General features: G+C 38.2%; 2 protein-coding genes across 5 annotated transcripts; both read left to right on the forward strand.

The window, feature by feature from the left end:
* The first annotated feature begins 41,836 nt into the window (after nt 1–41,836).
* Nucleotides 41,837–101,391, forward strand: Egfl6 (EGF like domain multiple 6). Its single transcript, XM_047536730.1, has 12 exons — nt 41,837–42,078; nt 61,499–61,611; nt 66,661–66,753; nt 70,694–70,813; nt 73,547–73,666; nt 76,284–76,418; nt 78,195–78,317; nt 85,947–86,273; nt 87,299–87,376; nt 92,644–92,745; nt 95,291–95,556; nt 100,839–101,391. The coding sequence occupies exons 1-12, from the start codon at nt 42,005–42,007 to the stop codon at nt 100,947–100,949; spliced, it is 1,662 nt and encodes a 553-aa protein (XP_047392686.1). The 5' UTR covers nt 41,837–42,004; the 3' UTR covers nt 100,950–101,391.
* A 10,346-nt stretch (nt 101,392–111,737) lies between these two features.
* On the forward strand, nt 111,738–121,473 carry Tceanc (transcription elongation factor A N-terminal and central domain containing). Of its 4 annotated transcripts, none has more exons than XM_047536215.1 (3): nt 111,738–111,834; nt 114,469–114,577; nt 119,754–121,473. In XM_047536215.1, exon 3 carries the CDS (start codon nt 119,762–119,764, stop codon nt 120,818–120,820), a length of 1,059 nt encoding a protein of 352 aa, XP_047392171.1. In that variant the 5' UTR covers nt 111,738–111,834; nt 114,469–114,577; nt 119,754–119,761; the 3' UTR covers nt 120,821–121,473. The 4 variants fall into 4 exon arrangements, with proteins under 4 accessions (XP_047392171.1, XP_047392172.1, XP_047392170.1 ...); XM_047536216.1 differs by having other exon boundaries at nt 111,753–111,850; XM_047536214.1 differs by lacking the exon at nt 111,738–111,834 and adding an exon at nt 113,879–113,942.
* Nucleotides 121,474–132,009: the final 10,536 nt, after the last annotated feature.

Consider the following 132,009-nt stretch of genomic DNA (forward strand, 5'->3'; position numbering starts at 1 on the left):
TGACATTGTTGGCCTATAAAATATTTACGTTCAACAGGAGAACTCCAAGACCCAACTGAAAGTACCAGACTGGCTTCTAGAAACAGCAAAGCCTAGCTGATAGTACCAGGCTGTCAGGAAAATCACTTTTTCTTTTTTTAATATATTTTTTAGTTGTAGATGGACACAATACCTTTATTTTATTTATTTATTTTATGTGGTGCTCAGGATCAAACCCAGTGCCTCACATGTGCTAGGCAAGTGCTCTACCACTGAGTTACAACCCCAGTCCTCTCTTTTCTTTTTCAATCTTTACCATGAAATAAAATACACATACAAATATCCACGCACATTAATCTGATTAATGAATTTTTACAAGATGAACAATCCTGTAACTCCTATACAAATCAACAAAGGGAGCTTTGCCAGACATCCCAGTAGCTCTTCATGGGTCCTGTCTCAGCCACAGCCCCAAAGTAGACACTAAATAGACTTCCATAGTCATCACTAATTTGTGTTGCTGTATCATTGCTACCACACAGTGGCTCTCCCTATACATTGAAATTTGAGCTTACTCATTTGTAGAAACTTGATATGTCTTTTAAAACTCTTTGAATCCATAGGTTTCCTCTCATCCCTCTGTTTTCTTATAATTCATCTGTTGAAAAATGAAGGGCATTTTGACCCATAAAGTTTCTCAGTGTCTGGATTTTCCTATTTCCTATCATGAGTTGTTTATTCCTGACCTTTGTCCTCTTACTCCCTCCCACTGTCATCTGGATCCAGAGGTCTAAATGGACTCAAGTTCAATGACTTTGGCAAGTCTTTAGGCAGTGTGTGTTCTTTTCTCAGGAGACATATTCCATCTCATTGTCTCTTAAGCTATTTTTATTTTTTAAAAAAGTCTGCTGCTTTCAGGTGTGAAATATTGACTTAAATACCAATCTCCAATCCCCGAGGAGACCAGCTGTGATTAGGTAATCCTGCCCAGAGGAAACCCAGAAAATATTGTGGAGGAAGCCTTCTTGGAGCACAAAGAATTAGGAATGTGAGCTTGCAATTGTGCTAAATGACTCTTTTCCCTTGCATTTCTGTGAATAATTTCCCCTTCCCACTTGTCTTGTACTTTTTATAGAAATGCCTGTCATGTAAAAAAAAAAAAAACTTTAAATGGAACATAGTGACATCTGGCACACATCACAGTTCTTTGTGATATAATGAAAACTGCATGGTCTTTCATAATGAAAGAATTATGAACTGAAACTATGATAACTAGACCATAGGATTCTATGCTTGCATCCCACAGTGCATAAAGTACTTAAGAGTCACTAATTCATTGATGCAATGAAATAAGTAGGGAAAAATAGCTCAGGGTAATGAAAGGATATTGCTACCATTAGTATTGAGGTCAATCACTCCAAAATCAATAGTGCTTCTTGTCATCTATTTTAAAAGTTAAAGAGATCATCTAACAATGGATCATTAATGTTTTATTCATGTGATCAAATACCATGATCTTTTACCAATCTTGAAACTCATAACCCCCTGTTTCAGCTACAGTCCCATCAGAACAGCTGAGTCCATACAAGTTATTTTAATACAGTGAATTTTACACAGGGAATTGATCAAACTGGTGTTGGAGGACTAAAAGTAAGTAAAGGAAATTCTGAGTTATGTCAGAGATTTTAACTGCAGGAAGCAGCCACTTCCCTCTAGGGCTTGGTGGGAACTAGGGGAAAGGTTGGGACTATCTGAACCTAGAAGACTCAAGGAGGATCCCAAATGGCTGCCACCCAGCTCCCTGAAGGAGAAAATACTCTGAGGTTCTGATACGGCTGGGTGGGTGGGATAAAATCTGATGATGTAGAGGAAAAGGCATGAATAGGAACTAACCACTGGAGGAAATCATTCCCCGAGAGACAGTAATAGGAATCTCAAACAGTAAGAAATGCAACTTAACCTTTCCTCTAGTCTTGACATATTCCCATAGTGTTCCCTAGCATCCTTTCTTGGAAGGGCCCAACCTGAGGGAATTAGCAAAGCTGAAAGTCAGAGGAGTGATTTGGAGGCTAAGGGGCAATAGCTTAATTAACTGTCACACTTTGTTTTTCTGAGAAAGTATCTGTGACTCCCCTTGTTTTCAGTGGAAGTATCAACTTAATTTTTTGAAGCTTATTTATGAATCCAAAATCATTCTTAAGGGGGTAGCTGATATCAAAACCATATAAGGACATCTCCAAGAAAGAAATAACAGACCAATATTCTTGATGAATATAGGTGCAAAATACTTAATAAAATATTAGTAAATCAAATTTGGAAACACACTAAAAAATTTTACAGCACAATCAAGTTGGTTTCATTCCAGGGATACAAAGATGATTCAATATACACAAATCAATACACACAATGCACCACATAAAATCAAGGACAAAAAAAACTCATGTCGTCCCAATAGATGCAGAAAAAAACCATTGACAAAATTTGTTACTCATTCATGATTAAAAAAAAAAAACTAAGGAAACTAGGGATTAAAAGAACTTACCTCAACAATGCAAAGGCTATGTATGACAAACCCAAAGCCAACATCATACTGAATGGGGTAAAAAAACCCTGAAAGCATTTCCCCTAAAATCAGAACAAGACAAGGACATCCACTCTCACCACTCCTATTCAATATAATTCTTGAAACTCTAGCCAGAGTAATCAGGCAAGAGAAAGAAATAAAAAAGATACAAATAGGAAAGGAAGCAGCCAAATTGTCCCTGTTTGCAAATGACATGTACCTATATTTAGAAGATCCTAAAAATTCCACCAGAAGATTTCTAGAGCTGATAAACAAATTCAGCAAAAGAGCAGGATACAAATTCAACACAAAAAAATCAATAACTTTTCTGTATACCAATAATGAAGCTACTGAGAAAGAAATCAGGAACACAATTTTATTCACAAATAGTTTTTTTAAAAAAACTAAAATACTTAGGAATAAATCTAATGAAAGAAGTAAAAGCCCTCTACAAGGAAAATTACAGAATGCTGAAAAAAAGACCTTAAAAGATGGAAAGACCTCCCCATTTCCTGGATAGTAGAATTAATATTGTTAAAATGGTCATACAAAAAGTGATCTGCAGATTCAGTGCAATCCCCATCTAAGTACCAATGATATTCTCTCAGAACTGAAAAAAAATTCCTAAAATTCATATGGAAAAATCAATAGCTAAAGCAATTCTAAGCAAAAACTAAAGCTTCAGGCATCATAATACCCAACTTCAAATTTTACTACAGAGCCATAGCAACAAAAACAACTTAGTATTAGCATAAAAATAGACACAGACTAATGGAACAGAAGTCACAGAGACAAATCCACAGTCATCTAATTCTTGAGAAAGGTGCTAAAAAGTTACTTTGAAAAAAAGGCAGCCTCTTTTAACAAATGATGCTAGAACACTGGATATCCATATGTAAAACTTCGAAACTAGATCTCTATTTCTCATGCTACACTAAAGTAAACTCAAAATGAATCAAACCTAGGAATTAGAACAAAAACTGTGCAAGTGCTGGAAGAGAACATAGTAGAAGCACTCCAAAATATAAGTTTAGGTGGCAACTTTTTCAATAGGACTCCTATAGTTCAGGAAATAATACCAAGAATAAATAAATGGAATGTCATCAAACTGAAAACTTCTTCACAGCAAAGGAAACAATTAACAGAATAAAGAAGAACCTACATAATAGGAGTAAAGTCTTTGTCAACTACTCTTCTGACAGAGGATTCATATCTATAACATATAAAGAACTCAAAAAATTGAACACTAAAAAACAAATGACCCATTCAACAAATGGGAAATGAACTAAACAGACACTTCTCAAAAGAATAAGCACAAATGGCTGACAAATTTATGAAAAACTATTCAATATCTCTAGCCATTAGGGAAATGCAAATCAAAACTACACTGAGATTCCACCTCACCCTAATCAGAATGGCTATCATTGAGAATACAAATAACAATAAATGCTGTGTTATGGTTTGGATGTGAGGTGTCCCCCAAAAGCTCACATGTGAGACAATGCAGGAAAGTTCAGAGGAGAAATGGTTGGGTTGTAAGAGTCTTAACCCAATCAGAGAATTAATCCCTGATGGGATTAATTAAAGTGGTAAGTGTGGTTGGAGGAGATTGGAATTGGAGCATGACTTTGAGGTATATATTTTGTATCTGGAGAGTGGAGACTCTCTCTCTCTCTACTTCCTGATGATGCAAGCTGCTTCCCTCTACCACGCTCTTATGCCATGATGTTCAGCCTCACCTCAAGCCTGGAGGAATGGAGCCGGCTTTCTATGGACTAAGACCTCTGAAACTGTGGGCCCTCAAATAAACCTTTCCTCCTCTATAATTGTACTGGTCAAATCATTTAGTCATGGCAGCAAAAAAAGCTGACTAAAACATGCTGGCAAAGATGTGTGGGAAAGGAAACACTTATACACTGTTGGTGGGAGTGGGAGTTAGCACAGCCACCATATAAATCAGTATGGAGGTTCCTCAAAGACCACTGAATACCACTCCCCCATATTTATCCAAGAGATTTAAAAGTCAACATACTTTAGAGATACATGCATACCCATGTTTACAGCAGCACAATTCAAAACAGCCAAGTTATGGAACCAGCCCGGGGGCCTGGCAATAAACATATACATTATATCATGAAATGTAATATATATCATGGAATTTTATTCAGCCATAAAGAAGAATGATGTTATGTCCTATGTAAGAAAATGGATGGAACTGGAGAGCATTATGTTAACTGAAATAAGCCATACTCAGAAAGATGAGTGTCATATGGTTTCTCTCATATGGAGAAATTAGAGAGAATAAAGGGAAAAAAAGTGGTCACATGAAAATAGAAGGGAGACCACTAGAGTAGAAGAGGGATATCAGGGGAAGAAAGGAGGGTAGGGGAAGAAAAGGCATTAGGGAGTGGAATTGATCAAACTATGTTCTATGCATGTATGAATCTGACACAATGGATCCCACTATTCTGTATAAATAATATGCACCAAAAAAAATTTTAAAAACAAGGGTGTTAAGGGTGTGATGGGTATCTAGGGCACACTCATCCATGAAAAGCAATCCCTAATTTTGACTGATAAGGAATCAGAGTGTGGAGTTCCCTATCTCCACTTAGTGCATATTCTCCTTCTTTGCACTAAAGTTTTCATAAATGTCAATGTCCTGGTTTAAATTCTTGAGCCTGTGATCTGTTTTCTATACTATCATAAATTAGTTCCCAAGGAATTTTGTGCCCAGTCTCAGGTTTCTGATGGTTAGAGTGCTGGACATGTGGTTATTGGGAACTTGTGTTTTTGGAAACTTTGTGTTGTTGCCACCAAAAGGTTGAAATGAGGCTTCTGCTTTAGAGTGTTGAATTGAAACTTTTCAGGATCTTTCTGAATGTAGCATGATCCAGATATCCTGAGTAGCAATGGGTTTTCCACCAGAACACAGTCTTGCCACTTGCCACCCCAGTCTTAATCAGTGGTTGAAGAACAGTCTCAGAACTGTTTGTAATTGGTCATTTAAGTTTAATAGTAAAAGATTGGTTAATGATAACAATGCATTGTAAAACCTTCAGAAAGAAAGAGAATGTTTTGTGGACCATTTGTTTTTTGTGTGGCAGTTTTAAGTTATTAGTTTTTAAAATCAGTGCTTTTTAATGGAAACAATTTGACCAAAAAATCTGTCACTGATTTTGAGATCCATTAAAACAAAAGTTAATGAGAATAAAAAAGACATCCTGAGCACTCTGACAGGTTGTATATGATCTAAGAGCTCTCTATTATTGAGCTGAGTGGCTAGGGAAATACTTTTGGGAAAAGTTAACAAGTACAAATATATGTGATCCTCTCATTCAACATATACTACTCAGGACTTGATGACAGTTTATTCATTAATTCATTGACTAATTTAGTAAATATTTGTCGAGCACCTAGCAGGTACCAAATACTGTCTTAAGCTCTGGTGATACAGCAATGACAAAACAAATGGTATCCTACCCTCATAAGGTTTGTATTCTAGTGAAGGAAACATGTAATTAACAACTCTGAAATGTGATATCAGGATGTGATAGATGCTGTGTAGAAAAAAAAACAGAGAAAGAGGTAGCAAATGACATTAGGTGGCATTTTAGAGATGGAACAATCTGAGCAGAAACACAATGGGGATTGGGGTGTTGGAACACAATTCTCCATAGGTCTCTAGCATTTCTGCCCATCTTTTCAACAAAGGCATTGACGACTTTTGTTACAGATTATCCTTCCAATGATGTTGGTGTAAACTTCCTGCCTTGGAAGATGGAGATGGTGACTTTCTCTGAGGCAGAGGGCAGATTAATTTCCTGGCCAGCATAACAAAGATAATATCTCCTTCAGGAAAAAGTTGGGGCAGGTTTGCTTGTATTGGGGGTTTCCCAAGCTCAATTCCTGATCTGTTACACGAAGACACTACATGTACAATATCTACCTGGGCCTGTTTTCTCCTCACCCTATGGAACTAAGGGAATAAAAAGGACTGATGCAAAAAGGAAGTTCATGCTGCCTATTGTGCCATAGTGATGAAGTGCTTTGTCTCTGACCCAGGATCTCTATGTTATGCCCACCTCTGGAAACCATGACAGGCCAAATTTGTTGGCTCATAAGTAGGCTAACAGTCTCAGACTGTCCCCAGTTTCAATGGTTGACTTGGTCTCTAGAGTCCTTTGGTTATCAGGAGCACCAACAAATGACAATTTCAGCAACTGCTCAGGATTGCCATTTTGATGAGATTAAAATCAAGAGTATTTTTAAACCTAGGACATCTAGTAAAAGAAAAATTCATACAGCTATTGCTAAATGTTTCAGGGCACTCAAAAAATGACAAGTTGAAAGCACTGCTGGATTGAATTAAGGACATGCCAAGAGGTTCCACAGAGGTTCTAAAACTGCTCGTCTTATCTAAAATTTTTTATTTGCTATGAAATGATTTCTGGCACATACTCTGTACTATTAGTTAAGCCATTCTAAGTTTTTTATCTTTTATTCTTATGTGCTGTAAAATTATGCACAAAAACAGAAAGAAGGTTTAGCAGCCAAGCCCCCTGACAAATCACACCAGGGAAGGAAGAACAAAATAGCTTCTACAGATTGTATTTAATCTTCAAGTGACACATCATTTTTAACAGTGGTAGAGTGACATAGTGAAATTTGGGCATCAGGATCTCCACAAGTCTTTCCAAATTCAAAACTACTTCAGTTGTATGAACTGACAAACATTCAAAAGAAAATAAGAGTTAAGGAAACTGTGCACATCAGGTACTTTATGACTCTGTGCTTTCTTTTCAATGAGATACAGAAAGTGGGAGATTATCTGGTGAACTCCAAATTCAAGACTCAAAATGAATCAAAGCAACTTGCAACTGGCAGAATAAATTTTATTTTCCATTCCTTATTTATTGATCCAATAAACTGATAATGACAATTATAATAGTACTCATTATTTTAGTTCATTTTATGCTGCTATAACAGAATAACTGATACTGGATAATTTATAAAGGGTATAAATTTATTTCTTACAATTCTGGAAGCTAGGAAGTCCAGGATCAAGGTGCTAGTGTCTGGTGGGGTCTTTCTTTTCCATGTCCTCACATGGAGGATTGTGGAAAGGTAAGAGAAAGGATGTATGGTCACATGGCAGAACAGAACAGCCATGTGAGCCCTTTTGGAGAGTGGCATTAATCCATTCATGAGAATAGAGTCTTTGTGACCTAAACACCTTTCATTAGTCCCACATCCCAACACTACTGCACTGGGGATTAAGTTTTCAATGCATGAATTGTAGGGGACACATTGTAACCATCACACCTAGATTCTAAAAATCCACTTTATACTGCATTAACTGGCACAGAAGACATGTCTCCAATCCCACTGCTCCTCCCCAAATCACAAATCACCCTGCATTTAGTGTTCATTTTACAAGGTAAAGGTGGTGATCAAAAGGCAAATTGGTGGGGCTGGGGAGATAGCTCAACTGGTAGAGTGTTTGCCTCACAAGCACAAGGCCCTGAGTTCAATCCCCAGTACCGCACAAAAAAAAAAAGGCAAATGGTGTGTAGCTAAAAGTCTGAGAGGAGCAGCAACAAGGTTAATGAACCCCAAAATAAAGTCACCATTGTGTTACTGGTAGGGGAATGTAGTAATATGAATTTTTAGGCGCTTTATTGAGTTATAATTTCATATCATCAAATTCTCCCATTATACATGTATAATACAATAATTTTTAATAAATCTACTGAGTTTGTGCCACCATCTCTACAATCCAATTTAAGAACATCTCCATCACCCCCAAAATGTCCACAGTATTCATCTTCAGTCACCTGTCTAGCCTCAGGGAACCACCAATTTATTTTCTATCTATAGATTTGCCTTTCTAGGACATTTCACATAAATTGAATCATATAATATGGTCTTTTTATCCAGTTTCCTTAATTATGCATAACGTTTTAAAATTCATCCCCAGTAATGTGATATTTTGCTGCAAAGAATTTTATATCCAACCCCTAGGTCTGTCAATGAAATTAACAAACCATGGACCACACTGTCGATAAAAAGCTGAACTTGCGTTATTTTCTTAATCTTTCTATTTATATTTGTTAGGCTCAATCTACAACATTCAATAGCCATAGAGACATCATTGTGACCTAATGTTCAAGGTTTTTGTTAGACTTTGTGTTATCACATGATAAGAGGGACAATGAGTAGTATGTCAGAGCTAACAATGTTTCTATTCCTGGTACAGAGACACTTCCATTCCTACAGTGGAGATGAGTTTTGAGCAATCATCTGCTAGGTATAAATATTCTGATTTTTTAAAGTAGGTAATTGAATTCTTTCTTTAGGATCAGTAGTAGTGTAAATTCTGCTGGATTTCAGAATTATCTATATGGATAAAACAATGCATACCTCTTAAATACACATATATGCATGCACACACATGTGCACAAACACACACATACACACACCTCTTGTTTCTGTATTTCACCTTTCTCTTCAGTAGTTGTGGCCACCTCCCCTCCTGCAACCCCACCCACCTCCACCCACACACTGCACTGTTCTTTGGCCAACTTGGTTAAGCTGTGAGTTATACCTTTCAGAGTCTTACTTAGGGTAGACCGATTGATTATAAATATGAACATATTTTTTGAAGACCTTTCCTTTAAAGTTGAAATCTGTATACATCTATACATTTTCTATACCAGAAAAGTAGCAGATCAAGATAATCCTTGGTGTATCTGGATTTAGCTTCAGGCATTTCTCACTGCTTGGATAAAGAGAACAGTGGGAAGTGTACATGAACCTAGTTTTACTGAAGCCATCATGAAAGTCCTTGATTCTCTGAGAGGGAAGCCACCAAACTATCTGAAATATTCAGCCAAAATCTAAGTAGTACCAAGAAAAAGAATTGTATTCTCCTGTGGATAGGGCCAACAGTCAGGCAGTCTATAGAAATTACACTCAGGAAAATAATAAATGTATTTATTGCCTCTAGAATGGTTTTGCATGGTTCACATTGGCATAGGAAGTGGTAGTGATGCCCAGCTTAGAATAATAATATGAGTTAGGATATAGACGCCAGTATGGACATGTGTATGAGCAAATGAAGAGATAGGAAATATCAATATATTGGGAGAAAAGAACCAAGGAGGGCTGGAATGTGGCTTAGGTAGGGCACTTGCCTAGTGCACACCTGAGGCCCTGAGTTCCATCCCCAGCACCCTGTCCTGCCCACAAAGACCAAGGAGTAACATCTAAAGATTGCAGGAAGAGGCTAGGATTCAGGACCAATATGAATGGGACCATCAAGGGGATAGGGATCTGGAGAGGTAAGAAAATATTAGTGATAGCTAATCTAATTCAGAAACTTCTCTTAACCCATGTGTTCCATTTATATTTCCTACCACATCTTGTGACTGTTTGCGGGTATACTAGGGTTCATTCATGGATGTAGCCCAAAGAAACCTGGAAGGAAGGGAGGTTCTACAGCAACCCTAATAAGAGTTTTGGGTATAAGGAATTTATTAGAAGAATTAAACATTGCATCATGATAGGGAAGGGTTGGCTAGGTAAGTGGAGGTCCAAAAGGGAAGTCAGAGGGTCATCTGAGGAGACACTAACCAGGGAAACTGAGAAGCCAAGATTTTCCAGCAACAAACTGTCAGGTGCCAAGGGGGAGACCACAGCGAGGTCTAGGGGAAGTCGTTTCCTTGGGTAGTAAACACCCTTCTGAGTCTGTTGACTAGTGCTTGGTAGTGGACCTGGGACTGATGATGGTCAGCGTGTGGGAGTTGGAAAGAAGAGCTAAATGCAGGTATGTAAAAGAAGGAAAAGCTGGAGCTGTTGGGCACTTCAATTTCTGTCCATTGCCCTCTCTGGCCTCAAAGACTTTTTAAGAGCAAGGGCTACTATTTCACTTATGCCCTTCAAATCTCACACAAGTTTCTCTTTGAACCAAATCTAACCTAAAAGCATATACAGAATGTTCTTTTGGGAAATGTACCTCCCAGCTTAACCATATTAACAAGAGAACAATCTAGAAAAGCAAGAGAATGGCAACAGCTATTGACAAAGGAGAAAAAAGTGAAATAATCAGAGTGAGAAGTAGACCTTTTTTTAGATTATTTACCTCAGAAAAGTGAGCTGAGACTACAAAAGAGATTCATAAGTTTTCTTTGGGCCATAGTGAACTGGATTGAGAGTATAAACTTTCTGGATTCAGGGGGGTAAAGCATATATGATTTACAAGGCAATTAAGTCAAATATGACTCTCTGAGACTAGGTTCAACCAAAACTGAACTAGAACAGGGGTTATTAGACTGATTGGCAGGTCAAATCTGGCCCACTTCATGTTTTGATGAGTAAAATTTCACTGGAACACAACTATGCCCATTCATTCACATACCACTCATCACTGCTTTCTTGCTATAATGGTAGATTGGCAACAATCTGTCTGGCTTTCAAACCCTAAAATATTTACTAAGCACCCCTTTACAGAAGAAGAATGATAACCCTAAAGTATACTATGACCAAGAAAGGTAGCCATATAAGGGTTGGAAGCAGCTGGAATCAGATGGTGCCAAATCCATGGGAGAGTGAGAAGGACCAGGCAGATAGGAGACCTAGCAAGGGCCAAAAATAGTAGTAACCACTTAATCAATACCTTTAATAAATCATTTTATTAATAGATTATACTGATCCTTTATTAATCATTATATTACTAGATTCAGATCTACTCTTTTTCATGCACCATGAGTCTAGTTTTTAGGTGCTACTATGTGACTTTGCAATTCAGAAACTATACTGTGACTCAAATCAGGGCTGCCAAAAGTCGTCACAATGGTTTACCACAGCTTATATTCTGGGCCAAGTTCCTAACAGGCATAATATCACTGGTGTTACCACTTGCAGGGCATTAAAATGAATTAGTGAGCGACCCCAAATTTAGGGTCCTATACTTGTTTTCTGAGAGCCATCTAGCCCTGGCTGGAGTTAAACTCAAAGTAGCTGTTGTGAAGTTTAGAATGCATTCAGGACCTTGTTTTGCCACTGACCTACATTCCCCATCTGTAAGTAATTTAAATTCACCTGGTGTTTTGTTTCGAGAAGGTAGCTGAATCGTGTTGAGGCAGACTGCCCCAGTCTTCATTGCTGGAGAGATCTGTCTCAGCAAATCCTCCCCAAGGGACTAGCTCTCATCCTCTCTGAGTTAAGCCAGGGGATAGAGTACTGGCAGGCAGCCCTATTTTCTGACTCTTTGTGCAAGAAGTAGGCTGGAAAGAAAGAAAAGTTTGTTTGCAGAGGAAGAACCTATAGCAGGAATGACAAAGATGGACAAGCTGAAGCACAGACATACTTATTTTGAGTGATACAAATCCTCACAGACCACAGCCTTAGACACATAGAAAGTAGCTAAGAAATACTCCCTGAGCAGGTCTAGCATTTTGCATGTCTGCCAGTCAAATCATGCTCCATTATCTTCATGAAATTTTCTAAGTTCATACTGGCCAACACAGTAGCCACTACCCTCATGGGATTATCTAAATTTAAATTAATTAAAATAAAAGGAAATTAAATATTCAGTTCCTTTGTTGCACTAGACACATAACAAGTGCTCACTCAATAACCACCTGGGGACAGCACAGATAAAGAATTTCCATCATTACAGAAAATTCTATTGTACAGCATTGGTCTAAGAGTGAGTGGCATTTTGTGCTCTTTTCTCTTCACTACAGATGTCCCTAGAGCCTTCTATCTGTTTTTGGACACACCCTAGGGGACTTTGCCTATTATGGCCAGTTCTCTGTATGAAATGGAACAGCTTCAGCACTGACTGAGCAAGTGAACCCTGTTGTGCAAATTTCTCATCTTCAAGTTCAAGTCCCAGTCACACCTGCCTTCTGACTTCACTGCCAGTTCTCTAGGTCTCAGAATCCCCTAATCAGCCTCACACAGCCTATTTCTACCAGGACACATTTCACACAAATGAAAGCAGGATTTCTAAAGTGAAGGAAAACCATGCACTTCTGACATGGCGTTTTAACAACCTTCCCATATGTGAGGCCCAGGCCACTTCTCTAGGTCTCATATGCTGTAGTTTCCAGCATTTTGAAGGCAGCTTTGAAGACCTCTAGTTATTTTATTGGTTGAGGAAATTGGGGCCTCATTTTATAGCATATTATAAAGGATCTCACCAGAGTAGAGAAAAAAATAAGCCCAGATTCAAAGTAGATATTCCTAGAATGCTATTCTCTCGTTTTTAAAGAATAGTCATGGCAAATTCAGGAGTAAGGAGAAGGAATAGAAAGAACAATTATTAAAGAGGAATGAATCCTTTTAAAAATGTCATGCTTCTAAAAATATAGTTCAAACAACAAATAAATATATATGTATGTCTGTGTGAGTATGTGCAAAAACTGAAAATTTTTATTTCTAGGATCCCCATTAACACTGAGAAAACAGTACAGACAATGATGAATAGGCATTATCTACTGAGCAAGCAGACCTGAGTTACTTTAGATTTAAAATGAAACAAGATGCTTCAGTTTACCTAAGTAATCCTCCTTGGGGAGGCCCTAGATGAAAATCATTTGGAAACACCATTGACTAAACATATATTTGACCCACTTCTATCAACAGTCAGCCACATTCTTTTAAAATTACCAAGTATTTCATCAGTACACCCAGAAAACAACAGTGTCTGTTGGTTTTTGTTTGTTAATACCAGGCTATTTTCTAGTAATGGATTAAAGACAAATATAGCTGGCACAGTGGCACATGCCTGAAATCCCAGCAGCTTGGGAGGCTGAGGCAGGAGGATCACAAGTTCAAAGCCAGCCTCAGAAACTTAGCAAGGCCCTAAGCAACTTAGCAAGACACTGTCTCAAAATTAAAAACAAAAAGGACTGGGTATGTGGCTCAGTGGTTAAGTACCCCTGGATTCAATCTGTAGAATCAAAAAAAAAGACAAATATAAAATGTTTCATATTTTTAACTCATCAATTACTACAAATTTATCAATCACTAATATATTGTGTGCTTTTTATACATTGTATCAAATGTATTAATGATAGCAAGTGTACTTTTAAATATATCTATTGGAGCAATGTTTAAACATAAGAGATAAAGTTACATTAAAAATAAGCAAAGATTGTAGCTCAGTGGTGGAGCGCTTGCCTAGCACTTGTGAGGCACTGGGTTTGATATTCAGCACCACATAAAAATAAAGGCATTCATGTCCATGTACAACTCAAAAAAATTTTAAAAATAAGCAAAGAAATTGGGCAAAGAAAAATAAGCAGCCACAAGTGAACTGCTTGACATGCATACTTATGACTACAAATTTTGTTCTGAACTTTCAAGAAGCCAACACAAAGAGATGCAGGCAATTACATGATTCAGCCTCCATAAAGCATGAACCAATTCCTAGGGAGTTCTGTTCTCCCTCTGTCCTAGTAAAGAGGATAGTGCAAAGTGATGAACGAGGACCTCACCAATGACCCATGAAAAACAAAACTTGATGCATTTGTTCATCTAGTAAAACCAATGGAAATGTGCAACTCTAAAAGTTTCAAAAGGCAATTTTTAGACAAAGGACTTGGGGATCAATATATTTTTGCCCAGTTAAATAGATTTCTGATGAATAGTTTAGTCTGATGATAAATTGCCAGAGCTGTGATTCTTGGTGCAGGTGAGGAAATGAGATGACCCATTGGAAGCAAATGGAGAGCTCTTTTGAACTACATAAACAAACTCCCTTTCCATTGCCATCCTCCCCTGAAATTTGATGTTTGGCTCCAAATACATTAATAATGAATCTACAATGAATCCCTCACATGAGTTAGGTGGGAACCTCATGAAGAATGGAACCTTCTATGAGAGGGTAACTAGGTGCAGCTGTAAGAGCCATCCAGGGAGCTTTCTCTAAGTTCATGTGTCTAGACTCCAACCTAGACCTAAGGCTCATTGTCTTTTCAATGGGCCCCTGACACATATATTTTTAACTCCCTTATGAGATAGTTCCGATGCAAAACTCCTTTGAAAAGCACTAACCTAGAAAAATGGATGCCCCATGTGCTTTTTGGGCAAACTTTCCTAAATATTTTCCTCAAGAAGATTTTTCAAAAAGAATGACTTCCAAATTATACTCGCCAGTTAGCACACCTGGAATGCCACTCCACCCTTCCAGTTAATCAGTCTTGTGATGCGTTGAACAGTTAGTTCACCCTTACATGTCTGATGTGGTTGCTGATTAAAGTAGAGGAAACCAACAAAGGGGCATTCATAATGAGCAGTTTCCCTCCTCTGCCTACCCATGTATTTCCAGAGAGAGTTAAAATATTTGATTGGTTAGCGTTCAGACCCTATCTTTTTTTTTAAGTCCTTGACCTGAGATGTCCTCTGCTTTGAGAATTTGTTTCATACTTTTGTTTTAGTCAGCTTTTTCACCACTGTGACTAAAGGACCAAACTAGATAACTACAGAGGAGAAAAAGTTTATTTGGGGGCTCAGAGTTCCGGAGGTCTCAATCTATAGACAGCAGACTCCATTCCTCAGGGCTCATGGCAGAAGAGTATGGCAGAAGGAAGCAGCTCACAAGATGATCAGAAAGCAGAGAGACATCTCCACTCTCCAGATACAAAATATGTACCCCATAGCCAGGCCCCCAATGAACCACTTCCTCAAGTCATACCCCACCTGCCTCCAGTTACCACTCAGTTAATCCCATCAGGTACTAACTCACTGATTAGGTTAAGACTCTCACAATCCAATCATTTATTCTCTGAACCTTCTTGCATTGTCTCACACGTGAGCTTCTGGGGGATACCTCACACCCAAACCATAACAATACATAAGCCCTGCTTGAAATGCCATTGGTAGAAAGATATCATATTGATGTTGTATATTTGGTGCCTAAAAATCTGACACACACACACATGCACACATATATATACTATTATATATACATATTATATATAATAGTTTTTATATATAACTTACTGAGTCGATTTGAATTAAATTTTTAAAAGCAATATGATAACAATGATATGAATGACATGTTATCAGATAATACAGAGAAGGAAACTAAACACCTGGAGGCAATTCACTCAGTCACCCTTCAATAGAAATAACATGGATTTCCACTGCAAAATTGTCGCTTAGAAAAAAATGAATTTTAATTTTATTCAATTTTCTGCTCTTAGTTGCATAACTTGGAAATTACTTGGGATTAAGATAGTATATTTTTTTCTTCCTCTGGGGGTGTATAGAGAAATCTGAAGGCTTATATCTTTTGCTGAGAGGTTATCTCTATTAATATTGGGATAGCTAAAGCCTTTAGATAGAGAAGGTGGGAAGAAATGGACTTTCGTTTTTCATTCAAATGGCAAGTCCAGAATTCTGGTGCCACTTGCAATAAAAATTCCTTTCATGAATTAAATGATGGGTGGGAGGACCTTCCATCAGGTTCAGTTTCCTATTTCCATTTCAAAGACCTGATTTGGAGAAAAGGGAGAATATTTATGCTGATATGGTTTATGAGAAATTATTTAAAATTCCTATTTTTACTACCTTGAAAAGTGGTGGTGGGGAGGGGGGAAAACCTGTAGAAGAGTTATAAATATGTTGGCATGCATGTATTTCATAATACTGGAAAAAATCATAAAAGATCAATGCTCTGGCCCTAGTTTATAGTATTGTTTTAGTCGGCTTTTTCACTGGTGTGACTAAAGGACCCAACCAGAACAATTGTAAAGGAGGAAAAGTTTGAGGGCTTATGGTTTCAGAAGTCAGTCCTCAGAAGGCCAGCTCCATTCCTTGGAGCCTGAGGTGAGGCTGAACAACATGGTGGAAGAGTGTGGTTGAGGGAACCAGCTCACATGATGATCAGAAAGCAGAGAGAGAGGTCGCCACTTACCAGATAACAAATACATACCCTAAAGCCCCACACCAATTCCCACCTCCTCCAGCCACATCCTACCACTTCAGTTACCACCTAGTTACCACTCAGTTAATCCTTACCAGGGGATTAATTCACTGATTAAGACTCTCCAACCCAATCATTTCCCTCTGAACCTTCTTGTATTGTCTCACACGTGAGATTTTGGGGGACACCTCACATCCAAACCATAACAAGTATCAAAAGGAACCATGACTTCTGCACCACGTCCAATAAATATTCTTAGGAAGATTTAACATTATATCACAAAGTCAGGGTTTTTAAAGTATTTTCATTGTAAAACAAGTGAGACACCAGAAATTACATAATGCAATGTTTGCCTTAGAAAGTCTTCTAAGTTAAGGCCCCTTGTAACCATTCATCTATTGGTTAGAAGTAAGTCATAGGTCTCAATCACACGCAGTCAAGGAGTCAAGGAGTCTAGTCAAGGAGTCTAGGACATGCATACCTAGAAGCTGGGATCATCAGAGACCATCCTCTGCTCTATTTGCAACAGAATGTTGCTGCAATGTTATTGGTGCCCTTCCTTTTATCCCAGGCTCCACTGCACAAGTTCAGCTTTTGTGATCTCTTTCTGCAAAAGAAAAAGAAAGAAAGCCTGTTTTACAGCTCCAGTTCAACTGAGTACTGACATTCTCTCTCACTTTTCATATTTAAATATACTTAAGTATCAGGCAGTACCAAGAACAGCTATTTAGATTCCATATTTACTGGACCATGTAATAAAATACATTATTAATTGCAGTTTAAAATATTACTTATTCTTGTACTCCATCCAACTGTGTTCATTCAACTTATGACAGGAAAAAAGGGAGAACGGGGTGTTATCAATCCAAGTGAATTCTCAGGACCCACTTTCCCAGCCCTCCCTCCCAGTTTGAGATGCCAAGACCCTCATTAGCATCTTTTGTCCCACCTGCTCCCCAGGGATTTCAAGCATGTGGCCAAGGTGCAAGAACTTCCAAGGTAGAGGTAGTCTCAAACTTGCAATCACCTGGGCATGCAAATCACCTGGGGCATTGACAAAACACAAATTTTGATTCAATAAATCTGAGTTGGATCCCAGTTGCAACACTATCTAAAATTAAAATTGCCTGTGTGCCTGGACCTGAGAAGTCCCCAGTTGGTATTCCTTTTGTGGACATACACATGTGAAAAATGTAGACAAAATTAATTACACTAGAGTTTGTACAACAACATAAATGTCTATCAACAGAGAATTGATTAAGTAAATGATGGTGCATCCATAAAATTCCATGGAAGAATTGACAGCCTTTAAACATAATAACAAACAATCTAAAAACTCCATTGTTAAGTGGAAATAAGAAAGGTAGGACCAATGTAAATATTTACAAATACATTTCCATAAATAGAATCTCTAGGGAAGGGTCTATAAGAAACTGGTCGAAGTGGTTACCTCCAGGGAGGACTGGGAGGCTGGTGTCAAATAAAAAATGAATCCAGATTTAGAGATTACCAGAATTATTACTTTTTGAATTTTATTACTGCAAATTAGAAAGAAGGGACTACTGCAATAGGGATAACATGCCCATCATGAGATCTACAAGTGTTTCAAGGCTTAGGCAAAAAAAAAAAAAAATTATTGTATGGAGGAGTAATAAGCCTGGAAAGAATGACAGGTGGGGATGGAGAATGATTGATAATGGCATCATCAATTAGTAGATCAGAGAAGGTTTTACCCTGAGGTCAGCTTGTTCTCAGAAGGGGTGTGTGCTGGCTCAGGTTGAGGCTAGGCCAAAGTTTGTGGACTTGGGAGGAGGGAAGCCAGATCAAACTTTGGTTAACAAGTATTTTGTCCTAATTGATCAGGGGTGCAAAAGGGTTCAGCTTTTCATTTTTAAGGCAAAGACTGGGAACTTGGAGTTTGTGACTGGCCTCATCTTGGGTAAGTAAGAGGGTCATCCAAGAGGCTTATCAAGTCATGTGGGGAAAGGTGGCTCTTTGTAATAAGCCATTTCCTGGAACACAGAAGGGTGGTGATTTCTGAGCCTCCTGCTCTTTTCCAGATGCAGAGGGTTCAGGTAAAGTTCCCTATTATCATTGGAGAGAGAAGGAACAGGTCTTCCCATGGCATATCATTTTTTACATTTTGAATTTTATCTATCCAAAAACAAAAAGTTGAATAAAACCCAAATTTTAAAATAAATAAATGGAGAACCATCAATTCCAGAAAGCTCTTTTCTTGCTGCAGTTTAGAGATTTTCCAAAATGACTTTGGGATGTGGGAATATTTAAACTGCATTTGTTGAAGCTTTAGTGAAAGTGCTGAATGGTAAGAGATTTTTCCAGTATTTTGATAAGTTGGTCTGAGTTTCAGCCTTAGAGATATCAGGGTAGCCGTGAGAGTAAAGCCAGCATTCCACACTGGGAAACAGCCCTGATCTTTTCTGGGTTTAATTTCACAGGCAGGCATTGTAGTCCTTTCTCATGAATGTGCTGAATTTTCTAATCTACACTTCTCATACAGACTAGAAGAACAAACCATGAAACAGGAGACAAACTGTAGCCCAAATATATGCAAATAGAGTATCCTGTCCCTCTACTCAAAGGGATTTTACTGAAGCAGAGCAACTCTGTCACACTGGTCCCTTGTACAGACAAACAGGAGATTTAGCGGAGTTAGAGAAACTTTTCACACTACTGGGGTCTGCTATTTTTCTCATATATTTTTGGCTTCAGTCAGAAGTCTACTTCTCCCATTCCTTCATCAGCTTGCCACTGCTCTATCATATTTTGGCCCTGGCCTTTTGTTGTATAGGTGCTGAGGTCACATTTACATACCAAAAGATTCAGGCCTTTTCAGAACCTAGGTTTCACAGAGAATTTGTTCACTTGATCTACCTCTTTCTGGGCACTTGAAACTGGATTTCAATCATCGAAGTTCACCAGTTGAACCTTCTTAACAACAATTGAAGGAGTTGCTTTTCTAACAGTACAGTGACAACAGAAAAGTTAGTTCAGAATGATTAAATCCATCCTCAGGAGATGAAGTATGCACAGCTTTCTAAATAGTTAACTTAAGCAAATAGAAATAAGCAAGACAAGACTGGAACTGGGGGTGTGGCTCAGTGGCATTTTTGGCCTAGTGTGTGCAAAGCCCTGTGTTCAATCCCCAGGACTGTCAAAAAAAAACAAAAAACAAAAAAGGAAGACAAGGTTGGAGATACACTGGTTGTGACATCAACTCCCAAGTCAATGTCAAGTGGAAATGGGTGATTCTTTATTTTAATTTGTTCTTTTTAGATATACATAATGGTAGAGTGTATTTTGACATATTATAAATACAAGGTGTATACCTTATTCTAATTAGGATCCCATTCTTTAATGGATGAAGAAAATGTGGAAATGGGTGTTTCTTTAGCAGGAGGGCCTAAGAGAAATACATATCTTGGCCTACAATGTCCATTTGAATTTTCCTTGCAGACCTCTAATTGTAGGGAGCATGAGCAACTAAGGGAGGGTACTAGCATTTGTCTCTGAAATCCATCACAGCATTTTTGTCAAGACCGTGATGATAATGGGCTAGAGTTTCGGGCAGGTCATTGCTGGGGCACATGACTCTCCTCTAATGGTGGACTCTGACTATAAGACTTCAGGCAGCTTCATCAAACCTTCCTTAGTCAACACAGCAGTCTAGGATGCCTCCCCAACCTTCTTCCCTTCTCTCCTTCACTTGCATTGAGGTCTGATGGCATTCTAGTCCTACCCAGTTTTTACCCCTATTTTCTCTCACTGCACTCCCCTAGTACAATCCTTGCCCCTCAACACCATCTTGGAGAATGCATGATGGAAGACATAGGCTAACCCATGACCCTATTCAGGACTTGCCTCTGTTTACTGGCCTGATTGTGGATCTTGGGTCCTTCCTGTCTCATATCCCATACTGTTTTACATCTTATGCCAACTTTATGGAATGATAAGTTTCTTATATCCAGTTGCTTTATCTGTCCCAACAACAAATAAATCTTAGCCTTTTCTCTGTGATTTCTGTTCATAGAGTTCCTGGTTCTTGTTGATTTTATTTTTAGGGTTTAGATTCTGCTATCCATAATTGTTACAGCACAGATTTAAGAAATTCCAGAAAATTCCATTCTTCACTCTTTGGTACAGTCTGGAAAAATGCTGGCTGCCATCCCTTATTAACTTAGGTATACCTTTGAATCTCTCAAGACTGCAATAATTTTGAGACATTCTGGGTTTGATGTCTTTGAAAAGAGTTAAAGTTGCAGGATTTTGAGTTACGTAAAGCAGAATGTACATTGGAAGTGACACAAAAAGGTTTGCCCTGGCACAGAAGTCACTGACTCAACAATAATCCAAATGTTTCCCATTCAAATATACTCTGTCTGTTTTGCCACTTAAACCTTTTTACACTCACAAATACAGATCACATCTTAGTTCAGTTCATTGCAAATTAATTTTGTTAGAATGGAATTTCATTAAATCAAATATCGAGTAATATTAGTGGAAAATGGCTTGAACACAAAACGCACATTTACTTTTGAAAGTGAATGATCTTTACATAGGAAACTGGTCAGAATAATGTCTCTGAGAAGGGATAGCAAGTGCCTGGAGTTTCACTCATATGCCTTCTAATTTTGTTCTGAGGCTATGTCTTTTCCAAGTTTTTAAACAACAAAAAATGGATTAGCTCATGACAAAGCAATCAAACAACGAAAATGTGATTCTCCTTGGATTATTTAGACATCTGGCTTTACCTAGATGATTTAATGCAGTGCTCAGTCTGCTGTGATCAAAGCTAAATGGTGGATATAGCTCAGTGGCAGAGGCACTTGCCTAGCTCATGAAAGCCATGAGGATCTGAGTTCTATCCCCAGCGCCACAAAAAAAAGGAAAGAAAGAAAGAAAGAAAGAAAGAAAGAAAGAAAGAAAGAAAGAAAGAAAGAAAGAAAGAAAGAAAGAAAGAAAGAGAAAAAGAAAAAGTAAGTTGGATGGTAACAATCTTGACTTACCAATCATCATTTCTTTCTTCCAATGACTTCCTTTTTCAATAATGTAGAATTTAATTCTTACTTTTCTGCCTCACTTGTTGACTCCTGGGAAAGGGAATATAATTAACAACTTTTGTCTTCAACAATTGTCAGTTTTCAACTAAAGATAATAAAATCTTTAAAATTCACAAAGATGTATAGGTACAAAAGTATCTCAAATAGAAATGAACTACCTGGAACATTACAACGTTATTCTCATTTAGAAAGTAAAATATCCATGAATGTCTTTAAAAGTTGATGGTTTTTTAAGGGGAGAAATAAGAGAGGTACAACATTTCTAAGGCAACATATGGAAGGTATTATAGACTGAGGGGTGAAAGAGTCCTGAATTACATCCAGGAGATCACCCTGGTTATAATTATACACACTTATGAAATGAAGGACTAAATTACCAATGCATAAATGCAGCAATATGAAACCCTCCACTCTTAGCCAGAGGAGAGCAAAAACTCTCTTTTTTCACTCTAAAGCCAATGATTTATATTTATAATACTTCCAAGATGAAACTAGCATTCTCATCACATTTGTTCATGTAAATGATAAACAGTCCATTTCTTAATATGAAGACTTCCTGGTATTTGACAGAAAATAAAGTACAAGAGAGGGAAAAGCCACTCAGCAAAACCTAAATGTTGCATTTTTTTCTTTTCCTTCTGAATTGACTACCATAAATGACATGAAAAATGAGTGACATGCAGTTGCATGAGATATACCTCATTTCTAGCCTCCTAAGGGAAGTTTCATAGGCACAGCAAAGGTAAGAACAACTGAACCACAGTGTCTAACTTTCTGCACGTGGCAGAGCAAACCCTGTGGGGAGAGAATGGAGATGGTCTGCAATAATAATTTTAGATCTTGGAACTAGCACATAGGAGGTAGTGACTGCAAGCTTACCAATCCATCATAATATGATATGAACTGCTGCTGGAAGAACCCAAGGTTTAGCAAAGCATATAAATCAGCCACAGTCTCAGAGTAACAGTGAATTTACAACTGGTCCTGGCAAAATGAGTCACCTTTCCAAACATACAGTTTCACATCTTTTTTTAAAATCACTGCTGCTTCTGTATTTCTCAGAGGTCCATAATTCTGTTTCTTTTACAATTCTTTATTCTCTTCTACAATTTTCCCTTCTCTCTCACAAGTCCCACTCTTTCTCATAATTCTCTCTTCTCCTGAACAGTTTTATATTTTTTCCACAATTCTATGCCTCTTCCACAACTCCCTGTGTCTTCCACAATTCCATATGGCTCCCACAAATCACCATTCTCTCCCACAATCCCCTGAAGTTCCCATAATTCTTAATGTCTCCCACATTTCTCTCTCACACAGCTCTCTCCTATAATTTTCCATCCTTTCACACAATTCTGTCCCCCTCCATTCCCATTCTTTCCCACAATCCCTGTTCTTTCACACAATTCCGTTTCCCCATATTCTACATTGTATCCTATGATTCCACGACTATCCTGCAATTCCATGTAACTCCCATAATCTTTCATTCTCCTTCATAATTCATGCCTTTCCCACAATACCTTACCATTCCCACAATTCTCTAATTCTCCCACAATCCCTCATGTTCTCTTAGAAATTCCTTTTCCCACACAATTCTCCATTCACAATTATATATTTGCTCTCAATATTCCATATTCTCCTGCACAATTCCCATTTTTCCCACAGTTCTCTAGTTCTATAATTCTCACTTTCCCATAATTTGTTACACCACTCTCCCTCTTGCAGTATTGGGGAGTGAATCCAGGATCTCCCACAGGCTAGGCAAACCCTCTACCACTGAGTCATAGCCTAAGCCCCTCCATAATTCTCAAAATTTCCTACAATTCCAGATGACTCCCACAATCCTCCATTCTTTCTCATAAATGCATGCATTTCCCATAATTCCCATTTACTCCCACAACTCCATGTGGCTCCCACAGGTTTCTTTATTTCCATGATTCCATGTGGTTCCTACAACTCTATCTTCTCTCTCATAATTCCATGATTTCCCTTAATTCTCTATTATCTACCATAATTCCCATTTTATCCCACATTTCCCTGCTTCTCCCATGATCCCATATGATTCCCACAATCCTTCATTCTTTCCCATAATTCCATGCTTTTCCTATAGCTCTCATTTTCTCCCACAATTCCTTGTCTCTCTCATAATTCCTCTTCCTTCCCATAATTCCACATAATTCCCACAATCCTCTAATCTATCCATAATTCTAAGCTATTTTCACAACTCTCATTTTCTTTCACAATTCTCATCTCTCTCATAATTCCTCTTTTTTCCCGCTATTCCATGTGGTTCCAACAATCCTACATTCTCTCCCATAATTCCATATTTTCCCATAATTCCCATATTCTCCCATAATTCTCTGTCTCACAATTCCTCTTTCCCACAATTTCTTAAGGCTCCCACAATTCTTTATTTCTTCCCATAATCCCTTGCCTTTCTCACAATTTCCTATTAGTCCCACAACCTTCTGTGTATTCTTTGAATTCTCCATTCTCCCGTGCAGATTTCCCTTTTCTTTCACAATTCTTCATTTTCTCTCAAAATTTTACATTGTTTCTAATAATTTTCTTTTCTCTAATAATTTCCTATTCTTTCGGAATTCTCCATTTTCTTTCACAATTCTCATTCTTTTCCAATATTTACTACAATTCCTCATCATCTCCCATAATTCTATATTTCCACAATTTCATATTGTTCCCACATCCTTCATTTTCCTCCCATAATTCCATCCCTTTCCCATAATTCTCATTCTCTCCATAATCCCTCTCTCTTGTACACTTGGTTTCTCTCCCACAATTCTCTATTATAGCACTTGATGCAAAATTTTGTAACTATGTCTTTCTGTTGTTTTTGTTGTACTGGGGGTTGAATACAGGGGTGCTCTAGCACTGAACTATATTCCTATCCCTTTTTATTTTTTGAGTTGTGATCTAGCTATGTTGCCAAGGCTAGCCTCAAACTTGCAATCCTCCTACCTCAGTTTTCTGAGTAGCTGGTATTATAGGTGTGAGCCACTCCCCCAGCATAATTATATCTTTTAATATGTACTTCTCTTACTTGTCTTACTTTTCTAAAATTGGAAAATATACCTTATTTAAGTTTTCTGTCTTCTATGTTAGTGCTATCCACCATGCAATCTGCCCATGGCTGCTGGTTCACACAGTGTCACCAGTACATGAGGATATGAGGAGCCTGTACCAAAAAGGAAAGCTTTTTTTTCACTTTGAAAAAAAAGTCACCCTAGTTAAACACTGTGCTTAATGATATAGCAGATTGACATTCTAGTATAAGCTTCTTATCTCAGTATGGACAAGTAACTAGTATATCCTGGACCAACATTTGACCAGCATTACAGCCTTATCATTACAGTCAAATTCCTGTTGTATAAAGGAGCAGTCACTGAAGCAATCAGTAAGCAGGTAATAAAGGGATAAACAAAACGATGATTTTGTGGTGCTAGGAATCAAACCCAGGTCCCTTCACATGCTAGGGAAGCACTTTACCACTGAGCTACATCTCCAGCCTGAAAAAAATGAATCTTGAATAACATCATTCACTCAACAGCTTTATGAGGTTAGGTACCACAAGTGTACCATAGTGCTGGGAATGTAAAGGCAAGCAAGCTCTGATGGAGTTTACTTTCTAGTAAACAAATAGATTAATCAAACAATGAACAATCCAATACAAAAAGATAGTCATGTATATGTAACAAAAAGGATAAGTTCTGATAAATGTATCATGAGATGATTTTATTGTTGCACAAACATCATAGAGTATATTTACATAAACCTAAATGGCATAACTCAATTACTTGTCTTGGCCTTTTAATGCAATCAAGAAATATAGTAACACAAGATGCTTCTGCCAGTGTAACAGCATACTGGTGTACAGTAAACTTTTCTATATAATTAGTAGGAGTATACTCCCCCAAATTATAAAAGTATAATATAATAAATACATAAACCAGTAATATAGTCATTTATCACCATTTTCAAGTAATTTTATGTGTTATACTCTTATTTCACTGGCAGTGCAGTAGATTTATTTATATTATCATCAACACAGACACTTGAGTGATGTGTTTTACTATCATGTTATCATGGCTACAACATCAAAACATCATAGAATTTTTTAATTCCTTTGTAAACTTGTGAAACTACTATTGTACATGTAATCTATAATTGACCAAAACATCATTGTGCAGTGCATGGCTGTAATTTCAAATTGTGAGAAGTATGATGAAGAAAATGAAAGAAATAATATGACAGAGGTTGAGAAGTAATGCTGTTACTCATAATGTGGTCTGTGGAGCACCAGGAAGCTCATTAGAAATGAGAATCCTGGGCCTCACCCCAGAACCACTGAGTTAGGATTTGCAATCCAACATACTCCCCAGGTGGTTAGCATACATACTCTGATTGAGAAGCTCTGGATACAACCTCAGATGTGGTCATCAGAAAAGATCTTTAAGGAGGTGATATTTTATCTGAGACCTGAATGATGAAATGGACTCAACCATGTGAAGTTCAAGCCAAAAAGTGGTCCAAACGAGGGGAGAAATAAAGGACAGAATTCTGAGACCAGCATGAGCAGGGAAAGTTTAGTGTGGCCTGCACAGAGTGAGTGAGTGGTGTGAAGATTGGATCATGTCTTCAGTCATGGGAAGGAGTTTGCATATCTTCTAAGTAGAATATGAAGCCATAGAAAGATTTTTAAAGAGTTATTTTCCTTAACAAGAAAGAGAACTTGTTTTTCTCAACTTCACTCTTCACCACTCTCCACCTGTGCCTGGAGACCTTCACTTGACTCTTTGCCAGTACTGCCCATGAACATAACTGTCTTTGTTAAGGCCTGAATGAATGAAGACACAGCCAGGGAACCCCTTTAAAGCTGGGTGTTCCTTAAGTTCTTTCTGAGTTCACTAGGATTCATCACATCTGTACTCAGAGGGAATATGTCAATACTAAGGACCAGAGCCCCCTCTCACTCTTTGGAATAAATGCCACTTTTCTTCAAAGAAATGTACTGCCAGGTTAAAGACTGCCAAGGGTTATCATTATAATAATGTTATTATTATTATTACAACTTCAGAGTATATATTATTGCTAATCAATAAGTCCCCACCTTTTTTACTTTTCTTCTGGTACTGGGATTGAACCCAGGAGTGCTTTACTACTGAGCTACATCCCCAATCCTTTTAATTTTTTTATTTGAGACAGGATCTCACTAAGTTACTGAGCCTGGCCTTGAACCTGGAATCCTCCTGCCTCAGCTTTCCACATCACTGGGATTACGGGTGTGCACCCATGCATCTGGTTTCTTTTTTGCTTTTTAATGATAATCCAGGGTCTTTTCTCATAAATTTCTAAAAATTAATTTTTATTCACTTTACCATTCAAAGAATGTTCTTTGTAGTGTGGATCAGTCCCAAGTTCTTATCTTAATCCCTTTTCTATTCCTCTAGATGCACACAGAGTGTTACTCTTTGAATGTTTCTTTAATTTACAGTTGAACCTATTTAAGACTTAACTCTACATTATTCCTGCTCATGTGATGACTTCTCTAACTGCTCACTTTCTATCAGAGGGAGGCTACCAAATTAAACTTTAGAATTATCTTTGATATTTTCCCTTTATCTTATCATTAATATCCATTTTGTTATCAAATCTTATGCTTTTTATTCCCCCCTTTGACTTTTTTCCTGTCAATTCCTACTGTCAGAACTACAATACCTGCATTTTTTTCCAATGAGTTCAGGATCCCTATACCTATGTACCACAGTCTCTCAATTCCAAATTTAGGACAGAACAGGAAACTTTAATGTGGTCTTCTTAGAACCAGTATCTTCTCTTGGACTTCAGGGTGAAATGGACCATCCTGTGTTTCTCCAGAAGTAAATGCAAGAAAAAATTCCTTGACTCTACAGCTTTAAATTCAAAATAGCATCGTTACAATATGTAAAGTATGGGCTGCTGTCAAACCAATACTTTATTTAAAAACAGCAGTCCTGTCTCAGTCAATGCCAAACTACCTAAAAAAAAAAACAAACATTTAAACTCCCTAAAGTCTAGAAATATAGCCTTGTCACTATATTCTTCTACAGACATATATTAATTCTGGCAAATTAAACACCAGTGGCTCCTTGAACTTCTCTCAGCTGCTTCACCAATTGATTTTGAATGGCTGATATTTGTAAAACCCACAACTGTAATTTTTGTGTCATATACAACTCATAACACTGAGTCATTTAACATAAGCTTGCTTTTCTATACACTGAGATAATTTACTAAAATGAAGTCATCTATTCTTGATGTACAGTGGAAAAGACATTTTGACAAGAAATAAACCTTTGCAAATTACCCTGATGAGTAAAAATGTCATCCTAATTAAATACTGTGCTTAGCGATATACAAATTGACATTCTAATACAAGTTTCTTATCTCAGTTTGGACAAGCAACTAGCAGTTCCTGGACCAGCACTTGAGTAGCACTGTCCTATCATTACAGTCAAGTTCCTATTGTATGAAGGGATAGTCACTGAAGCAATCAATAAGAAGGTACTCAAGGGAAAATAATCAATCAATGAATCTTGAATGACATCATTCATGCAACAGTAATTATGGAGTCAGATACTGTGTAAGTGCTAGGAATAAATATGTGAACAAGCTGGACAGAGTCTTTGTTCTTAAGGAATTTATCTTTCAGTAAACACCAACAAACAATCCAGCACACAAAGAAATACAGTTATGTGTGTTTAACAAAGGTGATATGTTCTAAGAAAAATATCCCTAGGCTATTTTGTCATGTGAACATCATAGAGCATACTTACATAAGCCTAGACAGTAAAAATCAATCTCTTTACATGGCTTCTTGGTGCAATCAAGAGATATAGTCAACACAAGACGTATGAGGCTGCTGCTGATGTAACACTGTATACTGGGTTACCATAAACATGTTTTATATAAGTGGAAGTAGTATACTCCCAAATAATGACAAGTATAGTGTAATAAAAACAAACACTGGTAACATAGCCATTATTGTCATTACCAACCATTATGTACTGTGCATAACTGCATGTTCTGTACTTTTGTCTGACCAGCATCATAATGGGTTTGTTTATACCAGTATCACCACAGATATGTGAGTGATGTGTTGTGCATCATGTTTGAAAATTTCTAAAATATAAATTAAAAGCATCACACAGTTCCTGCTTTGATCTATTGAGTTTTCAGAAACAGAGTGGTCCTCTCTCAAAGCATCCCATCAAATGCTCCTTATCTAACACTTAGCATTTGTTATGCCACAGTTCCAAAACTTGCTGATTAGAGACTTGGTTCCAGCTGCTCCATGGCCTACACAAGAGACTTTTTGGAGTTTCTTCAGCCTCCCTAAGAAATAGCCTATGGTCCTCAAACCCAGGGCATCTCTGACCCAAGAGTGGCCTGAGTTAAATTATACCATGCAGACCAATTCAAAGAGATTGTTTACAAAATGTTCACATCTGCATGGAACCTCCAAACACTAGCATTTTTCTTATCATCCTTGATCTCATTGGATATATTGACATTGTTGGTCATTTTTTTATTTTTATGTTCTCCCTTTCCATGCTTTTTCCAACTCAGCCTTCCTCACTGTTATTCTTGCTCCCTTGTCCTCCTAGATATGGCTGCTCTGTGAAAATCCCCCACACATCCTGAACCATAGCTCTGACTTCTTTGTGAACCAACAAGGAACATTTCTAGCCATCTGTTAAACACATACAGGCCCCTCCAGTTTAAACTATCCCCAGTCTCCTGATCAGAGTCCTGCCTCTTCTGTTTGTTAACAATAATACCCTGGGCCAGTCAGTCACTTAACATCACTATGCCTCAGTTTCTTCATCTGCAACATGAGGTTAAACAACAGTATCTACTTCTTAGCATTACTATAAGGAGTGAGGATTAAATTAGTTAATTAAAGTAAAGGATGGAGACTAGTAACCAGCCCACAGTCCTCCACAAAGGTGAGCTGCTGCTGAAGCTGGTTGTCATGTTGTGCTAGTTGTCTTTGTTTTTTTGATGGGCAGTCCACAGCACCCTGCACCTTCCACTGCAGCAGTTCCAGCATTATTTGCTCCTTCAGGAGGAATGGAAAGAGAAAAATGTTTCTCTGAAACTTTGTATGAGGTACAGCATGGCAGGCTTGCTGAGGCATGAACATCTTTGGAGTCCATACAGTAATATTCACAACCACCCTGGGATTTGAGTAGTGTTATCCTCCCAAACCTGAGCATCAGAGGGGTTAAGGAATTTTCTAAGACCACATAACTGGTAAGAAGCAGGGCCAGAATTTAACCCCAAGGTAGATTGCAAAGGTCATGCTCTTTCCACTATAATATGAAGCCCATTGAAAAGTTAACATGATTATATCCAACATTATTAGCCTTTTTTGGTGGTTTAAACATGTGGTAACCAACCATCCCAGTTTGCCCCAAACTGAGGGCTTTCCTAGGACAGGGAAATTTCAGTGCTAAACCAAAAAATCCCAAGTAATTGGTATGAGTTAGTCACCTATATAATCAGGCCCAAGTCCTCCCTCCCCACTGCCAAAAAAACTAATATTAATCTCAATGACCCATAAAATTGCTTTCACTTCATCCACAGTGACATAAAATGGAAGTAAGAATAAATACTAGTCATACCATATTAGACATTTCTAGCTACTTTGATGAGAAATCAACCTACATCTGTCATTGCCATTTAATTTTTAATAACCCTCCCCTGTCAACATGGGTGGTCCTGGTATCATCATTTCAACATTAAATTTCCTTATTTCTATCTGAATAATTTCCTTATTTCTATTCAATGGATATATTTTGCTTTATTCAAATTTAAAAATTCTATTGGGGATAAGTAGAAATAAACTGTGTGGGAAAAAATTGGTTTTGAAATTCAAGTTAATGAAAGTAATAAGGACTACAGTAACAGCAAACAGGAATGTGATAGGTATCAAAGAGAAATGACATTTTAAAAGTATATATTTTATTGCATGTTTTGTATTATAGATTTCAAACATTTAAACCATGTATCAATTAGCTTTGAATTTTTCACTATTAAAGGATAATTTTCAAAAAGGCAATATTAGGGCTCCCAAATATCATGCTAAGTGAAATAGGCCAAGCCCAAAAAACCAGAAGCCAAATGTTTTCTCTGATAAGTGGATGACCATATATAACAAGGGGGGGATGGGGAAGGGAAAGAGAAGAATGAAGGAACTTTGGATGGTGTACAGGAAAATGGAGTGGGAGAGGCTGGGGGATGGAAATAGTAGAATGAAACAGACAGTATTACCCTACATATACTTATGATTACACAAATGGTGTGAATCTACATCATGTACAACCATAGAAATGAAATGATGTACACCATTTGTGTACAATGAATCAAAATGCAGTCTGTAAAAAATTTAAAAATAAATAATAAAAAATTAAAAATTAAAAAATTTTTAATTAAAAAAGATAAGATGAACTCATTGAAGATTTATTTTACTTATTACTGAGGAAAATAGTAAGGTGTTTTCACTAGTTTAAAGAAAAAAATCAAATAACAGATACATGTAGAACAGGAATATTGAAGTGAATGTGCAAATGGAGATAAAACTGAACATTTCCATGGTGGGAGACAAAAGTCATTTGAACTTATAAATGACAAGATGTACATATCTACAAACAAAAGTGATTTTGTAATACTATCAGTCACCTACAACTTTAGAGTCATAAAATAGTTCAAAAGCAAGAAAAGTTCCTTCATTCTTCTCTTTCCCCTCCCCATCTCCCCCTTGTTATATACGGTCATCCACTTATCAGAGTTCAAAAGCAAGAAAAGGTACACTTCTGTAATCCTAGCATCTTGGAGGCTGAGGCAGGAGGATTGAAAGTTCAAAGCCAGCCTCAGCAATTCAGGGAGGCCCTAAGTAATATAGTAATGCTCTGCCTCAAAATAAAATCAAAAAGAGCTCAGGATGTATATCAGTGGTAAAGCACCCCTGGGTTAGATCTCCAGTACCAAAAAAAAAAAAAAAAAAGCAAAAAAATTGCTAGAAACAAAAAATCAGAGAGAGTGTGATCTAAACAATGCATTGCTTCTCATTAAAGCAAAAATCTTTCCCTACACCAGCACACACTGCCACAAACATGTTGGACTGAGTTTTCCCATTGGCAAGATTGTGAATGTTGGGGATCTTACATAGCTGTGGAATGAAGCCTTAGAGAGTTTGCTTTTATTTTTATTTTATAGAAAACAGGAGGCTAAATGGAACATGTCTTTTTAATAAACTTTTGTATGTTAGAAAGAATTAACAGAATTCTTGTAATAAACACTGATTTTTTTTTATTTGTCATTATGGAGAAAACTAGTCTTTCCTCTTTGGTATGTTAATCAGCAATATAACTAGGAGATTTTCCTCCCAAACTTCAACTTCAGTGTTGATTTTTAAAAGACTTTTTATTGGTGCATTATAATTACACATAATAGTGGGATTCATTATGCCATATTCATACATGCATACAACATAATTTGCTTAATCTCCTTCCCCAGTACCTTCACTTTCCTTCTCTTCCTCCCTGCCAACTCTACTCTCTCTACTGCTGTACAGTACTGATCCCCCTTCTATTATTATTTTAATTAGTGCATTATCATTATGTGTATAAGTGGAATTCATTATGGTATATTTGTACATGACCATGGATCACAGTATGCTATTGCAGAAAGAACAATGAATGGAGAGTCTGAAGCCCTGGTTGCCATTCTGAGTCTGCCACTCTCATAAAACGTGCTTAGGGACTGTGGGTGTGGCTTAGTGGTAGAACGCTTACCAGTGTGCTTAAGGCCCTGGTTTCAATTCCCAGCACCAAAATAATAATAATTTCAACACCAATGACATCTAACACATGGTGTGTGCTTACCTTGTACTGGGTGCTATTCTAAGTGTTGGAAGGATATTAACTCATTTAACTTCACAATGGCCCTGGAAGGTCATTTTCCTGAAGAAAGTGAGAAACACAAATTTAGCTCATCCCATGCAATACAGCTAGTATTCACATTTGTGAAAATGACCCAGATCATTCACAAGGTCCCATCTAGCTCCGAAGTTTTATATCATAAAACAGAGAAAGTCAAAATGAAGATGGAAAATACTAGATAAAGTGGGTTCTACTTCTTTAGAAGCTTGTTTTCCAAAACTTGTCTTAAAATTCATCGTTTCTCATGGCTATAACATTGATGATTAACAATAGAAAATAGTTTCTCAGTTAGTCTTGAATAAATTTGAGTTGGACAGAAAAAAGACACCAAAAGAGATTCACTGCATAATACCATGAATGGCAGACTTTGACCTACTTCCTTTAAGGTGGTGTGGAGCATCTTTCCTCACACTCCAATCAGAATACAATCTTTCTAAATGTCTTAAATCCTCAAAGTATTTTTACAGGCCTTCTGACACTAATGAAGAAAAGTGTCATCGAATGATTCACCTTTACCAAGAATTAGTAGCAGTTTTAGACGAATCACTTGGTTTCTGAGTCTTAGAAGTTCAGCTATACTTGATTTCATAAATACATGTTTGGGACTCTAGTTACAAGAAAATAAGTTATGCAAAATTCAGGGCAATAAGGTTGAAGCTGGGCTGCCCTTCAATAGTAGTATTGACATCTGGTGATATCCACCAGTGGGTTTGGGATAAGTTTCTGGTTCAATTCATAAAGAATAATAGGGAATAAGAGATTCTTACTTAGCTCCCCCAAACTGGAACAATTCAGCACAAGTATTTGAAAAGTATATTCTTCCTTGGAGAAGTAGGATATCTCATGCTGTTTTATGACCAAAGTTCACACTTGTATTATTTTTCCACATTTCCTGATGTTGAAAGATCCCTTGATCATTCAGGACTTATTAATATTAGGCCTTGGACAGCTATTTTGCATGAGCTCCAAAGTCCCATTTGCAAGACACACATTCTGTAATTAACATCCATCCCCATTTATCCAAAGGAGACCAAATGAATGCTTCACTATAAAAAAAAAATCTTTAGAAAAATGTTGCTTTGAAAGATGCTTCAGAAAGCAGATGTGATTTAAATAAATGATGAATAAAGTCAAATGCAGACCAGCAACTTCACTAAAATCTCCAATTTTTTTCTGTGATTACAAAGCCAAAGTAGGAATGTGCAACTTTAAAAACTCTTTCTACAATTAACTGTATAAGTCATATTACTTAGATATTTGTTTACTTGTTTATTCTGTCTTCCCCTATTATAAAGAAACTCTCATAGAGCAGAATTTTTTGTCCCCTGCTTCGTCCCCCAGTGCCCAGCATATGACAGGCATTAAGCAAACCTTTATTGAATGAAAGAGCCAACCAAATTAACTTTTAACTGTAAACTTCAAGCAAAGTAAAATATTCCCATCAGGCCTGTATTGCATTATTAATTCCTGAATACATGTGATCGTCCAAAGGGTTTTAATGATGTTAATAGAACCCAGTAGCAAACGTTGGGCATTTTATTTTCACAATCCAGACTGTTTAACATCAACAAGACACTTATTGTTTTTCTATTTGGCAAAGATAATGGTATCTAGGAAATATATAACTATTGTCATATTGTGTTTCTACCATAAGAATTTCTACATAAATTCTTGTCCCTGGCATCCAAACAGTTTAATGCCTTTGACAAAAGAAGGAAATATTAGAATTTACATACATCATAAATCTGTCATTTAGAGAATTTATGGCCTACTTTGTTGAATTGAAAATAAAATTCAAAAGACATGTTTTCTTCATTTTCACACCATACAGAAACAAAAACCACTAGTGTACAAGTTCAGTGAAGTGAAAGGTGTGGAGTCAAGGAATGTGTGAGGGTGAGACTCACAGGTTTAATCCCCTTGATTACATTGGGTGTAGGAGAAATGGATATGTCATACTGAACCAGTTGTCCACCTAAAGGAAAGCAAAATATCCCACTGTTCCCAACTTGACCTTAAGGAAGTTCAGAGCTCAGGCAATCAACAGAATTTAGGATAAATGGACTTAAAAGGAATTCCCTTCCAAAACTGCTATAAGAAGTTGTTCAATGTTCACGTGGAAATTATTTCTACTAGTTTGTATAGGTATCTTGTTTGGGGTTTCCTCAGAGGCAAGGAGGTAAGTACCAGAAGGTACTTAGGAAGGCAATCCCAGGAAATAGATAAAGGGGAAGGGGAAGGAAGAGAAGGAAACGAGAAGAAGCCAGTAAAGGGAGAATTATCAAGCAAGTTTCCACTGTGGGTATGCGGAATTCAATCCCACTGGGGAACTCTGGGAGCCAGAGCACAACACACATCAGAGTTCTCCCAAACTGAGGTGAGGTAGCTGGGATGTTTAGTCACAAAATCCCTGTGCATCGTGGGTTTAGGGTTGCCATCAGAGACTAAAAATCCTTCAGAATTTCAAGTGTTCAGGTAAGCCCTTGGCAATCAGTGGAGAATGACAAAAAGATATGAAGGAGGTATTGCTAGCATCTACGGCAATAGATTTTAAAGCTCAAATGTGTGAAAACTGATCTTTCAATTCTTCAGTGCGATCTGTTTTCCTGATGAACATAAACTGAGGTGTTAGGAGGAACACTGACCAGGTGGCCTTGTTCTGTTCCTGTTGCCATATCTTTCTACACATAATACTTGAAAACCAAATCCAGGCTGCAGTTGGGCCCTCTCTGTGTGATTTCCCATCTGTAAAATGGGAGGCCTAGGCCACATGATCTCGAGCATTTTTTTCTATTGTAAAATTTTATGTTTGCTGTAAATGGACCTCTTTCTCCCTTTGCTTGAATGATCAGTACAGCTGACTAACCTAGGCAAAAAGAAAGGTTCCAGTCAGGACTCTTCTAGAGGCACGAAACAGAAATTCATTCAAACTAGCTCATCTTCAAAGGAAGTATATTAAAAGAGTTCAGGGACTCTTACAGAGATGGAGGACAGCTCGTTGATACAGACCTAATGGAACAGAAGAACCACAAAACTAACTTGAGACAGATACAGAGGTAGTGATAGTGATAGACACAGAATGATTGAGAAATAAACACATATATACATATATATATATAGACACATATATATGTTATAGACATATATGTTGTTGTGGCTATACCAATAGAGATATAATTATACAAATATAGGTGCAGTGATAATGACATAGGTATATAGAGGACTACAGATATAAAGATAGAGATATAATTATACATATAGTAATATAGATATAATGATAAAGGTAGAGTTATAGACATGTTAAGAGAAACAGAGTGATAGAGATACAGAAAGAGACAAAAGGATATAGAGATATAGTTATAGAGAGAATAATTAAAGAGAGATATATAGACATAGTTATAGATTTATAGAGTTGTATAGGTATATAATGATAGTTACAGATATATGTTTATAGATATAGAGATAGGTTATAGATATATAGATAGATAGATAGATTTCTCTGTATACAGATGTGGATATAGATACAAATATAGATATAGATGCAGATGTATATGTGAATACAAATACAGGCCCAGAAGTGGATATATCTGGGGCCACCCAGTCCCTGAGCATTTGATCCCTTCTTGCCCATTGGCCTTGTTCCTCCTACATCCCCATCAGACCCCTTCCCTGACATTAGCTTTAACTTCTCTCATCACAATTCTCCAGCCCCCCTGCACCCAACTCCACTGACTGACTGTTGTCCTTAGTGTCCCAACTCCACATTCCTGGAGAGGAACAATATGTCCAGGATATCCACCCTGGTTGAAACAGCTGGGGCCTAGGATGAGCAAGCCATAGAGTGCAAAACTCTATTCAAGCCCACCACTTCAATAGGGTTGTAAAAACTAGTTAACAAAATGGGGGAGGGTGTCATTCATTCATTGGATCAACATTCCTTCTTTACTGAAATTAACCCAACTTTCCTATATCAAATACAAGATTGTGGGTCATAGCTGATTTTTCTCCACCTTTCTACCAAAGAAAATATTAGAATCACAGAACTTTGGAGGAAGACACTTAAGGATCTAGAATCTTTTGAAAATATAGATAGATGAGAGGGAGGGGGAGGGAGAAAAAAGCCTCAAAGAGGTGAACTGACCCATTCAAGTTGAAGAAATTAGTTGGTAGATTTCTGAGCTAAATCCTGATTCTCCTAATTTTCAGTCCTACTCTAAAATAGCAAAACTTCTGTGTGTCAGGACAACGTGTTTCTAGCAAGTTATTATCTTCAAGAATGTAATTTTCTAGTTTTCCTGCTTTCTAAAAATCTTGCCATCCAAAAGTTGTTTTATTAAATGATTTATGAAAGTAAGGGATAAAACAGGGACAAACATTTAAATGTATAGAACACAAAGAATTGCATTTCTCCCTTCTTTGTTTTCACAGCACCCTGAAATACTTCTGTTAACACTTATGTCATTAATTCTAATAATATGTTTGCATTTCTGCCACCCAGGGAAAAGGATTATGTCTTATTCATCTTTGTATCCCAACCAAATACAGTGTCCAACACATGACTGGCAAGGGAAAAGTAGATGTTTGTTAAAGGAATGAACAAGCCTATAAACCATATGTAAAATCTTTCTGCAATGGGGATATGTATATTTTTATTAAAAAGGAAATAATTTTATTCCAGCAAATTTTGTTGTTTTTATTCTTTTTTAAGAAAAAAAAAGGTGGGGGATCACAAATGCAGTTCCAAATTTATAGTCCACAGAACATTCCTCAACCGAACTTTCCTAAATTAAGTTGGAGAGACTTTGAGCAAGAGTCTTTGCTTTTAAGACTTGTTTAAACTGGGTTGCCTGGGTTGAGCTCTCACAAATCATTGTATAGGATTTATGTAGGAAAAAATAGACAGTGGTATGCCAAGTTATTACATCCATTTGTGAACAGGAAAATAGCAAAGTATACACAGACTAAGAAGGAAATTCACAGGATGAACTCATTATAATCCTCCCCACCTCCCAAGACAAAAAGAAAAACCCCTGCCCCTTGAGTTCCTTCAGTTAGAAACTTAGGAATTTAGTCAAAAGTAAAGGGAACTAACATACAGGCAACGAGATTTTATTAACAGGCAAGGGGATATTTTTCTTTAGTCATAACATTTAAAGGGTCATAGGCTCCCTTAAAAATTAGGTGTAAACCATATTGCCCCTCTCTAAAAAATACTCTAATGAACTGATAGTACTCTACTATCACCATCAATTTACATATTTCTGCTATAAAGAATGAAATCTAGAGGCAAAATTAATCTCCAGTGAGGCATGATTTCAAAACTCATGTTCTTTCCATTACGTTGCTAGGTAATTTTTAGCAAGATATTTGACTGCTTTAAATCTCACATTCCTCATCTATAAAATGGGGTAATAATACCTCCATACAAATGTTGCTAACAGTACTAGTTACTCTATAAAATATCTGGCATACAACAATCACTTCACAAGTATCAGTTTCTCTTAATTTCCAAGTGCAGAGTTCTAAGAGCTAGCAAGATTCGAGGTGAAATTTTACGAAGTTATCATTTTCTTCCCTGTTTAGTCTTGCCTTAGTTTTTTCTACACTGAGAGGCAAGAATCATATTGCTAAAGAAGTCCAAACATTCTATAAACCACGTTTTAGCTTGTCCAGCCCACTTTACCAGGGAGACAAAAGAAACATGAACATCAATTAGTCCCTACTGCCTTGTACAGGTCCTGACACTTAATAGGACCCCAGTAAATATTTGAGCAAGCAAGAGAGGAAAGATCAAAGAGAGTGAGAAGGAGGAGGAAGGCAAGGCAAGGAAAGAAAGATAAAGTGGGAATTTTCTTCTATCACAGAGCACAGGTTGAAGAAAATCAATGTATACCTCAAGACAGACCTTCATATCCAGAGGTCCAGTATCTGCATTGAGATTTATACACTTCTTCATTGACTCCTTTCATTGAATAAGAAGAGATGGAAAAAACAGACTGGGAAAACACATACATTTCTAGAATATGGTGCTAGGCTATGATGAATATGAAATATTAAGTATTAAGTTCCATTTTGTCTTTAGTAGGAATGGTGATCAAGAAAACATCATGAGGAATAAGGGGGAGGACTATGTGGTAGAAACACAGGGACATTAACTCATTGTGTGTTGAGACCTTGAACAAATTTGCATTTGTACACTGGAACTGAGTTTTATCAGCTGTAAAATGTGACCGTTGGATCATATTAGTGATTTGCAACATTGGCTCTCCATTAGATCACCTAGAAAGTTGCTGAAATTTTCCATGCCCAAGCCATAGCCCAGGCAATGGTATGTCAAAGCTTCCCAATGTGCAGCTCAACCTGTGAACCACTGGTCCTCAGACAAGCAGCATGAGCAACACTGGGGGCCATTTAAATAATTTTTGCATTTCAGTGCCAGGCACATTGTGTTAATAGTTGTGTGTGTGTGTGTGTGTGTGTGTGTGCGCGCAGAAAGCATGAAAATATACCATTACACCTGTTTCATGCAGGGGGCTAAGTGGAAATAGATTGGAAAAAACAATTTTATGAGATTCTGATCAAAGATAGTTTTTCCTTTGTAGAACAGAGTAGATCCCCTAAAGAGCAGTTGCCAAGTTCCTCTTCAAAGTAAGCAGCACCAGTGTGGGTATTAAAAATATCTGCCTCCAGGTGGCAATTTGTATCTGATATCTCACCCGGCAACACATCATTTCCAGGTTCCTTCTCTCTTCTTCACACTAAATGACAGTTCCTTCATCCACAGCTCCACCCCAGGAAATAATAGGTGGGTTGGCTGAGGAGTGTTTGACCTCCCCTAAAATTACCTGTTGTAATATTCTCACTTCCTTAAGCCTACAAAATAGATTTTGGCTCTGAAAAAAAAAAAAAACAGAAACAGTATCAAACTGCTGAAGCTAAAGCTAGAACCCAACAAATGAACATTAATGCTAATGCAAGATACTATTCTGACCTTTGTATAGGATGCTTAAGAAGGCAGGATGAGTCTCATATTTTAGGCTAATTATGTTTAATTAGGACTTTTTTGAATAATGGTTCATTTGAAGGAGAGAATCATTTGCATCTGAATGTCTAGGTAGAAGTGATATGGGCAAAACTCATCATTTTCAATTCAATTTCTAGATATTGGGTGGCAGTCAATGTGACATCCTGTCCTTGTCCTCTCAGATCCTACATTTCAGTAGGGCTTTCCATAGTCACTATCTACAGTTCTTTGCCTGAGGGCTTTGACTGTATGCCCCTAGCTCTGCCCTCAGCACAGAAGGCAGAAGTCCTAGGATCAGCACCTGGTAGAAGCTGTCAGGAAGTGATTGAAATTATATATAAATACCCTAGTTTCCTCGTTTTGTGGGTAAATTCGTTTGGAGATGCATGTTCCATGCCAGCTCTGGGAGGCGCCCAGCAGCATGAAACTGCAGTTACCCTTGATAACTTGATAATGCCTGAAAATTATCTTCAGGCCCGATTCACTCCCTCACTCCCTTACCAGTGTTCTATGTATCTCCAGAATAAACTGCTTCAACTGGAATCCTTGCCTTGGTGTCTGCTTGTGGGGAAATCCACACCAATGTACATTTTGCATCCTATTTTCTTTAAGATATTTGCAAGTACAGAACTCATACCTTACATTCCTTCATTTTGATTTTGGTAAGAGCCTTGAAGAAATCATCTTATTGCTTTACTCATGAGACTTATTTAACATGTGGAAACTGCCAAGGAGTAAGGAGACCAAAGCAAAAACAAAACCAACAGAAAAGATTTACCTAACAGCAGCAGAGCTCAGTGGAAAAGAGTCCTGGTTTCCAACCTGGTTCTACATTTTTAGCTGTGTGACCTTGGAAAAGCCACTTACCTGCTCTGACTCAGTTTTTTGACACTTCCAAAATGGGGAAACTAATGGTCCCCATATAATTGAGTTGTGGGTGTTCAATGAGATGATGTATGTAAAGTGTTTAAGACAATGCCTGTCATGATTAGTTATAAAACAGCTCAATGTTGTAATTATTTACTGACCAAGGGTACTGAATCTGTGGGGATGCCTCCAATGGTAAAACAGAAGACCCAATTAAACATGCCTTGCACCAATAATGATGGTACAAAGCAAGAATCTTCAGTAAGAATCTTCCCCAGCCCTACTTCTCATATTTCATTGACCAGAATTAAGGCATATATATGCCCATACAATTGAATCAAGTTTATAATGACAAATGTCTTTCTCTATAGTCTTCATTTTAGTGTTAACACTAGGTCACAGGTGTATTGGAGTACTATTGCTGTGTACGAAATGATCCCAATAAGCCTCAGTAGCTTGGTTTGTGCTTCTGACTCTAGTTCAGCTCATTCATGCATCTGTGGGTTGGCTGATATCTACTAGGCTCCACTGAGTAATTCTACTTCAAACTAAAGACCTGCAAGTTGACCAGGTAGCTCTGTTTCACCTGTTTCTCATCCTCCTTTGGCCACCCAGCTAGCTGACACAAAGTCTTCTCATGTCCACAATAGAGGCTCGGTGTCTTAAAGCCTAGGCTTGGAACCGGCACATTGCAACTTCTGCCATGTGTCAAAGCAAGTCACACAATCAAGTCCAAAGCCAAGGTGTGGGGCCAAGACTCTGCCCACCATGAAGCCAAGAGTGTGGATGTGAAAAAGAAGGAGGGAATCAATCATTCCTTCTACTATATAAGTTGTCAGCACAAAGAGCATGCCTCAGTACCCAAAAAAATTCTCTGAACTCATATGGCATCCCTCTTTTTGCCATTGGTTTCAGCACTGGTCACTATATTACAATATCATCCAGGGTCCCATGTAAGCAAGCTGTTACAAATGACCAAGAGGGATCACTTGTCAAATGGTAGAGCTGTACAGGACTTGATGACCTTCTAGCTCTAGCATCCCATGATTTACAGTTTGTGGAAGAAACCCTTGCAGAGTATGAAAACCTAAACCGAAGTCAGAAGTGAGACAGCCCGTCATTATGAACCAGCATCCTTTGTCCAATTTTGATTTCCCAACTAAATTCTTAATTCCTCCAGCTCAGGTGTCACTGATGTGTCCTGTGCCTGAAATACACCTCAACAACCGTGAAATGAACTGTCTGGGGGAAGTTTCTGCGGGAACTGAGACTGCGGAGGACGCGCGGGTAGTGCAGGAGGCGGGTCCCAGCCAGATGTGCGCGACCGCCCCGCCCTCCCAAGCTCACCCCGCGGGCTTCACCCGTGGAGGAGCCAGGGCTGCCCAGCCACTCGCAGCCGCGAGCGCCCTCCCGAATCGCGACAGAGCCCGGGAGCCAGGAGAACAGCCGAGGCTCCGAACCTCCAAGGAGAAAAGAGGCGGCGGCCGCTCAGCGTCCGGGTCCCGGCAGGCACCTCCCGAAAGGCTCAGGAGGAGGAGGGACGACCCTGCCAACATGCCACCCTCTTGGGGCCTCGCGCTTCCGCTGCTGCTCCCCTGGGTGGCAGGTGGATTAGGGGACGCGGCCAGGTGAGTGTCTGGTTGGTCATCTGCCCTTCGCCTGAACTCCCGCTTTGGAGCCCCTTTTTTTTGACCCATCCCTCCAGGCACCCCCGCGTGAATGGGTGTCTGTGCAACCGGAGGTGACCAGGATGCCAGGTCTGGGACACTCACGGGCTTTCATTCCTCCCCGACCCCCTTTGGCGGAGCTTTGCATCCAGTTGCCTTTGCATCAGGCTGAGCCCCACCTGGCTGCAAAGATCCCTCAGGCGGGCTACAGGAGGAGGGAGGCTCTGCACACAGACATGTGGGTGATTGCGGGCATGGTGGTCTGCAGACATCTACAGTAGCGGCAGGTGTGTGAGTGTCCCATATGTGTGGGTAAGTGGGTTCTGCCTGTGCAGTTTTGTGTCTTCCACTGTACCCCAAGGGCAGCAACTGGTTGTCAGTCGCTAGTTTTGCTGGGGAAGAAAGGAAAGAAACTGAACCTTTACTGTTCTTGCACTGAGCCTGCCATGATGCTGGGCTATTCCACTGGATGGCTTCTGATTAGTGCTGATGAACTGGAAAGAGGTAATTGTCAGATGACAACCATTCTCATTCTTGCTATGGCAATGCAGGGTCTGAAGCCACTTTCTTACTGCCCATAAAACATCTGAGCCCTGAACTTTATTTTCCCAGAAATCTGCAAAACCACTTAGTAAATGCACACTTATATAAGTGTTTACTGTAGACCAGGTACTGCTCTAAGTTAGCACTTTAGTACTGTGAATTCACCAAGTACCCATAACTACTTTGTGTGGAAGGTTCTATTATTATCATCCCTGTGTTGCAGAGGAGAGAAATGAGGCACAGAGAGGTCCAGTAACTTGTCCAAAGAGGCACAACCAGTAGAGATGGATCCCATATGCAAACTCGGGCAGCGTGGCCCACCATCTCTGCTCTTCCCAATGCAGTAGGGAGGGCAGCCTGTTAGGAAAGACATACAGCAAGACTTTCCCGGTTCTCTGCCCACAATGTCTTGCTTTCTTCTTAGGTGTCTGCTAACTTAAGGTTTCTCCACCTTTTGGTTTGGGCTAGATAATTATTTGTTGAGGCTTGGAGTAGCAGTTGTCCTGTGCACTGTAGGGTGTTTAGCAGCATCCTGACCTTTACCCACTGGATGCCTGTAACAACCCTGACACCCACCATCAAACTGTGACAAGGAAAAAAGCTCTCCGGATATGGTCCAAAGTCCCCTGAGGGGTAGGATCACCCCTAGCTGAGTGAGATATTTCAGTACTGATTCCTGGGGAGAGCAGGATAAGAGTCTTGGTTTGGCTCAGACTTCTTAGAGGTGAGCCTGATTGACTTTGTTTGACTTACAGGAAAAAATCTTTCATCAGAGTCAGCCGTGGTATTAAGGGATTTCAAAGTTCAAACAGAACAAACCTCAAACCAGGTTCTTAGAATGTATGTTCGCAAGTTTCAATTTCCTTCCCATGATAAAAATGTAAGCAGATGCAATTTGCTCATGATCACATTTTCTTTGAATGTTGGAGGTTCTTGTCTTGCTAGAAAGCCCACTTAAGAAAAACCAACTTCTATTGGAGATGAGATAATAATTCTTTAGAGGTGGGCAAAGCAATTGCCAGGAGCTTCACTTTCACAGTGCCACTAAATTAAATTAAAAGCCAAAAAGACCCCAATAAACCAAAGAACCCCTGTCAGGATTCTGCAGTTCTGCAGTTTTTAAGATGTGAAGCATGATTTCTTTACACAGTTTTGGGTTCATGAGCTGGTGTATTTATTATCTGCTGAACACACTCAGAAATGTCAAGTGGTTCTTTGGGAACCACCCAGGGACCATATTTAATTAACTCCAGACTCCACCTCAAGGACAAGACGTTTACAGAGAATGCAAGGCACCCATTACAACAAAATGCACATTCTGGTTATTCCCCAAGATTTCACAATTTACAGTTAAAACTGTGACTGGGACAGAGGTTTCTAATAAAAGCATGAATTTATTTATTTATTTATTTATTTATTTATTTAACCAATTGTTCTTAATTGAAACACTGTACCATACTTTCATGATCTGAAAAATTAATGCCTCTTAAATGGAGTTAGTTCATAGGAAATAAGTAACACTCATCAAATGAATAACTCCTTCACTGTATGCATTTAAATGCTCTTAAGCATCAGAATTTGACTTGCCTTATACTTTTTTTTGTGGGGGCGGGTACTGGGATTGAACTCAGAGGCACTCAACCACTGAGCCAAATCTCCAGCCCTATTTTGTATTTTATTTGGAGACAGGGTCTCACTGAGTTGCTTAGCGCCTTGCTTTTGCTGAAGCTGGCTTTGAACTCATGATCCTCCTGCCCCCAGGTTCTCAAGCCTCTGGGAGTACAGGGTATGTGCCTCTACACCCAGCAACTTTTTTTACCTTTGGTATTTGGACTATTTAGATGCTCTGAACATGCTGATACAGCAACTATAGTAGCCTGGAGACCCGGGTGGCTATTGAGTACCTGAAATGTGGCCAACCCAAGTTGAGATGTGCTATAAGTATAAAATACACATTAGAATTTCAAGATTTAGTATGACAAAAGGAATAGGAAATATCTCACTAATCATTTTACACTGAGTACATTTTGAAATGGTAACATTTTGATTATGCTGCATTGGATAAAAAAAACTTACTAAAATTAATTTCACCTCTTACATTTTTTAAAAAGTGTCTACTGGAAAAAAAATTACATGCCAGGTAGCTATTATGTTTCTAGTGGACAGTGCTGGTCTAGTATATTTATTAACCTGAATTTCATTTCTAGCATTCCTGATCCTAACACTGCAAATTTTTTTCCTTGGGCACATAAGATAAATGTTAGCAACTTTGATGTTCTTTTTTCCAAATTTTTATTAATACATATTAATTAAACAGAATAGTGTGTTTCATTGTGTCAGTCATATAAATATGAGATATTTTGATCATTTTCACCCCCTATTACCTAACCTTGCCCTCTCCTACCCCCATCTGATTCCCCTCCTCTTTGCTAATTTTACTTTTTTATTCCTGAGATGAAGTGAAGAACTTACTTTACTACCACATATTTCTGTTATTCATTTTTTTCTCTATTTAATACAAGTAAAATTCATGTGAGAGATGAGGGAACACCTGGGTTCATACTAAGGGGCCATGTTTGTAGGGAAAGGCCTGCTTACTGCAAACCACACACTACATGGAGAATCAATTCTTTTCAGAGCCCTGTTAGGGAAGTACCACCATGACAATTTACCGCAGACTTCGTGGCTTAAAACAGCGTAAGTTTATTGTCTTACAGTTCTGGAAGTCAGAAGTCCAAAATAAGTCTTATGGGGCTAAAATTAAGGTGTTGGCAGGAGTGGTTCCTTCTGGGGTCTCAAGGGGAAAACCCGTTTTTCATTTCTTTCAGCTTCTAGAGTCTGCCAACATCCTTGGCTTGTGGCCATATTGCTCTAATGTCTTCTTCTTTTGTCACATTGTCTTCTCTCTGAATCTTCTTTGTCTTCCTCTAAGAGGTACCACTGTGATTATATCAAGTCCACCAGATATAATCTAGGATAATCTCCCCATCTCAATATTCTTACCTCAATCACATCTGCAAAGTCCCTTTTGTCATATAAAGTAACATTCACAGATCCCAGGAATTAGGATTTGGACATCTTTTGGGTAGAGAGAGCATGATTCAGCCTTCTACAGGAAGACTGAGCTATGAATCTGTTGCTCCTATTTTTATGAGTTAGATTTCATCTTTTAACATGATTTTAGTGATTTTTTAATTGTCATGTCATTCATCTCTTTATTCTTAAAACCATAATTTATATGAATATACCCCCAAACTCATAAGTATATCATCTGGTCTCCCTAAATAAGATTGGCATGCAACATATTTTGAGACCCTATAGTAATCCTTTTGAATATTATTTCAATCAATTCTTTCAACAACCCAAAGAAATAGGTATTTTATCCATTTGACAAGCAAATGGACAGAAAAAGTAGGTGATTTCTTGTGAATTGCATTTGATTTGGTTTTATGCTTTAAGGCCAGTGATGTTCCAATATTGAATTTATTTCCTCAAAAAACAGAATACAGAAAAACTGGCATTTTTACAAAGTGCTTGCTCACACATCATCACCAGTGATCCTGCTTCTCTTGACCCTAGTCCATTATAATCAAGGGACTCATATAAAGTTTGTGTTTCCCCTCTTAACACCACTACCTTCCTCTCAAAGTTTGCATTCTCCTAGAAACAGACTGTGTTGTTAATTTGGGAGGTGACCCTAGGAAGTTCTGATATGGAAGAGAGGAAGTGTGACTGAGAAATATAAAAATAAGTTACCACTGGATATGGGGCTGTACACTTGTAATACCAGCTACCAGGGAAGCTGAGGCAGGAGGATCACAAGTTGAAGGCCAGCCTGGGCAACTTAATGAGACCCTATCTCAAAATCAAAATTAGAAAAGGCTGGGGATATAGCTCAGTGAATGTATAAGCCCCTGGGTTTTTAGCCTCAATACCACAAAAATTTTATTTTAAATAAATTACCATTATGACTTAATCCTGCTAGGGGAACAGTTGGACATGAACCTCAGTAATCTCTTCTGAAGATGTGGGAGTTGGGGTACTTATACTCCTATCAGTTATTAATTGAGGGTTTTTGGGAAGGAGTTCTACACTTTCAACATACTATGCACACAAGGCAGAGCAAGCTCCCACCAACAGAGAAGCTCTTGGGCATCAATAAATGAGATTCGCTATGTACCACAATACACCCATTTTTTGCTGACCTGGTGAGACGGGAACTGTATCTGAGGAACTCATACTCCTAGTGACAAGTTCTAGAACACAAACTCCTGTGGGGACAGTTAAGATAGGACATGAAGTTGTCCTAAGGTGATATGGACTAAATTATGCCCCCCCAAATTCATATGTTGAATCCCTAATCCCCAGTACCTCAAAATGTGACTATATTTGGAGATAGGGGCCCCAATGGGGTAATTAAAACAAGGCGATTATGGTGGGCCCTTCCCTAATAATGACTGGAGTCCTTATAAGAAGAGGGGATTATGACAGAGATACACACAGAGGATGAACCATGTGAGGATACAGGAAGATAGCCTTTTCAAGTCAAGGAGAGAAGCCTCAGGAGAAACCAATTCTGCCCACACAGTGGTCTGTGACTTCCAGCCTCCAGGATTAAGAAAATAAAATTTCTGTTGTTTAAGCAACCCAGTCTGTGGTACTTTACTATGGCAGACCTAGCAAGTAAAAGCAAGTTCAAAAAATAGAAACCTCATGGAGCAAAAGAATAAAACTTTTATTCACCTAATCTTGATTTTGAGTTGCATGCAAACTGAAAACTGGGTCTCACAAATCACTTGACATTGGTGGTTTTAATCAGGAAATGTAAAAAGAAAAGGAGTAAAGAGCTTATAGCAGTTAGTGAGTATGGCGATGATAATTTTTAATCTTTTGAAATTGATTGTGATAGAAAATCCACAGAACCCTGGCTTAAACAAGATAGATATGTGTTTCTCTCTCACACAGGAGTAGACAGTGGAGCTGGTATGGCACTTCAGGGATTCTGGGATCTGAATGATGCCACCTTAGTGCTCCACCAAAAGAATCTCCCCTCCTGACCTAAGATGGATTCTTGAGCTCCAACAATCATATCCACATTCTGGCCAATATGAGGAAATGTGAAGGCCATCACTCCTCTTTTTACCACCACATCCTAGAAATTGCACATGGCACAACTGCTTACATCCCATTGGTCCAAACTTAGCTCCATGGTCATTCCTCACAAAGTAAAGCCTGGAAAATGCAAGATTTATGCTGAATGTCTATGTAATGGGGTTCTCATTACTAAGAAAGAAGGGGAGAATGGATATTAGGATACCACTCAAAATGTTGAGTGTAAATTACAGATCATATCTCCTATGTGTGAGTTACACATCGTGTTTTCAATTTTATACATAAGTAAACTGAATTTCAAATGAATAGGTGATTAAGTTGATTTGCCAAGAATTTCATAGTGAATAAGTGGCAGATCTAAAGGCTATGGTTATCTTCCAAGAATAATTAAATCACTTTCCATCAAATACAGCAATTTGTACAGAGAGGGTTCAATTGTACTTCCAGTTTCATCAGTTAACTTGCCAGGTCAGTTATCAGTTTCAAATTGCTTTAAATCTGAGGTCTTAAATTATGAAAAAAAAATTCTAAAAAGGGTTGAAATTGATTCAGTCCAATTCAACAATACTAACAGAGCAGTTGACATGCCCAAACATTCTCCCAAATGCCACAGAGAGATATCTATTTGCTGCCCCGACTAGACAACTTTATGGGACCAGAAAAATGTCTTTCCTTTTCAGGCAGAGGAGTCAGTATGGAGAGTTATAACTCTAGCTTCTATCTAAGTACCTGGCACAGAGTAGGTGTTGAAAAAAATTTGGATGGATAAATGAATGACTGAAGAAAGGAGATGAAGAAGAGGCAAATAATATTATTTATATATAAATAATGAATAGATTATTTTGAAGGAATGAATAGATATCTATTATACATATTTATCTGCATATGTAAAACATATTAAACTCCGTTTATTTGCACATAAACATATAAAACATTTATCAGATACAAGTAAGAGAGAAATTAAGTCTGTCTGAAAGAGTCAGGAAAAACTGAAGATAGGGCATGACATTTAAACTATCCTTGTGAATAAATGTGAGTCCACAGATATAAAATGGAGAAGGGAAGAAAGCAAGTATTACAGTGCTTAATTGGTAGTAGGTTTTGCATAGGAATAAATGAATGGCTACATCCCTGCAAAAGGAAGACATCAGCCCAAGAAACAGAGTAGAATGCCCACATGAGCCCAGCGGTCATGAGCCCAGTGGCTGCCAGAGGCAAAGAAAGCAGACTGGAACCAGGCTGTGAGGAGCCTGGTACATCAAACCAAGGGGCTTTGACTTCATTTTGAGAGCAGTAGAAAGCAGTGTAAACCATTGCAGGCTCTGTGTTCTTTAAAGCTAGCACAAAATTCATGCACAAAATTACGACCCAATTATCATTAAGGTAATAAGCCATAGTTTAGTTTAATTGGTAGCATTTTATTTCCTAATGCTTATAATAATAATGTGCTCATAATTCACAGTGTTTCAGATTCAGTAAATACAAATGCAAAATGAAAATTCAAAATACCAAAGCAGAGCTTGAGGCGTAGCTCAGTGGTAGAGCACTTCCCTAGCATGTGCAAGGTCCTGGATTCCATCCCAGCACTGCAAAAAAATAAAAATAAAATACCAAACTGCAAATATCTTTAGAAAGATCATCATCTTTCTCTTCAGTGTTCCCTTTGCTTGGTTTCTGGGCACTGTGTATATTAGTTATCTATGAATGTGCTACAGAACAATTCAAAACTTTGTGGCTTAAAACAAGTCACTGTCTCACAAGGTTTCTGTGGGTCAGGAATTCAGAAGTGGCTTAGCAGAATGGAGATCAGGGATTTTTAAATAGGTTTTATTTTATTTAGAGCAGTTTTAGGCTCACAGCAAAAGGGCTTGGTGTTTTTCACAAGGTTGCAGTCAAGTTGTTGACCAATGCTATAGTTATTTGAAGACTTGACTCTGGCTTGAGGATCTGCTCCAAGATGGCACACTCTACTGGCTGTTGGCAGGAGGCCTCTGCTCCTTTCCATGTGGATTCTCCATAGGGCTGCTTGAGTGTCTTCACAACATGGCAACTGACTTCCCCTGTAGTATCTAATTCAAGAGGAAAAGAAGGAGGAAGCTGCAGTGCCTTTTGTGTTCTGATCTCAGAAGTTACCCTCCATTACTCCCACAGTACTCTGTTAGAAGCTGGTTGCTAAGTAGAGACCCACGTGAGGGGAAGTAAATTAAGCCTCACCTTTTGAAAGGAAAAGTATCAGATAATCTGACATAGAATTGCCACCACATGCATTCTAGTTTGCCTCCTATACTGGTTACTCTTTCCCAGTCTCTTTTCCCAGCTTCCCTTCTTCTATCAGATTTAAAGTGTTGGATTTCCAAATAGCTGGTTCTGAATCTCTCTTCTTCCTTAACTACAATCTCTCCAAGTGATTGTTTCAGTCCTAAATTTTTCAATGCCATTTATATGTAGATGACTTTCAAATGAGAATCTCAAAGCCTAGCATCCTTATGCTACATTCCTGACTTAGGCATTAAGTTGAGGACATCCAAGACAGAACTCTTGATCATCTACAGAATTCACCTCTTCTTTCCATCCTGAAACAAACAACATTCAAACTGACTCAAACCAAAAACTTTGGCATCTTTCCTGACAAGTGGAACACTTCCTCCCTCTTTCAATCTGGCACTATCTTATTACAAACCATGTCTCAAGTTTATCTACTCTACCTGCCTGCCACCACCCAAGTATACCACCATCATCTCCCACCGGAACCACCATAATAGTTTTCCTTTTTTTCTTCTTTTGTCCCTCCAAATCCACACCCCAAAGTGTTCCTCTTAAAACTTAAATCATACCATCAGCCCTCTTCTTAAAACATTTCAATGACTTGTCACCAGATTAAGAATAAAATCCATTCTACTAAAATAGCATAGCATAAACCCATAAAACACCTGATTAATCTAACCTTTGCCTACTTCCCCAGCTCCATCTTGTATCATTCCCCACAGTGAATGAATGAGTGAATGAATGAGGGAGAAGGAGAATAAATGGAGTTATCCTGGTAATGCTTCCTTTATTGCCTTATCTTCTTTGTTTCACTCCCCACTCCCCTATCAATGTGCCCTTTACCTCCTAAATAAACCACTTGCACTCAAATCTTTATCTCATGGTCTTCTTTTGAGTGAACCCAAACTACAATACTCCCCGTCCCCAACCTCCACCTAACTCCTGAGCTTGGAAGTCAAGTGAGATAAATAGAATCAATGGAAAGTTCTAAGTTTTGCCTGAGATTTACTACTATCCCTGCCAGTCATGGCATGGGGAATTTGAAGACACATCAACACCCACTGGAGTTGGAGAGCTTGATAAGCTGGGCCAGGATTTATTGGACTCTTGCTCTTAAACTTATACACATCTGGGAAGGTGAGCTGCCTTAGAGTATACCTGAACCTTTGGACTTGGGCTCTGTCTCTTAAATTTAGATGGGAACCTGAAGTTAATTTTAACTGGTTGGGTACAATGAACTTGCCATACTGGGAGCTATTATTTAAAAATCAATAACAATAACAATAACAAAAACCTCATGGCTGGACCTTGTTATCCCTATTTGAAAAAACTTTTATTTTATTTGTATGGCAATATTTAAATGTATTTAAGCATCAGCAAAAGAGGTTTAACTTTTCAATTTGTCTTGGAGACTATCATGAGGTTTCCTGGAACCTAACCATAAACAAGCATATTAAGAATTCTGGCACAGTATATTTTTGCAGAAAATAAGGAATCCTATGCAGAAATACTATACTACTTACACAATCCCTGGAATTTTTTTAAATTAACTTCAGCTGTGGAGACAGTGATTTTCTGATTAATTTGATCAATGTAGACAGAAAGCTGTATAATGCATTAAAGGAACTCTAGACAACACTCAGCATTTAGTTCAGACTCCCAAAGCTCAGGGTCTCCTTTCCATAGAGACTTGGTCACCTATGTTGATACTTTCATGACTGAAGATTGGGTTCTTTGGGTCCTGCATATTACTAAATATTGTTTAGGAAGAGACTTCTGAGAAAGAGAAAGAAAAGGAAGAAAGAAGGAAAGGAAGAAAGAAAGAAAGAAAGAAAGAAAGAAAGAAAGAAAGAAAGAAAGAAAGAAAGAAAGAAAAGAAAGAAAGAAAGAAAGAAGAAAGAAAGAGAAAGAAAAGAAAGAAAGAAACGAAAGAAAGAAAGAAAGAAAGAAGAAAGAAGAAAGAAAGAAAAGAAGAAGGGAGGGAGGGAGGGAGGAAGGAATGAAGGAAGGAAGGAAGGAAGGAAAGAAGGAAGGAAGGAAAAGAAATGAAAATAAAAGAAAGGAGGGACTGGTCAGCCCATCCAGGCCTCTGAAGGTAGCAGAGAATGTTGATGGGATTGTTTAGTCCAAGGTCAGACTTTTTCTTTCTGGGTTAATAAATTTCTTTTTGTCAATGAACCCATTTTATCAGGTTCCATGGTATTGGGTCAATCAAACCAAAAACTCATTTATTCCCAGATGTGTATTTAATTCCAATGACTGATACTTATGCCTTAACCATTCATCTTTGGTATTCCAGAATGCATTGGCCTAATTTTATACATTTTTTTTAAAAAATGCATGCCTCACAAACATAGAACCAAATTCAATTCATATTGATAGTATTTTTAAGTTTTTTTGTACAAGAGGATTCACACATAAGGAAAACACAATGTATACTTGACTTTAGGAAAAGAAATGACTTTTTAATCCCACTTTGCTGATCAGGACAGGCTACTGCATCAAACTGTTTCAAAATCTCCGTGACTGAATGCAGTAAAAGTTTATTTCTTTGCCTGTCTTATAAGGCATGTTTAGAGAGCCTCTGCTACATGCCTTCACATGGGGCCAGGCTCCATCTTTCTTGGGGAACTATCTTCTTCCAGGTCCAAAAACTCTTCTTTATTTCATGGGCTGATGAGAAAGAAGCATATGGAGGATCCCAGGGGAGCTTTATGAGACAGGATTGGAGGTGGTCCACATCCCTTCCACCTACATTTCACTGGCCAAACTTAGCTATATGGCCATACCTGACTGGCAGGCAGCTGGGAAATGTGTAATTTTGAGCCCAGGAGACATAGACACGGATTTGGTGAGCACTTAAACTTCTCTTCTAAAATTCTTACTTGCAGCATATGAAATCACAGATGTTTGGTCATCTTTTAACCTAGAAAAACTGGCAATTTCATTATCCATAATACTTACAATCAGGTATTAAAGTGGAAGATTATTGAATTAATGATGGGAAAGTTAGCAAGTGGTCATGGAATTAGAGCAAAGGGCAAGTTGGAGATGACACTTGGAAAATTATCTGGATAATATGCTAACATTCACTTGGTATGTCATTTGACAACTTTGTAGAAATTAAAAAGTTTTTTTTCTAAGCAGCTTAAAAAAATTTACAAGGTAATGTGTGCTCTGTTATTATTGCCAGTACCATGTTTGCTTGTGCTGGATTCTTCCTTCCCCTGGATCATATTGCTTCATCTTAAACATAAAAACTTTAATAATTAATTTTCTTTTCATATATAATTTAGAATAGCTGAATACGTGCATTTTTTAAAACTGCCAATATAAAATACACATATGGATTCTTGATGTAGTAGAGCAATTTCCTCTAGCATCTACAAATCAGCAAGTTAATTATTAGCAATTCTATCTACTAATGATTTTCCCCCATGAAATTCTTTTTCCATTTTCATGACCAGATGTATAATTTGATGATTAAGCTAGCAAAATCCCAGTTGTGACTGGCCCTTTGAAGCTAGCTCTCAAAACTGGGTGAATATACAGACCTCACACCTATTAATTAAAAGTCATGTTGTTCATTTAGAACTCGTATTCCTCTGATGTTTTTTTCCTACAGTGCTGGTTTAAACTGCTTGGTTTCCTTTAGGAAATATGCACAGAACATGTTGCTGCATCCACAGAGCAGCCAGAGACAGAACTGGTGTTGTCTGACTTGTGTACGTGTTTAAATATCAGAGTGCATTTTATAGTTCTCAATCATAGGTTGAGTTGATTTTTAAACAACTATCATTTGCATTTTTTCAACAAACAAGAGTAAGGGTAGATTTGATGACAAATTTGTGATATCTTCCAACAGAGCTGTAATACTAAGATGTATTTGTGACTGGAGAAGGAATTCCTTGTAGTGAATAAGAATTATTACTTTATTCACAAGTTCTTAATGGCCCAAGTGTTAGTCATTAACGTCTTGGAGTTTTATAAGTGACATTTTGTACAATGTCAAAAATAATGACTTGGGAGAAACTAATACACCTCAGATTTCTTAGTTTCACCTTTTCACCTGAAGGCAGGCATGTGAAAGTAATAAAGCTCAAGAGAAAGAGGATTTCTCTGGAGAGCTGTGGTAATGTGCAAATGGTATATGAATTTCATCTTCTGGTAACTTTCTCCTCTTAGTTAACCCCAGGCAGTATTCTTTGCAATTCAAACTAATTAACTTTGACTAGTACATATGAAATAAGTTTGGCTGCCTATATCAGAGACTCTGGACTGGTTTCTAATTAGGCTTTTAAAAAATATCATATTTCAACAAATTTCAATTTGTTTTTGTGTGACTTCACATCTAACCATTTTGGAAATCTTGTTGGAGCTTATTGAACTCACCCTAATTCTATGGAAGCTGTTGCATATATTGCAAAATCCTTGATATTTCCAGCTGCTTGAAATCCTTCTATAACTCCCTGGAAACTTGAAGATGAACAAAATGATTCCTGTGGACACAGGCCTTTTCCTTCTGGCTCCTTCTTATCTCCCTGACTCTTCTCCATCCCACCATTCCTGTAGCTTCCTTTCCCACTACCCTGCCACTAAGCTCACACTCGCAGGCCACCAACTCCTCATGTTCTTAGTGACTGCATCTTTAACACAGGTTATTTTCTCTGCCTGTAGCACCTTCCTCACCATATAGCCTCCTCCAATGTCACCTGGATAGATTTCACCAGTCACCAAAGTTCATATTAGACATCATTTCCTCCAGAAAATTTCTTACCCAACCCATCCCAATCTAATAATTCCTGTATTTTCACCTAGATTCTGAAAAACTCACCCCTTTGGTAGGGTTCATATGTTGGAGCAAAATTTCCTGTTTACTTATACATCTTTGCCCCTAGAATATACATTCTTTGTGGGTAAGTGCTGTTTTGCATATGTTTTAGTCAGCTTTTTCACTGCTGTGACTAAAAGACCTGACTAGAACAATTGTAGAGGAGGAAAAAATTTTTGAGGGCTCATGGTTTCAGAGGTCTCAGTCATAGACAGCAGACTCCATTCCTCAGGACTCAAAGTGAGGCTGAACATCATGGCAGAAGAGTGTGGCAGACGGAAACAGCTCACATGATGATCAGAAAGCAGACTCCATTCACCAGATAGAAAATGTCCACCTCCTCCAGCCACACCCCACCTGCCTTCAGTTAATTCACTGATTGGGTTAAGGCTGTCAAACCCTGGTCATTTCTCCTCTAAACTTTCTTGCACTGTCTCACACATGAGCTTTTGGGGACACCTCACATCCAAACCATAACAGTACACAACCTAATTGTCTCAGTGTCTAGTATGGTAACTTACATGTGTAATTACCTAATACTCTTTGGGTACACTAAAGGATAGATGGACAGATGGGTAGTGTGGTGAAATGTGTTCTCTTCTAAATTTTGATACTGATGAAATACTTAGTCTTTCTTGGCCTTAGTTTCTTCGTATGTAAAATGGTTATGTTTTAGCTGGATAATAATCTAAGATCGCTTTCCTTAAGGTGAAATTCTATGGTATTCTCCCCTTACAGTAAAAATTGGTTCCTATAGACATTAAAAAACTAAATCACACGGAAACCATGACATCCATGAGAATGTGCCTCATAGGCAGAGATTATTATTGACCAAAGGCCCTAATGACTCTGCTCTTGGAAATCCCTCACCACTTTTTTTTTTCAGTGCTGGGGATTGAACTCAGGGCCTTGTGCTTGCAAGGCAAGCAATCTACCAACTGAGATATCTCCCCAGCCCCCTCACCACTTTTAAGTGGAGTTACAACTCCCACTGGATGCTCCCACCAAGGCCAGAGACACTACAGTAGGCCCTTCTATGGGAAATGTGGTTCTTCTCTGAAGTCAACACATCTACTAATACTGATTCTACTACAAGTACTAATAAAAGCAATCAATTAGGGAGCATTTACTGTATTAGTCACTGTTCAAAGTCCTTTACATATAGTAAATCATTTCATTGGCACAAATACCCTTAATGTTTTTGTTATCCCATTTTAGAAATGAGATAGCTGAAGCATGGAAAGATGAAATAACTTGCCAAAGGTCACAGAGTCAGAGTTAATATATAGAGAGTCAGAATTCAAACCCAGGAAGGAAACTATAGTCTTAACTATCATGTTACATAACCTCTCAACATCCAGAGTTGATCCTAATCTCTTTCTAGAAACACTACCCTCATTTGCCTTTCCTGGCACTGTACTAACTTGGTGTCCTCTGAGCATTGCCTAGGTCTCTTTCTGGACCATCCTCTTCCTTGGCCCACCTCTTACATGCTGGTTTTCTGTACTAATGGCAACAGCACAGCTCTGAAGGGTTTTAAGTAGCAAGGTTATTTGATAAGATTTTCCTTTAGAAAAACATCATGGCAGGAGTCTGGAAAATATACTATGGAGGGAAGAAAAATGGAAGCAGGGATATCAGTTGTTTCAAAAGATAGAATCTCTACCCGAAGCCTCCTCTTATGCTACATCTACTTCCTTACCTGCAGATTGGGTCCTTCTTCCTAGACTTCTAGTCCAAATATCCAACTTTCTACTCAACATCTTCTCTGCATAATGAGCACTCAAATCAACATGTGCCAGAGACAGGTCAGCATTTACCCTATTTGCTAATATGTTCCTCCATTCATAGTCCTCATTCCAGAAATGTCTCATGCTATTTACCTGATGGTATGTCCCTCTCATACTTCACATTCAACTGGCTGAAGTACAAGTTCCACAAGCTCAGAGAACTTACTTCCCTCTTGGTTGATGATGAACCTCTGGAAAGTAGCCCAGTGCCTGATACATTGTAGATATTCAATAATAATTGTTGGATGAATGAATGACTCTAATTTCTTACCAAGTATTTTGGTTCTACCTGGAATCCATCCATTTCTCCCCACCTCCACCTCTACTGCTCCAATCCAAGAAACCAGATTCTATCTATTGAAACAACTGATATCCTTGCTTCCATTTTTCCTCCCTCCAGTCTATATTTTCCAGACTCCTGCCATGATGTTTTTCTAAAGGAAAATCTTATCAAATAACCTTGCTACTTAAAACCCTTCAGAGCTGTGCTATTTCCATTAGTATAGAAGCCCTATGACTCTAATTTGACTCACAGGACCCTCTGGGACATAGCTGCTTCCCACCTCTTTAGGCTTATCCCCCACCAGCTCTCTCTTTTTGTTCCAGTCCTCTGGCCTTCTATGGGTTCTTCAAGCATAAGCCTGACATCCCTTACATCTTAGTCTACAGTCATTCTCTGCTGGTAATATTCTTTCTGTCACTCCATGTGGTTGACTCCTGCTCACCTTAAGTCTCATTTAAAAGTTGTGCCCTCAAGGAGAACATCTCAGACCCCTACAATGGATTATGTTTCTTTGCTTTAAGCTTCTGTAGTATTCTGTTTAGTGACTTTATTACCCCTACTCCCTTATCTGAAAGTTCATAAGCCAGGAACCCTGTCTTTCAGGTTCACCTCTGTATCCCCAGGACCTAGTACAATGATCAGTATATATCAATGCCCTATTAAGGATTATACGTTGTGGTTTTTTTTTTTTTTTTTTGACATCAGGAAATAGGTAAGGCCCTTCCTATTGGTACTGGAGAGCATATTACTTGCAAGGCTGCAGTCGAGAAGTTGACAGGTAATCTCCAAGATTTTGTTGCTAGATTAAAATCTAATTAAGTGAATCCCACATTTCTTACAAGAAATATGGAATAAAAATCACATAGGAAGAATTTTCTCCTATACAACTTTCCTTTTCCTCATGTTTTCTTTTTAAATCCAACTCAATGTCACCTCCCTTTGATACCTTTCTCCTCTTTCCCAGGTAGTTAGTTCCTCCATTCATTCTGCTCCCCAAACACTAGCTTTGTGTCACTAAAAGAAAAAGTGAGAATAGGTTTTGCTACATCATCAAGGTTTGTTACAGAAACAAGTGTAGTTAATAAATGAACTCTTTGAGTAACTTTGTGGAAGAGTTTCTTGCAGAATAAAAAAAAAAGTTACATTACCTAGTTCATCAAGATAAAGGGTTAGTTGGTTTTACCAACTAATTTCAATCTTGTGTTCCAGTCTTAAAGCCATTAAGACAAATAACCTAATCAAAAGGGGGGAAAAGACCTGAATAGACATTTCTCCCAAGAAAACATACAAATGGCCCTTAAACACAAGAAAGATGCTTTATTCATTAACCATCAAGAAAAAGCAAATCAAAACCACAAGATACCACTTCTCACTCACTAAGATGGCTACAACTTTTAAAAAATGAATAACAACTGCTGGAGATTATGTGATGAAATTAAAATTCTCATACACTGCTTATAGAATGTAAAATGATGCAACCATCTTCAAAAACAGTCTGAGAGTTCCACAAATATTAAACATACAATAACAATATGTCTTAGTTCAAGTCACTGCAATAAATTACCAAAGACTGTGTGACTTATAAACAACATAAATCTGTTTCTCACAGTTCTGGAGCCTGGAAGTTCAAGATCAGAGTGCCAGCATGATCAGGTTGGGGCCAGGACTCTCTCCAAGGTTTTAGACTTCTCAACTTAGCTAGCCATTCTTGCCTTTTATAAGGACACTAATACCATTCATGAAGGTTCTACCCTCATGACCTAATTAGCTCCCAAAGGTCCCACCTCCAAATACCATCACATGGATATTAGGGTTTCAATATACCGAATTGTGGAGGCACAAACTTTCAGTCCATTGTACCATATGTCCCAGCAATTCCACTCCTAAATGTATAACCAAGAGAAATAAAATGTATTTCTACAGAAAAATGTATATCTGCACTCATAGCAAAATTACTCATAATGGCCAAAGTTGCAAACTACCCAAATATCCATGATGAATGGTAAACAATATATGTTATTTTTGTTCAGTGGAATATTATTCAGCAATAAAAGGGGCTAGAATAAAAGGGGATAGTTGTTATAACAAACTTTAAAAGTTTCCTTCAAAACTTTTGTTACATTAAAGAAATTAGGCACAAAAAAACATGTTGTATGATTCTGTTTATCTGAAATTTCTAGACTAGGCAAATCCAGAGACAAAAAGTGGATTTATGGTCACCAAGGGATGGAAGGAGGGGGGAATCACAATTGATTCTTGTTGAAGTAATGTAAATATTCTGGAATTAAATAGCAATGATGGATTATAACATAAAAAGAATACTAAAAATCCTTGAAGCCTACATTTTCAAATGGTAGATTTTATGTTATGCAAATTATATCTCAATTTTTTAAATGGTAAAATAAAAATCTTAAGGACTTCATTGTATTTAGACTAGAACTGATTTACTCAGCCCACTCTCTCTTCAGTTGTTCCTTGGTTTTTCTTTAGGCATAGTTATTTGCAGATTGTAGGTCAAGATTGTGGTGTCCCTCCTAGAATTGTAATATGCAGATTAGATTGTGACAGATGGCTGTGTTATTTCTCAGTCAAAGCTCTTTGTCAGGGATTGGGGGTAGAGCTCAGTGATGGAGCACTTACCTGGCATGGTGCAATGCTTTGTGTTCTATCCCCAGCACTGCAGACAATAAAATAAAGCAACTCTTTCTGAAGGCATTGTAAGGATACCTACCATGCTGTCCTATATTGTAGTATACCTGTTCACAATACACCACAAACATAAGAGAGGAAGACCAGCTCCATTTTTTCATCACTACACTACATGTGCCTAAGTCAGTACTTGGAACACAGAAAACATTCAATGGATGTTTATTTTAAAGTAAGAGTACTTACTGGAAGAAAATTTTGCCTTCCAGGTAATATTTGGCAACATCTGGAGATATCTTTGATTGTCAAAACTGGAGTATATGCTATTGGCATCTATACATAGAGAACAGAGGTACTGCTAAATAACCTACAATGCACAGGACAGCTCCCAACAACAAAGAATTACCTGGCCCAAAATATCAGACATGTAAAATGTTGAGAAACTGTATTCTAAATGGTTGAGTGAATGGTTTATGAGATCCATTTAAAATTTTTTTAAAGTTCCCTTCAAAAAGAAGTAAATCATGTCAACCTTGCATTTTGTGCTCTCAGTTTGTAAAATGTCCCAAACCATATCTTTGTAGCTCTTAACTGAGAAACTAAGTTTGTAGGAGAGGCAAACTGAGGGAAATCTATAAGCTTGTTTAACTGTCTGACCATGACTAAGATATTATTAACTGGTATAAAAGTCCATCCTGTCACAGAAAGCACATGGTAAAATGTGCATTCCTTGTCTGATAAAGAGCCCAAGAAACATTTTTACAGTGCTTTTAATATTTATGAGAAATATCAAATACAGCCCTTCACAAAATACGTAATGCAAGTCTTTCTTCCCAGTCTCGATAGTAACCCTGCCCAATGCCAAGAGAGTTAAGTGGGTAAGTGTGCAAGAAACTTTCTCCCTGGTTACATTACCAAGGGAGAGGGAGCACACTCTTTCAAGCCTCTAGATTAGGGGTCAGCAACTACAACCTGCAGACCAACACACAGTGACCCCATTTTTTACACAGCCCATGAGTTAAGACCAGTTTTGCACTTTTAAATGGTTGGTGATGAATCAAAAGAATGCTATGTATGCATGACACATGAAAACCATATTAAATTTGAATTTCAGTATCCATAAATGAAATATTATTGGAATAAATATGCCCATCTGTTTACTATTGCCTATAGCTGCTTTTCCTCCTGGACAGGGACTTTAAGACCCACAAAACCTAAAATATTGACCATCTGGCCAATAAACAGTAAATGTTCAATGACTTCTCTGCCATAATTAAAGAGTTTAGCAAATCGTACTTCTAGGAGGCCACATGGGATGAGAACAAACCCTCAGCTGGAGTCCTCAACACCTGGCTCTACTGGGGCTGCACTCAATTGGACTGGAGTTTCCTGCTCTGTAACATGAGAGGGTTTAATGGAAAAATCTCTATCTCTTAACTGTCCACAGTATGCTGTGCTTCCAGTCTGTCCAGGGGTTCCCAGGTGGCCAATGAGGTAAAAGTGCAGAGTTCCTGTATGCATTAAAGACACACAGCCAGTGAGTCACATTAGCATACTCAGTACTGAAACAACCCCAGAACTGGATAGCCACTGTGTCCATACAGAACAAAATTGAGATGTGGCACTCTACCTGACTCAAAAACATACATTTTGGGTCACTTTCATGTGCCCTAGCTTCAAAGATTATGTAACCCTGGGGAATAAGGAAACAGACAAAACTATTGGGTAAGTCTGGCAAGGAATGATAGCAGAGGCTGCCTACCCCAAAATTCAAGATGGAATTTAGCACTTCCTCAGGTCTGTTGAAATGAACCAGGTACTTGACATTTCTCTAGTTCCTTTAGTAGCAGGGAAGAGTCTCTGTTGCCCTTTCTAGTTTTTCAATTCTAACATGTGACTCTTTATCCACAGTCCAGGGGATCATGGGTTGTCAACACTGGCACACCAACCTGGGGTCTGTCGCTATGGAACTAAACTGGCCTGCTGCCATGGCTGGAGAAGAAACAGCAGGGGAGTCTGTGAAGGTAAATCTTGTAAAATCTCAGGTCACCCTACACTTAGGTCAGTATCCTTAGGTTTTTAATCTGTTATACCATAGGCTGTCACAAAATTGCCAGTGAATTTCCCTGGATAGGGACATAGATAACTACTAATACTCAAGGTCCCCAGTGAGATCTCGTCCCATCTGAAATGTTGCTGAAATTGTCACACTAGACATGTTTGTCTTAGGAGACTCTCTGGTCAATTATTTTTGCTACTCTCTTAGTTAAGTATAACTGGGTTTTTATTTCTGTTTTAGTTTTCACTTAATGTGGAGAAAGTGAGATGGACAAAAACAGGCCAATTGATGTCTTCTTCTAATTATAGTTTTTCCAACCGATTTCTAATGAAATATACTTTTTAATTATTAATCACTCAGTCAATAGGCTTTAGGGACAGAAAAGTAAAGTTTTTACTTTATAGATTTGCTACTTACATTTTTAAAATTCATGAGACGAGTTTCTAAACAACTGCAATAAATACATGCATATATGCAAAGATTTTAAGTATTTTTTCTGATATTTTTATACAAATTGAAAATTAAGGAACCATAATTTTCCTGGGACATTGTTTCAAAGACAACATGTTAGGAACTCTGAGAGAAGGCTTTGATAATTTCAAGAGGTTTGGGGAGGACAGAGACAAGCACAGAGTTTTGTCTTGTTTTGTTTTTTACATGACTTGCCACAATGATCAAGACTTGCAGTATAGAAGGATCAAATCTATATTCCTCCCAGCTAACTGTCTGAACAGGGATGCAGGATAAGAATCTGGTCTCACTGTTCCTGAGCAGGTGGCAAATGCCCGAACCTCAGTCCTTTATTTGCTAAGTGAGATAATAACATGACTGTATGCCCTGTAAAAGCATTAAAATGTTAGCTACTTTTAGGAATAACAATGCTACCTTCTTCTTGCTGGTCTGACCATGCACCAATCTCCTCCTCTCCAGCTGGTGCAAAAATATCTGGATTGACTACAGGTGAGGGCAGAACTTGATAGTATCTATCCATAAAACACAATGGAGGACATCAATACTGCTTCCACATGTTCTATATTATACAAAAACTTCCACCATCATGGTTCCCATGTGATGAGATGGCAAGAGTATGAAAATGCTGGAAAAATGATCATCATTATCTACTCAGATAAAGAAAACTAGAACATCCTGTGGAGCCTGTGTCAATTTAAAGGGTGGATAGATCCTCACTTTGATTGGTTTATAGTGTCATGATCAAGGGCATTGTGAACTAGATTGACATGGGTGACTTTGGGCAAGGTAGGTAAGCTCACTAAGGCTTCATTTTCCCCTCTGCAACATGGAGAGAGTAGTACCTGCCTCAGAAGATACAGAGAGTAAGCATTAAAGGGTTTGCTCATTATCTGGTACACATGGAAAATACCTTATAAATTACTATGGATTTCTGTCTGTTAAAGTACCAGGTGATAAGAAGATTAAATATGGCTTTATTCTTTTTCTAGACACAGCATAACACATTTTTATTTGAAGTTAGTCAGGTGTAAAGGAGCAAAAATCATGTGACACACATGATTTGGAATCTTTCTTACAGTTGCACAAACCTAGGAACTTACTGCCATAAAACTTGTAAGACAAGGCATGTCGTTGGTGAATAAATTAGGGAAAGCTTTGGCTTTCTGGAAAGGCTATGCTTTAACTGGTTCAAAGCAGTTTGGCCACAGTGTGCACAGCCATTCACATTCTCAGTGCTTTAGTGGACTATATGCCACAGGCATGAAAGAATTTAAAATAAGATGTGCAAAAATCAAGCATAGAGGATTTAAGCAAAATGTTGAACATGCAAGTACTGTAAGCTGAAAAAATTGTTGGTACTCCACTGCCCCAAATATCTGAGTTTTAAATTGCAGTGATTTTTATATCTAAAAATCCGTATCATATTTTTTTTTCAATTTGCATGGTCCTTCTTGATGGCAAAGCTGTATGTTCCTGGAAGCACAAAATAACAAAGGTAGTTAGTCCTTCATTGCTGGGTTTCTGATTTCTAAGCCAGAGTGTGGGCTGCACACATCAATCTGCCCAAACAAGCAGAGTCAGACCCTAGTCTCAATCTGCACAGGCCCTTTGTTTCTCTCAAGCCCTGTCTCCATGCATGCTGGAGTTTTCCAGTTCTTGGCTTCTGGCCTGTCTAAATCTGCTCCCAGTGGAGGGTCTGATCAACTCCATATCATTAACCTTAAAATATAAATCACTGTAGAGAGATGGAACAAAGAGTTGTCCATAAAAAAACTCCCTAATGAAATGTTGCAGATGAAGGAGTTTGGAGGAGAACAAGAAAATTTCACTTTGTGTAAAGTATGCTTCAATCTCTGGCCATTTTAGATACGAACTAAGTTTCCCTTTGCTGTGGATTGGCTTTTCAAATCACAAATCCACAGTTACTGTAAATTGAAAACATCTTTCTGAAGCTTTGACCTTAGAGCAAGGGTATTATTCACCATTCCTCCTATGTGCTATTTGGCATTTGTCCTGGACTTTTCTGTCTGGATCACATTGGAAATCAGTTTCCAGGGAACAATCAGAGGTCTTCAGGGCTTAAAAAAATAAAAGATTTATTTTTCTAACATCTGAACTTAAAGCTGCATCACCAAGTACATATCCATAACAAAATAGAAACTGGAAATTAAAACCTATCTCTTTTGACTAAAAGTGGAAAAATTTTGCTGGGAAAGCATTTTTACCATATCTTCTCAGTTATTTGTTCAGGTCTAAAAAGTGTTCTCCTGTTAAAAGTTATACACCTGTGACTTCATTCATTATTCAGAAATATCTGCATGTGTAGCATGCTCACAACACTATATCAAATGCTATAGGAGAAACAACAATGAATGATTATTAAGTCCCTGTCCTGAAGGCACTTAAAACCAAGTAACAGACAGAAATTAAGGATGAAGCCAAATAATGCCTAACTTTTTAATAAAACAAAGACAGATTGAATCTATCCCAATTATTGATTCCTGCTTTTATTTCATGTGCTTTGGGATTCATGTTAACGAAGTCTGGTCCTAAGCCAACATGATGAAGATTTGGACCTACTTTTTCTTCAATAAGGTGCAGGGGTCTCTGGTCTGATTCCAAGGTCCTTGATTCATTGTGAGTTGAGTTTTGTGCAGGGTGAGAAATAGGGGTTTAGTTTCATTCTGCTGCATATGGATTTCCAGTTTTCCCAACACCATTTGTTGAAGAGGCTATCTTTTCTCCATTGCATATTTTTGGCCCCTTTGTCTAGTATGAGAAAATTGAATTTATTTGGGTTTGTCTCTGTGTCCTCTATTCTGTACCATTGATCTACCTGTCTATTTTGGTGTCAATACCATGCTATTTTTGTTACTACTGCTCTGTAGTATAGTTGAAGTTCTGGTATTGTAATACCCACTGCTTCACTCTTCCTGCTAAGGATTGCTTTAGTATTCTGAAAGGAAACTATCAGCAATGTGAAAAGAGAGCATACAGAGTGGGAGAAAATATTTGCCACACATACTTCAGATAGAGCACTAATCTTTAGAATCTATAAAGAACTCAAAAAACTTTACACCAAGAATACAAATTACCCAATCAACAAATGGGCTAAGGAAATGAGCAGACACTTTGCAGAAGAAGATCTACAAGCAATCAACAGATTATGAAAAAATGCTCAACATCTCTAGTAATAAGAGAAATGCAAATCAAAACTACCCTAATATTCCATCTCACCCCAATTAGAACGTGATTATCAAAAATACAAGCAATAGGTGTTGGCGAGGATGTGGGGAAAAAGGTACACTCATACATTGCTGGTGGGGTTGAAAATTAGTGCAGCCACTCTGGAAAGCAGTGTGTAGATTCCTTAGAAAACTTAGAATGGAACCACCATTTGACCCAGCTATCCCACTCCTTGGCCTATACCCAAAGGACTTAAAATCAGCGTACTACAGTGATGCAGCCACATCAATGTTTATAGCTGCTCAATTCACAATAGCTAGATTATAGAACCAACCTAGGTGCCCTTCAATAGATTAATGGATAAAGAAACTGTGGTATATATACACAATGGAATATTACTCAGCCATAAAGAAGAATAAAATTATGGCATTTGCAGGCAAATGGATGAAGTTGGAGAATATCATGCTAAGTGAGATAAGCCAATCCCCCCCCCAAAAAAAGGCCAAATGATCTCTCTGATAAATGGATGATGATACATAATGGGGGGTGGGAGGGAGGCAAGAATGGAGGAAGGATGGATTGTATAGAGGAAAAAGAGGGGTGGGAGGGGTGGGGGGAAGGAAAAATAACAGAATGAGACAAACATCATTACTCTATGTACATGTATGATTACACAAATGGTATGACTGTACTTCATGTACAACCCCATCTGTTTACAACAAATCAAAATAAATAAATAAATTATAAAAAAAAATATTAATTTCATTGGTGAGGCCTGCCAAACTTCCATATAGTTCTCAAAGTTAGATGGTAACTAGGAGAACATTCATGGATAATTGCTGCATAATTCTTTCATACTGAGGCTATTTCCTGAGCTTCTGGTAGATTTTGATCCTTCAAAAGAAAAATAGGAGAGAAAATATGGAGGAGATGGGAATAGGCCAGAGTCAGAAGAAAGGGGAGGGATCTTGGCACTTGCCCCATGGTTCCTGTGGGGTCTCTTCCAGTGCAAGCATTCCTTTTCTTTTATTAAATGTTTTGTGTTGACATACAAAACTGGCTATGGTCTGGGTGGCTTTGTATTTCTTTGAATAATACTGGAGGCATAGCAGCTGCTGAGCAAATGAGCACAATAAATTGGCATTTGTTGGATAGTAGGTCTGAGGATTGCTCTTTATCACATGGAAGCTCTGTCCAGTATCTGAGAGGTAAAAACAGACTAGAGAGGAGGGAGATCGGCCTCTATGTGTCCCCAAGAAGTTCTCTGCCAAGCAGAAGGTGACTGAATTTGACATACACACATTTTGCCCTGTCAACTTCTGTTATTTTATGATCAGGACATCTTTTTCCTTCACAGCTACATGTGAACCACGATGCAAGTTTGGTGAGTGTGTGGGACCAAACAAATGCAGATGCTTTCCAGGATACTCTGGGAAAACCTGCAACCAAGGTCAGTACAATAACCAAGATTGTAGTACAAATTCCGTCAGCAGTCAGGGTTGCAATGAAATATGGTACGCAGGATTTCTTAGGTTATTTTAGTCAAATCTTCAGATGAATGTGATTTCAGGATGAGACTTTTCAGTCAATATTCTCTCCTCAATAAATTTAAAAATTCTTATGTCTTTGTCAAGGTGCCCAATGAAAGGCCCTTTTTAAAATACAAGAATTTCATTGTGTTTTAAAACTACCTGAGTAATGTTTGTATTTATTCTTAAGAAATCCAACAATGCAAAAGGGCATAAATTAAAAAGTGAGAGTCTCCACCCCTAATCCTTTTTATAACCATAGTTAACAGTTTGATCTAGTTCCTCAGAGTCCTTTGTTAACTGCAAAAATGGAAGTATTTCTCATGGGCATCTTTACCTGTCAGCATTTACAAATATACTTCACACTTGTTAAGGCCCTATCCCAGCACCTAAAGTGAATATTTTTATCATTTATGAAACAAATGCTTTATTTAACCATTATTACTAACATTGTACCCAATTTTCTTACCATTGCAAACATTGCTAAATCAAACATCACACTACTACATCCTTGCACTTTTGAGTATTTGTGTCAGGTAAGTGTCTAGATGGAATTGTTGGACTGAATGGCATGCATTTTTTTATTATAATAGATTTTTAAAAGATAATCTGTGATGTTTGTCTTTTGCTGTTTATCTGAAGACATGAAAGTGCTTATTTATAATGTCTAGAAGAGTGGTCCTCAACTTAGGTGATTTTGCCCTCCAGGAAGAATTCCAGATAAAATACAGATGCCCACTTAAATTTAAATTTTAGACAAACAGCAAATAATTTTATAACACATGTATGTTCCAAATAGTATATGGGACATACATATACTAAAAAGGTGTTACTCATTTACCTGAAATACAAATTCATCTGAGAATCATGTATTTTTATTTGCCAAATCTGGGAACCTTACCCCAGGGGACATCTGGTGGTTTCTAAAGATATTTGGAGGGGTATTTCTACCATCTTCCTGACAGATCCTCTGTTTCAAAAGGGTGAATTGAAAAATTATAATTGGATATAATAAGAAACCCATGCATGCTAGTTTTCAAGTCCCAATAAAATGTTAACATTGAGGGAGTGGTCCAATTCGCCAGAGTTTTGGAGCTGTCTTTCATACAAATGGGTAGAGACCAGGGATGCTGCTAAAAATCCTACAATGCATAGGACAGCTCCCACAACAGACTGAACAGATGCAAATGTGAGTAGTGCTGATGGTAAGAAATATTATGGTGAAGAAAAATACCTATTTGGAGCAAGGAATCTGTTCTTTTCTATAGACCAAGAGGTTTCACCTTGGATGATTTTGTCACCCAGGGGTCACTTGGAAATGTCTGGAGACAATTTTGTTTGTCACAAATGGGTGTGGGGGTGCTACTGATATCTACTGGAGGATCCTAGAGATGCTGCTAACTGTCCTGCAATACACAGAACAGCCCCCACATCAAACAATGATCTGGCAGAGGTTGAGAAACCCTATAAGAAACCCATGAAGAAACAAGCTATAATTATAAAAGTGTCCCCTGTCCTATAATAAAGTTGAACAAAGATCAAAAAATCAAGTTTAGTGAACATTAAGAAAGGCTGCCAAGGTTCTAGAAGGGAGGGTGACATTTCAGCAACAGGCACACTCCACTCTACCATTCCCAGCCCTTGCTACTAAGGCCAGAGGTTAGCTACATAACACTGAAGTAGCCTTTATTGAGCTGCCAGACCTGCAGCCTCAGAAATGAATCTCTTTAAGTCCTACCACCAGCGTGGAGGCCAGAGCCCCAAAGGTGCCCCTTAGAACTGCATCCAACTGCTTGAGAGAAGTGCATCAAGAATCATGTGCTCATGAGTGATAATTCAGCTGTGTCCCCTACCAGAGGTTTCACACCAGAAAACTTGCTTTTCTATATGTTTTGGATTCTGTATCAAGAGACTTTTTCAAGAGATTTGGAATATAGACCATGTTTTTCATGCTCGGTTTCAAGACCCAGTAAAATATTAACATTGAGGGAGTGGTTCAGTTGACTCCAGTTTGGGAGCTGTCTTTTCCTTACAGCCTCCCTGCTCATGGAAGCCTGATCAAAGTCCACATATATCCATTTGTGGTGGCAGGCTTCAGTCCTCAACTGATGTCTTTCCCAAAAATGCTCCTTCCAAGAGACAAGTGAGTCACCTCTGAGTTAGAGCCAAACAATGGGGTATTCCTGGGTTTGCCATTATATCCAATCAGCTTTTACCAGTTCCTCCTTTGGAAGCCATTAGGATCTACGAGGGAGATGGCAGGGTTGAAGGGATAGGCTATAGAGAAGGGAGTTTCAAATGTCCTGTTAGAGTGTTGGGAAATTCCCATATAAGGATCTTTTCAGAAGCAAAAGCAATCATTTCTATATATTCTAGGGCACATTTTGCCTTATGCCATGCAGAATTTTTATCTTACATGAATCTTGGTTGTTTCCTTCTTTCTGTATCTTTCTTGGGGGAGTAAGATATGAGGCCCCCCACACATGACCACAATTCCAAAGAGAAAATCCTCTACCTATGATCCCTTTTAAAGATTTATTTTCCTTCCATATTGCTTTTTATTGTAATAAAAATAGTACTTATTCTTAATGTTTAAACTATTTTTTAGAAAACATTGAAGAGCACTGAGAAAGAAGACATCCTTAATCTTATCCCTAATGACAACCATGACTAGCATTTAGAGCATATCTTCCCTGTTGTTTTTTTCTTACACATTTTTGTTTTATCTTTTTATAAATTTGGTGTGTATATACAGAGCTTTGTAAAACTTCTCTTATCACTTAGCAACATCCTATGAACATATTTACATGGGATTAAACATTGTCTTACAACCTTACTATCAACACCTTCCTGACAAGGATCCTTCTAGAAGGGTGTGAACCAAAACAATTTGGTCAGTCTGGAGTCACCCAAAATAACAATGATTGAAAGGAGGCTGTGCTGTCAGCATCTATCATAAGTTGCCTGGGAAAGCACTAAAGACAGAAATATCTAAATTGTGTATTTCTGATTTTTTATTCAAGTGGTATACACAGAATTGTGCATATATCCAAAATATACAACTCAATATATCTTCACAAACACCCAGATCAAAAATCAGATTCAACAGACTCACCAGAAGGACTTTCATGCCCCATCCTGTCACTTACACCCCAACAAAACCATATCTTGGCCTCATCTATCATAGTTTAGTGGCACATATTTAACTGTATCAAAAATGGAATCATATGGTAGGTATATATGTATTCAGCTTCTTTCATGCAATATCATGTTTATGAGATTCATGCATCATTACCTGATGTTCCCATTTCTTCAGTCTCATTGCTATATAGTATTCATTACATGAACATACAAATCATTTATCCTGTTGGGAAGTGTTTTTGTTAATTCCAGTTTGGGGTATTACTACTGCTATTATAATAATAATTCTTTTGGTGCTGAGTATCGAACCCAAGGCTTTGTACATGGTGGGCAAGCTCTCTACCAGTGAGCCATACCCCACCCCAACACTAGTGCTATTATGATCATTTTAGTACTTTTTTGGAGAGCACAAATCCATATTTCTATGGAATGTACACCCAGGACTGGGATTGCTAGGTCATGGATGTTGTCTACATCTAACTTTAGTACATTCTGCCAGTTTTCCTAAGGGTTTTTACCAATTCACATTTCCTCCAATGGTGAATGGTCTTTCTATTTGCTCCACATCTTCACCAATTTTTCACAGAATTTATGGTGAGAGAAGTGGTGGGGTCCAGGATAGCCAACCAGTTGTTCTTCCCAAGATTGACATCGAGTACTCCCCATCTGGATGCTTCCTGCTTCAGTTAACTTTTCTCCATTTTCTAACTGCCCCTGCAGATGTAAATGAGTGTGGAGTGAAGCCCCGGCCATGTCAGCACAGATGTGTGAATACACATGGCAGCTACAAGTGCTTCTGCCTCAGCGGCCACATGCTCATGCCAGATGCTACATGTGCAAGTAAGTATGAGCAGCCAGGCAACTCTCAGTCAGTGTTTGAGGCTTGGCTGTTGACATTCAATGTTTGAGAAAAGGCTGACTTGAGTGATTAAAAAAAATTCTAACATCACCCCAAGCTAAAACATCTTCGGGCACTTATTTCTTTTTAAAATTATGGCAAAAAATACATAGCATGAAATTCACCATTTTAACCATTTTTTAAATATACAACTCAATGGCATTCAGTATCTTCACAATGCTGTACAACCACCACCACTACCATGTTCCCAGAACATCTTCATCACCCCAAAAGGAAACTTTAGCCATTAGCAGTCACTCCCCACCCTCCTTCCTCACAGTCCTTGGCAACAGCTTATCTGCTTTCTTTCTCTGTGGATTTGCCTCTTCTGGACATTTACTTTATAAATAAAAAGATTAACAGGGGGAATAATAAATTATATATCTATGTCTGTATCTACATATATGCAGGGGTGGATTGGATTTCATCATGAAGCTAAGCACGATGAACAAAATGAGCATATTGTTTTAGGGAGGTGATAAATTTACATGCCATCTCAGGACATCAGTCCTTCCCACCAGCTACCTTTCTCACGCCCCTTGCCCCACACCCAGTGATTAGTGACTCTCTTTGGAAAAACATTTCTGACTCACATTCCTGAAAAGAAAAGCCCTTCTGTGATAAAGAAAACTCATGTCCTGTGGGGGGCGGGGGTAGGAATCTATATTCATTTACTTATTGAGAGGAAAAAGCTTTTTAGGTTTTATGTTGCAGCTAAAAGGCAAACCCATCCTCCCTGTCTGCCTTCCCTCCTCCTCCTCTCCTCTCTCCCCATCTTTCTTTCCTCCACCCTGCAGCCCCTAGAAAATCTGGAGCCTCTGCCTTTGGCCAGCTTCCTGTGGTTGCAGTCACCTGGACTCCCCCCTCTCCCATCCCTGACTTTCCCAAGGTTATAAAATCTTGCCTAGAACACAGCTCACTGTCTCTCTGGCTCCTCTTTATCCTGTCCCTCTTTGGCAAAGTGCCCCCACACCAACAGTCACTCAGATCCTTCTATAGGAAGCAAGCTTAAGAGATAACCAGTCACTTGAAGTGTCTTTTTAAAAGAATCATTATTATAAATTAAACAGAAACCCATACAAAACAAATGCATAGTTTAATGAATTCTTATAAGAAGGCACAGGCATATATCTTTTAAAAAATTTTAAGTAATCACTATAAAATACCTAGATAGTGGTCCCTTTTGGGAGGGCTGAGGGGAGAAGGTTCTGACAAAGTTCTATTTGGTTCTCATTTTAAAAAGATATATGCTAATGGATGTTTCTGAAACATTCCATGAGAAGTCAATCAGTGCCAAAAATGTATCTTTCCTCAAAAGGAAAGATAGAATTATGTTAATTTTGAAGATTAAGTTTAAAAGAAGATGACTGAAGAGAAAAAGAAGAAAATTAGTAATAAAATCATCAGTAGGTATTTGTTACATTACCTCTATCCAAGTATCCTCTTTCTATTTCTGTATATCTAGGACCTACCTATGCCTCCCTGTTTATAGTTTAAAGTATCCAGGTAGCTGCAGATCTCTCTCTGGGATGCTGGTTTTATTCTACCTGGCCCCTTGCATTCTCTCTTTTCCTGGGTGATTGGCATGTTGTGGAGGCAGGTGAATGAAGGGAGTATACTCACTGTGCTCCTCTGTTGTAGACATTGGGATGAATTAGCCCCATGCATTCATGATCCACATATACTGGACACCTACTAAGGAAGTGCATTTTGTGATATAAGTTATTTTTAGCAACCAGTGACAGAAAAATCCAACAAAATTATCTAAGTCACCAAAAATTTAGAAGCAAGCATTTCTAGAATAGCTCAAGGAGGACTCAGTCCCTGCCATCCACAGAGTATTAATCTTATTCTCACGATTATTACCTCGTAGTGACAATATGGTTCCCTCAGCCCCAGATGTCATATATACATTGAAGGTAGGCAAAACTAAGGGGTTAGAAGTGATACCAAGAACCAATACCTCTTTCATGCTTGTCCCTTTTATCATGCAGCAACATCTTTTTCAGAAGCCCCACTGCCTCCAGTGAATTTATCTTTATATTTCTTTGGCCATACTGACCCACACAGTCATTCCTTACTGCAAGGGAAGCTGAGAAAAAGACAAGTATCTTGCTTTCCAGCCTCAGTGGTGAGAATGGCAAAAGAAAAGGGCATTCAGAGTGGCTTTCAGACAGCTGATCATCTATATCTGCCACATGCTTTAATATAGGTACCTGAAAGACCAAGTCTTATGGCTCAGATGACTGTCATTGAGGCTATAAATGCATGGAGAGATCTCTAAAATGGGTTCTTCTATTCTAATTATTCAAACTGATAATCTGTGTTAACAGTGACTTTTCACCCTATACAAACCAACTAAATGACAAAAGAAGTGACCAGAGCACACATAAGAGAGAGATGTAGTCTGAGGGCTGTATTCCCTACCTGCAGACAGTCAAGTTCAATGTGTTGACTAACAAAACAGACCATCGGTGGGATCCAGCCCAGGGGCCACCCAAAGACCACCCTTTTCCAGATTACTTCTGACTCTATATTTGGGACCCAGACAATGAAATTTGTCCTATAATGCCAGTCTGCATGTTATATTTAATGTCCCAGAATTTGAAAAGTTTCTATGTCAGTTTGTTTTATTATTTCAGGAGAGACAGGCTCATCCTTTTCTACTTTTTCAGACTCTAGGACATGTGCCTGGACAAACTGTCAGTATGGCTGTGAAGACACAGAGGAAGGACCGCGATGTCTGTGTCCATCCTCAGGACTCCGCTTGGCTTCAAATGGAAGAGTCTGTCTAGGTAGAACACCAGGAATTACCTCCACTTCTGGTTCTCCCCCTTTGGCCTCTGAACCCCATTTTTCATTCCTCACAATTGGCTTATTGACCAGACATTGCAAGCTCCTAACAGTCCAGATATATGTTCATTTCTGAAATGGTGTTTTTAGCCATTTATACTCCAAACATACTTTGGGATGCTAAAAAGAACATTTCTCTAGTATTCTAATTGCCTAGTGCCATAATAGGAAAAGGATAAAGGTAATAGTATGTTAGTATATTTACCCTGCATATTTTTTAATTACCATAGAATAGAAACTCTACTACAAATATGTTGTCATTCAATGAGTAAGATCCTAAAGGTCACTGGGCTTTATTCTGAGTTCTAGCTAATATTTTCCTGAAAAAATCTTTTTGCTACAATATTCTTGAAGAAAGTACACGCATTCTGTTATATAAGTTAGCATGTAACCAACTTCACATTGTCTTTAAAACTTGCTCTAAATTATGTAAACTAAAATATCCAATAATTTTAAAGCAGATTAAATCAATAATATTGATCAAGGATTGATTAAATTCAAAGTTATGGATGAAGGACTTATATATAACTTCAAATTTAATTTAATCCATACATTAGAACTTCAGTGTCTTGCTCTCTCCTTGTCTTATCTTGTTTTGTTTTTTTAAAGATTTTTTTTAGTTGTAGATGGACAGGGTATCTTTATTTTTTTTACATGCTGTTCTGAGAATTGAATCCAGTGCCTCACACGTGGTAGGCAAGTGTTCTACTACTAAGCCACAACCCCGCCCTATCCTTGCCTTATTTTGTATCTTAGTTTGGGGACCGAAGCTGAGCAAGCAATCCTTTTGGGAGGTGATGCCAGGAAACATTGGTTGAACAGTAGAAAAATGACCAAGGGAAAGGAAGTTTCCAGTGTCAGGTGAATTTCATGAGCAGGTTAAATAAGATATTGGCACCTCTGGGAGACGGGGGGAAGCTGCCTCTAAATTTTCTCTCTGGAGCAAGGGTACTGGGTATTTCTTCATCAATTCCTGCTACTTTTTAAGGGGAGATTGCTCTGCTACATCACTCCCCAGTATGGCCAGCCTGGCCCAGGTAAGGATCTGAACAGAATGTCACAGGTCCAGAAAGCAGTCATTGGGAGGATGGAGACTTTAAGAGCTGAAGGACTATGGGTGTAATACTCACAGGGTCTCTCAGTGATGGGAGCAACACTCTATTCATTTTGTGCTTTGGTTCCTTTGTGGATTTGAATTATGTTCAACCACCAAATTCTATATGCTCATAAAACTTCATTCTATTGCACCAAATAGACATAATATTTAGAATAAGTGAGCACATAATCTTAATAAGGGATATCAAACCAAATCAGAATGTTGAAAGAGTTCTTAATCTTCTTTGACTTAAATAAGCAAAGCTCAAGATGATTTAAGAATCTTACTTCTTCAATGCAATAAAAATATTTTTCAGTCAAGGAAATGGATGTTTATTTGTCCTAAACGTACATAACTTAATAAACTGCATTTAGTAAACTCAAACAGCCAAATAGATCCTAAATCAGCTAAGTACTTTAAAGTACATATACATAGGAATTAAAATTATATTTTCTCTTTAAGATTTAATTAGGTTTACAGAGTTAGTACTCACTGGTATAGTAATATTTACATGACAAGGCTAAATCTTGACCAAACTTCTACTCATTTCTTTGATTTGTTGGGTGCCATTTTAATTAGAAGAGAAAGATGTGTGCATGAAAGTGATCACTTAAAAGGGATTGTGGTCCCTCTAACACATATTTGTTATTTTAAGAATGCAAGATATTCAAACAATAACCTAGCACCAACTTGCATTTTTAATCACAGGTCCAAAAGGATAACAAATAATCTACATGATTTGATATCTGAAAGTTAAAGTAAAGCTTGAGTTTTAGTTGATTAGTCAGCAAAACTGCCAATCCTTCTATAGCATCGCTCTCAATGGTGAAAGAGCACTATGCCTATTATTGGCCAAAATTGCATCCTTACACAGTTACACTAGACCACTGTTTATGCAGAAGTGCATTCCTATGTAACCACATTTCAGTGATTTGAATTTATTTTGCAGAAGCCTTGGAGGAGTTTGCTAGTGAAGTAATTCTTTTGTAAAACATAAATCTTAAATGTTTGTATATTTAGTTGACTTAAAGTATAGCAAACTCTTTTTGACTCTGTTTTAAAATTGTATATGTAGTACAATGTAATAGCTGGGAGAAATATGCATCCACTCAGCACACTGGTAATGCATAGGTACCAAGTGCCAGGCACACATACCCTTCCCCCAAAAGAGGCCAATATTAACATCAGAGCAGGCATGAAGATAAGTAGTGGCATTATAGCAAGGTAAGGTCTCGAAGAAAATATGTACATAGTGATATAACTCCTAAAGGGAAAAACTGTGCATGTGCCTGTGAGGATCTAGAATACTTTCCAGAAGATGACATTAACACCAGATAATCAATTTTTCAAGTGAGAAAACCATGCATGTGCATACACAGGGCATGCTGTGGGAGGGAGTGCACACAAGCATGTACTGGGGTACTTTTCTTGCTGTCATTAACACTTCTGGGTCTATACCCTAGACATTGATGAATGTGCCTCCAGTAAAGCAGTGTGTCCCTATAATAGAAGATGTGTCAATACATTTGGAAGCTACTACTGCAAGTGTCACGTTGGTTTTGAACTGAAATATATCAGTGGCCGATATGACTGCATAGGTAAGATTCAGCAGCACTTTTCCTTTTTGCCTCTCCCCACCACACCTAAAAGCTTCTCTACAGATATTCTGATGTCAATTCAACCTATTATTTGAACCATCTACTATACTGGTCAGCATAACAACAAAAAATATTATATTATTTAGTTTCTGGAATTTAGGAAACTGTAGTGACATCAATTATGAAACAAGGTCAACAAAAACTTAAATAAGGAAAATAGCTCTATTAAGGAGGCAAATATCTTCAGATGATTTTGTGAGATTTTTTAATTTGGTAGGTTTGGTCTTGTTTATATTTTTGGTTCTGTCTCCAACTACATTTCTAAAAATGGGAATCATAAAATAATATTTATATTTGGTAATGAAAGACGAACAAGATCTCAGTGGTCTGTTCCTAAGTCTCCAACAGGGCAGCTTTAGAAAATCGTGTAAAGGAGGTGAATACACATGCTCTTTCCTCTCTCTTCTTTTAGCCTTTTCATAGTTCAAGCTCCAAATAAAATGTTCCTTTTCCACAGTCCCCCAAAACCACTCTCTGATAAGATTCTTGTACCAGTCAGCTATTGGCCTAATCTGTGTGTAATAAAATATTTTATTCCATAGTGAAGAAATTCCAAATTTCAATAAGCATGTGAGGTAGGGTATTTGCAGAACCCTCAGATAAATTCCTATTGCCCTTGATATGCTGTCTTACAGTGAAGGGAAATTTAGGCTTCCTCTAGATTTCTATTCACATAGCATGTGTAACACAGGTATGTGCATTACATGGAAAGCTAACAGTTGGGAAAATAGAATTGCTTTCAACCCTATGCTCAGGCTTCCCAGGACATGTCTTGTACAATCGTGTTGGGGCAATGCTTGATTGCTGGGTTTTGAACTGTCTTGTGAAACCTCCACAGCTCTTCCCTCAAATCTTCTCAAACACAAAGGCCATCTGTACAAGCTCATAAAACTCATGTTTGTGGTGAGCTTGGACCCTGCACCCTCCTGCAGACCCATCTAGCTCTGTAATCCAATGACTGACTATGTGTTACAGAGTGTAATCCTGTCCCCTGACACCTAAGGGGAAGTTCCACAGGACAGGGTGGGCACTCACATGGAGACCTTCACAAGAAAATAAATCTCTGAGATTTTAAAAGTGATTAAGATTAGCATCCGAGCACTCTTTTTCACTGAATTAAAAACAATAAGCCATTTTATGTATGCTTATGTCTACAAACGTAGGTAGAAAGTGGGATGGGGAAGAGAGAAAGGAACCTCTTGCTAGGGTAGAATTTGGCAAATTTTCCTCCTCTAAATCCAGCAGACAGGCTCAGACCAGCCTGACCCTTCCTCCTGGCATGCTTTGAACAAATGCCCCTGCCTATAAGTTCAGATGATGTCAATGGTTTCTGGCAGAGCTTGTCTTTTGTTAGTTAAGATTTTCAAGCCCTTCCAAATATAGATTTTATTTTCTTAATCTGTTATTGAGTTTTAAATTAGACAAATGAGAAAGTGAATGGAAAGACCCAAACATCTTACAGATTTCACTAGCATTCATGAGTAGCAGGTGAAATTGCTGTGGGGGAGGTGAGCTGCAGACAGGCTCCCTACATACCAGGCAGGTATCAGGCAAAGTCAGGGTTCTTAGTCAATGCGCCTGCAGTTTTCAACACTTCTCAGTTCTCAGGCAATACTTGGTTTGTTGGGGGTGTTCAGTGGATGGCCTTGGACTTGCTCAAGTAAGGGGTAGTCTTTCAGCAAGCCCTGTTGTTCACTGAAATGTTCACATTTTTAGATGTAAATGAATGTGCCATGAATACCCGTATGTGCAGCCTCCATGCCAATTGCCTCAATACCCAAGGATCCTTCAGGTGTAAATGCAAGCAAGGTTATAAAGGCAATGGATTTCAGTGTTCTGGTAAGTAGTATGGTGTTTTTGCTATTCCCAATAAAGCATTATCTCCACATCTTCTTCCCTTTGTTTCTCTCTCTCTCTCTCTCTCTCTCTCTCTCTCTCTCTCTCTCTCTCTCTCTGTGTGTGTGTGTGTGTGTATATGTGTGTGTATGTGTGTGTGGTGTCTAAATGTAATTATGCCTTGCCCTTGTCTTCTTTGTTAGTTGGACCATATTTCCAATACTCATGAAATTGTAGGCACTAAACTAAAAGAACAGTAAGGGTACATCATACTTTTCTGGTTACAGCATACTTTCAAATACTGAAAGTAATATGTAAGGAAAAAAGACACCAAGCAAATTTATCTGTCAGGGTAGGCTAGGTTATGTTGTAGTAACAAACAATCCTTTAATGTGAGTCAGGGTTTTTTCCAGAATATACAACCAAAACAACATACAATGCAGCAGACATCACTTTATCTGCCATCCTCAAGCCTGGATTCACTTTCTTGATTGTATAGCAGAGAACCCCATTGTTCTTGCCACTGTTGAGTTCTTTAATGATTGAGTTAAAACTTTAAATTTATAAGCCAGATGTACAACTATAAAATGTCGCTGCTATTAACAACTACATCAATAATGTTTATTTCTCATGTGCATTACATCTGAAGAGAGTTTTCAGGAGTTTTTTTCTCCATATAGTCACTTAGGGACCCAAGCTGATAGAGGCCTCACCATCTCATGGTACCAGGACATCAATCCAAGGCCTTAGGATTTGTCACAACCAGGAAAGAAGCATGGACAACCATGCACCACCTCTTAATTCAGCATGTGAATGTCTAACTTCAAAGAACACAGAAATAATAATTGAGCTGTGTGCCCTGAAAGAGAAGAAAACTAGAAACCATGGCAAACACCTGGAATATCTGCCAAGGCAAGTCAGCCATGATAACAGTGAAGCCCTTCCCCTGGTAAATAGTATTTTACAGTGTTTACAGTTAGCCAGGTTTATCCCTCTGCTCATGTCCCTCCTAGCACTGGTTTATATTTAAGTAGTTATGTTTACTGCCCGAGGGGGTTCTCGCATCTTCCAATAAGTATGGATGCAAGTTGTCCTTTGACCTGCACCACATCCCATGCCTCCATCTAGCCAATGCTCTGGATGATGCAGATATTCAGTCATGCAATAACAAACTGTATTTATCATGATGGATATTTCATGGCACACTCATAAGAGTTCCATAGTACCCCAGTGGGCTATGGTTGAGTGCCACAGGACAAGAGTATGTGTGAAAGAAAATAACTAAAGAAAAATTAGTCTGGAAATCAAATTCTCCTAAGAACTAGCAGAAGAACTGGACAGCATTTAGTCTGGAAAAGTGTAAATTATGCCTGGAAATGTGAAAGCTGGGCACGGTGGCACATGCCTATAATCCCAGCAGCTTGGGAGGCTGAGGCAGAAGGATCGCAAGTTCAAAGTCAGCCTCAGCAAAAGTGAGGCACTAAGTGAGACCCTGTCTCTAAATAAAATAGAAAATAGGGCTGGGGATGTGGTTCAGTGATTGAGTGCCCCTGAGTTCAATCCCTGGTACCAAAAAATAAAATGTAAAATAAAAGTGGCTTCCCAGAGCAGACTAAGACCAGTGGGTAGAGAGTACATTCTTTAAAATGACGGTTAGGTATCTAAAAGTAGAACAATAAACTCCAAAGACTAGGAGCATTCCACTGCCACAAGTCTTCAGGCCAAGGGCTCTGGGAGAGATTCCTGCATTGGGCTAAGGTGGGATTAAATGACCATTCAATCGCCACCAACTCAATGCTATGGATTCTATCATCTAGGTAGAAGTACCCAATGATGTCCTTCTGAAACATGATTTAGAGAGAGAGAGAGAGAAAGAGAGTTGTACTTGATGGGTTGGGGGAGGATGCCATAACTTGGGAGGCTTCCAGAGATGAAAGGGAATAAATCAACTATCCGTACTGATAAGTGTTTGGGGACCCATATCTAACACTCTTTCATGCCATCAAAATTTGAACATGTACATTCCAGGTAGAGGAGGCCTGAATTTAAATATGAGTTCTGTCTCCCACTGACTGTGACTTGTAGCAAGTTTCTTAAACTTTCTGAGCTCAGTTTCTCTTGTCCAAGGTGAGGTAGGTGCTAGTATTGAGCCAGACCACAGTCCCTTGGAGCTCCTAACTCCAATGAGGCAGGATAGGCGGTTCCATGCATATATCTAGCATGGAACTCTAGTGGACTCTCTTTGCACTGGGGCCTCAAGGGTTTGTCTAAAAGGTTGCCCAGTCCCCTGAAGATTCAACCCATAAATAGGAAAAGTCGATACCCCTAGGGACCCCCTCAAGCCAGCAGGGGACAAGAGTCTATGGATAAATACCCACTTTCCCCTTCACAAGGTAGAACAATTCTAAGGTGTCTTCTACACTGACCCTCAGACATCCCCAGTGCAAACTGGGTAATGGGACTGAACCCCATTACCTACCGTGATTACCTGCCCATCAAGACACCATATTTTGTTTTTCCTTGCTTAATATCTCACTGTCCCTTTCCCCCCCATTTCTGTCTTCTGAAATCACCCCCCAAATAAACCATCTACACCCAAACCCTGTCTGAGCCTTTGCCTGGAGAACCCACACTAAGACAAGTACCTCTCTCAGAAGTTCATTATGAGGTTTAAATAAAGTAATATAGATAAGAACTTAGTTCATCTGGGCACAGAGTAGTAGATGCTCAATAAAGTTAGCTGTGGTTACTATTGTTATTAGTACTATTTTAATCAGCTGTTAGAAACCAGCTACTCTGAAATTCTGTAAAGTTAAATGAAAAATACTGTGCATACAATATAGAAACCTCAGGAAAACAGTGAGCAATTCACTCCCACATGTCCACTCCCCTATCTCCAGGTCTGAGAATCAAGAGATTAGAAAGAACTTCCCAGAATAAACCTGGGGTCATATTCATCATCCTTTGGTCCCCTTGAAACCACAATGTGTTACTCATGTCCAAAGGAAGGCAATAGCTTTAAGCATGCAACTGGACAACTGTTTGCAGCCCATGTTTTCTATATTGTAACTCAGCACTTTGAAATTATAAATCCCACATCAATGCAAACATTTCTTATGTGAAGAAAGCTTTCATTTTTCTTTGACCATCCACATTTACATATATTTTGGGGTAAAACAAAATTTTCTTTATTCTTTGAAACCTCAAATTTGTCACACCATTCTATTTGACATCTGAAAAATGTGCATTTTGTTGTTTATCCATTGTGGAGCTGAATTATTTCTTTAGTCATTCCCTAGAATGTTTACTTAAAGAAGAAAGTCATCTTGGGGTCATTCACTATATTATTTGTCCAGCTCTTTTCATTTTACTTTCTCTCTTTGTAAAACAAACAGCTATGTTTCTGTTGAAAATTGATCTTAACAAAGTCTTAACACTCATTGCTTAGAGAAGGATAACCAAAAATCCACCCTTATGGGCATAGAAAAGTTATAAAAACAAAAATTAGAGAAGTGCATCCAGTACTATATAATGTCAAGTTGTAAAATACATTTATATGTGCATGAATTGCTACTATATAATACAGAGCATTAATGTAGCAGCCTTTATTTTTCTTTTCATCAGTGCTGAGGATGAAACCCAGGGCCTTGGCCATGCTAAACAAGTGTTCTACCACTGAGCTACCCACCACCAGCTCTTAATATTGTGACTTTTATCACGAGTTCATTGTTTTGAAAAATTCAGACATTGCACTACAGTAACAAAGAAGAGTTAGTTGATTATCCTTGTACACCATCTGGGCCCAAAGGAAGAAGCACCTAAATGCAGAAATGTTTATTTTTTACTATACTAAGATAAGTAAGTTGGGTATGGTGGCACATGCCTGTAATCCCAGCGGCTCAGGAGACTGAAGCAGGAGGATCTCAAATTCAAAGCCAGCCTCAGCAACTTAGCAAAGCCCTAAGCAACTCAGTGAGACCCTGTGTCAAAATATAAAATAAAAAGGACTGGGGATGTAGCTAAGTGGTTAAGCCCCTCCTGGTCCAATCCCCAGTATCAAAAAAAAAAAAAGAATATAAGTGAGTATTAAAACACTGATAAATATTTTGGTCTTGACTTCACAGCAGCTATACTTCATTCTAAGAAATTGAAAACATGGATAATACTTAGTTGGGGGAGTAAAGGTCAATTTATGAAAGAAAGCTATGTCCATCAGGTTACCAGGAGTGCAGCTTCTGGAATTAGATTACCTTAATTAGATCCCTGGCTTCCTAGCTTACTACCTGTGGTCCGAGAGCAAATTATTTAAATACCTCAGTTTCCACATCCACAAAATAGGAATGATAGCATCTGACCCTTAAGGTTGATTTGATAATGAAATAAAGTAATACATACAGAATAAACAAATCTCCATCTAAAGGGCTGAGCTTCAGCCTAGAATATATTAAATGCTCAATAATCATGTGCTAGTAGTAGGAGTAATAGTGCCAAAGGTTTCTTTACCAAAATCTAACAATCATTCCCATTGAAAAACAATTTCTTATTCAATTTATACACAGCTTACTCAAGACAAGTTTTGGGACAACCAAGTTGTTCCAATTTTTTTTTATTCAATTACAAGGATAAATATCAGAAATTTGAAGGCAGGGTCTGGGAATTTTTGTTTTTAACTCAGTAAAAGATTTTAAACCTTCTGGTGGTGAATTTTAAAAATAATAGCATACCCATGCTGAGTTTGTGTTAGGGGTTAATCTTAGTGATTGACCTGTATTCACTCATTTAAACCTTACAAAATTGTCTTCTTATCTCCCATTTGTAAATGGGGAGACTGAGGCTAAGAGAAGTTTGATATTAGTTTAAGAACATATGGTTAGAAGATGGGAGGAGTAAAGCCCAGGAAACGGGACTTAAGCACAGGACAGATGAGTTCATAGTGTGTGGTGGCTAATCCTTTGTGAAGAAGGTCTTCTGGTCCCTTCCCCAACAAACTGCCCTGGACAAGTTTTTGTTCTGTCTTAGCCCTTCCTGCTTCCTGAGTCCCATGGTACAGTACATCCTCATCCATGGTTAAGCATCTCCTTCCAGGACTGTGTCCAAAACTCATTTGGTGGAATGTTTCTCCTGTCACATGTTATGGGGCCATCTGATGAACTAAGTATAAGTGAATGAATGTCAAAGTCATATTCTTTCTGGGTCAGATATTCTCACCTAAAAGTAATCTTCTATTTATAGTCCTATCCCAAAGATAAGAGATTAGAGCTAAGTTTTTCAGGTGGAAGTTTTTGACAAAACGGATTTTAGAGAAATTTCTAATCCTTCCCAGGAGACATTGTCAACTGTATCTACAAAAGACTGGCCCATGAACCTAAAAACTTTGAAATTCCCTATTTTTATGTCTGAGTGCCCCAAATGTGCCAAAGACTCTCTTGCTGCAACTTCCTCTCACATTTGTATATTCTCATAAAGATAATACAGTAATCAAGAAATGCTTAAGAGAAAACAATCATCAATTATGTTAAATTTGAAACAGCAGTACCTACATAAAAGCAAATCTAGTTAAACTTATGTATGTGCTTATCTTTTTACTGCATTTTTATCTTTGCTCAACTTTCTCTTTACACACTAAGGGAATGAAATTGTTGGCATTATAAAGGTTATGATGTTTCGATTTTTTCTTTTCAGTAGGAAAATTTGAAACTTCAAAGCAAAAACTGAAAACAGATGTTTAGGTTTGCCCAATGTGTGTTGAAACCCTCTCCTCTCCCCGTTATTTATTAAAGGTCCTTAGTTTTATGTTACTGATTGCACAAAGGAAATTTACAGGCAATTGGTGTTTCCTGTTAATTTTTCATCCTGGGTACTGAGAAAAGATTCAGAGAGCTGTGGACAGAATTGCACAGTGGGGCCTCCAGAGGAAGGTGTATATATGATCAGCACGTTAAAATCAAGACCTCTGGCAAAGGAGCTGAAACAGACCGTGGGAAGGTCAGGAAAATGAGTAATGACATATCACTGGTATTAGTACTAGTTTGTTTCATACCTATAAGTACAAGCTGTCACAATGATAAATAACTAGAATATTTCATTGAAAGAAATACTACACTTTTGTCCTAGTAGTCTCAGATTGATGTCAAAGTAAAAGCAATGTAATAATTAAAAGCATATATATTTGCAAAGCATTTTATTCCCCCTTTTGATTACTCAAAATATTGTGAACTTCTCCTTGTTTATTTTTCTGCTACTGTGGTATAGATTGAATTAGTCAAGTAATGAAGAAGGAACAAAGCAGAAGAGATTTAAAAATTGCCAAGAAAAATATTCTAATAAAATCCAAATCTGGTTTATTTTTATCATATTCATTTTGGCATCAAAATTGATGTCTACTTCTTTCTCATTTCCCTGTACACTATCTCTAAGTAATAGAATTGAGTGAATTGACTCAGGTGTTATTGCAGTCTTTCTTGCTAAGTGTTAGACTAGCACTTACCTAGATATTTTATAACAGGACAATATCTTTGATTTTAAAGATTAGTGTTTTCAATTTTTAAGAAATAAATTACGTTTTACAGCAGTTGGATATTTTAATTATCCTCAGTATACCTCTGGAAAAGGGACATGTATCTTTGGATCATAGATCTCCAGGAATTTGAACCAGTCTAGAGAAAAGTAACCCTTAACCTTAAAGCAGGAATAACCCTGCCATGGAAATATGACTGGAAAAAAGAGTCATTCATACGCTTTACCCTCAAATCCTAGCTCTTCCCCAAGATAGCTGAATGACCTTGGTCAAGTCACTTAGCATTGCCAAGTTGCTCCATCTACAAAATGAGACTGTTGGACTAACTGGTCTTTTCCTATCTCTTGAGTTCTTCTACACTAACACCTTTTCCCTGGTGTCATCATTTTCCCCCCAGTGGATCAAACTGAAGGATAGGAGGAATCAATCTAGAGATATATATTTTTAATTAATATGGCTTTAATTTATTTTATTTTTTATTGGTGCATTATAGTCAGATTTGTAATTTGCAATTTAAGTTTGTGGTGAGAAATAGAAAATGGATGTAAATTAGTAAATATAGAAGCCTCTCTAGAGCTATTTAATAAACAAAATCATTCAGCTTTAGATAGTGGTTGAGTTGAAATGAACAAAAGGGGAGAAAGAAAGGGGAAAGAAAATTAAGTATGGACACTGAACTGCAAATCATGTTTGTAAGACACAAATGGTCCATTATTGGCAATTTGTATGTTTCAACCTAATGCTATCGTTGTAGTCTTTGAACATCAAATTTGGAAAAATCTCTATGGCTACTTGGACAGTAATGGGATTGAGGAATTCCAGCATGAAAGCAAAAATATTAGAGGAACCTAGAAAATCCTCACTTTGGGATCTGTAGTCCAACTGGGTAGTACCAAATATTTCATTAAAGTAGTTCCTGAAGCAAAATGAAGTGTGTCATAACATTGGAACTCCTTCAGGCATCATCCTAAAATCTCACATGTTAGAGACTCAAATGGGTTGCTTCTGTATGCATTCACTTACTATGTTTTAATCCTTCCAAAATGTTCCATTATTCATGAGTGATCTAATTATCAACCAGTTTGCAACTTCTTACCTGTTGTTGTTTATTTTAGTTATCCCTGAAAATTCTGTAAGAGAAGTCCTCAGAGTGCCTGGGACCATCAAAGACAGAATTAAGAAGTTACTTGCCCACAAAAACAGCATGAAAAAGAAGGTAAAAATTAAAAATGTCACCCCAGGACCCACTGGGACTCTCCACCCTAAGGTTAACTTACAGCCCTTCAGCTATGAAGAGACTGTTTCCAGGAATGGGAACTCTAGTAGAGGGAAAAAAAGGAATGAGGAGAGAATGAAAGAAGGGCTTGGAGAAGAGAAAAGAGAAGAGAAAGTCGTGAAGAATGATGTGGAGCAGGAGCAAAGCCTTCGAGGAGATGTGTTTTGTGAGTATCGCTTTTGTTATTTTATACATTTTATGAAAGAAGAATAGACAGTTTCACAACTTCAGTAAAATGGGATGGGTCTTAAGTCCTAAGAAGTCAGGTTCACCTTGCACAGACACCAAACCAAGTCTGCTGGGAAATGAGCATGGTAAGTGCTGTTTCCTTACCTTGGCATTCCCTGTTTGGGGCAGACCTTCTCTTCCCACTAGCAGCCCAGGAAGCTGCTTGTCCTGCAAGCACAGTTGTCTAGCTGCCAAAATCTCCATAAGGCCTTCCTCCCAAATCAGAGAGACCTTCACCACATGGTTCCATCAAACTCTACCTTTTTACTTCTTAAAGATACTTTCCACTGATCCACTCTATGAAATGGGAACTTCAAAGTTGTGTGGTTATACTTTTAAAGGGCAAAACAGAAAATCATAGGGGGGATGCTAAAGTAGAGATTAAGGTTTCTGCATGAGCTCGGTGACCACCATATCGCTCTTTTCACCAGTTGCTGTGCAGAACCCCACTACAAGTCTCAGCACTTCCAAGACAGCTTCTATATTAACCCAGCCTGGATCCCTACACTGAGACTATTTCCTTCTCATTGGACATTTGTCGCTCCCTCTATATTTTGCCTTATCTATTCTTGACTCTATGATTGGTGGTCAAATATACAAATGTCAGGTTGAATTAATCAAAGGGTAAGTAGACACAGGCCCACCTATCCAAGAAATACCACAGCATTGACATTATCTCCTTTAATAGTGAAAAACTCAAGGAAGTGTTTCCAAAACCTGGTGAGAAAGGATGTTTCAGGAATGTAGATGCTTAGTTCACCTAAAAGAACCTCTGCAAAAAGATGCTCTAAATAAGGAAACTGGAATCAATGTGAATGATTTGGAAATGGCAGACACTGACTTAATATGTTCTGTGATTAGAATGCATAATAAAACCTTCTTTGTTCAGTGATTTGATCCTTGCCTTCTGACCATGTGGGATTTGAGGGTTTTTTCCTTCACTAACCAAGTGTCCTTTATCAGTCCCTAAGGTGAACGAAGCAGGTGATTTTGGTCTGGTTCTTATCCAAAAAGTGCCAAATTCCAAACTGGAACAAAAAGGTAAATAATGCTTTTTCCCAAATATATGCTTTCTCACCATTGTCCCATGTCTTTTTCATTTATTCATAGAATGAGGTGATTGATTTGGAATCACTGCTTCATTCATAAACCCCTGAGTGAAAAATCATTAGATCATGATACACAGTACTGATATTAAAATAGTAGGTCCTTGCATGATTAGTACCAATAATTATAATATGGTATGGTTATTTTCTTCTCTCTTCCTTCCCATCTGACACTGGGAAGATAGAATTGAGGCAGACTGCAAAAGTGAAGGTGGGAGAAAATTACTCCAACACCTGAGGGTATACAACCTGAAAATTGCCATGTACTAAAATCTGGTCTAATGTTCCTGAATCCATTACCAATTGCCACAATAATGCTGTGTAACAAATCACCACAAACTCTCAATGATTTATGGCAGTAAATGTTGATTTTTGCTTATGAACCTGAATCATCTGGGCAGTGTACCAACCTGAGCTGGGTTGTGTGGGCTCAACCACACACTTGGAGTCAGTTGTGGACCTGCTTTCTGACTTTGATGATCTGAGCTGTGCTCTCTCATATGTCGGGGGCCTCATCTGGGACAACTGAACTTGCTCAGCTCTGTTCCATGTGGCCTTTCATCCCTCAACAGTCTCATCCAAAGTTGTTCTCATAAGACAGTGGCAGAGTTCCAAGAAACAGACCAGAGGCAAACAGGTCTTTTGAGGTCTAGGCCCAGAACTGGCACAGTATCACTTCTGCCATTTTCCACTGGCCAAGGCAAGTCACAAGGCCAGCCTAGACTTAAAGGTTGGGAAAGGAGCTACAAAGTTATACAGGTTGAGTATCTCTTGTTTGAAATGCTTAGAACCAGAAGTCTTTCCAATTTCAGATTTGTGGAATATTTGCATATACATAAATGAGACATCATGGGGATAGAACTCAAATCTAAACACAAAATTCATTTGTTTCATATATATCATATACACTTAGCCTGGAGGTTATTTTATATAATATTTTTAACAATTTTGTGCATATAAGTTTTATGGTGTGGAATTTTCCACTTATGTATTCATGTCAGTACTCAAAAAGTTTCAGATTTTTTGGAGCATTTTGGATTTCAGATTAGGGATGCTCAGCCTGTGTTAGAGTGTAGATATAGGGAGAGATAAGAATTGGTACCATTTTTATGATCAGTTTACCAAAGCTTTATAATCTGAATTTCTTGGGCATGATGCCTAGTTCTTCAGTTTGTTTAGAACTAGTATATGTGGCTATAATTGAGACCTCTATGCAGATTTCCCTTGGTGTTAAGTATGAATGCCTTTGTCCTCTCTTTTCTTTTCAAATTTTCTTTCACTTACTACTGTAGATGATAGTGCTGACCTTGTGCTAATTAGATTCCCTTTTGTGTTTACCCTGCAAGTATATTCTTTAGTTCTATCTTTTTGGTTTATGGAATGGTCTCCACCATGAAGAAAGTGCCTCTCTGGTTCCATCCTTCAAATTTGATCTGAAAATCTTCTACTAAAAACTTTTCAAAGGCTAGTAACCCGTGACCCAGCTCCTACATATATCTTGTTTTCCCCCTTTAAAAAAAATTCTCTGCATTAGACATCCTATTGCCCATTTTCCTGATTAGGAAAAAGGAGTTTCATAGCACAGCCCTCCCAGTGCTCACAGTTTCTACCCCAGCTCTGCTTCACACTTGCTAAGTGCCTATAGGAATTAGTTGAGTCCTCGTTAGATCCCCAAACTGACCAGGTTTCTTATTTTACTTTTTCTTTCAAGATCCTTAATGAAACACAGAAAGTTAAAATTTTTGTTCAGGGGTATATGACAGTCTTTGAATAAAGCATCTAGGAGAGCTCAGTCCCAATCAAAAGATTCAGGCACTCATTCCCAACTATTCCACTTGATATTTGCCTTAGACTTGTCATTTACACTTGCTTTCCTCATTGATTTCATACATGAAAATGGAATGAGAAAAATACTCCTCTCTTAGGTGCTATCTAAGGCTGGGTTCTCTCAAAAGAAATACTGAGACAAGAATTTGTGTGCAAGTGGTTTATGGGGGAGGCATCCCAAGAAGCAGTGAATGCAGCATGAGGAAATTAGACAAGGGATAGAAGGAGCCAATAAATGGTGTGTTACCAGGCAAGTTTGCACCATGGGGAACTGGAGCTCAATCTAATTAGGGAAATCTGGGAAATAGTATGAAATAAAAGGTTTAGAATTATCCTAGAGGAGGGATAAGGGAGCTGGGGTATACAGGCACCAAATCCCTCTGACATTAATTAAAGGCTGCTCCAAGAGGGTGCTAATTCCCTGGCTCTCCTACACTGCCATGAAAGTAGGGGAGGGCACCACTGTGGTGACTGGACCTCCATGCCTCTCAGCCCTTCTGCAGAACTGAATAGCTCCTGGACTCATCTGACTTCAGTCTGCATTCATTTCCAGCACCTATTGGTCCTACCCAAAGACAAAGACACAGAACTATTTATCCATGAATTTCTGTCCATCACTGGTTGAGAGCTCTCCCTAGGGAAGGAACTCACCAGCATTCTAACATCCCAGCTTGGCCCAAGCATGCTTCCACCAGAGAACACCTTCATAGAGAGTTGTGGGTATATGCAGTAGAAATCCATATGCCTGCAAGGGAACATAAGTACTGACAGATGTTGATGCAGCACCAACAGCATCTGCTTTGAGGTTGATGTGAATTAAATCAGAGAATATATTTGAAAACACTTCGCAAACCATGAAATGCTAAACTAATGAAGTAGTATGAGAACAAAGACTTGAATTATACCTCTTTATGGAATGGATTTCTATACACTGGTCCCTAATCTCAGTTTGCATGCCCCATTTCCCACATGTTGAAGAAGAATGGAGAGTTGGGGACAAATGTGTCACCATATAAACCAACTGAAAAACGGATGCCCCATTATTTGTGGGAATGGTAACATCAATTTCTCAAACTAGTAATAGCACTCATTAAAGAGTATTGAGGAAGAAGCAAGTATTACTTGGTATTTTTTTATTTTAAAATTGGGATGAGAAATAAACTGTCTTTGATGACAGGGGAAAATAATGGGTTAAGAAGAAAGGAAAGTGAGAAAATGGGCAGTGTCCTTGTACTAAGTTAGGATATATGCAGAATAGATTTCAGTCTGTTTTGGGATTCAAGTCTAATTCTAGCACTCATTGTCTGCAGAACTTGGACAAATCACTTATGATCCTCAGTTTTACTTGCCTAAAAATGGATCTGATGATAGACTTTTGACAATCAAATCAAATGGTATAATGTTTGTGAAAATATTTGGTAGATTGAAAGTCAAGAATCAACAGCTTTTGAACTTATTTCCTTTCTTTTCCATTCCTTTATTCCTTAGCACATACAACTAAAGCCCCCAAATCAGAGCCAAAAGCTAGGCTTAGCTTTCAATCAGAAGTATCTCAGTCTTCTCCCTGTTTCACAATGGTATTTTTTGTTTTCTACATTAGGAGTCAGCAAACTTTTCTCTGGAAAGGGCCAGATTGTAAATAGCTCAGGCTTTATGAGCCATATGGTCTGTGCAGCAACTACTCAACTCTGTCCTTGTAGCTCAACAGCAGCTATAGATGATATGTAAATGAATGGGTAAGGTGTGCTTCAATAAAACTTTACCGAAATAGGCAGTAGGCCAGGATATTAGTTTGCTGACCTCTGACCTACATTAAAGTAACCAGAGGCACTAGTTCAAAACCTATACTAGCTGACTCCACTATTAGATTTCTCTGACACTTCTAAACATGACAGTCATTCTATCATAAAAAACCCAGAAACAATTTAGAAACCAGCAGTGTGTCAGCTTATTTGATCTACCATACCACTGGCAAATGTCTAACTGGAATGTTGGAATCATGAAGTAAAGAAATGATGGTTTTGTCACTTAATGTCTCATTTGTACCTGTGGAATTTTAAGTGATGGAAGTGACTGAGTGACAACATGAAGAGGACAATGCCATTTAAAGAAGGATTTATTACTTTCCGTTCCCAAGAGAAGGGGCATACCATGCCACACAGGGCCACAGGGAAACAGCATATTAGGGTCAGGGGGATGAAGCAGGAGCAAGGGGAAAACCTAGGCCATGGCCCTATTGTGGTTTCTGTGGAAAGAAAGGCAGGACAAAGCAGGCAAAACTGCTTAGGATTGGCTAGTGTGAATAATTGTAGAGTGCTTTGGGGTACAGGGGCTGTCCCTGTCTGTTGTCTGGCCCTGAAATGATTTAAGACAGGGGAAATATTGGTTTGGTATGTGTGTTAGTCATCTTTCTATTGCTATGACAAAATACCTGAGATAATCAACTTATAAGGAGGAAAATTAATTTTGACTCACAGCTTCAGAGGTCTTGATCCATACTCACTTGGCCCCATTGTTTTGATAAGGCAGAACATCATGGCAGGGAGCACATGGTGGAGCAAACCATTTACCTCATGGCAGCCAGGAAGCAGAAAGAAAGAGACAGAAAGGGCCTAGAATCCTAATATCCTGTTCAAGGGCATAACCCCAGTGACCTCATTTCTTTCCACTGGGCTCCACCCCCTAAAAGTTGCACTACCTCCCAATACCACCACAGCCTGGAGACCAAACCTTCAGTACATAGGGGACATTTCAGATCCAAATCATAATAGTGTATGAGAATTAGATAAAGTGCATGGTTGGCTTGCATATGAAAAGCATGCTCCCAAATAAAGTGTTTACTACCTTGGAATTAGCTAACTCTGAAGGGGGAAGTTGCTCCCTAGGTCTTCAAGATCCCCCAAGATGAGAAAACATCATAAAATATAGCAAATAAAAAACATGATTTATATACTTGTTACTAAAAGAATGTTAGTAAATCATGCACTACAAGAAACTTACTATTCCACAAATCATCGATAAAGTTCTAGCAAGCTCTTCACTTGTTTATTTCTGTAGAAGAGAATTTATTTTCTGGCCTGAATTTAATGAACAATTGGTTATATTCCCTGCATTGCTTTGCTCATGGGATTCTTGCACATTAATTATTTTTAATAGATTTTTTAGTTTTGTAATTGTTTTTTAAGATCAGCAGAATTTGTAAAGAATGACATCACAGACTTAACTCAAAACAGGGTGTCTGGTTAGATATCATCCCTAAGGGCATTTAAGTTGCCATGATCTATACTCTATGCAACTGAAAATAGAGCTTTCAAAGCTCTAAATATTAGCTATCTTTCTAATGTTATTAATGTTTGTGAAATGTGCTTTTTGCAGATTTAAATGTCTCAGTTGACTGCAGCTTTGATCATGGGGTCTGTGACTGGAAACAAGATAGAGAAGATGATTTTGACTGGAATCCTGCTGATCGAGATAATGGTATTTAGATTTGATTCTTTCATGTTCTGCAATAGGGCAAAAGTAAAGAAGGCTCTCCAATGATGGAGGGTTAGTATTCCTGTCACTCCTTAGGTCAGAGTTTTGTCACCTTTGGAAACCTTTAGACCTTCTGAGTTCTCTTCTGATGGATGATTAACTTGAACCAGTATGTGTTCTCTCTAATCCCTCTTCTACTCACCTGCTTTCACAAAGGGTGCTCCAGAAATTTTCTTTTATATTTACCCTCCTGCTTCTGAGAGAGAAAATGATGGGATTCATGTAAAGTTTAAGAGTATTGGGGAAAAGGCAGAAAGATGTTGTTCCTTTCTCCATTTTCCAACCATGATGCTCTGTAGTTTTGTTTTATGTTTTTTGGGGAAATTCATCTCAAAAGGAAATATGACCTCTGTCTAAACCTGGAGTTTTATTAGAGCAGCTGCCCAAAGCATCAATACCCTGATGAGTATCAAATTAACAACCTGAACTCCTGGAATGAGCTTTCCATTCTGTTGTTTGAGGATTTCTTTCTGACCACTTGCCCTTGAATTTTGCTCGACCTCAGCTCCAAGCTGTGGATTTCCTGCCCCTTCCACTGCCTACTCCAACACTATTGATAAGCCCTAGCTTTCCCATTGAACCTCTGTCTCCTGAAGCCTGTCTATATAACTAGGGACAACCATTATACCTCATGGACTCCAGTTGCTTCCCAGTCAAATTATTTATTTGGGGATGTACAGGCTCAGGCTTCAGTTAAAAGATCCTTGTAGATCCTACCTTGGGTCAAATTCCTCCCTGAGATCTTTCTTTTCAAGCCCTCACGTACAGTCAGAAAACTTGGATATCCACTGATAAGAATTTTTTTAATTTTTAAAAATTTTTTAGAGGTCGGTAGACCTTTATTTTATTCATTTATTTATATGTGGTGCTGAGAATTGAACCCAGAGCCTCACACATACTAGGCAAGTGCTCTACCACTGAGCCATAACCCCAGCCCAAGAATTTTTTTAGAACAGTTGTGCAAGTGGAACTATCACTAAAGATTCAGGGTAGGCACAGGACCAGACCAACAACAATACATATTTGGAGAAACTATGTTGTTGGTAACTAACTTGAATTTCTCCTTTATTCCATCATGTCATCTATATATTTCTACCAGAGTTATCTCACTTTGGGAGTCCATCCGTTATTTCAGGATCTTGACAGCTCAGGCAGCAATGTCTTATGTTGAGTTTTCCATCAATGGGAAGTCTCCTCTTTACAAATACCCAATTTAGGGGCTGGGGAGATAGCTCAGTCGGTAGAGTGCTTGCCTTGTAAGCACAAGGCCCTGGGTTCAATCCCCGGCACCCAAAAAAAAAAAAAAAAAAAAAAAAAAAAAAAACAAATACCCAATTTACAAATGACCCCAGGGTTCTCAGCTTCTGCATCACTAGGCAGACTTGTCTTTCCCTATAGAGCTAAATATAGAAAAGAAACATGGGCTGAACCCATATTATTGGATGGACAGACACTCAAGGACAGTTCAAAGTAAGCTTTAGCTGGGATAGAAGAGGAAGCCTGCCACAATGGAACATAGAAGAAAGGGTGTAACTGATAAAGTTACTAGATGAAGTCTAGGATGCCTAAATTTCAGATAGGCAATGAATACTTTTTAGTATGTCTTGGATATATGGTTTATTTGAAATTCAAACTTAACTCAGTATCCTGTGTTTTTGTTTGCTGAACCTGGCAACCCTACTAGCCAACAAAGAGGACCTGACAGTCTCTGGATTCAATGAAAACTAAGACATGCCTGGGTCCTTAAAATGTTTCCAAGAATTCCACTAACAGAAGATTCTATCCCTTCTCCAGTGCCTTCCTCCTTCTCATCACATTTCTTTAGACCCCCACACTGCAAGAGTTTTTGCCCAAATCCATCAGAGACACAACAGAAAATTGGAGATGAACAAGTCAACTACCACAGCTTAAAAGATAGTTAGAATATTTGAAGGCATAGAAAGAGATGGACCCCTGTCATCCTAAATCAGAGCTCAGAGTGATATGTTACACATGGTAGTTGAGCTTCATGAAACCATCAGGACAAAGTCATATATGTTGTGAATTAAACACCACTCTATGGACCTACCTAAGGATTTGGCCATCATACATGTCATTGATTTGATGGGGAAATGCATTCCAAGATTCAAACAACCAAGGTGGAAATGAAGTTCGGAAGCACAAGTTCTTTATTAACTATAAATTGCCTGCAGTGCTAAAGGACCATTTAATTAGAATCTTCTCCCATATCGGCTACTATCAAGTTTTGTGATTGTAGACAAATCTCTCAGTTGCTCTGACCCTCAATTTTCTTCATGGTATAGCAAAGGATATCAATTGCGTAATCGCTAAAATCTATTTTAGCATGAAAAATTTGTTCCTATTTTTGAAAAGGATATCAGCCTTCCCTATAGCATACTTTTATTCATTTTCATAGCTAATTATCATAGCCAAATCCTTTACAATGACCTCATTAACTGTGCCTTTTTTCCCTCTTCTTCTCTTAAAGCTGTTGGCTATTATATGGCAGTTCCAGCATTGGTAGGTCACAGGAAGGACATTGGTCGGTTGAAACTTCTCCTCCCAGACCTGCAGCCCCAAAACAACTTCTGCTTGCTCTTTGATTATCGACTGGCTGGAGACAAAGTAGGGAAACTTCGAGTGTTCGTGAAAAATAGTAACAATGTCCTGGCATGGGAAGAGACCAAGAGTGAGGATGAAAGGTGGAAGACAGGAAAAATTCAGTTGTATCAAGGGATTGATACTACCAAAAGTGTAAGTGGAAAAAATGATTAAGCTGGATATTTACAATCTTTTTCAATGATTCAATAAACGAAATGCTTATTAAAGTACTGAGGCACTGGGGATACAAAGATGAATAAGAATTTCCCCTCCATTTGGAAAGCTTACATTCTGGAACCAAACAAACAAGGCAATTAATCAGCACGCCTAATGAGGATGTTTGTGAATGATATCACATTCTGTGACAATGAACTGTTAGTGTCAGATTCCCCTTGCCTGCTTCCTCCCCATCTAGGCTATGCATTCCTTAATGTATCAGAGTTGTCCTTCTCATCCATTCTATGTGCAGAACTTAGCACAGCAGATGGAAGCCAGAAAATGACTTGTTAAATGTTGTTTTAATTGAATTGAGAGAGTGGCTATTGTCAGGGGTCCCCAAGACTGCCCTCAGTTTCAATGATTCCTTAAAAGTTCTCATGGAACTCATAAAAGGTGTTCTAGTGACAATTACAGCTTACATATATTAAAATAAGCAAAGGGAAAGAGCACATAGTACAGAATCCAGGAGGGCCCAGGCACAATCTTGTAGTTTTCCTCTCCCAGTAGAGTCATATAAGAAGCTCTTAATTCTCCTGGTAATCATGTGTGACAATACTCCCAAAGTACTGCCTACCAGGGAAGTTCACCCAAGTTTTGGTGTCCAAGTTTTGTTTTTTTTTTTATGTGTTGGTCTGCCCATGTGACCACAGCATAGCTGACCTTAGTTATCTAGTCTCTAGTCTCACTTGCTACCATGTAACCCAAGGCCCCCACCATAAATCACATTGTTAGTATAAACCATCTGACTTGGTCCAAGATCCCAGGTAAACAAAGGTACTCTTAATCAGGTAGGATAAGCCAGGTACAGTAGCACACACCTGTAATCCTATCAACTTGGTGGGCTGAGGTGGGAGAATTGCAAGTTCAAAGCCAGCATCAACAACTTAGCAAGGCCCTAAGCAACTCAGCAAACCCTATCTCAAAACAAAAATTTAAAAAATGACTGGCAGTGTAGTTCAGTGGTAAAGTGCCCCTAGATTTAGTCTCCAGTACCAAAAAAAGAAAACTTAATCCAATAGGATATTCCAAGGTCTTAGAAATTATCTCCCAGGAGCCAGCTATGGGCCAAATTTTCTTAAGAATGTGCAGCATCTGGACCACCCTGACCTGCTGAGTTGATTCTTCACTATGTAGTGGATTTAATAAAGGAAAAGGAAATAGAGTTTTAAGAGGAAGTTGGTTAATGAAATGAAACAAAAAAAACAAATAGGATAAAAATGATGAAGACTTTATTGAGTCGGATCATCAAGGGGTGGCTAGTAGTCTTTGCAGGAGTTGTTTCCTTATAGGGAAGTATCAAAGAGAAATAAGGAGAGAAATCCTGGAGGGAGCTATGTGGGGCCTGGGGAAAAGTTTGGTCAATGTGAAAAGGACAAAGATAAGACAGAGTGCCAACTAGAAGGTACATAAAGAGTTGATCAAAAGAAGAACAATTAGTAGATCCATACATTGAAATTTAATTAATACTTTGCTTGTGAAAGATTATTGATGTAAGTAAAGTCATATTTCTTAGCAATATGCATCAGACCACAGAGCCTATCTCTAGTGTCAAACATTAAATTTAACATCTTTTCATTTACTTGTCACATTTTAATTAAAACAGAATATCTTATTTTAAAATGCCTTATAAGATGTGACTATAATGAAAGTGTACATTGGTCCCTAGTTAATGAATTCCCTAATCACTCTTCCCCTCTGAAGGAAAAGCAGCCAGTACTTGTTCATAACTGACATACACAATAATACAAGTTTATTCTCATCACAGTACATTTGAATCAATATAAATCCAATCCATATGTTTATATCATTGTGTTTGTAGCATGTTTCGGGGACTGTGGCACTGAGCCATGTTATATGGGGATGACATACCCTGTTGGAGAGTTGAAATATGCCTCTGCACAATATTCATAATGACCTCCTTGTTGACCGAATTCATGTGCTGGGGATTATTTGTTATATACCATGGTAACTTGAGGTAGATTCACCATCAAAACAGTGATTTTTAATGCACAACATTGAAAACATGCTTCCAAAGAACCTGGCCAGCTATCACACTATAACACAACAGTGCTCGTTTGAGAGGAATGCTCACACATTAACACCTATGTCCTGCATTTTTCAGTTCCATGGGAAACCTTAGTGGGGGATACTGACGTTGGAGAAGCCAAAGAATCCTGTCTAAAGCATGTAATTCCAATGCATTAGCATTGCCATATTGGCTATGGATATTTGTAACATATGGTGACTTTTATTCCATAATCTTGAGCATACAAGATAAGTTGCATTGCTTCCTTAAATAAAATTTTATCTGAATCCAAAGCCCAATCTTGTTAGGCTAGCAAGAAGTTCCATCTCAGGTATTTGTTCACAAGGGAGTCCCTTCCTCAGGGTGGGCTGTGCTTCCTGAAGGCTAAAAGTGCCCCAGACATCTTGATTTCATTGTGGAAGCCATGGGTACCTACATTTTCTGCATCCATGTGACTCCTTGAGCCATTCATTGCTTCAACTTCTGTTCCAGGCTGATATACAGAACCCTTTACTGAGGTCAGAGTTTTGTCACTATGAACACTAGGAACATCAAGCATCCATCTTTCACTCAGAGTTCTGCTAGGGAAAAGCAATGGTGTGCCTTCCTAGTTCTGGAGAATCTTTACTTCTCCCCTTCACTGCTTCTCCTTTTAGCCCTCCACCTTCTACTAATATAAACTTCTCAAGGAGATTAAGCTTAGCTGGGCATCATGGCACACAGCTTGGGAGACTGAGGCAGGAGAATTGTAAGTTCCAGGCCAGCCTGAGCAACTTAGTGAGACCCTGTCTCAAAATTTTAAAATCTGGTGTTGTATGAGGCCCTGGGTTCAATTTCCCAGACTGATAAAAAAGAGGAAATAGAAGGGTAAACTTGTGGAAAACAAACATCAGGAAGAGAACATTAAAAGCCTGCCTAAGTGTTTTTGGACCAGGGTAGGCAAAAATACAGTGAAAAGCAAACACAAATTACTATGCCAATAATTATTCTGACATTTCTAGTTACCCAGGGGATATCAGTCAGGGGTTTCACGATGGAAAATCTCCATATCCCAAGATGCAGATATACTCACCCTCATTATCCTGCCCACTGCCGCTGCTGTGAGCCATCTGCTTTTTGGCCCACCTTTACTTTTTTAAATTTATCCAAAGGGATGCCAGGTGCAGTGGCGCATGCCTGTAATCCAAGTGGCTTGGGAGGTTGAGGCAGGCCGATCATGAGTTCAAAGGCAGCCTCAGCAAAAGCAAGGCATTAAGCAATTCAGTGAGACCTTGTCTCTAAATAAAATACAAAATAGGGCTGGGGGTGTGGTTCAGTGGCGAGTGCCCCTGAGTTCAACCCCAGGTACCAAAAATAAATAAATAATTAAATAAATTTACCCAAAGGGAATATCTTCCTAAAAGAAGTTCCCTCCTGAGATGAAAACAGAAGAAGAAAAAATTTCAAAACCCAGTGTACTTTCTCTGGATGCTTAGTCATAGCTTGTTTCCAACAGTTCTTAAGAAAATGTACCCAGCTTGAAAGCAAAAGCAAGCAGTCTGAGAAGTGGCAGTCATAGGCTCTTATCACTCCCATTTGTCCCCCTGAGGTCTCCTCTTTTCTCTTTGGAGAGCCTGGGAAAGCTGGATACAGTGATGGCAATAAGCTTAAAGTTGCTTCATCTCTGTCACCTTGAAAACCATTTCATGATTATTTACAAAGCAAAAAAGAAGATACTGTTGGTAAGGTGACTATTTGCATTCTCGTGAGCATGATGCTTAAAGGATCGTTTTTTGAAATGCCAGTTTTCTGTAAATCTGAATTTAATTTTAGATGTTTAGAAAAGACAAAGGGAATTACTTTATTGAAAAAAGTAAAGATTGATTAATCACATCACAATAACATGAGCATTTTCATATTTTGCATTTTCCTTCCCACATGAATACATATTTTAATTTAGTCATACCCACTCTGGACAAATTTAGTCTGTTGTTGCATTCCATAATATATGTGTGTGTCATTTTAAAGAAGAATAACATGTTCCAAATTAAATATTCTTTTCTCTCTAAAGCTTTTGATGCAGGGTAACCCTAATCATCTTTGAATCAGAATCATCTTTCTGTCCTCTAAATCTGCATAATTCTGATACTGAGAAGTATCCCACTAAGCCTATTCCCCTCTTTCTGGGAGACATATGGGAAGTGAGGGAGATATATTCCTCTTTAGAGTGAATTATAATGAATAGGTTCTCCATAAATTAGAGCTAGCATTATTTTCATAATTATTGAGTTTTTAATAATTTCTGGTTATAAAAATCAATGCAAACTATTTTAAAAAGCATTACAATATTAAAGAAACTTATAAATATTCATTCAGCAAATATTTATTCTAATCATGTTTATTTAAAAATGTGTTTACATGAGTGAGTGAATATAAAACAGTCACTGTGTGTCCTTAATTTTGTTAAATGAGTTCCCTGTTATTTTGCATTCAATATAAAGATAATTTTTTTAGTATTCATCCTCTGTTCTCTATACATTGGAAATTTCTAAAATAAAGAGAAGTTTCTCTTTTGATTATTAATAAATTTCTTAAGTAAAAATGATTGTACCATATTATGAAACATGTTTCAATACATTAGAAAAATGATATTTCAGACTATTTACAAGTGCATAAAGAATTTTTTTCTTTTTCTTTTTTTTTTTTTTTTTTTTGAGGGGAGGTGGGGGTTACTGGGAATTGAGCCCAGGGTGCTTTACCACTGAGCCACTTCCCCAGCTCTTTCTTTTAAAAATTTTTTTTTTATTTTGAGACAGGATCTTACTAAGTTGCTTGGGGCCTTGCTAAGTTGCTGAATCTGGCCTCAAACTTGCAATTCTCCTGCCTCATCCTCCAAAGTCACTGGGATTACAGACCTTTCAGCCAAATAGTTCTGTTATTAGATGCATGGGAATATCAAGTTCCTTTTAAATGGATTTTTTATAAAGAAACTAATTCTTTTTATTTTCACTTATTTTCTTTAAATGGGAATTCTGAAATTTCCTCTTAAACCTTGCCCCTCTCAGCTTTATAGTGCTTCCCAGCATCCTTTTTATATTTTACTATGTAATAGGAACACAAGTTTAGTCCTGGTTAATAACTGTTAAATAACTTGATTATATCATTGTTTTGAATATTTTGAAATAATGTTTTGTTCCTTCTCCATTATTAGGTCATTTTTGAAGCAGAACGTGGCAAGGGCAAAACTGGCGAAATTGCTGTGGACAGCGTCTTGCTCGTTTCAGGCCTATGTCCAGATGGTCTTTTATCTGCAGAAGGTTGAATGTCACTATTGTCTTTTATATCTTTATATTTGGCTTTTTATATCAGGTCTCTGGTTTTTGATACTACATTGTAGGACACATCCCATTTTAGAAACACAAGCTGGAATATTGTAATGTACCAACAAAATATTATTGTAAGATGCTTTTTTTGTATCCGATGTGCCAATGTTTGCTTTGAATATAGTACCAACTGTGTCGTCTTCATTTCGGAATTTTTCCACATTATATTATAAAATGTGGAAATGCCAGTTCATCTCTGACCCAGCATATCTGATTTTTCTATGTGAGTTAATGAACTTCTCTATACAACATTTCTAGAATCCCAATGACCACAAAGAACAGAGAAATGTTTGACTTCTATGATGCTTATGGGAACTATGATATTAAACACAAACTTTGCCAAAATGGCTCAGACTGATCCTTCATAGTCAAGCTTGCATGTTTAAATTCTTTGTAATAGTGTCCAAATAATCAACTTGCGTCATGGTTTAAATTTTTCTAAGTAAGAAAATATGTCGTTGATTATGTTTACTTGTGTGTATGATTGCTTTTCTGAAAAATGTAGTTTTTATTCTTTTCTCTATGGAAATCCCTTTTGCTCTTTAAAATTCTTAAAATTATTTAGTATTATGGGAAAAGATGACTACTTCATTAGGCCCCATAACTATAATGCAAATTATTGAACTCAAGGCCTCAGAGAAGTACCTGAAATTAAATTATCAGGCAGTAGGACTGAAAAAAAAAATACTGATGCTTTCTTTTCTGTTTCCTTTCTTCCAAATTCAAAAATAGCTTTATGTGGTAATGAATCCTGGCTATATTCCTTGTAGACACCATTACGCCATCCCCAACTTACAATGGTTCAAGTTTTTTCAGTTTTATAATGGTATGAAAGCAATATGCATTCTGTAGAAACTGCCCTTCAAATTTTGAATTTTTCTCAGGCTGTAGATAGACAGTAGGATACTTTTGTGATACTGGGCAGTGGCAATGAGCCACAGCTCCCAGTCAGCACCATTGATCACAAGAGAAAACAACCCAATCTCTATAGTGTGCCATGTTGCCAGTGGCTTTTAGATATTGTGCTTTGTGTTTTCATTTCCTATCATATCTACAAAATACGCATCTATGTCTGTACATGAGAGATTTGACTATTATAAATTAGAATTGGTGTTAGATGATTTTGCCCTACTATGGGTTAATGTAAGTATTCTGAGCACATTTTAGGTAGGCTAGGCTAAGCTGTGGTGTTCAGTAGATGAAATATAGTAAATGCATTTTCTACTTATGATTTTTTTAAACATATGATTTTTTTAGGAATGTAACTCCATGATAAGTGAAGAAGCAGTCATATACTGCCAAAGATTCTGAATCAGAAACAGGTCCGATTTGTTTCCCAAATAGAAGGGTCCCAGATATGTGCCTGCTGCCATTTAAAGCAATGAAGGTACTGAGCCAAGTGTCACAGGAATGAGGCAATGAAGAGGTAGATCCTACTGGATACTATTATACACAGTGGGCTTGCGTCAAAGCTGAGTAACCCTGAGTAAACTTGGGTTTAGGAAAATCCCAATCTTATGAAAGGGCTCATGAAAACTTGTTCAAACTTTGCACTTGTCTTGGCCAAGAACCAGGGACCAAATCTGCCCTCCAAAAAAAAAAAAAAAAAGGCACTGTATTCTCCCAGGCTGTTCACTATACAAATATCCTTGAAAAGACAGTATGGAACAAAAGTGGTCACTGCCTTTGTACAGAAGATGGGCAAAAACACAAGACATTCACAGAGATTCACCCCACCTCCATGAACACACCCAACATTAAACTCTTAGCTTTTTGGACTCTGTTAGATAAGAGGATGAGTTAGAAACACTGGATAGAAATGTTGGCTCCTTATTGATCCACAACATTACAAATAACATTCTCACTCTTGCCACAGGTCACCTTGTCTGAGTGAAAGCAGTTAGTACTTTCTGGAACTTATTTTTCTAGGACTGCTTCTATCAAACCATAAGATAGCAGTTAGGCAATTTAACTCCTGCAAAATAAACAAACATGAAATAAAATTGTTCCACATTTTGAGGGAGAACTATTGGAGTTTTGGAACATGTTATGATTGATACTCTGCACCAACAGTGTGTTGTTTTTAAGCCAAAAGCTCTTGCTTTTCAGAATATTTAAAGTGTCTTAGAAACCTGAAAAAGTAAATTGACTAATGACTATACAGCATCCTTTTGAGTGAACTAAGTTCTTACAGAAGATGGAATGCTATCAGACTGGCAGTCCAAAGTAGTGAGTACTTCTCTCCTAGAAAAAATGAAGGGTACCTGTAGTGGCTCAACACATTTCTATGTTAAAAACTGGCTTTTATTGTATGTTGGTGAATTAATCTCAGCCCAGTGGTTTTAAGTGAGATTTTTTTAAAAACACCTGTGACCAATCTGAATCCCTCTAGGTCTTAGACTGGGCCAACATCTAAATTAATTCAACCATGTTTCTCTTTCACTCCTTCAGACCATGATCACAAATGCCAAATACCTGTATTCTTTCTCCATTCAAAGTATCCTGGTACTGTGTGCATGCAGCTTCATTCTGTCTGGTTAGGGAATAGAAAGGTGTCACGGACTTTGGGGTTTCTGTACATGTATATAAATAAGTATTCTTTTTTAATGTGGAGGATGGGACTACTTATTTATAACCATTTTGGAATTCTTGTGTTTTTAAACATCATATCAATGCTTCATAAAATTGTATTAATACGCACATGAAAAAATTCTGTAACAATTTATAAATAATTTATGTCTTGGGAAGAAGTACAGTGTGGTGGTGAGAGTTTGGCCTGGAGAAAGGAAGTACTGCCGAGAAGTAGGCTTGAGATACAAAGGTTACATATGTAAAAAAATTATCCTATCTATACCTTCAATCAATTTGGGAGCATCATATACATTGTTTTCCATTTCTAGGTTGTTGCTTTGTTTCTTTGTTCTTTTCCCCCATACTGTGACCACTTTTCTATAGCATCCTGGGCTAAGTGTGATTAAGCAAGAGCTAATTAGCCTTTCATTCTCTGTAACCTCTTTGAGATCCTATACATTTATTTCACAATGTTGTTCAAAACACATTTGGATTTGCCTTTTTCAGATACAAAAACCATACAAGAGACTTAGTATTGTCAATTTATGCCTATGCATCATTTCCAACCCAAAACTGTATTGCCAACACAGAATTCCACTGCTAGGTACTTACCCAATATAGAAATTCATACTAGCACCATTTGTAATAGTTCCAATGAAACAACTCACAAATCTGTAATTGTGAGTAGAATGGATAAATAAATTGTGGTATATTCATTCAGTGACATACTATAAAGAAATGAGAATGAACAACCTAATGCTACTGTCAGCAACACAGATGAATTTTTAAAATGTCATTCATCAAAAGAAGCCAGAACTTTCTGACTTGTGTGCTATATGCTTTTGGTTATACAATGTTCAAAATCAGGCAAAATCAAATTACAGGGGCGAAGTTGGGATTGTGTTTGCACTTTTGGGAGGTACTGGAAAGGAATGCCAGAGGGAAACTTCTGGAAAGCAGATAATTCTAATTTTTAATGCTTTTTGAATGGGCATGTTCACTTTGTGAAAATTATCAAGCAGTGCCCTTTTTCTATATATATGTTATACTTCAATAGGAACTTATTTCAAAAAGTAAAAGTATTTTACCCCTCCCCTTTAAGATGAACTTCATCTGACATTGTACCAGATGACCTGGGATACTTAGAGTGAGCTCACCTATCAATGTCAGGAGGGTTGTCACTAAAGTTACACAGCCACCATTGTCTCTTATGTTGGAGATGTTCCTTGGCCTGCCATCCAGGCTCCTCATGGACCCTAGACATCAGCAGGCTGTTAGAGGTGAATGCCGCTGAAATACTGAGATATAGTTCAGCAGTCCCCAGAGCGGAAAGGAAATAGTCCCACTTACTCGGGAGCCTGAAACTTTCACCTGCTCTGCACCTATTGGTCTTTCTGGACAGTGTTAAAAGTTTCTACAGTCTCCTTTTCTATCCAGAACTCCTTTTAAATGTCTTTTTCCTCCTAAGATGAGTCCAAGCTATAGTCACTTAGCTCTTCTGCAGTGTGTCAGACACTACACTTGCAGGATCTACTGTTTGAAATGCTGTCTCAGAGCCAGCAGCGCCTCCTTGTGGCGGCCTGTGCGCATGTGGGTGGCAGCCACCAGGAACTGACAAAGTTGTCTTCTGTGTCTCCTGCTCCCTCTTCTCTCTATTTCTCCCTGTCCTCAGTATCTTGTAAACTCGTGCTTTTCTCTGGTACCCATAACCTTCCAACAAGTCACTCTTGAGTCCTCGAAACATCCAATCTTGCAGACTTTTCCTATCCTTCCAAGTCACCCCTACCAATTTTACATGTTTTATGTATCATTTGACTAGCCTCTTACAAGTGAAGGGAGACTATTCTTACATGATAACTCAGGCATAGAGAATAAAGTGCTTCAAGTGTAACCTTCCCTAAGTAAAATTTTATAAGAGCAACTTCCAATGCTTTAATCCAAGGAACTAGGAAGAAGGGAATTTCAGCATCTTGTAATGTCAAATATTCTCTTTGAATTTCCCTCAAATCCTGGAGTCACATTAAAATGACTGTGTCAGTGTTCCCTGGTAGCAGGTCACAGTCATAGACCCTGGCTAAGTTATGGTAAAGGGAAGTTACAGTGAGGATAGTAGAAGTATGCAGGTGGGTGGAAAGAACAAAGAGTCAGCCTTGGAAATGGCTGCAGTACTAGAAGCAGAGCTATGGACAAGGAGACACTGCAGGGATGATCTGATAAGGCTGTTACCATTGCCTGGATGATCTCTCACCATGTGTAGTCTCCATAAGTACTCTGTTCAAATTCAATTTCCAGGGAGGGGTGTGCAATCAGCATGGGTTGGAGTCATGGGACTGCACCTGCCTGGGGCAGAAGAGATACCTGATTAGCTTTTCAGAAGGTGACCTGAAAGCTGTGTGACTCAGTGCCACCAAAATCCACCATATAGATCCCATCATGCAAAAGGTAGGATTGAGTTCATGCAATTATCCCAGTCAACATACCAGTCTGTGATTTACTGCTTTCACAACTAAGGACTTGACACCTTCATTTGCTTCAGCCACCAGAAATCTGTGACCTGAGAGTCAGGTTTGCAATGAAGAATAACTAATATAAAGACTATTTTATAAGTCAAAGGATGCAGCAACAACAACGTATTGGATTTATGTGGGGGAAAATGAGGCTGAAATGGAAAGTGCTTCTCTCAGACACATAAATCAGAACACTGGTCAAATGTGTTTCCCACTGAAGACTCAAACAAGAACATGGCTATCCTTTATATTGTCATTTATGATGAAAAGGCCATCATAGCAACATGACAGGTCATACCACGAAAAGAGGGCTCTGGATAGTGCATACAGTGTTGGTCCATGAGAAAGAGCTATGAGGCTACACAGCACAACAATGAAAGATACGGGAGCAGTACATACCAATGCTTTGTGGTTCAGCACTTATGGTTCACTATTCTGATGGACTGCTGATAAAAAAATGATCCCCTTTAAAAGCCCAAGGACCAAAATGAAGTGAAGCATTTCCTGGGGCTGTTCATACATCAGGATCCCTGGCAATCTGTATTCTATCTGGAAATGCTGGTGGAACCAAACCCCAGATGGTGAGCCTCATTCTTAATAGCAATGAGAGAGGCCGTTGAGTAGGCAGGCGGAGGTCTTTGAGTGGAGTTGCCCTCCCTGTGCCACACTTCTTTTTATACTTCTCTATATTTTTCTGATTAAAAGGATTTTCAAAGAATCCCTAGCAAGAAAACAGTAAAAACGTTGTTGCATTGCCCCCTGAACTTTCATTTTATGATATGCACCAAGAAGTGATTGAAGTTCAACTTACTGGTCCTTCATCATTTCTCTGCTAATTCTGTTGCCATAAATCTATGGTAGAAATAACTCACATTATACAGAAGTGAGTAAAATGAACAAAAAGTGAGAAAAGGAGAAAAAGAGGTATGGAAGAAGATGTTTGTTAAATGGAACTTTTCCCAACTTGGAGTTTCATAAAAGGCTCCAACACTAAATACAATGTTAAGTGTCCACTGGTTCTTAAGAGATATACTAGACCATTTACACAGAGCTTACTAAAAGGTGAACCCAAAACTACTTCTGTCATCCATTGGTCCCTCACCCCTCTTCAGCTTATGTAGGCAAGAATGGAAGAGTGGTGTTAGAGTTTTGGAAACTTCCTTCCTGCCCTTCTGCAAGGCAAGTGGAGGAGGACGTTGAGAGAACCATTTAGAGAGACAGAGAGGTCACTCTGTCTAGAATGGTGCCTGACTCTTCCTGGAAAACTCAATAGGCAAGAAGTCAGTTATACCTCTAAAAGACTGCCTATAATGGCAATGAGATGGGCTGCAGAGGGAGTAGTCCCTTCTGGGGCTTAGGTGGGGGCAGAGCTGCTACGTACATATCAAGCAAGTAGGTAGGCATCAATTGTCTTGGAAAGACCCTGCCCTGTAGGTGAGGTGACCCAACAGAAAAAGTCTGTATGACACTTGCCACCAAAAGCAGGACAACTGTCCTGTCATTCAGACAGTGCATCATCTGAACCAGCAAATGGATAAGGAGCAAACATCCAGATTGGTCACTGGGAGTTTTATAAGTTCACTTGATGATTCTAATATGTAGCAAAGGCTGAAAAATACTAACATAGGTAGGCCACCATACAATGGATAAAATTTAAAGGACTGACAATCCAAGTATTGGTGGGGATATAAAGAAATTAAAACTAATAATACCTTGCTGATTAGAGTATCAACTGGAACAACCACTTTGAAAAACTGGTGGTATTGGCAGAAACAAACATACAACTACCCTATCACTCAACAATTCCACTCCTACGTATATACTCGAGAATAAGTATATATGTCCAACCAAATGACAGAACAAATGTTCATGGCAGTTTTATTCATAATAGTCCAAAACTGAAAACAATTCAAATTTCCATCAACAGTAAAATATGGGAGATGTATACGACCAATATTACATAGAATGAAAAACCACAACAGGGTGAATTCCATAGACATAATATTGACTGAAAGAAGTTAAATACAAACTAGTATATGCAATATGAGTCCATATTGATCAATCCCAAAGAGATGAAATTATGAAGAAAGAGGTCAGATAGAAGTTACCTGGGACGGTGGGAAGGGCAGATAGAGGAAGCCCTGTAGAGGAGATGTTTATATCTTAATCTAGGTGATGAATAACTGGGTATATATCTAATTTTACCAAGATGTAACCTTAAGATTTGTGTACTTTACTGTGTTTAAGTCATTCCTCAACAAAAGTGAACTAAAATACAACTCAATCATCCTCTATGATACTTAAATGTAAAAGGCTATAACAATAAAGGAAGTTCCTATACAATGTTTAAAAGTGAAGAATCCTTAATCTAGGAGGAAAAAAATGGTTTTAAATCAGAAGTCCAGTCTCCCTCCCTACCTTACCCCCCACAATCCTGCCCAGCTTAAAGAAAGGCTGAGTGCTGTGTTTAACAAAAGCTCTCCCAGATACTTGGTGTATGCTCCCCCTTCCCTGCTCCTGGTGGAGAACCACTCATTTAATCAGTCCCTAGTCCTCCAGCTGGACATTGCCTCATCTGTGCAGAAACTAACTCTTCCTTCAAGCTTCCTTTTTCTATGAATGTTCACTACTTCTCTGTTATTGCATCTGCATAAGTCTGAGGTATATGTTGCAGAACTTAAACATGATTTCTGTTTCTATACTCTATGCTTTTTCATTATGTTTCCTGACATTCTGTAACTCCTTAGATTTGAAGGAAACTGTTCGTCTTTTTATCCCATGTATTTATGTTCTGTGGCCTATAAGAACATCCCCAGTTAAGCCCTGTGTCTGGTCCTGTGTCTGGTGTTTAATCAGTCAGCAACTTAGAACCCAGAAAAATGTAGTTTCTCTGACTTCATTCCATGGAAAACATCTGTAACTATTCCCTGAGAAATGTGTAACATTAGACTCTGGAGAGGACCCATAAGGATTTAGCCTCTGTTCCTAGGGAATTTTCAGGAAAGGGCTGTCTATGTGAGCTCAGAATATCAATATCACCACTCAGAGACTTCATAAGAATTGAAAAGGGATTTCTGCTGTACCAGAGGAAATTTATCAAAGAGAATTCCAGAGTATCAGAACAGCTGAAAGATTAGTTTAAAACGAAGGCATGAAAAACATGTATGTATGATAAATTATCATAGAAGTACTTTTATAGTCTACTTTAAATTGCCCAAAAGAACTCAGCAACCTTTTTTGTATTCCAACCAGCACTATTTAACAGAACTTTCTGAAGCAATGGACGTGTTCTCAATCTGTGCTACCCAATATGGTGCTCAGTAGTAGTCACAGATGGCTACTAAGAACTTGACATTTGGCTAGTGTAGCTGAGGAACTAAATCTTAAATTTTATCTAAATGTAATTAGCCACATGTGGCAAACTGTAGTGGGCAAGGCAGGCCTACCCAATAATTTTAATTTGCCTCTTAGGTGACATAATGTTTTTTCCTTCACACCAGAAGAAAGCCTGGGTCATTTTTATTCTTGTCTCTTAGAATCTTGCCTAATTTCTTTTCCTCCCTAAATTCAGAATTCATGAGAAAATGGTTATTATATTCCACGAGGTTCTACTGATAGTTTCTAAAATGACTTCTAGTTTCTAAACTAAACCCTTTAGGTTGAGTCTTCATACTTTGAACAAAATTGGAGTTTTTGTTTTGTTTGGTGCTGGGAATCAAACTCAGGGCCTCGTGTATGTTAGGAAAGTGCTCTACCACTGAGCCACATCCTCAGCCCAGTACAATTGTTTGGACAAATATTAAATATTTTAAGAATTGAATGTTACAAATCTGATCATGAAGGAAGATTTCTTCTAGGTTACTGTTCAAAACCAGAGATGTTATTCTGGAGACCTATAGTTCTCCAAATTTTTAACTGGGTATTTCCAAAGGGGACCAAGAGTACTCGGAAAATGAACCCAAAAAAGTAACAATAGAGAAGGAAGACAAGGCAAATGTGAATTGCAATCAATAAACCTATTTCTATTCAGTACTTTACTTCTATTCTTTGTCTAATAAATACTGCCCATGGAGTTCTCTGAACCTTTCCTGGATCTCAGCATTGCCCAACTCATGAATCACAAGTTCTTTACTCAAATGAAATCTGCTAAATTTAAATCATGTACAGTTTTTCTTTAAACAGGCAAAAGTAAAGACTGACAAAAATTTTTTGGTTGGCCAAAATATATTCAGGCTACTAAAACTTCTCCTAGGCTGACTGTGGATTTCCTTGTAAGATCTAGTTTAGCAAAGAGCCTTGTTGTGTCAGTTTTGCAAGAACCTCCTACCCTCAATACCTGATCACATTCAGTATCTGATCCAAGTCCCTCATTCTCCTTTACCCCTTCCCCAGGTTATGTCTGGTCTTGGCCTGTCTCCAGCAAGAATCCTATTAGGTTGATTTAGCCAGACTCTCCCTTACCACTAAGGTTTCCTTTTGGTAGTTTTCCAGTCACTGTTCCCCTGCCTTCCTTGGCTATAAACTTCCACTTGTCCACGCTGTTTGGGGAGCATAAGGACCTGATTACAGTGGTCCCTATATCTATAGAGATGGTTCTGAAAAAGTCTTCCTTATCATGTTTTAACAAGTGTCCTATCATATTTTTTCTTTAACAAAATATAATCCTTAAGTGCAAATTGCATTAAAGTTTAAAGCAGCAAACAGCTTATCCCTGTAGTAGTTTAAAGACTGGAGAGAAAGAGAAAAGCAACCATTAACGGCACCAAATTGGCTCAGTATTCAGTTGGACCTTGGTGTTTGCTTACAGAACACAAATAATTTTGCAGAACATCAACATCAGAGGAGGCTATTCTCTGACAGTGATGGATCGTGACAAAAACATGACTCCTTTGTAATCATTTCTTAACAGTGACAAAACATAAACATTGTCCAAAGACAAAAAAATGACCATTCCTTATCATGACCAATATGCATCACTTGTCTTGTCCTCCCTCCTTGTAGGTAAGATTTATTACGTTATTCAATCACAGTCACCCTGCTTTCTGAACAGCATCCAATCCAACTTTGCTTCCTTTAACCTTTCCTCAAATTATCTTGAAACAGGGGATCAGAAAAGGAGACTGCCACATTCTCTAGTTCAAACATCACTGTGGTTTTAGTGAACACTTGCAGGCAAAAAATGTGCACAGATGAGAAGTTCTGGTTGCACCTATTTAAAGAACGTCTACTACTGTGCAATAAATGTGTTGGATTAATTACTGTTAAACAGACGATTCACATTTATGTCCACAATTATATCAGCATCTAACTGAGCACTGTACTAATTGTCTTAATAGAAAGCAGAAAGGATAAGTTGCAGAGTACTTCGCTGCTTAAAAAAAAAAAAAAAAAAAACAGCAGCCAAGTTAGTTTCAATTCAGGCCCAGGCGTGTGCTAGCTCCTCCCTCAGGGAACCGCGGAAGGACAGCCCCACAGCCACGAACCGCTCTGCGCAGGCGCCATTTCCTTACACGCACGCGCTAGGTCCCACGCCCACGTTCTCCGCTCCGTGGACTTAGATTGGTTGAGCTTTCGTCATACAGTCCTGGGAACCGGATGTTCTCTCTGGACGCGGAAGCGCTGAGGGCTCTGGGGCTGCGCCTGCGCTTTTCAGTGACCTACGCTGCTGTATCGCCCTGGTCTCTGCCCTTCAGCTGGGCGGGCCCATGTTCCGGCGGAATGCTGCCACGCTCGCCGAGGCTCTCCGGTGCGCCCTGGGCCGGGTAGGCCCTGTCCCGCGTAGGCCCTGTCCCGCACCCTCCCCTCCAGCCGAGGTCGCCCGAGTGGGCGGAACCTTCGGGGCCGCGGCCACTCCAGTGCTGGCTACCGGGCGGTCACCTTGGGATGTTTAACTGCAGATTTTGCTTGAGTGCTCGACCCCACGCACCGGAACCCAGATCCCTGCCCGACCGGGCCTCTGGACTGGTCCCTCCCCTCGCTGCACCTTTATTAGAAATTTTCATTATGGGAAAGAGTCCTAGTGTAGCGTTGCCTTGGCTGTTCAGAAAATACAGCACCCCTGCCAACATTTGGTATTGTTTTCCTTCGGTTGAGGGAGGGGCTCCCCTTGAAGCTGGAGAGTTGTACATGGGTTAGGGTTAGAAAGTTAAATTTTCTCTTTAGGTTTGAAAAAAAAATTAAAAATTTAGCCAAATCTAAGTTACTGTTGATTTGTTATCAGCTTTCGGAAATTTTCACCGTGAACTTTCATCTGGTACTTCTCAGGATTTAGGCAATTTTAGTGCAGACGTGGGCACCTTGCCCGTATGTAATATTAATATTTACAAGCTTTTATATATTCAATCAAATATTTAGGGCCTACTCTTGCTGGCACTATAGAAACTTATTTTCGGTGTGTATTTAGAAGCTAGAGGTGCAGATGTATATCTAAGAATCATTCATATTAGCATTGTTCTACAATTTGGTTGTCCAATAAGGTAGATACTAGTTCCATAAGGCTTGAGAACTTGTAGTGATGAGTCAGAATTGAGATGTACTATAAGTTTAAAACGGAAAATTTGGGGAAATTCATTTTAAAAATTAAAATATCCCAATTTGTTTATATCAATTATAAAATATTGGGGTAGTTGGGATTATAACTCAGTGAGTTCCTGGTTTAGTCCCTAGCACCACATTAAAAAAGAACAGAGAAAAATAAAAGACAATATTTTGGATACACTAGATTAAATATAATTGATTTCACCTAATTGTATTTTTAAAAATTTTTACTTTGATATTCGGAATTGAATCCAGGGGGCGCTCAACAACTGAGCTACATGCCCAACTTTTTTTTTTTTTTTTTTTGGAGACCGGCTCTCTAGGTTGCTTACAGCCTTGCTAAGTTGCTGAATCTGGCTTCAAAACAGCTCTCCTCCTGCCTCAGCCTCCCAAGCCTCTGGAATTACAGGCGTGTGCGCCCTCAACGGCCCCAGACCTTTTTTTTAAATTTTGAGACAGGGTCTTACTAAGTTGCAGAGACTTCAACTTGCATTCCCCCTGTCTCAGCCTACTGAGTCACGGGGATTATAGGCATGGGTCACTGCATGCAGCTAGAAAAATTTAGATATGTGGCTTGAATTATATTTCTGTGGGACATCACTGCTCTAGAGAGGAGTCAACAGACTAGGTAGGGCCTGTGGCTAAATCCGGTGTGCCTACTTTTGTAAAAAAGTTATATCAGAACCAAGTCATGCCGGTTCATATGTATTTTCTGTGTCAACTGTTCCTGCTATAAGAGCAGTAGAGTTGAGGAGTCTACACAGTCTGCAGAACCTAAACTGTGTGTCTGACCTTTGCTCTGGAACAACACCTGGTATGGTAGATATAAAACTTAATTGTAGACCCACAAGCATAATTCTAAGCACTTTATAAAAACTACCGAGTTTAATTCTCATTAATTTCAGGATATTGGATTTCCCCCTTTTGTAGATGAAGAAACTAAGACACAGAATGACCAAAGAACTGAGCCAACTTGCTCAATACCCCTCAATTCTGGCAACTATACTTTCTTGACCCTCCATATCCAAAAGACTTGCTTCTCAGACCCACTTGATTAGCCCACAATGGTTTCTTTGGGTTTTTGTTGTTTTGTTGTTGTTTTGTGTTTGTGTGGTTTTGTTTTGGGTACTAGGGATTGAACCCAGGGGTGCTTTACACACTAAGCTACATCCCCAGCCTTTTTTTCTTTTTTCTTTTTCTTTTTTTTTTTTTTGAGACAGTGTCTTGCTAAGTTTCTTAGGGCCTCATTAAGTTGCTGAGGCTGGCCTTGAACTTGGAGTCCTCCTGCTTCAGCCTTCTGAGTCATTGGGATTACAGGTGTGTGCCACCATGCTCCACTCTTTTTTTTTTTTTTGAGATGTTGATGGACCTTTATTTTATTCATTTATTTATATGTGGTGCTGAGATGAACCCAGTGCCTCACACATGCTAGGCAAGTGCTCCACCACTGAGCCACAACCCCAGCCCCCATGCTCCACTCTTTGTTTTTTTTTTTTTTAATTTAGGATTTCTTGAATGATTTTTTTGAACTAGAATTGAGATGGGATTCATCTCCCAGGGAAGAAACTGAGGAGCATTGGGCTTAGGTGCAGTGAGTACATGCAAGTTGGTTTGCAGTGAAAAGAAATGAAGCTAACAAGCAGACAGGAGAGAGAGCATCCTGGATGCTTGTCACTTGTTTAACAAAACATTTCTTGGGCAATAGTAAGCACTGGGCAGGCATATATAGGTAAATAAAACAGATGTAGTTCTTATGGTCTTGTGGGGAAGGCAGATAGACAAATGTTTTTTAAATGTAGTAAACACTATGAAAAAACACTGCAATTATTTGATTTTTTAACAGGTTTTCTGACTTGCAAGAAGGAGATAAGCTTATTGTGCCGATTGAGATGACATGAGTTTCTATGGCATATAGAATTGCTCAGTAAATGTACATTGTCTTCTGTTAACAGGTAAGTGAGGAAGTGAATATCAGGCATTGTATACATCATGATGCTTACAACATAATCACCATTTGTAGTTGGTAAAGGTTGTCAGGTGATTTGTACACAGTAGTGTTTTCTGCTTTAAGAGGACTCATCTATCAAAATCCAAAGTCATAGAGGTTCTATGCATTGGTTCAGGAGCAGCTGTCTTTGGGGTTGATGGCAGTCTATCTGGGAGGTTCTACTGCTGCTGGTGCGGGGAGGGGAATGATGTGGGGAAAGGAATGGGGTTGTGTCTGTGTGTGGTTTAAATCAAAATCAGCTGGAGAACTGAACAAATATCTAGGCCTTACCCTCAGAGACTCTGATTCATTCTGTCTGGGTTAAGGCCCTGGCATTGTTTTAATTTTCATTATTTAATTTCCCCAGATGATTCTAATATACAGTCAGGGTTGAGAACCACTTATGATAAGAAAGAGGCCAGGCTTAGGGAGCCGCTGGAGCAAAGGCCCAAAGCTGTGAAATGGGCAGTACCCATCTGTGGCTAAGAGTAGTCAAGAGGGAGGTCTAGAAGTGTCTCTTTTCATCACCTTGCTAAGGATCTTGGGTGATATCTTGAGAGCAGAGGAGAACCTCTGAAGGGCTTTAAACAGGAGAGTGAAGAAATGTCTTTCTGAGTTCTGTACTAGAGGATGATCCCTTTAACCCAGTGCCACGAATCAGAGTAAATTGCAACTGACCAGATGAGGAGAACCCAAATGGAGTTTGGTATCCACCCTTCTGGGCGTTTCTTCAGTGGCCTGTAATCTGTCCTTGTGAACTCACTACATAATTGGCCACTTTCTTGTCAGTATTCCTTTGACAGTAGGCTGTCAACTCTTTCAGTGGAGAGACCACCTCTTTAGGCTCAGCATCTAGCACATCCTAGCATATAATAAATATTTGTTGAGTTAACTAAGTAGAACTGAAATGTACACATACCTTACTTTATCTTTTTATGGCAATTCTCAAGTTTTGTGTCCCTTTGGTTTCCATTATTACAAAGTCCTAGGGCAATAAATGCTTTATAACCATGTGATTGTCTCATAGGGAGTATAGAAAGTTTGACAGCATTGAAATGCTGTTAAAAATACAAAGGAGAGCCAAGCACATTGGTGCATACCTGTAATCCCAGTGACTTAGGAGGTTAAGGCAAAAGGACCACCAGTTTGAGGCCTGTCTTAGTAATTTAGCAAGGCCCTATCTCAAATTTTTAAAATTAAAAGATCTAGGCATGTAGCTTAGGGTAGTGTGCCCCTGGGTTCAATCCCAATCCCCAGTTCCATCAAAAACAAAACTAGGAAAACAGTATGGGAGTTTCTTTAAAAATTAAAATCTGGCCGGGTGCAGTGTCATACACCTATAATCCCAGTGATTCAAGAGACTAAGGCAGGGGGATTGCACATTTAAGACCATCTTCAGCAACTTAGGCCCTGTCTCAGAATAAAACACAAAAAAGAGCTGGGGATGTGGCTCAGTGGATAAACACCCCTGGATTTAATTCCCAGTACCAAAAGAAAAAAATTTAAAACAGAATTATATATGATCTAGCAATTCCACTTCTGGGTGGAATCAAAAGCAGGGAGTTGAAGAAATAGTTGTACACCCATGTTCATAGCATCAAACAAAAGAACATATGAAATGAAGAACAGAGTATTGTTTGGTTTTTTGACACATGAATGCATTAACTTCTGTAGATTTACAAAAGTGGTAAAAACATTTTGCTGGCAAAGCAAACAACTGCTTTCATACCACTGAAACCCTGAAGCTGTGGTCAAATTCCCCTTCAGAAACTCTGATCCTCACTTGAGAAATTCTGATCTGAGTCAAATACTGCTCATCTTGTGGGCAATGTAGGCATGTCTCTTAACTAACCACCTTTCTGAACATCTGGTACACCTCATTTCTGATTTCTTCACTAGCAGTGTGCTGAGAATACAGGTAGAATGGACATTTCTTCTTTGTGAAGGAACTTTCCACCAAGTGGGTCAGGGTTCAAGTGTGTTGAGCCTTACCACTGTGACTCAACTGCTTGACTTCCTCAAGATCTAAAGAACACAAGCCGAGAGAAATGTTCAGCAATTGAGGGTGTGTACTTGCTATTTCTCTGTGCTGTCTTACCTGTTTTTTGTTTATTGGGCCTTCGATTCTTAGGAAGACCTCTGTTACTGGTTTTAGTCTTGAAAAGTGGAAGTTTTTTTAAAGGAAAAAAGAAGTACTAGTTCTCAGTAATTAGAAAAATTGTCTTAAGATCCTGAATTGATGACCTCTGAGTGACGATTAAACTGACTTTAAAGAACAACAAAAAAAAAAACTACCCAGGTTTTGCTGCTCCCTCTGGTGGTAAAATTATCAAGACTGTGATGACTCTTGGTCATCTTTGAGTTGGGAAACACCAGTGGGAACTTACCTTTTCATATTGGGGGACAGAGCTTGAGGGAAGATGGAACTGTTTGAATTCAGTGATCAACTTCTGAGGAAATTGTGAGCCCTCATCTGAATGCAAAGCCACAGATGATGCAGCCACTATTATTTTTTATTTTGAGACAGGATCTCACTAAATTGCTTAGAATCTAGCTAAGTTGTTGAAGTTGGCCTTGAACTCCACTGCCCTTCTGCCTCAGCATCCCGAGTCAGTTGGATTACAGGCATGTGTTACCACCATGCCCAGGCAATGCAGCCACTTTTAAGACAATCTTTACCTTCCTGAAGGAAGGTAGAAATTGACTAATTGACTTCCCATGCCATTTTTCAGTAGGTGTGTATCTCACATGTATGTAGGTTATCTTGAAATTATACTAGAGTAGGAACTTTTCTGATTATGAAAACAACACATGCTTATCACAAAAGATACAGAAAAGAATAAACACATAAAAATCTCCTAAAATCTGACCACTCAGAAAATGCCACTCCTTAAAATTTTGTGCATCTCCTATCTGTCTTTTCATATGTAATTTTTACATAAAATTTAGGTCTGTTTTTTATAATCCTACAAGTGTTTTTTTTATTTTATGTATAAGTTGTAGATAGACACAATACCTTTATTTTATTTAAATGTGGTGCCCAGGATGGAACCCAGCATCTTGCACATGCTAGGCAAGCACTTTACCACTGAGTCACAACCCCAACCTCTAGATCTATTTTTAATAACAGCTTTAGTCAAGTTTAATTCATATATTGTTCATTAATTAAAATATATAGCTCAGTGGTTCTTGGTGTATTTGATTATAGAAACCATTGCCACAGTCAACTTTAGAAGATTTTTGCCACCGACCCCTCAAAGAAAACCTAGTGCCCATTAGCAGCCACTCCCCTTTCTTTTTTACTCCACTGCCCTCCTGCCCCAGTCCCACCTAGTCAATCTGTTTTCTATCTCTATAGATTTGCTTATTCTGGACATTTCATATAAATTAATATGTGGATTTTTGTATCTAGCTTCTGTCGCTTAGCATAATGTTCTCAAGGTTGATTTCATATTGTAGCATGAATCTGTGCTTTATTCCTTTTTATTTCTGAAAAATATTCTATAATATGGATGTACTGCATTTTATTTATCCATGCATAAGTTGATGGACATTTAGGGTTTTTCCATTTTTAATAATTATTCATTATTATGAATAATGCTGCCATGAATGTTTGTGTACAACTTTTGTGTGGATGTACACTTTCATTTTTCTTGAGTAGATCTGCTGGATCATATGGTACCTCATTGTTTGATCATTTGTCTATTTAGTTATACATCCTGATTTTTTTCACCTAATATTATGACTATTTCCCCTGTCATTAAGTATTCTCTGTAAGCATGATTTTAAATGGTTAAATTATTGCATCATCATGTTCCATATCGTTTAAAACGTTCTTCTATTTAAGGGAAAATTTGTAGAAGTAGGATTACTGATTAAAAGGTACTTATCAGATGGTTTATAGAAAGATTGCATGAATTCTTTCCGGAATCACTTCCGTGTTCTTATCCTGTGTTTGTTCAGTGATAATTGATTAATATAAAAATCAAATCCATGGACTTCTGAAAAGTTCCCTACTATCAAGATGCTGGTGTTCACATTTAAGCCAGATGGAAAAAATATAGATCTGAGGGTTTTTTGTATACAAGATAATGAATATTATGTGGAGGGAAAAATAGACTACTTAGATACAGTGAACATTTGCCTGCCCGGACAAGGTTCACACAGACATAATCATGTAGCAACTTTTTACGTTTAAAAGTTTCTTTTTAAAAGTTAATGAGACCAACCAGGCACAGTGGCACATGCCTGTAATCCCAGTGACTTGGGAGGCTGAGGTAGGAGGATCGGGAGTTCACAGCCAGTTTAGCAACTCAGCAAGGCACTAAGCAACTTAGTGAGACCCTGTCTCAAATAAATAAAAAAGGGCTTGGGATGTGAATCAGTGTTTGAATGCCTCTGGGTTCAGTCCCAATGCAAGATTTAAAAAAAAAAAAAAAAGTTAACGAGACCAAACTTGGTGGGGACTAGTAAGTCCAAAGTCATAAATCATTTGAATCACTATCCTGTTCAAAAGATTCAGGTGTCAATTCAGTGCTACCTGTTGATTTTTGGTGCCCACCAGATCTAGTTCCAGTTGCTTCCCAGCCTCTGCTATCACAAGATTTCTTTAGGTTGCTCAAGGTATTAACATCCCCCTTTTGTTCTGTTTCTTGTTCTTTTATATTCAGAAAAGTATCACTTTAAAGATTATAAAATCATCAAATATTTCAGTTATAGAGCCGCATATGAGGGGAAAATAGTTCAACATTGCTCAGCATTACCACATTGATGTTGACATGGATATGATTTCTTCCCCAACATGATCATCAAATGAATTGACTAATCTTGATAAAGAAAGATATTGATTAGTATGATTAGAGGTGGAGTTAGAGCAGATCCTCCAGCAATCTTTTTTAATGTTACACCAAAAACTCTTCCATGCCATTTTTTTTCCCTTCAACAACTGAGAATAAAACTCTTGAAACTAAACCATTCCCTGTTGCAGATTCCATTTTCTAACATGTCACACTCATTTATGTTACATTATTCCTTCAGAAAACATTGTGTATATAACTGGCAGAAAGTGCAATTTCACTATCCAGGAGTTTTGACTAGCAAAGACAAGCTTAAGAAACTGAAACCTCTTTTTTTCTTTGCAGCTGCAAATATGTCTGACAAAAACCAGACAGCTGCCAGAGCTTCCCTTATTGAGCAACTGATGTCTAAAAGAAATTTTGAGGATCTTGGCAACCACCTTACTGAACTAGAAATGATTTATATGACTAAGGAGCTTCTCCAGGAGACAGATGTGGTCAGAGCTGTGTACAGAGTCCTCAAAAACTGCCCCTCTGTGGCTTTGAGAAAGAAAGCTAAGTGTTTACTGTCAAAGTGGAAAGCCCTTTATAAGGATATTCATTTGAAACCAAGGGACAGCCCTAAATTATTTCCTTTGGGTGGTAATAAAGGAGAAGATGCAGGACTTTCTCATGACCTAAGTCAGGGTGAGATCCTGGGCGTCTGCAGTTCTAATTCTCTGCAATCCTCCCAAGATGTTGCAAACCTCAATGACATGGTGGTGCCTGAAAATAGCACTATTCAGATGGAGCCTAAAGAAGAGCATTTGGGGGGCAGTGACCCTAAGTCCACTGGCAAGAGATCAAGTGAGTTGCAGGATCCCACAGTACCCATGAGAACTAAATGCACAGAACTTCTTCATGCAGCTTTAACTAGTTCTTCCACAGAGCAGCCAAAAGCTGATTTGTGGCAGAACTTTGCAAGAGAAATTGAAGAGCACATTTTTACCCTTTATTCAAAGAACATCAAAAAATATAAAACTTGTATCAGAAGCAAAGTTGCCAATTTGAAGAACCCCAGAAACTCTCACTTACAACAAAACTTGCTCTCTGGAACTATGTCTGCAAGAGAATTTGCTGAAATGACTGTCATGGAGATGGCAAACAAGGAACTGAAGCAGTTGAGAGCTTCCTACACGGAATCTTGTATCCAGGAACATTACCTTCCCCAAGTGATCAATGGCACACAGACAAATAAAATAAAATGCAGGCGCTGTGAGAAATACAATTGCAAGGTTACTGTCATTGCCAGAGGAACACTTTTTCTTCCAAGTTGGGTGAAGAATTCAAACCCAGATGAACAAATGATGACCTACGTAATTTGTAATGAATGTGGGGAGCAGTGGTACCATAACAACTGGGTGTGCTTGTAATTGTAAATGAATGTTCCCGTAACAACAGATACCCTGAGGGATATCTTTTATTTGTACAACCCTTTCATACTCTTTAAAATCTTGTGCATAGCATTCTTATAACAGTTCTAAGAAGAAGGAAAAGATATTTGCTGAAGCACACACCACCATCATCCTTTGGGAAGAAAGAGTGGATGACTATTGCTTTGTACTTTGTGGCTATTTAGTACCTCACTGTACTCAGACTGGGATTGAGAGCAGGTCTGCATAACCTAGGAGCCTGTCAGAAATGCAGATTTATTTTTGCAGGGTCTGTTCTCCAGGGCCTTTACAATAGGCCTGTGGTTCTCAGCAGTGGCTGCATATTAGAATCTCCTGGGGGAACTTTGAATCCCACTGATAGCAGAGACCCAGCCTAGGACAATTCAGTCTGAGCCTATAGGATGGGACACTGGTTTCAACATTGCTTCTATCATTCTTCCAGTTATTTTAAGATACAGTCATAATTAAGAAGTTCTCACAAAAAGACTCTTGTTTGATCTTCTTTATAGCTCTAATAAATGAGTGTTCTTCTGGAGACTTTACAGATGAGGAAACAATTTCACAGAGCTGCAGTAACTTGCCTAAGCTACATAACCATAAATAGCCCAACTCACGCTGATCCTAGTTTTTCTATTTTCCTTTTTTTTTTTTTGATACTGGGGATTGAACCCAGGAACACGTAACCACTGATCCACATCCCCAGCCTTTTTTTTTTTTTTTTTTTTTTTGAGATAGGGTCTCACTAAGTTGCTTTGGGCCTCACTCAATTGCTGAGGCTGGCCTCGAACTTGCAATCCTTCTGCCTCAGCCTCCCAAGCCACTGGGATTACAAGCGTGTACCACCACACCCAGCTGATCCTAGATTCTTGTCTTCCAAATACATAGTCTGATGGATATCTTCATATGTGAACAAGCATATGGACTTTTTATAAGTATTGTTTCTAGCACAATTCTTTATTTCTAAATTAATTTATAATGTGGACCAGGACAGCAAAGGGAAAAAAAAAAAAAAAACATTTTTCCCAAGAAGGTACACTGCATGCTGAGAAGGATCACATGAAATAAACTCTAAGTTGGATGACTTCTGGTCTCTGGGGCATTATTGTTTTAAAAAAAAGAAAAAAGAAAATCCAAATCTGAGATTAGCTAAATGTTGACTTCTGAGAAATGTGCTCAAGTCGATGGGGGCTAAGCAAATAGTGTCTTTAGGTGCTAATCTTGTCTGACTAGGGCTTCATTCTTTTCCTCTTTTCTCATTTCACAGATCTCCTTTGAGCCTTGAAAGTTACCCTATAACTCATCCCATGGTTGGAATTTGGTTTAGAGTCCTCTTGCTTAGTTGAAGGAGCTATTCATTCTTTTGTTTGCACAAATTCTTCATAAACTCTTTATGACATTTAGTCTCTGATGTTAGGGGTCTTCATGTTCTTAAAGGCAGATGTGTTAGGTCTGCTTAAGTGAAAATGGCATTAATCTGTCAGAGGAAGTCCATTGCCTCAACCTTCAAATCTACCAGTATTTATTTACCTAATAAATTGAAGAGGAAATTACTTCTTTGAGGCCTTTGTAACCCGTGCTTGAATAATTTGTGTAATTGTTTAAATATAAGCCTATGTGATTACAGCTGATATTTCTCTTGGAAAGTCATAATATGTTCATTGTTTTTATAGTTTTAAAAAGCTTACTTCCAAGTTATCTACAGACCTACACATTTTTACTTTATCACCAGTTCTTTTCTCTCAACTCTCCAATCTTCCATTGTTGGAGTCTGAAGGCCTGTCTGTATATACACTTTACCTCCTTACAGCAGTTTCCCCAAAAGGTGCATAAAACTAAAATACATTTGTGTTTTCAGATGGTTTTGAATCATCAGCTTGAGGCCATCAGGTATGGGTTCTATTTTGATATCTTTTCTCCCTGTGGCCTCCTGGGCTGCTTTACTGTGATGCAACATGTCAGTCCTCTAAACAGTAACTTGCAAAGTCATCTAAAACTTAAAGAGTTTCACAAAGTGTGGTTTCATATGACTTGGAATGATCTTAAAAATTCTTCAGTGGTTATGAAAGAGCACACACAGCACATGAAAACCAAGTCTGATTAGTTCAAGTCCATGTTGGTGTTTTGGTTTTGTGTGTGTGTGGTTTTTATTTATATTGGAATTTTGCAAACTAAACTTGCAGATAAATAAAAGCACTTGAAATGGAAAATCCCTGACTCTTCAGTGTAAAAAATTTGCAGTCTTTCTCATTTCATATCAATTCTATCAGTGAGTTTTGCTTTGCAACTAGAGATAGAAAAATAGTAATGTGGGCTTTTTTCTTTAGGCTAATGAGACAGCATCACATTTTCTTAGTATGGATAACAATTTTTTCACACACTATGTCTTGTTTTCTAAAAAGAAAGGGTTTTGTTTAGTATTCCTGGTGGGGTAAAGACTCTCAATTCAAAGTCACTCTTATAGGAACAACAAGTGCAAAGGCCCCAAGATAGGAGGGTGCCCAATATAGTCAAGGGACAGCACTAGTTCATAGCAGCTGAGGGGCAGTAAGCAAGAGGAAGAAGGATGAGAGATAAAGTCAAAGAGGCCACAGAATTCATGAGGTCCCTTGTAGGCCATGGTAAGTACTTTGGGTTTTGTTTTAAAGCATGACGGGGAGCTACAGAACATACAAAGTTTTGTAGTGATGAGATTAAGTGCCCTTTGGGAAAGATCATTCCAGCTGCTATGTTAGATGGGAAGGTAAGCAAGGATGGATATAGGAACACCACTTGCAATGGTCCACATATCATATAACTGGCTTCAAGTAAAAATACAGAAAGACTGGTCTCCCTGCATCCTTACAATTGACAGAGAGCCCTTGGCAATTTTGTAAATGGGTGTTTCAGAAAAACACCCAATCCAAAATCCCCTACTTGTGGCCCATAATAATAAAAACAGTGTGGAAATTCAGCACAACACAAGTATATCCTGTACCCTAGTTGCCATTCTTGGGCCTAACCATCAGTTGTTATACCTGAATGTAGGAGGGCTTTTTTGGTGTTTTTTTCCTCTCATGGCTCTCCTTTGTCCTTTGTCTGTGTTACTTTTTTTAAAATAAAGAATTGGATACAATGGCGGCTCTGTCTCTTCCCTGAGCACTTCCTGTGATGAGAGGCTCCTTTCATTCCCTATTACCATTTCTAAATGCTAGGCAGGAAGCCTGCAGCTGGCAGCCCTCCACTGCCTTTGCAAGGGTTGGGCCTTCCATCTCTCAGCTTAGATTGCTTTGTTATTTATAACTTCAGTAAATGCAAAGTATTTTACTAAAATAAATATTTTTATAGCTCTCAGAGGTACTTACTGTAAGTACTTAAATTAAAGAAGGCACCTTCTTGTTTTCAGAAAGCCCCATAATCAGATGGAAGAACTGATGACAGCCTCACATAATCCCATTTGCATTACTATTTAAAATGTTACCAAGCATTGTCAGAAATACTCTGCAGTAATAATTACACATTATTCTCTCAGGTGCCAGTTCTCCTGACACAGGGACACTTCTTGGACCTGTTTGTGGCATCCATGCAGTTTTTCTGGTTTTCTGCAAAGTGAGTGATTGTTAAAATACCTAAATTTTAAAACATGAGAACATGTAACTTTGTGTGTGTGGTACTAGGGATTGAACCCAGAATGCTTAACCATTGAGCTACATCCCCAGCCCCTTTTATTTTTTATTTTGAGTTGAGGTTTTGAGAAGTTGCTGAGACTGGCCTTAGATTTAATCCTCCTGTCTCAGCATCCTGAGCCACTGAGATTACAAGTGTATGCCACCATGCCAGCAAGACTATCTTTTTAAGGGACATTTACATGTTTATATTTTTATGAATTTTAAGGATATCAAAATGCAATTTGAAATATCATTTTCTGCAAAAATACAGAACTGTTATATCTATATGACCTAGGGAAATACCAATCAATTTTGACAAAACAACCAGGTGATCTTGCATTCTTTGTTAAATCCCTACAGGATGGACAGCCAAAAATAGAATTAAAATAATTTGTTGGATGTATTCCTGGTTTCTTTCAAAATGTAAATGAGATATGAATAGGAGTAGGTTCCAAGTGTTATTAATCTTTTTAATGTGATGACACATTTTTAAAAAAATCTAAACCAGCCATGGAAAAGTCAGAGAAAGAATTAAGAAGCAAGTTATCATTCATTCAAAAATTTCTTCATTTGTTATTTTTGGGATGCATTGACTTTTGAAATGCATGTAAACATAGATGTAGATAGCTCCCCAGCAGCTGCTTTTTAAGTCACCTGAAAGGTATAAATAACTCACCAAATTCACCTCTGTGGACTGACAAAAAATTAAGAAATTTCCATGAGTGCCAGTGAGGCTCTGAGTCATCTGGCTGGGTTCCACCTAGTGTGCCTCTGTGTGAATGATTGAAGGTACAAAGCTACAAAACAGTTTCAGTTTTCCTTCCCCAACCATAGCATGGCTAGACAATTGTCTAATCAATCAGTGTCCCACACAGCTCTTACCCATAGCAGGTGAACTCAAGTGCACCTCAGCTGAGAAAAGCTAAAGGCAATGTCCACCTATGTCTAACAGCAAAGGACTGTGTTGGCATTTTTGAGTACACTGAGCTAGCTTGTCTTTTCTTGTTTGTAGTATCTTTTCAGTCTGATGATTTCTATTTTTGTAGTTTTGTTTTCATTCAACAGATGGACTTTTGCCCCTCAGCTTTGTGATATCTCATAGATGGCTGAGCAGAATGTTTCAAGACATTTTAGTGGACATCAATACCATTTAAAAATGAGACAGTGGTTAAAGCATTCAGGGTTTTTTAGGGGGAAGTGATAAAAATGTTCTAAGATTGATTGTAATCAACGGGTTGACCAAGGTTGATCAGTGGGTACTAAGTTACAGTTAGATTGTGGTAAGAAGTTCTAGGGTGCTGTTGTCTGGTGGGGTAATGACTATTGAGTGATTGTGTACTGCATATCTCAAAAAGTTAGAAGAAAGTATTTTGAATGTTTTTGCCATAAAGAAGTAATACATGTTTGAGAAGATAGATATATTTAACCTAATTATATATACATGTATTGAAACATCACATGGTACCCCATTAATATATACAATTTTTGTGTTTTTTATGTATCAGTGCTTAGCATACTCAAGGACCTTGGTTCAATACCCTGCACCAAAAATAAATTAATAAATGTAATTATATAACAAATGAAAAAATTTATTGTGATGGATGCACAGGTCTATGAATAGGCTAAACACCATTGAATTATACACTTTAAATGGGTGAATTATTTCAAAAAATTTAAAAATATGTGGGCAAATCATATGGTATATGAATTGAATTTCAATAAACTGTTACCAGAAAATCAGTTGAACTGAGAAAAGGAATTGAAGAGGGGGGTCTCTTTGGGTATTTATCTCATTGACTCCTTCTGCATTTTTAGTGTCCCAATTTATTCTTACATGTAATGGAGAAATAATGGCAGTCTTCCTTAAAGGGGGCTTTTGGGAGGCACAATAGCCAGACCAATGACAGGTAAAAAGCTGAAGCTCTTGGGACAATTTCCTGGTCTCTGTCATTTGTGTTTCTGCATGGAAGGCCCTCCCACTTGCATGCTGCTCATAGGGCTATGAGGGAATCCAAAGTCATTGTTCCTTCTGTTTCCTCTCTGCTTTTCAAGCCAGAGATTTGAGCTCAACTATCAATGCTATTAAGTCCCTGGAAAATGGAAAATCCTTTAGAATCCATCCTGAGCAGTTGACATCTATGTTCCTAGTTAGATCTGTACTCAGCAAAGAAGCTTGTAATAACTGCAGATTAAATCATACGTCCTTGTTCTTCACAGTGAGGCCCTTGGATTACTGGCACTATTATCACCTAGGAGCAAATACAGAAACATTGGCTCCATCCCAGACCTACCAAATCTGAATGTAACATTTTCACCAAGTCTCAGTGATTCCTGTGCATATTAACATTTGTGAAACATTTTCTTGTTTGCCGCAGCTGGGCCTATGAATTCTGCTTTCCTGCTTCTACATTTGGATGAATTGTCCCAGTTCCTAGCTAATGTTGCGCTCTGCATTTGCCTAGGTCACCAACTACCTCCACCATTCATGTTGCTGAATTCAGAGTACAATTCTTAGCTTTGAGACCATCAGCAGCATTTGACGTACCCACTTCCTCCTTGAGAACACTTTTCTTGTGGTTTGCAGTTGGTTCAACACTCCCTGGTTTTCTCTCTCATTGGCCACTCCATCTCAGTATCATTTGCTGGTACCTCTTTACTTTCCTGACATTTTAACTTTGGAGTGTCCCAGGTTTTAGTCCTTGGACACCTTCTAAATCTACCTCCCCTTTGGTGATCTTATCTAGTTCCATGTGAAGTCAAAGAAGATAGTCACAAAAGCCTGGTGGTATAGCCCAGTGGTATAGTCCTTGCCTCGCATGTGTGAAACCCTGAGTTTGATCCCCAGCACCACAAAACAGAAACAAAACAAAAACCCATATATGACTCCATTGCTATATGTTCAGAATAAGCAAACACATAGAGAAAGAAAATAAATTTGTGATTATCTGGGACTGGTGTTGGGAATGGGTGATTACAGATGGGCACAAGGGATCCTTTTGTGGTAATAGAAGTGTTCTAAAATTGGATTGTGCTGATGGCTGGACAACTTTGTAAATTTGTTTAAAAATCATTGAACTGCATTTAACAAGTGAATTTTAGTGTATGTTAATAATACTTCAGTAACATTTTTTAAATATCCATGGGACTGGGGCTGTAGTTCAGTGGTAGAACATATGTTTAGCATGCACAGGCCCTGAATTTGTTCCTCAGCAACATATGCATGAGCACCACACACACACACACACACGCATTCCAGAATCCAACCACATATATGTTCTCTGCCTCTATCCTGATTCTAAGCCAGCATCATCGTCACCTGTGTGGCCAGTTGTCACCTGGATGACTAATCACCATACATACAATCTGCTAAGAGGTTGTCTGACTTCCATTCTTATCCCTTAAGTATATTTCCAACACAATAGCCAAAGTGATCCTGGGACATATGCAAAACAGGTCATGTCACTCCTTTACTCAGTCTCCCTGTTGGCTTTTATCTCCAAGAGAAAGGGATAGATTTTACAGTGGCCTGAAAACCCTCACTAATCTGTCCCTTGTTGCCTTTTCGAGCTCCTTCCTCACTACTTCCCTTTCCCCATTGCTATGAACTGGACTTAGTCACACTGGCCTCCTTGCTACCTTTTGGCAGTGCCAGGCACACTCCTGCCACAGGGTCTTTGCACTTCCTGTTGCTTCTGCCTGGAATACTCTTATCACAGATTTCTAATTATTTACTTTCTCAAGCCCTGGTTCAAATGTCACCTTAGGAAGTGAGGCTTTCCCTGACTATTCCCTACATTCCCTAACACCTTTTCTGATTTTTTCAAAGAGCTTATTTACTATTGCAGTACAGTGCCTTGGTTTTCATATGATTGTTTGTCTCCTTCCACTAAATCATAAATTCTGTGGGATCAGAGATCTTTGTCTTTTTGGTTCACAGCATATCCCCAATCCCTAGATACAGAAAACCTTCAAAAATGTGCTTTTTAATCATTTAAATATATTTATTATCTTGTGCTTTGAATATAGTACTTGCTGCTCTGTCCCTTTGACTTATTTTTTAATGGATGTTTTTCTCTTCCTCTCTTTCTCCCCCTCCCTAATCTTCCCTTCTCCAGTCTGAGGAAACAGGATTACCTTTCTTCCCCATCCTAGGCAGAGTTACCAGCCCTTGAGCACACACCCTCCTCAGGAACAAAGTAATTCAGTAATTGAGACTTGAAATGGTGCCAGAAGATCTAAGAAATGACTGCCTCCCAAATTAATAAGTGAATTACAACTCTGTACAGAGAACACTCGGGATGTAGCCTTTGAATCACCTCTTTAAAAGTCCCCTGCTCCTTCTGATGGGCAGAATCACAGTCTCTGGAACAAGAGTCCCATGTGTTTCTCCTTTGCTACCAAAGCAATAAAACTTTTCAATTTTTTTCGAGGTTTTTTTTTTTTTTTCTTTTTTTTGGTACCAGGGATTGAACTCAGAGACACTTGACCACTGAGCCACATCCCCAACCCTTTTTGTATTTCATTTAGAGATGGGGTCTCACTGAATTGCTTAACACCTCACTTTGTTGCTGAGGCTGGCTTTGTACTCATGATCCTTCATGCCTTAGCCTCCTGAGCCACTGGGATTACTGGAGTGGGCCACCATGCCTGGCCTCTGTTTCCTTTTCCTTAAAAAAATATTTATTATTAATTAACTTCTTAAAAATATTTTTAGTGCATTGCAGTTATACATAGTAGTGGGGCTCATTTTGTTCTATTCATAAATGCATATAGCATAGTTTCCTCAATTTTAATCCCTAGTACTGTCCCCTTCCTTCTTTTCCTTCTTCCCCATCCCTTCCCTCTATTCTATTGGTCTTCCTTCAATTTATTTATTTTTTAGTTGGTGCATTATAGTTATATATAAAATTGAAATGCATTATGATATAGTCACACATGCACATAGCATAATTTTGTCAACTTTATTCCCCATTCTTCCTCTTTGCCTCCCCTCCTTCCTTACCCTTGGTCCTCTACTTCTACTCTACTGTTCTCTCTTCTATTTTCACAAATTCCCCCTTTTATTATTCCTTTTATCTCTCTAGCTTCCACATGTGAGAGAAAATATTTGACCCTTGACTTTCTGAGTTTCACTTATTTCGTTCAGAATGATGTTCTTCAATTCCATCCATTTACCAGCAAATGCCATAATTGCCATTATTTCCATAATGCAATAATTTCATTCTTTATGGCTAAGTAGAACCATAAGTAGAACAAACTTGGTATATATACCACATTTTTCTTATTCATTCATCTGTTGATGGGCACCTAGGCTGGTTCCATAACTTGGATATTGTGAGTTATGTTGCTATAAACATTGGTATGCATTTATCACTATAGTATGCTGATTCTAGCTCTTTTGGATAAATATTAAGGAATGGGATAGCTGGATCATATGGTGGTTCCATTCCTAATCTTTTGAGAAATTCCCACATTGCTTTCCAAAGTGGTTGTACTAATTTGCAGTTCCACTAAAAATGTATAAATGTACCTTTTCCTTCACATTCTCACTAGCAATTATTTATGTTCTTGATGATTGCCATTCTAACTGGGGTGATGTGAAATCTCAGTATAGTTTTGATTGGTAACTTTCTGATTACCAAGGATGTTTAACTCTTTAAAATATATTTGCCAGTCATTTATCTTTCTTCTTTTGAGAAATATCTCTCTAGATATTTCACCCATTTGAGTAGGTTATTGGTTTTTTTGGTGTGAAGTTTTATTTCAGCTCTTTATATATTGTGGTTATTAACTCCCTGTTGGAGAAGTAGTTGGCAAAATTTTTTCCCCATTCTGTAGGCTCTCTCTTCATGCTCTTAAAATTGTTTCCTTTGTTTTGCAGAAACTTTTCAATTTAATGCAATCCCACTTATTTATTGATTCTTGGGTTTATTTCTTGAGCTTTCAGAGTTTTAAAAGGAAGTCAGTACCTATGCCCTGTTTTCTTCTGGCAGTTTCACTGTTTCTGATCTAATTCCTAGACTTTGATACATTTCAAGTTGATTTTTGTGCAGGGTGAAAGGTAGGAATCTGGCTTCATTCTTCTACATATGGCTATCCAGTTTTCCCAGCACCATTTGTTAAAAGGCTATCTTTTCTCTAGCTTCAGTAGCATTGTCATGGAAATAAGGGAGAACAAAAATAAAATTAAGTTTGCTCATTGTTTTATTTGCCAGAATCCCCTGCAAGTGTTTAATAAGGAATATAGTTGAAAGATGTTACCAAAACTAACATTGTTTAGTGATTTTGTTGTTGGCTTAGTTATCCATTATTATGTATTACAGACTATACTTGATTATATGTCCATAATTCTAGCAGTGATTCTTTAAAAATAATCTCCTCCAAATCTCTCTCTCTCTTTCTCTCTCTCTCTCTCTCTAACACACACACACACACACACACACACACACACACACACACCTCAAATTCTGCAACTCAGGAGTTTTTAAAAATTTATGTGTACTTATTTATTTATTTGTTATCGTTCAGTGACTTTTAGTATGTTCACAAAGTTGTGCAGCTGTCACCATTATCTAATTCTGGAATCTTTTCATTATTCCCAAGAAGAAACCTGATACAATCAGCAGTCACTTCCTGGTCTCCCCTTTCCCCAGCTCCTGGCAACCATCAATCTACTTTCTGTCTCCATGGATTTGCCTATCCTGGACATTTCATAGAATTGGAGTCATGTAATATGTGACTGTTTATGTATGGTTTCTTTCACAAGTTCTCTTTTTAATTCAAGAAGTAAACTGTACTTTACTAATCAAAGAATCTATACTGACCTTTAGCTAAAGTGCATTGTAACTGAATTTGCATAAACAATTTAATATTTATATCTGTTACAATTACACTCCTTCAAACTTTTGTGTCAAAAATTATTTTTATTAACCACATTCAAAACCTGACATTTGAAAGTGAGATACCCACTCTTATCTACAAGAGAAAGGTCACAAGATTTTTTTCTCCTTTAAGAAAAAGGAAGTATGGATATTGTCCCCCTTGTTTCTTAAATTGTCAAAGAAGCATTCAATAATTTTTTTTTTACTAGAACCATCATGTTTAATAAAGACTAAAGTTAGGAATTCTTATCAAGTTAGATCAATTTTTTCTTTACTATGTCTCTTCCCAAATACACATACTATGTAGTATGAAATTACCATATAAAATATGTGATAAAAAGTTAATTAAATTGTATGGCTTTTGACAAGTGGTCCCTTTCTCACACAATTCCATTAGGTTGGAGGATTTCACACTTAGCCTATTCATTCAACTTTCTCTATTTTCTCTTTCCTCTATTTAATCAATGCTTGATATTATCTATGGACTTGATTCTTCCCTTTAACTATCCATCAAGCTTCCTGTGCAGATCTTAATTATATTTGTATATCTCAAAACCCCAAGGCTTAACTCTGAGCATGGGAGATGCTTACTGCAATTTTACAAATTAGATTTTTGCTTTGAGTGGAATTTCAATGTGAGCTC

The sequence above is a fragment of the Sciurus carolinensis genome, chromosome X (genome assembly GCF_902686445.1).
Source record: "Sciurus carolinensis chromosome X, mSciCar1.2, whole genome shotgun sequence".
In the NCBI taxonomy this organism is placed as follows: domain Eukaryota; kingdom Metazoa; phylum Chordata; class Mammalia; order Rodentia; family Sciuridae; genus Sciurus; species Sciurus carolinensis.

Excerpts from the sequence above, each read along its gene's own strand:
- Egfl6 (XM_047536730.1), top strand. The coding sequence starts at position 42,005 with ATGCCACCCTCTTGGGGCCTCGCGCTTCCGCTGCTGCTCCCCTGGGTG. Across the intron at positions 86,274-87,298 it reads CCTTCGAGGAGATGTGTTTT|TCCCTAAGGTGAACGAAGCA; the intron begins GTGAGTATCGCT and ends GTCCTTTATCAG. Across the intron at positions 87,377-92,643 it reads TTCCAAACTGGAACAAAAAG|ATTTAAATGTCTCAGTTGAC; the intron begins GTAAATAATGCT and ends TGCTTTTTGCAG.
- Tceanc (XM_047536215.1), top strand. The coding sequence starts at position 119,762 with ATGTCTGACAAAAACCAGACAGCTGCCAGAGCTTCCCTTATTGAGCAA.